The 144,179-nt window shown below is 43.9% G+C and overlaps 6 protein-coding genes and 1 pseudogene across 11 annotated transcripts; 4 read left to right on the top strand and 3 right to left on the bottom strand.

Annotated features, from left to right (window-relative positions):
* Positions 1-35,236: 35,236 nt before the first annotated feature.
* On the bottom strand, positions 35,237-44,247 carry LOC109876435 (crystal protein). The gene is made up of 8 exons (XM_020468856.2): positions 43,596-44,247; positions 43,154-43,355; positions 42,275-42,408; positions 40,762-40,889; positions 39,861-39,979; positions 39,363-39,503; positions 38,556-38,728; positions 35,237-36,289 (listed from the first exon to the last, which is right to left on the bottom strand). The coding sequence occupies exons 1-8, from the start codon at positions 44,112-44,114 to the stop codon at positions 35,837-35,839; spliced, it is 1,869 nt and encodes a 622-aa protein (XP_020324445.2). The 5' UTR covers positions 44,115-44,247; the 3' UTR covers positions 35,237-35,836.
* Positions 44,248-44,613: 366 nt separating this feature from the next.
* LOC109876433 (uncharacterized) lies at positions 44,614-56,663 on the top strand. 2 transcript variants are annotated; one of them, XM_031815643.1, is made up of 19 exons: positions 44,614-45,039; positions 45,142-45,200; positions 45,393-45,456; positions 45,564-45,721; positions 45,883-45,947; positions 46,060-46,153; positions 46,431-46,703; positions 47,003-47,296; positions 47,675-47,926; positions 48,495-48,815; positions 50,751-50,836; positions 51,005-51,224; positions 51,557-51,718; positions 51,995-52,185; positions 52,379-52,530; positions 52,743-53,000; positions 53,403-53,556; positions 54,095-54,227; positions 56,523-56,663. In XM_031815643.1, coding segments are annotated over exons 1-19 (3,063 nt in total). In that variant the 5' UTR covers positions 44,614-45,037; the 3' UTR covers positions 56,648-56,663. The 2 variants fall into 2 exon arrangements, with proteins under 2 accessions (XP_031671503.1, XP_031671502.1); XM_031815642.1 differs by lacking the exon at positions 44,614-45,039 and having other exon boundaries at positions 45,059-45,200; positions 56,523-56,662.
* A 2,066-nt stretch (positions 56,664-58,729) lies between these two features.
* LOC109877340 (KRR1 small subunit processome component homolog) lies at positions 58,730-71,897 on the top strand. Its single transcript, XM_031815391.1, has 10 exons — positions 58,730-59,071; positions 59,373-59,548; positions 62,850-62,984; positions 63,142-63,267; positions 65,950-66,033; positions 67,151-67,207; positions 68,177-68,347; positions 69,614-69,691; positions 69,974-70,070; positions 70,905-71,897. The coding sequence occupies exons 1-10, from the start codon at positions 58,996-58,998 to the stop codon at positions 71,045-71,047; spliced, it is 1,143 nt and encodes a 380-aa protein (XP_031671251.1). The 5' UTR covers positions 58,730-58,995; the 3' UTR covers positions 71,048-71,897.
* Positions 71,898-72,316: 419 nt separating this feature from the next.
* Positions 72,317-78,641, bottom strand: glipr1a (GLI pathogenesis-related 1a). Of its 2 annotated transcripts, none has more exons than XM_020469665.2 (6): positions 78,335-78,641; positions 77,315-77,569; positions 76,782-76,900; positions 72,865-73,022; positions 72,708-72,734; positions 72,317-72,598 (listed from the first exon to the last, which is right to left on the bottom strand). In XM_020469665.2, exons 1-4 carry the CDS (start codon positions 78,524-78,526, stop codon positions 72,887-72,889), a joined length of 702 nt encoding a protein of 233 aa, XP_020325254.1. In that variant the 5' UTR covers positions 78,527-78,641; the 3' UTR covers positions 72,317-72,598; positions 72,708-72,734; positions 72,865-72,886. The 2 variants fall into 2 exon arrangements, with proteins under 2 accessions (XP_020325254.1, XP_020325253.1); XM_020469664.2 differs by having other exon boundaries at positions 72,928-73,022; positions 78,335-78,640.
* Positions 78,642-80,016: 1,375 nt separating this feature from the next.
* On the bottom strand, positions 80,017-109,470 carry LOC109876982 (cytidine monophosphate-N-acetylneuraminic acid hydroxylase). Of its 4 annotated transcripts, none has more exons than XM_031815663.1 (15): positions 109,388-109,470; positions 103,998-104,224; positions 103,673-103,764; positions 100,953-101,062; positions 99,968-100,158; positions 88,782-88,862; positions 86,674-86,740; positions 86,492-86,573; positions 85,452-85,589; positions 85,028-85,163; positions 84,741-84,881; positions 84,131-84,305; positions 83,269-83,385; positions 80,832-80,947; positions 80,017-80,530 (listed from the first exon to the last, which is right to left on the bottom strand). In XM_031815663.1, the coding sequence occupies exons 2-15, from the start codon at positions 104,201-104,203 to the stop codon at positions 80,389-80,391; spliced, it is 1,794 nt and encodes a 597-aa protein (XP_031671523.1). In that variant the 5' UTR covers positions 104,204-104,224; positions 109,388-109,470; the 3' UTR covers positions 80,017-80,388. The 4 variants fall into 4 exon arrangements, with proteins under 4 accessions (XP_031671523.1, XP_031671521.1, XP_031671524.1 ...); XM_031815661.1 differs by having other exon boundaries at positions 109,447-109,466; XM_031815664.1 differs by having other exon boundaries at positions 109,452-109,464.
* A 7,572-nt stretch (positions 109,471-117,042) lies between these two features.
* On the top strand, positions 117,043-121,947 carry LOC116360591 (uncharacterized). Its single transcript, XM_031815475.1, has 6 exons — positions 117,043-117,451; positions 117,744-117,976; positions 118,227-118,299; positions 118,587-118,677; positions 119,198-119,307; positions 121,124-121,947. The coding sequence occupies exons 1-6, from the start codon at positions 117,313-117,315 to the stop codon at positions 121,426-121,428; spliced, it is 951 nt and encodes a 316-aa protein (XP_031671335.1). The 5' UTR covers positions 117,043-117,312; the 3' UTR covers positions 121,429-121,947.
* Positions 121,948-139,653: 17,706 nt separating this feature from the next.
* LOC116360515 (potassium voltage-gated channel subfamily C member 2 pseudogene) lies at positions 139,654-140,422 on the top strand (annotated as a pseudogene).
* The last annotated feature ends 3,757 nt before the right edge of the window (positions 140,423-144,179 follow it).

Raw genomic sequence — 144,179 nt, 5'->3', positions numbered from 1 at the left:
GGAAATGCTTTTCCAACTGTCTTGAAGGAGTTCCCACATATGCTGAGCACTTGTTGGCTGCTTTTCCTTCACTCTGCGGTCCAACTCATCACAAACCATCTCGATTGGGTTGAGGTCGGGTGATTGTGAAGGCCAGGTCATCTGATGCAGAACTCCATCACTGTCCTTCTTGGTCAAATAGCCCTTACACAACCTGGAGGTGTGTTGGGTCATTGTCCTGTTAAAAGCCGTTATGATGACACCCCAAATGGGTTTGATGGATCACGGGAAAAGAGAAGGAATAGGCTTTTGTAGGCTACAGTCCAAACTATGTCTTCCAATGGTGCGACTGCTGTCGGCATTAATGATTATCCAACTTGAATAATCATTTGGAGGTAAGGATGACAGCAGTGGTGTAGTCTACGGTGATACGGATATCACTCATTATTTGTATCTATATAGCACATTGATGTGAATCACACTGCTGATATCTCATTTAGCTATTTGCGCCATACGGATTGTGGTTGTTGTGGACGGCTGAGTGTGTATTTGAACCCAATAATGGTTGAATTCAAGAAGTTTAAGCTGACTATCAATCATTTGTGAACAGCCATTGTTTTTGAAACCAGTGGACAGCCAGTCAAAATGCCCTCTTGCAACAGCTGCATAGTGCGGATCCCAGTCAAGGGGAAAGTCATCTAAAAGTAATGGAATGTAATCAGATTACGTTACTGAGTTTGGGTTATGCAAAAGTTAAGTTACTGATTACAATTTTGGACAGGTAACTAGTAACTGAGACGGATTACATTTAGAAAGTAACCTACCCAATCCTGCCCCCACACCATCACACCCCCTCCTCCATGCTTCACGGTGGGATCCACACATGCAGAGATAATTCGTTCACCTACTCTGCGTCTCACAAAGACACACAGCAGTTGGAACCAAAAATCTCAAATTTGGACTCATCAGACCAAATTACAGATTTCCACCAGTTTAATGTTGATTGCTCATGTTTCTTGGCCGAAGCAAGTCTCTTCTTATTATTGGTGTCTTTTAGTAGTGGTGTCTTTGCAGCAATTTGACCATGAAGGCCTGATTCACGCAGTCTCCGCTGAACAGTTGATGTTGAGATGTGTCTGTTACTTGAACTATGTGAAGCATTTATTTGGGCTGCAATTTCTGAGGCTGGTAACTCTAATGAACTTATTCTCTGCAGCAGAGGTAACTCTAATGAACTTATCCTCTGCAGCAGAGGTAACTGTAATGAAATTATCCTCTGCAGCAGAGGTAACTGTAATGAACTTATTCTCTGCAGCAGAGGTAACTCTAATGAACTTATCCTCTGCAGCAGAGGTAACTGTAATGAAATTATCCTCTGCCGCAGAGGTAACTCTAATGAACTTATCCTCTGCAGCAGAGGTAACTGTAATGAACTTATCCTCTGCAGCAGAGGTAACTGTAATGAACTTATCCTCTGCAGCAGAGGTAACTGTAATGAAATTATCCTCTGCAGCAGAGGTAACTGTAATGAACTTATTCTCTGCAGCAGAGGTAACTCTAATGAACTTATCCTCTGCAGCAGAGGTAACTCTAATGAACTTATCCTCTGCAGCAGAGGTAACTCTAATGAACTTATCCTCTGCAGCAGAGGTAACTCTAATGAACTTATCCTCTGCAGCAGAGGTAACTAATGAACTTATCCTCTGCAGCAGAGGTAACTCTAATGAACTTATCCTCTGCAGCAGAGGTAACTCTAATGAACTTATCCTCTGCAGCAGAGGTAACTCTAATGAACTTATCCTCTGCAGCAGAGGTAACTCTAATGAACTTATCCTCTGCAGCAGAGGTAACTCTAATGAACTTATCCTCTGCAGCAGAGGGAACTCTAATGAAGTTATCCTCTGCAGCAGAGGTACCTCTGTGTCTTCCTTTTCTCTGGTGGTCCTCATGAGAGACAGTTTCATCATAGCGCCTGATGGTTTTTGCATCTGCACTTGAATAAACTTTTAAAATGTTCTGACCTTCATGTCTTAAAGTAATGATGGACTGTCGTTTCTGTTTGCTTATTTAGGGTGGAAGGTAGCCTAGTGGTTAAAACATTGGGCCAGTAACTGAAAGGTTGCTGGATTGAATCCCCGAGCTGACAAGGTAAAAATCTGTTGTTCTGCCACTGAATAAGGCAGTAAACCTACCGTTCCCCGGTAGGCCATCATTGTAAATAAGAATTTGTTCTTAACTGACTTGCCTAGTTAAATTAAAATATATATATCATTTGAGCAGTTCTTGAAATCATATGGACTTGGTCTTTTAGCTGTCATCAAGGCAAAGGGTGGCTACTTTAACCTCTAGTGACTCCCCATCCCGCATGAAGGAGCATAATCATCGACTGACACTAATTAGCATAACGCAACGGACATAAATATTCCTAGAAAATATTAATATTCATGAAAATCACAATTGAAATATATTGAGACACAGCTTAGCCTTTTGTTAATCACCCTGTCATCTCAGAATTTCAAAATATGCTTTACAGCCAAAGCTAGACAAGCATTTGTGTAAGTTTATCGATAGCCTAGCATAGCATTTTGTCCAGCTAGCAGCAGGTAACTTGGTCACAGAAATCAGAAAAGCAATCAAATTGTTTACCTATGATGAGCTTCGGATGTTTTCACTCACGAGACTCCCAGTTAGATAGCCAATGTTCCTTTTTTCCAAAAATATCATTTTTGTAGGCGAAATAGCTTCGTTTGTTCTTCACGTTTGGCTGAGAAATCGCCCGGAAATTGCAGTCACGAAAACACCAAAAAATATTACAAATTAGCTCCATAATATCGACAGAAACATGGCAAACGTTGTTTATAATCAATCCTCAAGGTGTTTTTCAAATATCTATTCGATAATATATCCACCGGGACAATTGGTTTTTCAGTAGGACCGATTGGAATAATGGCTACCTCTGTATTTTACGCGAGAATCACTCTGGGAGCATCAGGTGACCAGTTGCGCAATGTAGCCGTTTACCGGTATTTTTCAACATAAACTACGTCACAATGCTGTAGACACCTTAGGGAATACGGAGAAAAAGTAATCTGGTTGAAAGCCCATTCACTGCTCAATAGGGACGCATTGGAACGCAGCACTTTCAAAACATGAGGCACTTCTGGATTGGATTTTTCTCAGGCTTTCGCCTGCAATATCAGTTCTCTTATACTCACAGACAATATTTTTACCGTTTTGGAAACTTTAGAGTGTTTTCTATCTTAAGCTGTCAATTATATGCATATTCTAGCATCTTGTCCTGACAAAATATCCCGTTTACTACGGGAACGTTATTTTTCCAAAAATGAAAATACTGCCCCCTATTCAAAAGAATCTCAAATATAAGATATATTTTGATTTGTTTAACACTGTTTTGGTTACTACATGATTCCATATGTGTTATTTCATAGTTTTGATGTCTTCACTATTATTCTACAATGTAGAAAATAGTAAAAATAAAGAAACCTTGAATGAGTGGGTGTGTCCAAACGCTTGACTGGCACTGTATGTCCACTGCATCGAGCATGATCCTAACAATAATCCCCACTTTGTATTTCTGACCATTTGTTTTCAACCTACTGGTGGGAGTGTGTGTGTGTGTGTGTGTGTGTGTGTGTGTGTGTGTGTGTGTGTGTGTGTGTGTGTGTGTGTGTGTGTGTGTGTGTGTGTGTGTGTGTGTGTGTGTGTGTGTGTGTGTGTGTGAGATAGAGGGGTTGTGTGTGTTACATACTGTACCCTTATTCAACCTTTCAAATGTAGCTATGACAACAGGGACACATGATATGGAGCTGCTAGTGTGCAAATATGTGTGATATTCTAGTGTGTGTGTGTGTGTGGGTGCGTGTATATGTGCGTGTGTGTGTTTTGATTCTGTTCAAATATATTCGGAGTGTGTGTACAAGTCTTTAGTCGCCAGATGATGACTCAACTGCTAGAGAAACCACTGGACCATTCATCTGCAGCTGGCTGTATTCATCACAGCCCTTCATGATCAGTGAGGATTACCACTCACTCTACTGGCAGAAGTCCTCTGTGTGTGTGTATGTGTGCAGGCGCGTGTCCATTCTCCCATTCTGTGTCCTAGAAGGGAAGTGTAATCTCTCTTGGGGAAAGTGGATGGTGTCAGCATCAGGCTCGGCTGTGCCTGTAACATAGTATTTATAGAGGTTGAGGAACCAACACTCCTGCTGTACCTAATGGCTATCTCCTATGGTGCCACACAGTAAGGTGCCACACCAAATGGCACCCTACTCTCTACATAGTGCACTACCTTTGACCAGGGCCCTATGGGCTCAAGGGCATGGTCATAAATTGTGCACTTTCTAGGGAATAGGGGCCATTTGGGAGGCAGCCCAGGAAGCAAGTGCTCCAATGGTAGAGGGGGTGTGAGATTCCCTGTGCCCCAGTGACTCAGATGCTGTTACTATAACTCTTGGGACCGAGGAAGAGAACGTTGCAAAATAGCAGGGTACAGTTTAGACTTGTGGGTCTCTCTTCCTCCTTTGGCATGCGTTAGGTCAGTGTCTAAAATAAGTTCTGGACGTCAAAGTCTGCCAGAGACAGCAAGCAGGCCAAGGCAACTCGGTGGCTGTTTTCAGCTTGAGTAAATGAAGTTGATCTGCCCATGAAAACGAACCTGGGTTGACTATGTAATAGAATATGAACTGTTATTGTTGTGGTCAAATTTTTATGACGTCATCGGAAATGTCTCCACTCTTTGTGCAACATGAGCCAATGCTAAGGATATAGGAGGACAGTCCTGATGTAGTTGAAGCATGCAGGTCTGTTGTACAGCTACAACTGTTATTGTTGTGGTCAGATGTTTATGCCAGTGGATATGGCTCTACTCCATGCCAATGCTGAAGAGATATAATGAATTGTCAGGAGATGGGATGTATGGACAGACACATCAACTGACAATGTCCTAATATGGATGCCGTACCCATCAGAACAGGTCTGGGTGTTGTTATTCTCCTGTAATTATGGCTGCATACAGTTTACTTTAGGCACTATTCTTTGTGTTCGGTTATAGAGTTACATTGATTGCAAAGTCTGCTCCCTCAGGACATTTGATGCTGCTGCCCTTCAGAATATCCCGTTGAAGGTTCCTTCGAGTTCAAAGAGGCCCTCTTGCCATGCCAAATTACACACTATTATTTCCTCAAAGAGAATTCAGAAACAGATCCCACATCTCATTAACGTGGTAAAGTTATCTGTTATATGGAGCTTTCACTTTTCCGTCTAATTTAGCTGTGAAGTGTCTTGGTCGATTCCATCTAATTGTGGCTTTAGGTTTTTTTCTAACCCCCTGGGCAGTAAAAAATATACTTGGTTATGATGTTATTATTTGATGTTAGGAGACAGCTTTTTCATATGAGCAATGGAGATATTGCATTAAGACGATAAAAGAGTTTCACTGCTGGCACATAGAAGAGATGTTTTTACGAATGTACAAGTCACATTGGAATATATATATATTGACCCTTTGCTAGGCCACATGCCAGAGACGGACTGGCCATAGAGCAACTCTGGCAAATGTCAGATAGGCTGGTTGAAATAGTTTGTTTGTTTGGCTATTAATAGGGTCCTCAAGATAAAAATGGTCTGATGTGGGGACCTCAAGGGAACAAATGGTCTGATGTGGGGACCTCAAGGGAACAAATGGTCTGGTGTGGGGACCTCAAGGGAACAAATGGTCTGGTGTGGGGACCTCAAGATAAAAATGGTCTGATGTGGGGTCCTCAAGGGAACAAATGGTCTGATGTGGGGACCTCAAGGGAACAAATGGTCTGGTGTGGGGACCTCAAGGGAACAAATGGTCTGGTGTGGGGACCTCAAGGGAACAAATGGTCTGATGTGGGGACCTCAAGGGAACAAATGGTCTGATGTGGGGACCTCAAGGGAACAAATGGTCTGATGTGGGGACCTCAAGGGAACAAATGGTCTGGTGTGGGGACCTCAAGGGAACAAATGGTCTGATGTGGGGACCTCAAGGGAACAAATGGTCTGGTGTGGGGACCTCAAGGGAACAAATGGTCTGGTGTGGGGACCTCAAGGGAACAAATGGTCTGGTGTGGGGACCTCAAGGGAACAAATGGTCTGGTGTGGGGACCTCAAGGGAACAAATGGTCTGATGTGGGGACCTCAAGGGAACAAATGGTCTGGTGTGGGGACCTCAAGGGGAAAATGGTCTGGTGTGGGGACCTCAAGGGGAAAATGGTCTGGTGTGGGGACCTCAAGGGGAAAATGGTCTGGTGTGTTAGACAGGCCACAGTTGTTTTCTGCTCCCAGTCCACCCCTGGAACATGAGTAATAATTAAACACTTTAAATGGTAGAATGCTTTTAGAATGTAGAGTCACATGGCAAAACTGTCTCATGGACACATTACAAGAGAAAATAGGCCAAGCCATGTAGAAAATACAGCAGTGCTGCCAGTCTAAACCCCTTCTGACCTTAATCTTCCATGTTCAATACTTCTCATCTCTAATAAAAACTAAATCGGATGACTTCACACAGCACTGATTGGCAGGTAATCCTGTTTGAAGGGGGAAATCAGAGTTTGGATACTGAACCATACTGTAATCCGTTTAGATACACAGCCCAGATATGGATTTCAGATTTTTTTTGTTATCTAGAGATTTAATTATGAAACAAAAGTGAAAGTGCTTCAGTTCTGGTGCTTCTGGTGCTTCTGGTTCATTGTAGAACTTTTGTGACACTGCATACGGGGAATATTAGGCCTAGATGGTGAACAACGTCCTGCCTCAATTCATGTGTTGTGTGTTCACTGTGTTCTTGGGCTGAGCTCATAGTAGGCCTTCTTCATTTCTAACAAGCTCCTGAGATGCAGGCATGCCTCGTAATAGAATGGTTGATGATACTGTACATCATCATACCTAATGGATTCTAGAAACATCCTCACTCTTTCGAGACAGCGGTTGATCTCTGCCAGGTATCCATGGCGACAGATTTGATCTTTTAATTGCTGGATTGCCTCCTTACCCGTTTGGTTGAGTTCCAAATGGTACCCTTTTCCCTTGGCATGTATAGTGCTTTACTTTGGACCAGGGTCCATAGGAGTCAAAAGTAGTAGACTACAATATAGAGTGAATAGGACGCCATTTGAGATGCACCATTTGGAAACCACTCTCTGATGTAGAATGTAATATGCTAAGGGACCCTATTCATCAACTGAGATTCAAGGATAAATCAAATCCATAATTTCAAAAATGTAATTGACACAACAATGAATGCAGTGTTAAACGCAATTACATAATAACTCATATGTTTGGACTTAACCTGGTAATGTCACGTTCTGACCTTTATTTCCTTTGTTTTGTATTTATTTAGCATGGTCAGGGCGTTAGCTGGGTGGGCAGTCTATGTTTGTTTTTCTAGGTTTTGGGTATTTCTATGTTTCGGCCTAGTATGGTTCTCAATCAGTGTTTTGCACCAGATAGGGCTGTTTTAGGTTTTCGCACGTTTATTGTTTTTGTTAGTTTATTCATGTCTAGTGTCTTTATTAAAAAACATGAATAACCACCACGCTGCGTTTTGGTCCACCTCTCCTTCACCTAAGGAAAACCGTTACAGAATCACCCACCAACCAAGGACCAAGCGGCGTGGTAAACAGAGGCAGCAGCAACAGCAGCAGCTGGAGAAGCAACAGGTGCAGCAGGAGCAACAGCAGCAACAGCAGCAGCTGGAGAAGCAACAGAGGCAGCAGCAGCAGCAGCAGCAGCAGCAGTGGGAGAGGCTGCACTATTTGCAGAAATGGACTTGGGAGGAGATCCTTGACGGGAAAGGACCCTGGGCAGAGCCAGGGGACTATTGCCGCCCCAAAGCCGAGCTGGAGGCAGCGAAGGCAGAGAGGCGGCATTATGAGGAGCTAGCACGGCAGAGCGGCTGAAAGCCCGAGAGGCACCCCCAAAAATGTCTTGAGGGGGAGGCACAGGGAGAGTGTGGCAGAGTCAGGAGCCAGACCTGAGCCAACTCCCCCTGTTTACCGTAAGGAGCCATGGATGTTATCGGAGCTATCGGCGAAGCAGAGGGCTGAGTCTGAGAGGATAGAGGAGTCATTGGACAGAATGGAGGAGAGTGAACGGATGGGAGATGAGGAGACACTCTAGGAGGTGTTAATATAATTGGGGGAGTGTGAAGAGAGAGAGCAGTTGATCTGGCGTAGTATGCAAGGCATTCGCCCTGAGGTGTGTGTCCCCAGCCCGGTACCACCAGTGCCGGCACCCCGCACCAGGCTGTCTCTCCGTCCCATCAACACAGGTGTTCCCGCCTGTCCGGCGCTGCCAGAGCTCCCGCTCCTCAGTCCAGAGGCGCCAGAGCCCCTCAGTCCAGAGGCGCCAGAGCTTCTCTGTCCAGCGCGGCCAGAGCCTTCCTCCTCTCCAGCGCAGCCGGAGTCTCCCGCCTGTCCGGCGCTGCCAGAGCTCCTGCCCCTCATTCCAGAGGCGCCAGAGCCCCTCATTCCAGAGGCGCCAGAGCTCCTCAGTCCAGCACTGCCAGAGCCTTCCTCTCCAGCGTTGCCGGAGCTTCCCGTCTGCCCAGCGCCATCTGAGCTACCCGTCTCTCCAGCTTTGCCGGAGCCTCCCGTCTGCCCAGCGCCATCTGAGCCACCCGTCTGCCCAGCGCCGCCTGAGCCACCCGTCTGCCCAGCGCCGCCTGAGCCACCCGTCTGCCCAGCGCCGCCTGAGCCACCCGTCTGCCCAGCGCCGCCTGAGCCACCCGTCTGCCCAGCGCCGCCAGTGCCGCCAGTCAGCCAGGGGCTGCCAGTGCCGCCAGTCAGCCAGGGGCCGCCAGTCAGCCAGGGGCCGCCAGTGCCGCCAGTCAGCCCAGAGGCGCCAGAGCCCCTCAGCCCAGAGGCGCCAGAGCCCCTCAGCCCAGAGGCGCCAGAGCCCCTCAGCCCAGAGGCGCCAGAGCCCCTCTGTCCCGAGCAGCTGCCCCTCTGTCCCGAGCAGCTGCCCCTCTGTCCCGAGCAGCTGCACCTCTGTCCCGAGCTGCCACTCTGTCCAGTGGGGTCATTGAGAGGGGTTGCCATGGTTAGAGAGCCACGGAGGCGGACAATGAGGCGGACTAAGACAATGGTGAAGTGGGGTCTGCGTCCTGCGCCAGAGCCGCCACCGCGGACAGACGCCCACCCAGACCCTCCCCTATAGGTCAAGGTTTTGCGGCCGGAGTCCGTACCTTTGGGGGGGGGGGGGGGTACTGTCACGTTCTGACCTTTATTTCCTTTGTTTTGTATTTATTTAGTATGGTCAGGGCGTTAGCTGGGTGGGCAGTCTATGTTTGTTTTTCTAGGTTTTGGGTATTTCTATGTTTCGGCCTAGTATGGTTCTCAATCAGAGGCAGGTGTCATTAGTTGTCTCTGGCCAAAAGTAGGCTACATGAAAGCGCAATACTGTTAATATAACCGTGTGTTAAACAGGTTTTCAGTAAATGTATGTAAATCACGAAGCTCATCTGCATTTCCTGCGAGGCAGAAAAATTCTCAGCAACAAAAGAGTGATCAAATTAAGACCCTACACCTGTATGTGCATGATACATTGTACTGTGGCACGTGCATGGGTGCTAAATGCCATTGTGCTCCTCCCATTGTGCAAGACTTAGTATTCTTCAAGGCCAACTAAGCTTTGCCTCTCTTCATTAGGAAATATGGAATTCAGCGGTGCCACAATCCATGCAGTTGCCATGGAAATTGCAACACTCAAAGGTTGCTGAGAAGCCTTTGTTTTATTAAATGTCTAGTAAAAAATGACAAAGAAACAAGTGGGCGTCTGGCAGGAAGGATGTTGGATTGGATTTAGATTTATTCACAGCGCATGTGTCAAGGCATTTAGTAATGAAGACAAATGGCTCCGAGTTGATGTTTGGTTAGAAGTTGTGGTTAAACACATTGGGTATGGTAGCTAGACGGGTAAAAACATATGACTACTTTACCCACCAATCAGTGCCCTGTTTTCTATGGACAAAATCAACTCCATTCACAAGTTGACTTACATTGGCTGTGGTCAATTATCACTAGAAGATCTGTAGCAGTGCAAGTATGTAATTACAGATCCCAATTACCATGGAGTATTGTTTTACAAGTATTGTTGTTACAACACTGTACTTGAAAATGTAATCACACTGTATGGACAAAGTCATGTAAATGGTTACCTAAATGACCGTTTCTGAATTAGGCCAGTATGTTCACTGTACATTTGTTTGTGTATGATGTCATCTATATGATGGATATGATGTCATCTATACTGTATGATGGATATGATGTCATCTATATAATGGATATAATGTCATCTATATGACGGATATGATGTCATTAACAGTGCATTCTGACGAGGAGGAGTAGTAGGAAGGATCGGAGGACCAATGCGTAGCGTGGTAAGTGTTCATGATATTTATTATAACTCAGAACACTAAAGAATAAAACAACAGAGAGAACGAAATGAAACCGAAACAGTTCTGTCTGGTCCAGACACAAAACAGAAAATAATCACCCACGAAACACAGGTGGGAAAAGGCTACCTAAGTATGATTCTCAATCAGAGACAACTAACGACACCTGCCTCTGATTGAGAACCATACCAGGCCAAACACAGAAATACCAAATCATAGAAAACGCACATAGACTGCCCACCCCAACTCACGCCCTGACCATACAAAAACAAAGACAAAACAAAGGAACTAAGGTCAGAACATGACACCCTCATAAATCTACACACAATACCCCATAATGACAAAGTGAAAAAAATGTTTTTTAGAAATGGTAGCAAATTTATTACAAATAAAAAACAGAAAATCCTTATTTACAAAAGTATTCAGACCCTTTGCTATGAGACTCGAAATTGAGCTCAGGTGCATCCTGTTCACATTGATCATCCTTGAGATGTTTCTACAACTTGGACAATCATCTCTGCAGCACTACACCAATCAGGCCTTTATGGTAGAGTGGCCAAACGGAAGCCACTCCTCAGGAAAAGGCACATGGCAGCCCGCTTGGAGTTTGCCAAAAGGCACCTAAAGGACTCTCAGGCCATTAAAAACAAGATTCTCTGGTCTGATGAAACCAAGATTGAACTCTGTGGCCTGAATTACATCATGTCTGGAGGAAACCTGGCATGAACAGTGCAAAGTACAGAGAGATCCTTAATTAAAACCTGCTCCAGAGCACTCAGGATCTCAGACTGGGGCGAAGGTTAACCTTCCAACCGGACAACGACCCTAAGCACACAGCCAAGACAATGCAGGTGTGGCTTCGGGACAAGTCTCTGAATGTCCTTGAGTGGCCCAGCCAGAGCCCGGACTTGATGCCCAATCGAACATCTCTGGAGAGACCTGAAAATATCTGTGCAGGGATGCTCCCCATCCAACCTGACAGAGCTTGAAAGGATCTGCAGAGAAGAATGGGAATAACTCCCCAAATACAGGTGTGCCAACCTTATAGCGTCATACCCAAGAAGACTTGAGGCTGTAATCGCTGCCAAAGGTGCTAAGTAGTGAGTAAAGGGTCTGAATAGTTATCTGATGTGATATTTCCGTTTTTTATTTTGTAATTATGGGGTATTGTGTGTAGATTGATGTGGGGAAAAATTATTTAATCAATTTTAGAAAAAGTCTGTAAAGTAACAAAATGTGGAAAAAGTCAAGGGGTCTGAATACTTTCCGAATGCACTGTATAGGATGTGTATGATGTCATTTATGTAATATTTATGATGCCTTCTACAGTATATAATTTGTATGATGTCATCGGTGATGTGTATGATGTCATCTATGTAATGTGCATGATGTTATCTATGTGATGTGTATGATGCCTTCTATGTAATTTGTATGATGTCATCTATGCAGAGTTTGGGTATGAAGATCAAAACCACTCCTTATGGCATAGAGTTCCCGCCAACCAATCCAAATCAATATGAATTATTAAAGCACATTTCTAAATATACATGCATGAATCTCTCACATAAATCATGAATGAATCTGATGTGCTCATTGGCGTAATAATACAAACAATCCTGAGCCAAGAATGGCTGAGAACTGAATCCATGAAACTGTTTACGCCTCAGTCGGAGGATCATGCTAACGGAGAAAAGTTTATGAAAAAGGAGGGCCATATCCTTGGATGTGTCCCAAATGGCACCTTATTCCCTTTATAGAGCACTACCCATAGGACTCTGTTCAAAAGCAGTGCACTATATAGGGAATAGGGTGTCATTTGGGACGCAGTCCCTGTCTCAGAGTCACCCATTAATAAAACATGCAAGGCAAGCTTGAGAATGAGAGTTCAGAGCTGCGCTGCGTGGGGCAAAGGAGGGACACCAGCTAACTCATTAAGCCTGCCCGACTCGCTGCATATCCTGAAAAGAAATGGAAAACACCAACTTGATAAATGTAATATATATCCTAAATATACTGTATCTATAAATGGCTCACCCTGTATGGTCAATGACTAGAAATGCATTTATTTATATGCAGGCTAAATATACATTTCAGTGGTTTACGTGGGATATAGACTCATTGATGTATAACTGGCTAACCCTGCATGCATGGTAAATGACTAGTCATTTATTCATGTACTTTTTTCATGTACATTTTTACTTTTTTTTTAGTAAAAGACATGTATGCTTTGGTTTGGATGGGTATCATTTGATAATCCACATAGTACCGCAATGAGCAGTAACAATACATCCTTATTGGTTGAAGTACGGTGAATTTGCCCCAAGGCGCTGATCCCCACTAATGATTAAGGTTAGGATTGGGGAAGGGGAAGATGATTCCCACTAATGATTAAGGTTAGGATTGGGGAAGGGGAAGCTGATCCCCACTAATGATTAAGGTTAGGATTGGGGAAGGGGAAGCTGATCCCCACTAATGATTAAGGTTAGGATTGGGGAAGGGGAAGCTGATCCCCACTAATGATTAAGGTTAGGATTGGGGAAGGGGAAGCTGATCCCCACTAATGATTAAGGTTAGGATTGGGGAAGGGGAAGCTGATCCCCACTAATGATTAAGGTTAGGATTGGGGAAGGGGAAGCTGATTCCCATTAATGATTAAGGCTAGGATTGGGGAAGGGGAAGCTGATCCCCACTAATGATTAAGGCTAGGATTGGGGAAGGGGAAGCTGATCCCCACTAATGATTAAGGTTAGGATTGGGGAAGGGGAAGCTGATCCCCACTAATGATTAAGGTTAGGATTGGGGAAGGGGAAGCTGATTCCCATTAATGATTAAGGCTAGGATTGGGGAAGGGGAGGCTGATCCCCACTCATGATTAAGGTTAGGATTGGGGAAGGGGAAGCTGATCCCCACTAATGATTAAGGTTAGGATTGGGGAAGGGGAAGCTGATTCCCATTAATGATTAAGGCTAGGATTGGGGAAGGGGAAGCTGATCCCCACTCATGATTAAGGTTAGGATTGGGGAAGGGGAAGCTGATCCCCACTAATGATTAAGGTTAGGATTGGGGAAGGGGAAGCTGATCCCCACTAAAGATTAAGGTTAGGATTGGGGAAGCTGATTCCCACTAATGATTAAGGTTAGGATTGGGGAAGGGGAAGCTGATCCCCACTAATGATTAAGGTTAGGATTGGGGAAGCTGATTCCCACTAATGATTAAGGTTAGGATTGGGGAAGCTGATTCCCACTAATGATTAAGGTTAGGATTGGGGAAGGGGAAGCTGATCCCCACTAATGATTAAGGTTAGGATTGGGGAAGGGGAAGCTGATCCCCCACTAATGATTAAGGTTAGGATTGGGGAAGGGGAAGCTGATCCCCACTAATGATTAAGGTTAGGATTGGGGAAGGGGAAGCTGATCCCCACTAATGATTAAGGTTAGGATTGGGGAAGGAGAAGCTGATCCCCACTAATGATTAAGGTTAGGATTGGGGAAGGAGAAGCTGATCCCCACTAATGATTAAGGTTAGGATTGGGGAAGCTGATTCCCACTAATGATTAAGGTTAGGATTGGGGAAGGGGAAGCTGATCCCCACTAATGATTAAGGTTAGGATTGGGGAAGGGGAAGCTGATCCCCACTAATGATTAAGGTTAGGATTGGGGAAGGAGAAGCTGATCCCCACTAATGATTAAGGTTAGGATTGGGGAAGGGGAAGCTGATCTTAGAGCTTTACAGTACGTACGGGAAGCTTCCTTCCGGAGAGTATTGATTGGATAAATATGACCATAATAATCAATGTCGTCCATTCCATGCCTGCTTGTTTTCAATGGTCCTGTGTGGTGTGGAATATATTTCCTTAGTCAGTTGAAATCCATCCTGCAGAGATGACTCCACTGTTGAACAAGTAAAGAAACACATTTACAGAAATGGTTCATTCTATTTTAGCTTTCCCTCTTCAAATAATCCTCAGAGTAAACCACCATAAACTTTGGGTGTGTCCACCTTATTTAACCAGATGAGAGCGTTGGTAATTAATGAGGTCTCACCAAGTGGGCGGGAGAGTGAGCATCCGCATCAAAACACCAAGCCTACGTTCTCAATGGTACCACATTCCCTAGGTAGTGCAGTACTTTCAACCAGGCCTGAAATCCCCCCTGCTCTCTCCTCTCTCGCCTGTGTCCAGTAGGGTTGATGCATCACAATGCCCTGTTGATTTTTAATTAACTCAGCCTGCAATGGAACGAGCCGCACATCCAAACCCGGAGCACAATGCATCTCTCCCCGCCTCATCATAGCAAGGATGATGCAATTCATGCAATTTTATGATCCACTGAATGCAATTACTGGGCTGTCCCCGTTACATGCTGTATGTCTCTACTTGTGATGAATGCACTCTGCTGACTTTGTTCTGGTCTATTCCTCACAGGAAAACACATTATAGAGGATGCCTGTGATGAATATGGAAATATACAGTATATTATGGCAGGGTTCCCCAACTGGCAGCTGCAGGTGTTTTTATTTGGCCTCCCCAAGTTTTCTGAGCAAAAAATACCAGGAAGTTAGGTTTGTCAGCTAATGCTCCCTAGCATTAGCACAGTTACTGGAAGTCTATGGGTATTTACTAGCATGCTAGTAGATATCCAATAGACTTCCAGTCATTGCGCTAACACTAGTTAACATCGGCTCAAGAAACTACCTCTAACTTCCTTCATACTGGACACAGAGACATAAAAATGGTCTCCACATGTTTATCTGACTGTGGGGAAGTAAATAAAGGGCCTCATTGCCAAAATCCCAAAGTATCACTTTAATAATGCATTTGAAATGAAAAATTATCCACAGTATACAGCATTGGGGAAATCCATACTCCCTGCCATACAAATACACTGTGGCCATGCAGTCAGTATCCCTACTCTAAGGGTGTTGGCTGCTCATCAGTCCTGAGTTGTTGCCCCGGAAACACAGTTTGACAGTTAGGAGGTTGCCACCGCATTTATCTAGTCCTCCTACATGATCTAGTCCTCCTACATTATTTAGTCGTTCTACATGACCTAGTACTCCTTCATTATCTAGTCCTCCTACATTATTTAGTCGTTCTACATGACCTAGTCCTCCTTCATTATCTAGTCCTCCTACATTATTTAGTCGTTCTACATGACCTAGTCCTCCTTCAGTATCTAGTCCTCCTACATTATCTAGTCCTCCTACATTATCTAGTCCCCCTTCATTATCTAGTCCTCCTACATTATCTAGTCCTCCTACATTTTAGTCCTCCTACATTTTATAGTCCTCCTACATTATCTAGTCCCCCTACATTATCTAGTCCTCCTTCATTATCTAGTCCTCCTACATTATCTAGTCCTCCTACATTTTAGTTCTCCTACATTTTATAGTCCTCCTACATTATCCAGTCCTCCTAGGAGGAGGAGGAGGAAGATGTACTTGGGTGTTTTTCTTTTCACTCTCTTTCACACAATTTAAGGTGTGACCCAATTTGAAATAGCAGGGTGAGGGAGAGAGGGCCACCTCCTCCCACTGTGTCCTTCCCCAACCCCCTCACTCTGGATAAATAAACACTGGAACTGAGCTACTGGCTGGGACCACGAAGGGAGAAGGGGGAGGAGGAATGAAGGGAGGGAGGGGGAGGAGGAGTGAAGGGAGGGAGAGGAGGAGGACTGAGGAGAGGGGAGGAGGAGTGAAGGGAGGGGGAGATGGAGTGAAGGGAGGTGGGGGAGGAGGAGTAAGGAGAGGGGGAGGAGGAGTGAGGAGAGGGGAAGGAGGAGTGAAGGGAGGAGGAGGAGGGGTGAGGGGAGGAGAGGGAGGGAGGAGGAGTGAAGGGAGGAGGAGTGAGGGGGAGGAGTGAAGGGAGGAGGGGGAGGAGGAGGAGTGAGAAGCGGGGAAGGAGGAGTAAGGGGAGGACAGGGATGAGGAGAGAGGAGAGGGGGAGGAGGAGTGAAGGGAGGTGGGGGAGGAGGAGTAAGGAGAGGAGGAGTGAGGAGAGGGGGAGGAGTAAAGGGAGGAGGAGTGAGGAGAGGAGGGGAGGAAGAGGGAGGGAGGAGGAGTGAAGGGAGGAGGAGTGAGGGGGAGGAGTGAAGGGAGGAGGGGGAGGAGGAGTGAACGGAGGAGGAGGAGTGAAGGGAGGAGGAGGAGTAAAGGGAGGAGGAGTGAGGAGAGGAGGGGAGGAAGAGTGAAGGGAGGAGGAGTATAAGGAGGAGACTGAAGAGAGGGTGGAGAGTGAGGAGCAGGAGGAGAGGAAGGTAGTAGTGAAGGAGTAATAGAGGAAGCTGACCCGTCCACCTGGGAAGCAGCAGGGTCCGAGAGAGGGGGGAGGAAGAGAGGGGGGAGAGGATGGAGAAGGTGGAGAGGGGGGAGAGGACGGAGAGGGGGGAGGAAGAGAGGGGGGAGAGGATGGAGAGGACGGAGAGGGGGAAGAGGGGGAGGAAGAGAGGGGGGAGAGGATTGAGAAGGTGGAGAGGGGGGAGAGGACGGAGAGGGGGAGGAAGAGAGGGGGGAGAGGATGGAGAAGACGGAGAGGACGGAGAGGGGGGAGAGGACGGAGAGGGTGGAGAGGACGGAGAGGGGGGAGAGGGGGGAGGAAGAGAGGGGGGAGAGGACGGAGAAGGTGGAGAGGGGGGAGGAAGAGAGGGGGGAGAGGACGGAGAGGGTGGAGAGGACGGAGAGGGGGGAGAGGGGGGAGGAAGAGAGGGGGAGAGGACGGAGAATGTGGAGAGGGGGGAGGAAGATAGGGGGGAGAGGATGGAGAGGGTGGAGAAGACGGAGAGGGGGAGAGGGGGGAGGAAGAGAGGGGGGAGAGGATGGAGAAGGTGGAGAGGGGGGAGAGGGGGGGAGGACGGAGAAGGTGGAGAGGAAAGGTAGAGTGAAAGACTTAAAGGAGTGGAAAGGTGAAAGAGCAGGATGCTACGGTGCAGTGGGGCAGCTGTCTCTACAGAAGCACTCTCTTGTTCCCACCCGTATAAGGTCTCAGTTCCTGGCAAGGCTGTTTGGTTGGCGTGGGCGGAGGGATCGGGTGACCAGGTGAGGTGAGTGGGTGCTGGTCTGTGTGTAGGGGCTCACAGTTTTTATCTACAGCCATTAGATTAGACCGCTTCCGAGTGGTGCAGTTGTCTAAGGCAATGCAAGTCAGAGCAAGAGGCGTCACTCAATCCCTGGTTCGAATCCAGGCTGAATCACATCCGGCCGTGATTGGGAGTCAGATAGGGCGGCCACAATTGGCCCATCGTCGCCGGGGTAGGCCGTCATTTTAAATAATAATTTGTTCTTAAATGACTTGCCTAGTTGGGTCAGGAGAGGGGTCAGAGCATCAGGTTACAGCGGAGGCTGTATTCTTTACTTTAAGTTAGCTTGAAGAGGTTGGCGTGGAGGGCGTACTCGGGTTACCAGGTGAGGGGCTGTTAAAGGAGGTAGTGTGTCCGCAGGTGCTATCTCTCCCTAAGCAGCCCTACTGTGAGTCAGGGGAGGAAGGTAGGACACAGGAGTGTGCATCTCAAATGGCACGCTATGAGCACTGGTCAAAAGCAGTGCACTGTTGGGAATAGGATGCCATTTGGGACGCGCCCACAGAGAGGGGTAAAAGGAGGGCATTGAGTGAGAAGAGATTATGTTCATAAAAACAGAAGGGAAACTAGATAGCCAAAATGCCATTAAAGGGACATTGAGAGATTCCTGTAAACTGGAATTGAGTGACAGGGAAGGAAGTAGGTGACAGACATTAAGCTGAAGTCAGTTTATATTTTACTCTTAAAGCTGTAATATGTAACTTTTTGGGTGACCCAACCAAATGTATAGATCTGTCATTCTCATTGAAAGCAAGTCTAAAGAGCGGTAGATATGTTCTATGTGTGCTATTTCTATGCTTCCCATTCTTTTACTTTCAGTTTTGTAAACCAGCTTCAAACAACTGAAAATACTATATTTTTGCTTACGGAAAATACATTTCACAGCGGTTTAGATGGTACAATGATTCTCTATGTTCCAAATGGCACCCTATTCCCCTCACTAGGGCTCTGGTCAAAAGTAGTGCACCGTAGAGGGAATATGTTGGTGCCATGTCAGACACAGGCACTGTCTGAGCTGCAGCTCTCTGCTTCTTGTGTTTACACAGCAGCTGAACAGGAGACCACAGCAGATCAACAGGAGACCACAGCAGCTGAACAGGAGACCACAGCAGCTCAACAGGAGACCACAGCAGCACAACAGGAGACCACGGGCAGCTGAACAGGAGACCACAGCAGCTGAACAGACCACAGCAGCTCAACAGGAGACCAGAGCAGCTGAACAGGAGACCACAGCAGCTCAACAGGACACCACAGTAGCTGAACAGACCACAGCAGCTCAACAGGAGACCAGAGCAGCTGAACAGGAGACCACAGCAGCTCAACAGGAGACCACAGCAGCTGAACAGGAGACCACAGCAGCTGAACAGGAGACCACAGCTGCACAACAGGAGACCACGGGCAGCTGAACAGGAGACCAGAGCAGCTCAACAGGAGACCAGAGCAGCTGAACAGGAGACCACAGCAGCTCAATAGGACACCACAGCAGCTGAACAGACCACAGCAGCTGAACAGGAGACCAGAGCAGCTGAACAGGAGACCACAGCAGCTGAACAGGAGACCACAGCAGCTCAACAGGAGACCACAGCAGCTCAACAGGACACTAGAGCAGCTCAACAGGAGACCACAGCAGCTGAACAGGAGACCACAGCAGCTCAACAGGAGACCACAGCAGCTCAACAGGAGACCACAGTAGCTCAACAGGAGACCACAGCAGCTGAACAGGAGACCACAGCAGCTCAACAGGAGACCACAGCAGCTCAACAGGAGACCACAGCAGCTCAACAGGAGACCACAGCAGCTGAACAGGAGACCACAGCAGCTCAACAGGAGACCACAGCAGCTCAACAGGAGACCACAGCAGCTCAACAGGAGACCACAGCAGCTGAACAGGAGACCACAGCAGCTCAACAGGAGACCACAGTAGCTCAACAGGAGACCACAGTAGCTCAACAGGAGACCACAGTAGCTCAACAGGAGACCACAGCAGCTCAACAGGAGACCACAGTAGCTCAACAGGAGACCACAGTAGCTCAACAGGAGACCACAGCAGCTCAACAGGAGACCACAGTAGCTCAACAGGAGACCACAGTAGCTCAACAGGAGACCACAGCAGCTCAACAGGAGACCACAGTAGCTCAACAGGAGACCACAGCAGCTGAACAGGAGACCACAGCAGCTGAACAGGAGACCACAGCAGCTCAACAGGAGACCACAGCAGCTCAACAGGAGACCACAGCAGCTCAACAGGAGACCACAGCAGCTCAACAGGAGACCACAGCAGCTGAACAGGAGACCACAGCAGCTCAACAGGAGACCACAGTAGCTCAACAGGAGACCACAGCAGTTCAATGGGTGTCGTGGAATTATTGTAATCAGAAGGAGAGACTTTTACATTTCCTCAAAACAAGTAACTTTATTATGTAATTATTGCAGTAATGGAGCTGGTTGGTAACCACCCCTGGAGACCACAGCAGTAAACACAAGAAGCAGAGAGCTGTAGCTCAGACAGTAATGGAGCTGGTTGGTAACCACCCCTGGAGACCACAGCAGTAAACACAAGAAGCAGAGAGCTGTAGCTCAGACAGTAATGGAGCTGGTTGGTAACCACCCCTGGAGACCACAGCAGTAAACACAAGAAGCAGAGAGCTGTAGCTCAGACAGTAATGGAGCTGGTTGGTAACCACCCCTGGAGACCACAGCAGTAAACACAAGAAGCAGAGAGCTGTAGCTCAGACAGTAATGGAGCTGGTTGGTAACCACCCCTGGAGACCACAGCAGTAAACACAAGAAGCAGAGAGCTGTAGCTCAGACAGTAATGGAGCTGGTTGGTAACCACCCCTGGAGACCACAGCAGTAAACACAAGAAGCAGAGAGCTGTAGCTCAGACAGTAATGGAGCTGGTTGGTAACCACCCCTGGAGACCACAGCAGTAAACACAAGAAGCAGAGAGCTGTAGCTCAGACAGTAATGGAGCTGGTTGGTAACCACCCCTGGAGACCACAGCAGTAAACACAAGAAGCAGAGAGCTGTAGCTCAGACAGTAATGGAGCTGGTTGGTAACCACCCCTGGAGACCACAGCAGTAAACACAAGAAGCAGAGAGCTGTAGCTCAGACAGTAATGGAGCTGGTTGGTAACCACCCCTGGAGACCACAGCAGTAAACACAAGAAGCAGAGAGCTGTAGCTCAGACAGTAATGGAGCTGGTTGGTAACCACCCCTGGAGACCACAGCAGTAAACACAAGAAGCAGAGAGCTGTAGCTCAGACAGTAATGGAGCTGGTTGGTAACCACCCCTGGAGACCACAGCAGTAAACACAAGAAGCAGAGAGCTGTAGCTCAGACAGTAATGGAGCTGGTTGGTAACCACCCCTGGAGACCACAGCAGTAAACACAAGAAGCAGAGAGCTGTAGCTCAGACAGTAATGGAGCTGGTTGGTAACCACCCCTGGAGACCACAGCAGTAAACACAAGAAGCAGAGAGCTGTAGCTCAGACAGTAATGGAGCTGGTTGGTAACCACCCCTGGAGACCACAGCAGTAAACACAAGAAGCAGAGAGCTGTAGCTCAGACAGTAATGGAGCTGGTTGGTAACCACCCCTGGAGACCACAGCAGTAAACACAAGAAGCAGAGAGCTGTAGCTCAGACAGTAATGGAGCTGGTTGGTAACCACCCCTGGAGACCACAGCAGTAAACACAAGAAGCAGAGAGCTGTAGCTCAGACAGTAATGGAGCTGGTTGGTAACCACCCCTGGAGACCACAGCAGTAAACACAAGAAGCAGAGAGCTGTAGCTCAGACAGTAATGGAGCTGGTTGGTAACCACCCCTGGAGACCACAGCAGTAAACACAAGAAGCAGAGAGCTGTAGCTCAGACAGTAATGGAGCTGGTTGGTAACCACCCCTGGAGACCACAGCAGTAAACACAAGAAGCAGAGAGCTGTAGCTCAGACAGTAATGGAGCTGGTTGGTAACCACCCCTGGAGACCACAGCAGTAAACACAAGAAGCAGAGAGCTGTAGCTCAGACAGTAATGGAGCTGGTTGGTAACCACCCCTGGAGACCACAGCAGTAAACACAAGAAGCAGAGAGCTGTAGCTCAGACAGTAATGGAGCTGGTTGGTAACCACCCCTGGAGACCACAGCAGTAAACACAAGAAGCAGAGAGCTGTAGCTCAGACAGTAATGGAGCTGGTTGGTAACCACCCCTGGAGACCACAGCAGTAAACACAAGAAGCAGAGAGCTGTAGCTCAGACAGTAATGGAGCTGGTTGGTAACCACCCCTGGAGACCACAGCAGTAAACACAAGAAGCAGAGAGCTGTAGCTCAGACAGTAATGGAGCTGGTTGGTAACCACCCCTGGAGACCACAGCAGTAAACACAAGAAGCAGAGAGCTGTAGCTCAGACAGTAATGGAGCTGGTTGGTAACCACCCCTGGAGACCACAGCAGTAAACACAAGAAGCAGAGAGCTGTAGCTCAGACAGTAATGGAGCTGGTTGGTAACCACCCCTGGAGACCACAGCAGTAAACACAAGAAGCAGAGAGCTGTAGCTCAGACAGTAATGGAGCTGGTTGGTAACCACCCCTGGAGACCACAGCAGTAAACACAAGAAGCAGAGAGCTGTAGCTCAGACAGTAATGGAGCTGGTTGGTAACCACCCCTGGAGACCACAGCAGTAAACACAAGAAGCAGAGAGCTGTAGCTCAGACAGTAATGGAGCTGGTTGGTAACCACCCCTGGAGACCACAGCAGTAAACACAAGAAGCAGAGAGCTGTAGCTCAGACAGTAATGGAGCTGGTTGGTAACCACCCCTGGAGACCACAGCAGTAAACACAAGAAGCAGAGAGCTGTAGCTCAGACAGTAATGGAGCTGGTTGGTAACCACCCCTGGAGACCACAGCAGTAAACACAAGAAGCAGAGAGCTGTAGCTCAGACAGTAATGGAGCTGGTTGGTAACCACCCCTGGAGACCACAGCAGTAAACACAAGAAGCAGAGAGCTGTAGCTCAGACAGTAATGGAGCTGGTTGGTAACCACCCCTGGAGACCACAGCAGTAAACACAAGAAGCAGAGAGCTGTAGCTCAGACAGTAATGGAGCTGGTTGGTAACCACCCCTGGAGACCACAGCAGTAAACACAAGAAGCAGAGAGCTGTAGCTCAGACAGTAATGGAGCTGGTTGGTAACCACCCCTGGAGACCACAGCAGTAAACACAAGAAGCAGAGAGCTGTAGCTCAGACAGTAATGGAGCTGGTTGGTAACCACCCCTGGAGGTGATCACAGAACTCAATGAGCGGATTTGAGCCACAGCATTTTATAGCAAAGTCCATCCTCCTGGATGTTCATAACAAACAACAGATGTATGGAATGGGTCACAAGTTTACTAATCATTCACAGCAAACAGTATCTGCTGTAAATACTGCCCTCATTGTGTAGAAACCAGGGTCTAGCCCTGGGCCATCTCTCCCTGGTACCTTATAGAACAGAAACATTAACTCATGCTATGGAATACGATCTCTTTAGGTTTATCACCCAAAGACATCATATATCTTCTGTCAGTGTTAAATCTCCCAGAGGCCCATCCTCAGTAGAACACACAGATATGAGTGTTCTAACAACCCCTTATTCTGTTGCATAAAATAACCACCACATGCAATTACAGTATTATAACATAATCTTGCAATTTTGCTCTACACAGGAGACTACAGCAGATCGACAGGAGACTACAGCAGCTTAACAGGAAGCTACACAGTAGAACAACCTGAAGCTACACAGCAGCTCAACAGGAGACCACAGCAGCTCAACAGGAAGCTACACAGCAGATCAACAGGAATCTACACAGCAGAACAACAGGAGACCACAGCAGCTCAATAGGAGACCGCAGCAAATCAACAGGAAGCTACACAGCAGATCAACAGGAGACAACAGCAGCTTAACAGGAAGCTACACAGCAGATCAACAGGAAGTTACACAGCAGATCAACAGGAAGCGACACAGCAGCTAAACAGGAAGCTGCACAGCAGATCAACAGGACACCACAGCAGCTCAACAGGAGACCACAGCAGCTCAACAGGAAGCTACACAGCAGCTCAACAGGAAGCAACACAGCAGATCAACAGGACACCACAGCAGCTCAACAGGAGACCACAGCAGCTCAACTGGAAGCTACTAAGCAGCTCAACAGGAGACAACAGCTGCTCAACTGGAGACCACAGAATCTCAACAGGAGACCACAGCAGAACCAGGGGGTTCTGGCGATCAACATGGCTCCACCAAATACTCCACCAGCGTGTCTAAGTGTGTGTGCGTGTGTGTGCATGTGCCTGTGTGTGTCTGAGTCAGTCTGTGTGTGTGCCTGTGTGTGTGTGCCTGTCTATGGTGGGGGAGTAGGATAACGTGCTGTGTCAACACACACACACACACACACCAACCAGACAGCCGGGGTAGAAGAATAAACACAGACACACCCTCAGGAAAACCGCCCCCTCACATCCTCATCCTCCTCCCAGATCGTGTGTCACGCTCCCCGTTCGTTGCCCTGGGTGAGGACAGAATAACTAACAGACCAAGGGTTTTGTTGTAGCTAAGACTAGCTACTGTGAAATGTGTTTTGATAGGGCCTGTGGGCAATCTGGGCATCTACAGTGAAACGTAGCCGTGGGTGGGGGAGGCATTGGAATAACATTGTTACTGCTGTCCGGTAACACTGGGCGTGCCTCCCAAATGGCACTCTATTCCCATTTATACTGCATTACTTCGGGCTTTGGTCAAAAGTAGTGCACTTGATAGGAAGTAGGGTGCTATTTGGGGCGTAACACTGGATTAGGATACCGTTAAGAAGTAGGAAAGGTTATGCTGCTGCTACTGTTTATTTTGGTGAAAGGAGAAGTCTGAGGGGAATATGAGAAAGCAGGCAGAAAGGGTATATTCTGTAGTACATGTGAAAACTACTATAAATCTTTCCTGCACCACTATATCAAAACATGCCATCAAATCTACTTGTCTCTTTAGTTTTTCCACTGCGTCTCTTTCATTTCGTTGTAGACATACATCATGAAGTCACATGCTCTTTAACATCCTCAAGTAGAAGTGCGGAGGGGGAATGGGGGTCATGTATGAGACAGGGTCCCCCTGCGCCCCCCCTGGGAGTGTAGACAGGACCTCCCCCCTCCATCCATTATGGACCTCCCCCACACCTTCATTGTGGCCTGGCAGACACCTGTCTCTCTCTCTCTCTCTCTCACACACACACACACACACACACACACACACACACACACACACACACAAAATGTTGCTGTCCAGAACTAATAACTAATCTTAATCTGGGAAACTGTCTGTTGATGTTTGCTTTCCATTTGGTCTCTTTGAGGAGAAGCAGTCTGATGGGTTGAAGAATTTGGTCACTGTCTACAGGAAGTTTAAATATTACACGTGAGCTGTAGCTCAGAGCATCAGAGGTTAATCTAACTCTGTAACTGCGGAGATTAAGAGAAAGATTCAACACTCTTTTTAGCTGGTCATGCCAGAAAATGGACAGTATGTTGACAGTATGAGCTTTGTCAAGAATCAAACCTTTGTACCTGAATACAGCAGCACCAAACTACAAGTCTAACATGTAGTGCAGGCAAATTCAAATCTGGACCTCGAAGCCAGTTCCACTGCTGATTTTCATTGTTCCCTTCTAATCAAGGACTCATTTAGACCTGGGACACCAGGTGTGTGCAATTCATTATCAGGTAGAACAGGTAAAACAACCAGGCCGGAAAACCAGCAGTTCTCCGGACCTCCAGGCTCAGATTGGAACACGCCTGCTGAAGTGTATCGAGTTAATGCTAGAAATAGTTAGCATTAGTAATAGTTCCTGAGGGAAATAGCTAGCATTAGGAATAGTTCCTGAGGGAAATAGCTAGCATTAGGAATAGTTCCTGAGGGAAATAGCTAGCATTAGGAATAGTTCCTGAGGGAAATAGCTAGCATTAGGAATAGTTCCTGAGGGAAATAGCTAGCTATAGTAGTAGTTCCTGAGGGAAATAGTTGGCATTAGTAGTGGTACCTGAGGGAAATAGTTAGTATTAGTAGTGGTAACTGAGGGAAATAGTTGGCATTAGTAGTGGTACCTGAGGGAAATAGTTAGTATTAGTAGTGGTACCTGAGGGAAATAGTTGGCATTAGTAGTGGTACCTGAGGGAAATAGTTAGCATTAGTAGTGGTACCTGAGGGAAATAGTTAGTATTAGTAGTGGTACCTGAGGGAAATAGTTAGCATTAGTAGTGGTACCTGAGGGAAATAGTTAGTATTAGTAGTGGTACCTGAGGGAAATAGTTGGCATTAGTAGTGGTACCTGAGGGAAATAGTTAGTATTAGTAGTGGTACCTGAGGGAAATAGTTGGCATTAGTAGTGGTACCTGAGGGAAATAGTTAGCATTAGTAGTGGTACCTGAGGGAAATAGTTAGTATTAGTAGTGGTACCTGAGGGGAATAGTTAGCATTAGTAGTGGTACCTGAGGGAAATAGTTAGTATTAGTAGTGGTACCTGAGGGAAATAGTTGGCATTAGTAGTGGTACCTGAGGGGAATAGTTAGCATTAGTAGTGGTACCCGAGGGGAATAGTTAGCATTAGTAGTGGTACCTGAGGGAAATAGTTAGTATTAGTAGTGGTACCTGAGGGGAATAGTTAGCATTAGTAGTGGTACCTGAGGGAAATAGTTAGTATTAGTAGTGGTACCTGAGGGAAATAGTTGGCATTAGTAGTGGTACCTGAGGGAAATAGTTGGCAGACAAGCTGTGGGCTTTTTATGGTAGCTTCAAAGCTTCAAAGCCTCAAAGCCAGACTATAAAGAATGGAAGGTGGCTGCAGTTCGGTCCAAAGTACAATGTGACTGGTATGTCTCTCAGGGTGTTCGACATGAAGGCAAGGCGCTCATTCAGGATACATTGGCTGAGTCAGAGCTCATTTACTCACTGTATCCACACATTTTGTAATTAACAACCTTGGTTACATCAAATGTGACTGATAATTACTTAATTGAACCTGAACTGGCAGTTTAGGGTATGTCTAATTGCGTTTTGGGAAATGTAATGTGTGTTATGGTCCACTACGCCTTACGGTAAGTGGCCCTGATGGGTTAAGAATATTTGCGTTTGGCTCGGTTACCAGTCTAAATAGGTGTTTTGTGTGCATGTAGACAGGAGAATAAAAAGAGGTTGCTCTCAGGCAGAGTGAAGGGAAATGAACACATTATAACAGTAATGTTCATGTTGATAGCAATAGTGTTGATAGTTAGTATTATTGATGTTGAGGATTTTCTTGTTCATAATGACTGGTCACTGATATTCTTAATCTCGTCTCTATCCTAATCTTCCTATGTGTTCCTGAGGTTGATAATAGTCTGAACAGGCACACTATTCCCTAACTGGCACACTATTCCACACTATTCCCCTATAGGAAATAGGGTGCCATTTTGAACACAATTATAGTGTGTAAACCATTCTGTAGCTTGTCCTAGGGGCAAGGGTGGTCCCAACTAGCATGGTATAAACCATCCTGATCTCCTGAGCTTACATTCTGTAGCGAAATAGAATGTAAGATCGAGAGATCAGGATGGTTCGTACGAGGCGAACAAATTCATAGTCACCTATGGATTTCATATAGGATTTGTTATTGGTCTCTTAATCTCAATTCTCAGCCACTAGTTGAGCAAATACATTCATGTTTGAGTCTGACCCCAAGTGCAAAACTTTACATTTTAGTCGACCCTTTCATCCAGAGCAATTTACAGGAGCAATTAGGGAACATTGACAGATTTTTCACCCAGTCGGCTTGAGGATTCGAACCAGCCAACTTTCGTTTACTGGCTCAACACTCTTAACTGCTAGGCTACCTGCCATCCTGTATTTATGTAGGGTTTATGTTTCACTGATACACTCTCCTTTTGGGAGAATAACATGACTGTGGAGATGGAGCGCCGGAGGCTAATGATATGTGTTGACAGATTGTGCTGTCTATCGCTCCTGTGTCATTTTCATATAATCTGGAGGAAGATGCCTTAGTGGTTCGGAAGAGGGTGAGCGGATTAGAATTCCATGCAGCTCCCAGAGTGTCGCCACATAATTATTCCACATAAAGGGAGAACAGCACTTTATTTGAAGGCCCATAAAAGCGACAGCCTGTGGGGCTGATAAGTCTGATAAGCTACACAGTTAACTCAAGGAAGAGAGTAATGCCCCCCTGTGCCCTCTCTCTGTCAACGGCACGCAGGGCCTGACCACTGTTTCCCCCTCCAGTCCCATTAATATTCCCAACACAGCTGAACCTGTCCCCTATGTCCTGCCCTCCACCCAGCGTGTCGGGCCGCTGGCCATTAGCCTCTCTGCACTCTAGTTTAATTAGCCGCTAATGGCAGTTGACAGAACATCACTAATCAACGGTGATGGTAAAGCCCTGACAGAGAGATCTTTGTCCCCCCCCCCCCCCACACACACACACACTTCATCCCCCCCACCACCCTCCATTCTACCAGCGGTGTGACACGAGGGAAACGGTCATTAGCGTTAGCGCATGTCTCCCACGCGCTGGTGAAGAGGACCTTTGGGCCTCCCCTCTGGCTGAGAGCTTGTGCAGCGCATGCTAGCATCAAAACAGCAACACAAATCAATTACAGGGCCTAACAAATAATTGATCCACCCCCCCTCTCCTCCAGGACGAGTATGCATAACTACACTTTTATTTCCATGCTATGAAATCAATATGCCTATACACAGAGTTATATGTTTGGGTTATTCTCTTTCGCTATTCACATTACATTACTGCATTAGTGTAGCATTAGCATGGTGGACATTTTGTGGGCAGAGACCAGGGAGCTGTCAGTGCAGAGTCTAACAAACCCCAGCTTTGTTTCCAATGGCCACTGAGAAATCCCGCAAGCAAAACTTGTGTGTAATTCTGTATGTTTGCGCACAGCAAAAGAAAAGGTAGCTTCCCTCTTACAATACGGAAGGATCAGTGGCTTGGGATGAGGTTTAACTGACCTCACTGAAATCCAGGTTGGGCAACAGATGTTTCTGTGTGTTTGTTTGCCGGTTGTGTTACACATACACAAACAAACTGAATGAACTGTGGTTTACAATGTCACAATAGCCCTGACATGATGCTATGTCACTGGAAGAGTTGACTGTACACAAAGCAACGTTAAACAATTTGAATCTACTGTTTTCCACATTTTCTATTTCCCTCCTAAATCTGCTGGATAGACAGAATTATGTGTTGGACAAATTGCTAATTGCACAATCACTTTTGAAGTTGCACTCTGGAGCTCTGGAGACCAATGCAATTCTAGCACAAATCTCTCAAGGCTTCTCTATTACATGGCAAAGCCTTTGGAGAATAGGGTACAACTATGCGACTCAGCGGAACCTGGTCCTAGGGCCTTCCGAAAATAGCAATTTACATTCACGTTGTTTCCGTATTACAAAGTAATAAAAGCTGATCAACTGATTTTCTCAATTTTAATTGCCACTTGAATGGGAATTTATGCCTGCAGGACCTCTGAGCCAGTGTCCCTGTGGAGAGGGTGACATTGAGGGAGGCTGGAATAAGGACTACAGTATCCACTACAGTACCCACTACAGTACCCAATAGAGTACCCGCTACAGTATCAACCACAGTACCCAATAGAGTACATGCTACAGTACCCGCTAGAGTAACCACTATAGTACCCGCTACAGTACCCAATAGAGTACCTGCTAGAGTCCCCACTACAGTACCCACTACAGTACCTGCTACAATACCCAATAGAGCACCCACTACAGTGCCCGCTACAGTACCCAATAGAGTACGCGCTACAGTACCCACTGCAGTACCTGCTACAGTACTCAATAGAGTACCCGCTACAGTACCCACTACAGTGCCCACTACAGTACCCAATAGAGTACCCGCTACAGTACCCGCTTCAGTAGCCGCTACAGTACCCACTACAGTACCCAATAGATTACCTGCTACAGTACCCAATAGATTACCCGCTACAGTACCCGCTACAGTACCCAATAGAGTACCTGCTACAGTACCCAATAGAGTACCTGCTACAGTACCCACTACAGTACCCGCTGGCAGAATCATGTTGTGGGGGTGCTTTGCTGCAGTAGGGACTGCTGCACTTCACAAAATAGATGGTATCATGAGGATGGAAAATTATGTGGATATATTGCAGCAACATCTCAAGACATCAGACAGGAAGTTAAAGCTTGGTCGCAAATGGGTCTTCCAAATGGACAATGACCCCAAGCATACTTCCAAAGTTGTGGCAAAATGGCTTAAGGACAACAAAAGTCAAGGTATTGGAGTGGCCATCACAAAGCCATGACCTCAATCCTATAGAAAATATGTGGGCAGAACTGAAAAAGCATGTGCGAGCAAGGAGGCCTACAAACCTGACTCAGTTACACCAGCTCTGTCAGGAGGAATGGGCCAAAATTCACCCAACTTATTGTGGGAAGCTTGTGGAAGGCTACCCGAAACGTTTGACCCAAGTGAAACAATTTAAAGGCAATGCTACCAAATACTAATTGAGTGTATGTAAACTTCTGACCCACTGGGAACATGATGAATGAAGTAAAAGCTGAAATAAATAATTCTCTCTACTATTATTCTGACATTTCACATTCTTATAATAAAGTGGTGATCCTAACTGACCTAAGACAGGACATTTTTATTAAGATTATATGTCAGGAATTGTGAAAAACTGAGTTTAAATGTATTTGGCTGAGGTGTTCCGACTTCAACTGTGCATGCAGACTCCATGGTGTTGTTGCAGTACCCCTCAATTCAACTCGTAATAACACACATCTCTAACGTACTTATCTTATCTGCGTTCACAATGACCCATTGGTAGCTATTTTGTGTCCAAACGTCTTCAGAAATTAAATGTATCAAAGACTGTTATTTGAGTACCAAAGAGAGGAATAATATCTGCTCGTTTTCAGACAAGACAGGACTTTGTACTCCCTGGTACATGCCCCCAGCACACAAGACAAAACAATGTTCTCTTATTGAGATGTAAGACAACAGCTGGACTTTAGCCAGAACACGAAAACAGCAACTCAAAGGATTACGTCCCAAATGGCACCCTATTCTCTATATAGTGCACTACTTTTGACCAGGACCCATAGGGCTTTGATCAAAAGTGGTGCACTATGTAGGGAATAGGGTGCCATTTGGAAAACAAGTAAACTTTTACACAGAGCTCTAGAGACAACTGCTAGGGGCTTTTCTGACTCATTTTGAATTCACAACGACAAGAGGACTAATTTCATCTCCACTCACAGTTGCCCTTGAGACTTCAACACGTTGAGGCAATTTCAGAGGATGAATACTGGTTGGGTTGAGGCCTCTTATTCCATCAGTTGCCTCTGATGCCAAAGGAGTCAATCAGTCAAAATGTCATCTTCAAAAAAAGGTGATCCTCTGTATCCTTTTCCTCCCTATCTAATTGTAGTATCTCTGTATCCTTTTCCTCCCTATCTAATTGTAGTAGCTCTGTATCCTTTTCCTCCCTATCTAATTGTAATAGCTCTGTATCCTTTTCCTCCCTATCTAATTGTAGTATCTCTGTATCCTTTTCCTCCCTATCTAATTGTAGTAGCTCTGTATCCTTTTCCTCCCTATCTAATTGTAGTAGCTCTGTATCCTTTTCCTCCCTATCTAATTGTAATAGCTCTGTATCCTTTTCCATCCTATCTAATTGTAGTAGCTCTGTATCCTTTTCCTCCCTATCTAATTGTAATAGCTCTGTATCATTTTCCTCCCTATCTAATTGTAGTAGCTCTGTATCCTTTTCCTCCCTATCTAATTGTAGTAGTTCTGTATCCTTTTCCTCCCTATCTAATTGTAGTAGCTCTGTATCCTTTTCCTCCCTATCTAATTGTAGTAGCTCTGTATCCTTTTCATCCCTATCTAATTGTAGTAGCTCTGTATCCTTTTCCTCCCTATCTAATTGTAATAGCTCTGTATCCTTTTCCTCCCTATCTAATTTTAGTAGCTCTGTATCCTTTTCCTCCCTATCTAATTGTAGTAGCTTGTCTAATTGTCACACAGCTGCCTGATGTAATCAGAAAAACTTTAAAATCACAGTATGTGTTTGTGGGATTTTACATAGTGTCCCATTTTTACTTACAAGGTTTTTAATTTTTTAATTTTATTTTTTAAACTAATTTCGTCTCTCTTCCATGTAAAGGCTGCATTCAAGGTCTCCACTGTCAACAACAACAGCACTTCACACTTCTGCATCCTGGCTTGCTGCATGGCCGATGTGCAGAGCGGAGCTGTCATCTGATTTTTAATTGCCGCCATCGTGGCCATAATCAGATATTTTTGGAATGCATCCATGCAAAGACTGCTCGCAAAGCGTGCCAGAGATCATTTAGATCCTAGTGACAATCAGCCACTGATTCAGGCCATTCCCTCATTATAAGTGGATGAGGTGGATAGTCTCTCTGAGTTTTCTCGTCCTCGCTGATGATCATAAGATTTGGAAAGAGAGAGAGAGAGAGAACCCCAGTCAGGAACTAGCCATTAGTGTGGTGCTATTATTAGCTGCCATTGATTGTACATCCAGCCATCTTTGATCACTCAATCGATGGCATTGTAATGCAGTTCATGTTGGTATTGGACAACTGTGTAAGGGCAGGGGAACATCCAGTAGAGCTCAGTGTTAATGAGGTTGATATGCAGTTCATGTTGGTATTGGACAACTGTGTAAGGACAGGGGAACATCCAGTAGAGCTCAGTGTTAATGAGGTTGATATGCAGTTCATGTTGGTATTGGACAACTGTGTAAGGACAGGGGAACATCCAGTAGAGCTCAGTGTTAATGAGGTTGATATGCAGTTCATGTTGGTATTGGACAACTGTGTAAGGACAGGGGAACATCCAGTAGAGCTCAGTGTTAATGAGGTTGATATGCAGTTCATGTTGGTATTGGACAACTGTGTAAGGGCAGGGGAACATCCAGTAGAGCTGTGTTAATGAGGTTGATATGCAGTTCATGTTGGTATTGGACAACTGTGTAAGGACAGGGGAACGTCCAGTAGAGCTCAGTGTTAATGAGGTTGATATGCAGTTCATGTTGGTATTAGACAACTGTGTAAGGGCAGGGGAACATCCAGTAGAGCTCAGTGTTAATGAGGTTGATATGCAGTTCATGTTGGTATTGGACAACTGTGTAAGGGCAGGGGAACATCCAGTAGAGCTCAGTGTTAATGAGGTTGAGTTGGCACTCTCTTTTGGTGTCAGCACATCTCATAATCAGTGTGGGACTGTACAGGCAGTGTGTGTATGTGTATGTCTGTGCTTATGTGTGTGTGTGTGTCCTGGCGTGTGTGTGTTTACATGCACACATGCAAGTGGGTGTGTATGTGTGTGGCATAGGCTGGCACTGTAGAGGGAAAAGGTCAGAGACTGCAGTGAGTTTGGCATCTAGAAGAGAGGACGCCATAAGAGAGAGGAAAATAGGGACACATCACAGTGGCCTCCGTTGACATTGAGAGCCATGTACTCCAGGACTGCTTCCCAAATGGCACCTGATTCCCTACATAGTGCACTACTTTTAACCAGGGCCCATGCACCGTAAAGGGAATAGGGTTCCATTTGGGACAGAACCATGTGCTCCAGATATGCAGTGTAAATACACTGAATCAGTGTAGTGGCTGAATGCTAGCGACGCGGTGGGTCAACTCCACAACAGGGGGAAAGTTACATGTTGAAATACAGAGCCACAACATCAGGCCTGAAAATATTAATTACATTTCCCCTCAGCTTATTTCCATATATATTCCAATTCAATGATAGAATACCATTTGTCCTCAGAGCTTCATACCCACCATCCGGGTGGTGGTGAATACAGTTGAAGATGACATATATTACAAGTGAATTAATCATTTTATGCCTGCTATCTTATAGTGGATTAAGGTTAGGATAACATGAGTAGTCTGATGCTCTGTGAAGTTTCCCCAAGGAACAGATCTAGGACCAGCTTCCCCTCCCTCAATCCTAACTTTAATTTAGGGTGGCAGGGTAGCCTAGTGGTTAGAGCGTTGGACTAGTAACCAAAAGGTTGCAAGTTCAAATCCCCAAGCTGACAAGGTACAAATCTGTCGCTCTGCCCCTGAACAGGCAGTTAACCCACTGTTCCTTGGCCTTCATTGAAAATAAGAATTTCTTCTTAACGGACTTGCCTCGTAAAAAAAAAAAAATGAACCATCTGGGGGCAAATTCACCCTACACCACTATTGAAAATGCATTGTAATCTGTAGCCCTGCTGTTTAACAAGGAAGTAGACATGTTCAAGAGGGAATTACCCACATGACCTCAGTTGCCTTTAGGGCCATTTTGAGATTCTAGATAACCTTTTCTATTGATCTGGACTTACTGCTGTGAAATCGATACTTTATGTTATGCCCCTGTGAGCATGTGGGTTGGTAGGAAGGGAGAGAGAGAGCTAGAGAGAAGAGGGGGGGGGATGGAAAGAGAGAGCTAGAGAGAAGAGGGGGGGGGATGGAAAGAGAGAGCTAGAGAGAAGAGGGGGGGGGGATGGAAAGAGAGAGCTAGAGAGAAGAGGGGGGGGATGGAAAGAGAGAGCTAGAGAGAAGAGGGGGGGGGATGGAAAGAGAGAGCTAGAGAGAAGAGGGGGGGGGATGGAAAGAGAGAGCTAGAGAGAAGAGGGGGGGGGATGGAAAGAGAGAGCTAGAGAGAAGAGGGGGGGGATGGAAAGAGAGAGCTAGAGAGAAGAGGGGGGGGATGGAAAGAGAGCGCTAGAGAGAAGAGGGGGGGGATGGAAAGAGAGCGCTAGAGAGAAGAGGGGGGGGATGGAAAGAGAGCGCTAGAGAGAAGAGGGGGGGGATGGAAAGAGAGCGCTAGAGAGAAGAGGGGGGGGATGGAAAGAGAGAGCTAGAGAGAAGAGGGGGGGATGGAAAGAGAGAGCTAGAGAGAAGAGGGGGGGTGGAAAGAGAGAGCTAGAGAGAAGAGGGGGGGATGGAAAGAGAGAGCTAGAGAGAAGAGGGGGGGGTGGAAAGAGAGAGCTAGAGAGAAGAGGGGGGGGTGGAAAGAGAGAGCTAGAGAGAAGAGGGGGGGGTGGAAAGAGAGCGCTAGAGAGAAGAGGGGGGGATGGAAAGAGAGCGCTAGAGAGAAGAGGGGGGGATGGAAAGAGAGCTAGAGAGAAGAGGGGGGGATGGAAAGAGAGCTAGAGAGAAGGGGGGGGGATGGAAAGAGAGAGCTAGAGAGAAGGGGGGGGATGGAAAGAGAGAGCTAGAGAGAAGAGGGGGGGATGGAAAGAGAGAGCTAGAGAGAAGAGGGGGGGATGGAAAGAGAGAGCTAGAGAGAAGAGGGGGGGATGGAAAGAGAGAGCTAGAGAGAAGAGGGGGGGATGGAAAGAGAGAGCTAGAGAAGAGGGGGGGATGGAAAGAGAGAGCTAGAGAGAAGAGGGGGGGATGGAAAGAGAGAGCTAGAGAGAAGAGGGGGGGGATGGAAAGAGAGAGCTAGAGAGAAGAGGGGGGGATGGAAAGAGAGAGCTAGAGAGAAGAGGGGGGAACAAGTAAGCTAGGGAGACCTACTAGATGTCAATCATCAGTATGTATGTTTTCAGGTCGTTCTGACCCAGCATGCATCTGAATGACCAATCTACCATGTGCACCCTACATGGTGCTCAACCCAATGGCCATGCTTTTTTACGAAGATAACATTGAGTATTTCTCACTGTGGTTTATTTGTCATAGAAAAACATTATCCAAAATGATTCACATGTACAGCGACAGTGGGGTATTCATGTAGGAGTTCTCAAGTACGCAGCCAACAAATCACTGCACAAATCACATCAAATGAAGCAGCTGGGGACGAGAAATGGTTAGAAAACTAAACATGCAATTCTTCCAAAGTAGATACACAGATATGTTTCATACGTCAGGGGAGAGAAGGATGACTGCACCTTTTCATCCCCTCCTTCCCCTCGTCTTCTTCTCTTCCTTCCCCTCATAGTCTTCTTCTCTTCCTTCCCCTCCTTCCCCTCGTCTTCTTCTCTTCCTTCCCCTAGTCTTCCCCTCCTTCCCCTCATCGTCTTCCCCTCCTTCCCCTAGTCTTCCCCTCCTTCCCCTCATCGTCTTCTTCTCTTCCCCTCCTACATAAGTGCTTCACAAATCATCTCTAAGTGTAAGTCATACTCTATAAATGGTGTGTACAGGGTGACAACCATTCCGACTGTAGGGTGAATTGCCAAATGTGACATAACACTATGTATGCATACATAACCAATACCAACACCTTTGCCCGCCCCATGCCCACCCCTATGCCCTAATAGATGCCCAGCTTGTCCCAGAAGTCACAGATATGGTCCCTGGTGCCCACCTGGGCATGGGAGCGGACAGTGAAGTTCATGACCAACCAGGAGCTGGTGTCCGAGTAGCGGGGCCAGGCCGGCAGGCGCTGCTGTCTACAGAAGCCGCTCTGTTGCATCCGTGAGGCCGGATCCCCGGTGTGGGCGAATGTCCCCCAGTAACACAACATCCGATTGGACAGCAGCCTCTCGGGTGGGGCCAGCGTGAAGTTAGCCATGGAGGCAGTATTGAAGAGGAAGGGCAGCTCAGCACCATGACACACGTGCTCGTAGCAGAAGGACAGACCGGACCACACACTGTGGTCCGATATCACATGGTCGAAGACGTACATCCACACGGCGCTGCCCACTTTGGTGCCTGCCCGGGCTGCCTTGCGGGAGGGGCAAAGGAAGACGTAGTCTGTCACAATCTGGAGGTAAGTAGAGAGGTCATTGAGTTCAATAGAATCTGGGCTAAAACAGAGGTCATTGAGGTCAATACAATCTGGGAGTAAACAGAGAGTTCATTGAGGTCAATGCAATCTGGGAGTAAACAGAGAGGTCGTTGAGTTCAACAAAGAGAAAAGAGTCCCTAGTGGCTAGTGTGTGTGCTACAGAACTGCTGCTCAAAGCCTTTTGTCTCGCTTGTTACCTGGAAACTATACTCAGGAAAACACTCAGTGCAGCCGCCTACGCGGCACAGAATCATCTAGAACACCTGTAACCCTCAGTGTCCTCAAAGGATATACACGGAACAAAAATATAAAATACAACAATTTCAAAGATTTGACTGAGTTGCAGTTCATATAAGGAAATCAGTCAATTGAAATAGATTCGTTAGGCCCTAATCTATGGATTTCACAGGAATGGGAATACAGATATGCATCTGTTGGTCACAGATACCTCCCCTTCGCTTGCTCAACAGCTCACTTCATCTCCCCCTCCCCAGTTCACTTTCTCTACCACTCCCTCTCCCCCCCGCTCTCTTCCCCTTTATCTCTCCTTCTCCCCCTCCCAGGCTGAGCCATGTGGCCTCAGTGCAATAGCTGACATTTGTCATGACCCTCCCCTCCCCTGGGACCTGTCCTTTAGGAAGGGGGGGTCCTTCCTCCTATGCTGCTCCTCTTCACTGGGCACACACAGACAGTGAACTGTATATGAATACTAAACAGGTATGGGAGTGTCACCTTCTGCCCCCTGCCTCTCTCAGCACACTCATCTCTCACTTTAGATTCAAAACCTCCAGAGAAAGTACCTGAGGCTATTTACCATCCGAGCTCTCTGTTTCACATTTTGGATGTGGACTTGGAAATGAGAGCGTTTCCCTCACTACAGTGAATGCATGTATTCTACTGATGCAGTTTGTGTATTCATTGTCTGTTGTTGTCTCTAGTGTGGTTGGAGTCAGTTTATCCTGTAATCCACACTGAACATCATCTAGCCTGAGCTGGTAGTGAAATAGCCTGGGCTGCATACTGAATATGGCTCTGATGTCAACTCTCTGGCTGACTGGGTGAAGTTGCCCCTAGACACTGGTCTTTGGTCAGTTTTGCATTTCCCCCAATACTGGTTAAGGTTAGGATAGGGGGAGGGGAAGCTGATCCTAGATCTGTAGCTTGGGGAAACTGTGATTGGGTAGTCTTCCTCTGTGTCTCTTATTTCCTAAAGATTTGCTTCCACTGTGTGGTATACATCTCAAAGAGACAATGGCACTCAGCTCCAGACAGCACCACTAATGATTCTTTGAGGAGGATGGCCATGGGAGGAGCCTAAACAGACATTAGTATTTTAGCACCCTCTGCTGGTAATCATGTGGAGTTGCACTATGAAGAACCAAACTATCAGATGTAACCCATCTCTACACAGATTAAAATCAGAAAATGTCAAGCGTTTACCTCTAAAATAATTCAGGCAGTTAGAAACCTAGCTCTCTGGGTTATTGTGATAGTTTGGTCAATCAAAAAAAGAATCGGAACCTAATACAAATTTGGTAGCCTAAAATTATAATGATTAAATCCGTCCTGATTTTTTTGAGGACTTGGACAGATCATTCCCACAGAGAATTGAGTAAGAGATTTTCAGCATGGGGAGTAGGGTGAAGGTACCGCTAGAGTAGACGCTTATCTTAGGTCAGTTTAGCATTTTTTGTAGGTTAGGATTGGGGGAGGGGAAGCTGATCCTAGGTCTGTACCTACTGAAACCTTCTCCCCAGAGCTCAACAAGGCTCATCTAGATGCGGTGAGACGAAGCGAGGAGATGGGCAGATGTGTCCTCATCACGCTCCGAGGTCTCTCTCTACAGTCCACTGGCTGCAGACGTGACCGTCTAGCCCTACAACCACTGATCTGGAGCCTGACAATGAACATTGCCAAAACTTTTGTTGACTTTAATGTAAAACATTACTTTTTGGGATGATTAATCAATGTCCTTTTTACATTCGATTAGTCTTTTTTTTTAATCTAACATGTTTGCATGGACAACACTGAGTTTCTCCCTGGCTACGTCCCAATGATCTCGTCTTCCTGATGTCTGGACCCGTTCACTACTCATTTAAAAGCATTGGATTGGTGTAGGCATAGGCTGGAGTTTCCATACCAGTCATTTCCTGCCAAATCCATTAAGGGAAGTGAACAAGTGCACACTTTGGGAGAAAGGAGAGATTATTGGGACGCACCCTCTGTGAAAGTCATATTTTACCTGAGCCAGCATGTCCCGTCGGTCAATGTCCTTGTACAGGGGCAGGTACTTGTGTAGGATCCTGAGGGCGTGCTGTTTGAAGATGGCCGCGGTGTAGACGGTGCACTCCACCGCAGACACAGGCTTGGTGAAGACCCCGTACACAAATATCACCCCCTCCTCTGAAGTGGTCCCTGCAAGGTTGTTGTACGTCAACAGCATGCCTTCAAAATATTGGTCCAAACGTTCTGGTATAATCTTGGTTGTGTTCATTAGGCACCAAACAGAAGAAATCGGGATGAAACAGGGAGGGAGGGACTATCTGGAATCATTTACATTTTCTATAGAAGGTTTTAAACATTTGCGAGCCCTAATGAACAGAACCCTGGTATGAATATAACCATAGATCCTGTAGAAGGGAAGGACACAGAACACATCAGGGACGAAGAATCTCTCCTACAGATGTGTTATGTCGAGTGGCCAGCTGAGAGGGATCCAGTTGCACTTCACCATCTAACATTCAACTACTCAATCTAATTAAGTCACACCCTTAGCCAAAGCCCAGGCATAGACTTGGGGAGCCAATGCAACTCTTCAGGTCTCTGGCAATGGTTACTCGTCATCACACATGCACCGAACCATCTCTGTAACCTTAAGTGTGTAACAGATGTCTTCACTAGTACAGAGTACCTACTTTTAATATACTGTAAGTTGTTCTTTGAGTGCCCTGAAAGACATTTGCCAAATTAAATGTATTATTAAGTGTTATGGGGCCAGCCGTTAAAAGCTGTTCTGGTTAAATGTGAGGGTATTTCCAGTGGTCCATACCAAGGAGGACTGGTTTCTCCTTCTGCCAGTGGCCCTTCTGGAAGGCAGTCACAGCCTGCTCCTTGATCAGCTCTCCATCCACGTAGGGCCCCCAGGTCTCAAAGATCTCCAGGAACCTGAAGGGATTCACCACTTTGGAACCTGAGACAGAGAGAGAGAGATGAGGAAGGGGAAGAAAGAGAGAGAGTCAGAGAGAACAACAATTAGCTACTTACCAAAATACACCCTGCAAATATACATAAAATGACTCCACTCAAAATGCTAAACAACAAGCTCTGTAATGAAACACACTTAAGCAACTCTGAGATGTTGATGTTGTCATGAATAAGGGCCAACTTAGATAGGTAGAGGGTCAACATTTGTTGTGTCCCAAATTGTTCCTTACTTTGACCCGAGCCCTATGGGGATAGGGGGCCATTTGGGTCACAACTCGGTCTAAAAACGGTCAGTCAGAGACAGACAGATAGACAGAGACACAGAAGAAGACTGGTCTCCTACTTGACTTCATCTGGGCAGCGAGGACAGCCTGAGGACTGAGGGACAGCAGGCACACGATGTCGCTCACAGAGCAGTTGGCCTGTCTGGCAAAGTCCCTCCCCAGCTTCAGGGCATCATGTCTGGAACAAGGAAAACAGACCACAGATAGTCTCTTTCTGCTCAATGGGAACATTAGGTAGTGCCACATCTCTTCCAGGAGAGTAACGACAGCTGTAGATGGAATGACTGTTTTACTAGGACATGGACTGGAACTTAAAGGTACCTCATCTTCTTGGATGCATTAGCATGTCTAAACTGTAACCCTGAGGGGAGAAATAATATTGAATTTAATTGATTGAATTCAATTAATCCCATTTATTCCTTGTAGCTTGACAGGCCGTATAACAAAACACTTATCAGGAAGGTCGGCGATTCACTTTTGTAGTCAATTTCACATATGGCAAGGATTACTCATTCAAAATGTGGGAAGGATAAGTTGATCTATATAGATGATAGAAGCAAAGTGAGGGTCTCCTTCTTAAACCTGAAATCCTGAATGGTGAAACCGCCACGTCTGTTTGGGATATTATAACGACGAAGAAGTTACTGGAAACAATGAACACTGTATTTTTCACTTTGCCATCATCGAACGCGCAATAGAACAGTAGAATACGTACTGACATTTATTTTGTTGCGTTGCACGACGCTCAGCTTCGTCAAAAAAACAACAACAACGGCTTTTCATCTTTTAAGGAGTTCGCGATCAAGACCACCAGCTGAGTCATGTGTACATTCGGCCAACGGAAAGAAACGGACTGAAACAGGAAGATAAATGTGGATCTGTCCAATGAGAAATGCTTGTTTTTGCTGCAGTGTGCCCTAATGAACACTACCCAGATGTTAGGAGTTAGAGGTCACCGACCTGGTCTTGAGAGGGATGGAGAAGGGTAGGCTCTGGAACACAGCCTGTTTGAACAGGGGCTTACTGCTCTGGACCATCAGATGGAGGCTCACTGACTGGGCTCCTGCACTCTCCCCAAACATGGTCACCTGTTTTGGATGTTAATGAGCCATAATCAAGGTTGTGTTGTATATCCACAGACAGAGAAAATACACAAACACATAATCCTGATGGTTTTATGCTTCATTTAGATATAACGCAGGATGATAAAGCTGTTTATCTTTGTTTGATGGAGTTGGGATACAGAACTGAAAGGCTTTCAACATCACTTTTACTGAACCAACCAGCGTGTGGTACTAGCTGTTTGTATGAGATGCCAGCAATTTCTCTTTCTGCATGATCCAACGAATGTGTTTGTGTTGGGTCTGCAGTAGGGCACAACTAGGGCTTCTGGAAAACTAGAGATTTAATTGAAAGTTCCTGGAATTTTGCAACCCTACTCTGCAGCATAGCACCATCTCCGGACAGCATCTTTCCCCACTTGATAACCACTCAGAGAAATGTCATCAGGGCTGGAGGAGCGCTTCGCTGTGCCTCACAGAGGCTGTTATTCTCCCAGTGGTGTGGCCTCACTACAAATCAGTCACGACAGCACCACGGGATATGTAGAGGTCATTCAACAACAACCACTGCTGAAATACAACCAACAAGGTATTCCTATACATGGTCAGAATGTGAATATCTAGGTCAGTGTATCTGGAGTTTTTCCTGACCAGAGTTGGGATCAATTCCATTTCACTTCAGTCCATTCAGGAAGTAGACAGAAATTCCAATTCACTGTTCAATGACAATTGGAATATAAATGTATATTTACTTCCCGAATTGACAGAATTTAAATGGAATTAACCCCAACCCTTTCCCTGACCACCAACCTGGTACTTGATGCCCAACCCTGCACCCGAGCCCCAACCCTGCACCCGAGCCCCAACCCTGCACCCGAGCCCCAACCCTGCACCCGAGCCCCAACCCTGCACCCGAGCCCCAACCCTGCACCCGAGCCCCAACCCTGCACCCGAGCCCCAACCCTGCACCCGAGCCCCAACCCTGCACCTAACGCCCAATCCTGCACCCGAGCCCCAACCCTGCACCCGATCCCCAACCCTGCACCTGATCCCCAACCCTGCACCTGATCCCCAACCCTGCACAAAAAGAAGTGACCCCCAACTCTGCACCAAAAAAAAAGATCAGTTTGAGTCCGTTGAGATCATCAAGGACTTGAGGTGGTGGAAGAAAATCAGATGTTGTCATTTTGTATGACTGTGGATGTGACTGTGGATGTGACTGTGGATGTGACTGTGGATGTGACTGTGGATCATTAGGCGTTAAATAGATAAAAAAACAGAAATAAACAGGCAGGGACTACGTGGGCTAGTCTAAGAAACACTCAAATTCGTTTTCCATTGCGAAACCTTTGTAAATATTTTCCCTTGCCTGCTCTAATGAACACAACCCAGGATAATGTGTACGTGCTTGCCTTGCTGGGGTCGCCTCCGAACAGAGCAATGTTTTGTTGAACCCAGAGAAGAGCAACCTGCTGATCCAGGATCCCATAATTCCCGGTTGCTGAGGTTTTGGGGTCTTTTCCCGAGACGAGGAAACCAAACGCCCCTGCAATGATACAGCAAGTTCCTTGGACCATGAAAAACTATACACAAAACAACACACCTCTCAGAGGAGACTGGTGGGCAGAGATATAGGAGGACTGGCTAATCATAATGTCTGAAGTGGAATTGATGGAACGGATTCAAACACATCAACACATGGGGCTTTGATATGGTTCTATTTATGCCATTCCAGCCATAACAATTAACCCATCCTCCCATCTCTGCCCACCAGCCTCTTCTGACAGCCACACAGATAATGGCCTTTTCTCTATGGTCTCACATACCCATATTGATCAGGCCACCACAGGGTCGCAACTCGCTACACCCACCAAATGGTATTTATTGAGGAGAGGATGGTAGAAGTCTAAGTCCACTTGAGAAAAGTATATTATATATACAGCAAGCTAAATCAGACAAGCTCTCTGTTCAGAAATGTTTGAAATCACCATCCTAGTTTGGGGACTGTGTAGGATAATGTAATCAGCAAACACACTAATGAATCACAAGGTCTCTGGACTGTCTCTGCCCTGTTCCAGGTCTCTTATGGAAGAAACGATTTGATCTCATGGAAACTAGCCTGGATAACTAGATAAAGGTTGTATAGTGAAGAGGTGTAGGGTGACGTTCCGTTGAAATACGGACCCTGGTCAGTTTGGCATTTTCCCCACTAATGGTTAAGGTTAGGGAAACGGATCCTAGATATGTACCTAGAGAAACTCCACCCCGGAGCTAAAGAACACCTATCTTACCTAGCCGATACGCCATGCTCACCACCACAGTGTGAGTGAAGTTACTGATGAACCTCCCATCGTACAGGGGCTTGGAGGCTGAGCCAGCAATGAAATCTCCCCCGTGGATCCACACCATCACTGGCAGGGTTGTCAGTAAAGGGGAACTGAAGTTCACATCCAGAGGTACAAATATGTTGAGGTAGAGGCAGTTCTCACTCACCTATGGGAAAACACATTTCATTTCAGAAACCAAATATTCACATTTCACACACCATTTCACACGCCAAATAAAATACTCACATTATTGATGAATCAAAGACATTCCTGGATGTTATCAGGAGATTATTCAGGACTTTGTTAATTTCATGTTTCACTGTCAACACGCTGCACATGACACACACATACATTGTGCTAAATCCTAACAACATAATTATCGAGCCCAACTGTGTTAGTCCCCTACCTTCTGAGGGCACTTGTCAGATATGGGGCCACTGCAGCCTTGCATACACGCGTTCCTCGGGTACGTGGCGTCGTGGACCCCCGGCCACGGGGTCACCGGTCTGGGGGGCTTCCAGCGGTGTGTGGCCACAGGTGGGTCCGCGTACGGGATCCCATAAAATATGTGGGACTTTTCCACTGTGAGTCCCTTGATCAATCCATTGTTGGTCAACACTATGGGGCCATAGTCAGGAATATCAGGGATGGTAGTCCCGGTGTTGAGTGTATTCTGGATGACTGGTTCCTCATCAGTCCAGATGGGAATGGAATCCTCTGGATCTCCAAGCTCCTCCAGTGAGTTTGTTTCAAAGCGAAGGTCTCTGTTGATAGCCAGAGGCTGATCCCTGACCAGTAGTCCAGAGGAAGAAATCCTTCTAATAAACTCTGTAAGGTCGATCTCATTCTCAAACGTTGCCTCCTCTGCAAAAGACAGCGCAAAGACCAGTGAGCAAAGCAGCAAGAAACAGTGACAGCTCTTCATCTTTCCTGAATGAATTATTAGAAAGTATTAGCCAGGGTCTCTCAGTCAGGTCTGATCATTCTCCAGTTGCGTCCTAGCTGGGGCAGAAAATTGAAGCCTAAACTCCTACACAGATGAGTAAGGGGGAAATGCTTATTCCTTTTCAGGCTTTCCTTTTCATACCATATTTGGTAAGGAGAGGAAGTCCAGTGGCAGGTCAGAGGGACTATATCAATCAAGACAAAGACAAATAGAGAGAGTAGGCGTTCCCTAACAGAAATATGCAAATGAACACTAATATGCACCAATAATATATTTCTAGTTTGCGCTTGGCTCTGCCCACCTCCTTGATTGAGTGTTCACAGTGTGAAAATGATTCCCATGTAAAAGCCCCATGTGAACGATCTTGGGTTTAACAATAAGAATCTTTGGTTCTTACAGTGGCCTGTGTGGATACTCGTGACACTAATTTGGCCAATTGGAGAATCATGGACAGTTCTCAGACAGAACTTCCCTTGTCAGACAACTGTGGATTAGGACTCATGACTGATATACTTGGGATAGCCAGGACCCTGTGATGCACTTCCAGTAATGGGAGGCAGGTGGTCTTTCCTTTACCTAACGAGATAATAGGTTCCCATGATGTGAAGCTCAGCTCATTCTTGGGTGGTCACAATATTGCTCCGTGTGACGTTTCCCCTAGATACAGATCTAGGATCAGATTCCCCTCCCCCCAATCCATATCTGTAACATTAGTTAAACATCATAATATATGATATTGTGCAAATAATTTGTGATCAAACCTGCACCAAAACAGTGGGCCCAATCAGATTGACCTGCACCTGTTAGTCATTATTAGTCGATGACGTCAGGTCAGTCGTTTGTTTTCGTCAACTCAATCACGCTTACCCATACCTGAGTGCAAAATAACAGCCGCAAGAAACATGTAGGCTAAACATATACTTAATTTCGTTCTTGTATTATTCATTTAATGGTGAATTAAGGTGGCCATGATTATTGATAAAGAACACCGACTTTCCTTTTGCAGGACCTGTTTCGCGTTTCCATTTATATTGTTCATTCTTGTACCTCACACGATATCTCTCGGTAAGTAGCCTGTGCGTGCTAAGTGCGTTATTGTTGTGTATGTAATTGATACTGCGTGGCTATGCTGTTTCCACATCAATTATGAGTTACACACAAATATATATTTAGGTTAATTTCCTCCCGGGACGCGGGGTTAGGTTGATTTTCACGAGTTAATTGTGACATGTAACGTTAGCTTCTTACAATCTGCAGGAAGCTGCAGTAGTTTTACTTTCTCCATATGTTGGAAAATCAGCAACAATTCCTTGTTTGGCAGGTAAATAAGTCTAGTCTTTCATATACACATAATCATGCCAAACTTCTGAACCATGCACTTGGCACTAACTTACACCTATGTGTCTTGTTCACTTTGATTCTCTACAGTTGGCCAGAAGGACATTTATGGTTGAACACCACCAAATTGAAATCCATTTGGAGTGAGGACACGTTTTCATCTTTGACAGTTGCCACTACTGTGGAACACAAATTGACACTACATTATGGTGTCATGGTTCGGAAGTGGATATTCTCCATCTTCCCAGGTAAGTATAGGACTTCCAGTCATTGACTTTATTTAAGTACAAACACTGTCCTGTATCCATTGATCTAAACAAATTACGCAATATTTTTGTTCTGGGATTCTGAGATTATCATTGGTGTTCATTAGATCATGCTACAGTATAATTGTTTTCTTCACTTGAAGGTTCACATTCCATTGAGTTCAGAAGTATACATAAACCTGACCAACAGCCCATCAATAGCACTCTGGTGGGTAGACCTGTAATATAAGTGATGACATTCTCTTCTTATCTGGTGTCACCATAATGTCCCTTTTGAATGAAAGATTAATGTTTGTCCATTCTCATGTTATTGCTCTTAGGAAGCCCTGGAGTTGTTCTCCACCAATGAGGTGTTTGCGTGTGAAAACAGCACTCTGTACCTCTATCAGGACCCAAACTTCATCCTCATGCTCGGTAACGTTGTTACGTCTTTGTTCGAGTGAGAGAGCCACAAAGGGAGAGGGATAAATAAATGGAGGGAGGGAGATGGAAGGAGAGAGATGAAGGAAGGTAGGTAGATGGAAACATATGGATCGTCAGAAAGGCAGACAGACATGAGACTCAAAAGGGAGTGAGAGCAAAAGTGAAATCAAGATGGAGACAGAATTCAGGTGATCTGGGAATCTGCCCACTGTACCACTGGTGTGCAGGTCATAAATGTAGTCATCACTCCCATCATCTCCTCTCCTAGGTCACACCGTGCGCTACCCCTTGAAGCTGGAGTCCAGGAGTACCTCCATGTTACTGGTGTCCTGGAAAGAGAAGATGCAGCCCCCGGCTGCCCCTGTCCCCGTCCACTCTGTGTCCCTATACCACTCTGAGATGAAGGCCTACGCTGCCCTTAGTGTGGACAGTACCCACTCCAACCACTACCGCTTCACAGCCCTGGAATCCTGCAGTTCCTATGCTGCCTGTGTGGAGGTGGCAGGCAGCCACTCGCTTACCTGTCTCTCCACTATCACAGGTACGGTTGGGGTGTATTCATTAGTGCATAATGTAGCAAAACTAATACACTAGTTCCTAGTGAATACACTCTTGGTAGCTCTAGTCATTGTCACCCTGTGTAATCGCACCAATCTTTCTTAGAAGGTTCAAACTGTTATTTACAGGCCTTTTTGATGATATAAAAGAATAAAGTATAGATTTGAGGAATGTAACTTATCCCATGAGCTCGGTACTGATATGAGCAGCACTGTGTTGTATTGATATTTATGAAGTAATTACTTTGTTACATATTGCTGTATAATTGCTATTCATATCCAGACCCAGAAGTCCCCAGACATTTCCAGGTGACGACGTGGAACAGCAGCAGTGTCACAGTGTCCTGGGACTGTCCCGACAACCGCAAGTTCTCCTTCTTCCTTGTCACGGTCCTCTACCTCAATGGCACCAATCATGTCCTGGAGGAGAGGTCCTTCATGCACACACTGGACACCTTTGTATTCTCTCAATCTGACCTGCCGCCCTGTAGCAGGGTGAAGTTTGGCCTGCAGACGGTGTGCCAGGCGGGCACGGAGGCTCGCCACAGCAGAATGGTCCTCATCAAAGGGAATACTGGTAAGATCCACCTAGTTGATGCTATGCTAGGCTGAGTGTCAATAGCCTTAAGTTTCATCCCCTCGTCTCCTTCCCTTTTATATGCGCAAATCTGAGGTAGGACGGGTGTTCTGAGGAGGTAGGACGGGTGTTCTGAGGAGGTAGGACGGGTGTTCTGAGGAGGTAGGACGGGTGTTTTCACCTATTCTAACAGAGTTCTCTGATCACTGCAAATGAGGGGAAGGAGAAAAGAGGAAATCACTTCTATTCACATGCAGCCAAAGTAAACCCATTACATCTGTTGATCCAAGGAACTGTTTTTACACAGTCTTGAATTGCCTTTCTCCTACTTTGCTTACGGTGAACACTTTTGGAAATGACTATCGGCCCTCTCTTTAGTCCACTCAGAAATCGAGAACCTGTGGCAGACCTCCTCGGGGCCGGACAACTACACCCTGAGCTGGGTGGTGAGGAACACTTCTTCTATCTCCATGTTCAGGATCTACCACCAGGGGGTGCTCCACTACACCACCCTGCTCACCAGCCACACGGTGGCCAGCCTTCTGCCCTGCAGCCAGTACTTGGCTAGAGTAGAGGCGCTGTGTGGAGACAGCGTGGTCATGAGCGCCAAGACCATACTCGCTCGCACAGGTAAACTGGAGCCAAACTGGGCTCATGTTGAGCGGTTGCGTGATCAATGTTTGGGCAGCTCATGTCTATTTTTGACTAGGTTAGAGATTAATTTAGGGGGGATTGAATGGATAAAATAACGATAACCTAATCATTTAATCAGCTTGATTGGTGATTAAATAAAGTGCGATCACATGCTTTTATGTACATGCTTTTGTTCCAATCCAACACCTGATTCAACTATTCAAGTGATTGATGATTAGTTCAGTAGACAGTATGTATGGCAGCAGTACTGGGCTGGAACACAAACCTGCCCACCCTGTAGAGACTATAGGACCAGTATTGAAGACCACTACAGTATTGCAGACCTGTATCTGCTATGTTGGGCGGGTCTTTGCTTTCTCCTCTCTCTGCTCAGGGGTGATGTTTCCCCTAGGTACAGATCTAGGATCACATTCCCTTCCCCCAATCCTATTTTTTTTGTGTGACTTTTTACTCCCTTTTCTCCCCAATTTCGTGGTATCCAATTGTTTTTTAGTAGCTACTATCTTGGGTCAACTGCACCCTACTCCGTTCTTCTCTCTCCTAGGACCCAGAGGTGTTTCAGAACTGCGCTACCGTCCTGAGGACTCTACAGCGCTATGGATTGGTGGGACCAGACCGGGCATGGCCTTTCAGTACCAGCTGTCTTATGACAATGGCTCGACCATCCAGCAAGGCCGGCTGATGGAGCCTTTGCTCCCTCTCCTGGGGCTCATTGAGGGTGCGCGCTATGCCCTGGACGTGTGGGAAGAGTGTGACGGCGAGTGGAGCGCCGACCCGGCCCTGGTGTGTTTCGATGGAGTCAACGTTTCCGTCAACGCCCTCGTGCTGCCGGAGGCGTCCACCCTGAGGCCGAATGAAGACCAAGGTTGGTGTCATCTGGGCTGTGTTCAGTAGGGCACAACGTTGTGGAATTATCATATATACAGTACCAGTCAAAGGTTGGGACACACCTACTCATTCAAGGGTTTTTCTTTATTTTTACTATTTTCTACATTGTAGAATAATAATAAAGACATCAAAACTATGAAATAACACACATGGAATCATGTAGTAACCAAAAAGTGTTAAACAAAATATATTTTATGTTTTATGTAGCCACCCTTTGCCTTAATGACAGCTTTGCGCACTCTTCGCATTCTCTCAACCATCGTCATGAGGTAGTCACATTGGAATGCTTTTCCAACTGTCTTCATACATATGGCGAACACTTGTTGGCTTCTTTTCCTTCACTCTGCGGTCCAACTCATCCCAAACCACCTAATTTGGGTTATGGTCAGTGATTGTGGACCCAGGTCATCTGATGCAGCACTCCATCACTCTCCTTCTTGGTCAAATAGCCCTTATGTAGGTGTTTTGGGTCATTGCCCTGTTGAAAAACAAATGATAGTCCCACTAAGCACAAACCAGATGGGAAGGTGTATCACTGCAGAATGCTGTGTTAGCCATGCTGGTTAAGTGTGCCTTGAATTCTAAATAAATAATTGAGTGTCACCAGCAAAGCACCATCACACCACCTACATGCTTCACCTAGTCTGCCTCTCACAAAGACATGGCGGTTGGAACCAAAAATCTTGAATTTGGACTCATCAGAACCAAGGACAGATTTGCACCAGTTTAATGTCCATTGCTCGTGTTTCTTGGCCCAAGCAAGTCTCTTCTTCTTAATGGTGTCCTTTAGTAGTGGTTTCTTTGTAGCAATTCAACCATGAAGACCTGATTCACGCAATCTCATCTGAACAGTTGATGTCTGTTACTTGAACTCTGAAGCATTTATTTGGGATGCAATTTCTGAGGCTTGTAACTATAATGAACTTATCCTCTGCAGCAGAGAACTCTAGGTATTCCTCTCCTGTGGCGGTCCTCGTGAGAGCTAGTTTCATCATAGCACTTGAAGGTTTTTGCGACTGCACTTGAAGAAACTTTCAAAGTTCTTGGCATTTTCTGTAATGATTGACCTTCATGTCTTAAAGTAATGATGTACTGTCATTTCTCTTTGCTTATTTGAGCTGTTCTTGCCATATGGACTTGGTCTTTTACCAAATAGGGCTGTCTATACCGACCCTACATTGTCACAACACAAATGATTGGCTCAAACGCATTAAGAAATTCCACTTAAGGCACACCTGTTAATTGATATGCATTCCAGGTGACAACCTCATGAAGCTGGTTGAGAGAATGCCAAGAGTGTGTAAAGCTGTCATCAAGGCAAAGGGTGGCTACTTTGAAGAATCTAAAATATATTTTGACATGTTTAACACTTGTTTGGTTACTACATGATTCCAGGTGTGTTATTTCATAGTTTTGATGTCGTCACTATTATTCAAAAATGTAGAAAATAGTAAAAATAAAGAATAACCCTTGAATGAGTAGGTGTGTCCAAACCTTTGACTGGTATTGTATAGGCATGTGCAAACGTGCCTCTGATGCGTAGAGTAAGGAAGCACGTAATCTCTATTCACGTAATTTCGATCCCATGTTCCATGACGTTTGTCTACTGAACGTACGCCAGATGTTTATATTGTTGGGTGGGTTTAGTAGAGGTAGAAATGGATGTTTATATTGTTGGGTGGGTTTAGGAGAGGAAGAAATTAATGTTGCAGGAACTGATTTGCTATTCTACATGTACTTGATATGATCAGTTAAAGTGTTTTCTTTAAACAAGTGCTTTGTTAATTGTCTTCTCGTGCATTTTTATGCTATTACTTATGAAATTAAACTGCTTTGGCTTATACTCAGACTTTCCATGTACACAATGTTTATGGCTTTGTTTCGCTGTAGGGTTGATGTTTTGTTTTCTCAGTTCTAGCCTTTATTGTGCCTTGGTTAATGGTGTTGGACCCAAAGACTGAGCCCTGGGCTGAGCTGAAGCGCATCTACGAAAAACTAGTGAGTGTCTTTGGGCACCAAATGGAATAAAACTGACTGAAACCGAGAGGGACTACTTGGACTTGACAATACATTTTTATTTTTTGTAATATGTTGAAGTTTTCTGTCATGTGGTCTTATGAACACAACTCTGGCCTCCCTCTCACTGACATATACTCATGCCCATAGCTGGAGGAGCTTTTGAAAGAGTACCCAATTAAGACCAGGGTGGAGTTGGTTGCATTCAAGGAGCTGGAAGGCGAATCCAAAACTAAGATTACCTTTCAAGGCTTTGACGCTTCCATAACCGACGTAGACTTAGCGCTACCACCTGGCGAGCAGCTGGACCATATCCAGTCCCTCCAGCCGCCCAATATCACAGTCAAGGACGGGATCATCTACTGGGATGGTAAGAGAACCACCAACAGCATCACATGGAGTATTGTCAGATTTCTTTTAACATTTCATGTCTTTTAAACTTGTGTGATGCGTTCAAACTATAATTCTTGGTTACCTAGGTGGTTACCTGTCCCAAATGTGGGGTTTGAATGTTGCTTGGCACACTATCACTGAAATAATGGAACCTCTGTGCATTACACAGAATGCTGCTGCTGTTTTTTTATGGTCCATGGTAAAGTCAGCTTCCCCTCTCCCAATTCTAACCTTAACCATTAGTGGGGGAAATGAGAAACTGACCCAAAAGCAGCGCCTAGGGGTAACTTTACCCTCCCTTTTGGACAGACTCAGATGAGTGTGCGACGCCTGACCTGAACAGGTGTGACGCCAACTCTTTGTGCGTCAACACTCTGAACTCCTATACCTGTGTGTGTCAACATGGCTTCTATGACGTCGGGCCCGCCTTCGTTCCCCCTCCTACCCCTGCCTCACATCCTGTCTGTTATGGTCAGTTAGCTTCTTGTTATCGTGCAATATGTCTGTTGGTGTACCTTTTTTTTTTTGTATCAATACTACACCACCCCTGTTTACTGATGGGTCATGTTCAATAGGGCACACAACGGAAAATGTTTTGTTTTAAACGTGTTGCAATGGAAAACATGCATTTTATTGGAGAAGTTCAGGCAGTCCCTCCTTGTTTCAGTCTGGTTTCTTCCGTTCTGTGCCTAATGAATACGACGTTGAATCCTTTTGGGGGTAAAGAAAGTTAATTAATTCCAACAGAAAAAGGGATGTTCACCCAGTGCCTGCCGAGATCGATGGCCGGAGGTATTGCCAAAGCCTTCCTGATTGGCTACTTTGGTGGCGACGTGACTGTTGTCTTGAATGAAGGCCGTTGTACCATGGAGGAGAGCGAGACGCTCTACCACTTCCACGTGTTGCGCAAACCCTCGCAGTGTGGAACGATACGGCTGGTGAGTGATCATGCATTCAGATATGCAAAGGGATTATAATGGAATCTATACAACCGGTCACACTGGATACCTGCCAAGCACTACTGTAATGTAATTATGCCATTGTGCACAGCACTGTGGATGAAATGGGATTGTATGTTTGTGCATGCGTATGCTTGTGCGAATGTGTGTTTACATGCTTGTGTGTGTCCAGGTGAACAGAACACACATCGAGTTCCGGAACACTCTGACAGTGACCTTGAGCAGAGAGAGGACCATCACACGAAGAGATCTCAAGGTTATCTGGAAGTGCATCTACCCCCGGAACTATGTCCGCAACACCCAGATAAACGTAGATCTGGAGTGGTAAGAAAAGAGAGATCGGAGTAATTCTGGGGCCAGGAGATGTTACTGATTATGTGACCTACAAGGAAAAACTGGTCCTGTAGCCTGGCAAGGCTTGCAAATGGAGGGAATATTACCGGTACCTTTTGAAATGTACAAGTAATCTTTTGATTCATACAATGGATCAGAATCATAAAACTGTGTTTTGACCAATCCCCTCTCTACCCCTCCAGGATCACCTCCCACTCTGTGGTGGAATACAACTCCTCCCATCAGCTGGGGCTGGCCATGACCATGTACAGCGACAACTCCTTCTCCTACGGCTACAGAGACTCCATCGCCCTCCACCTCAGCGATGTACTCTTCTTCGAGGTGGCCCTCCTGACAAACAACACGTTCGCCTCAGAGGTCCTGCTAGAAGTGATTTCCTGCTGGGCCACAGAGAGCCCGGATCCACAGGACGAAACCAAGGGCTTCTTTCTCCTAGATGGGTGGGTTACTGTCCTGGGTCATATTCATTTGTGCACACAAAAAACAAGAGTTTGTTATTGGAGAAGTTCAGCTAGCCTCGTCTGTTTTAGTCAATTTTCTTCTGTTTGATTTCTAGTGGATATGACCCTGGTGTGAAATATGGTATTCTAAACTCTGGGCTGCGTTCAATCGAGCAATATAAAATGTCATGTAGAGGCATTATGTGATGGGGGGCATAGGTTATTAGAGTATAGGGTTCTTTTGTTGAGGTATAAAATATTATTTGTTTTTGGACAAGATGGTACCTCCATGTTTTCAAACATTATCTTCTGTTTCAAACCTACTGGTCATGACCCTGGATTTTCAAGACTTAAAAAAAATAAAAAGCAGTTTGCGATCATTCCCTATTCTCTTGTCCTCAGCTGCCCTGTTGACAGCACCTTTCATTGGCTCTCTGTGAACGGTGTGTCACAGAGGAGCAGATTCTCCATTCACATGTTCACTATGCCCAAGGAGTTACCCATCTACATGCACTGCCTGGCCCGGATATGCAGTCACGATGAGGACTGTACTACGGTAAATTTCTAACAAGTTCAAGTCTATTTGCCATAAATATATTAAATCTTTTGTAGATAAAGTTGTTCAATTTAAAAATGGTAAGAATGATTAGGACATGTATTAGACCTTACAAATAAGTTATAGAGCAGTCATTTTAATTGAAAGTAAGTCTAAGAAGTGGTAGCTCTTTCTATATGAGCTATTTCTATGCTTTCCATTCATAAGTTTCGTTTTTGTGTCTTAGTTTTTGAACACCAGCTTCCAAAGGCTGAAAAATATAATATATTTGGTTGTGGAAAATATATTTCACAGCGGTTTAGATGGTATAATGATTCTTACACTATACATACTTGTTTCGTCACAAACTGAAATTAGGCAAACTATTAGCATTTTAGCAACTAGGAAATGGTGGCGATTTCTGCATAGTGCATCTTTTTAAGCTGATATTCACCGTTGCTCAACAAACATCTGTATTGATCGGACAAACAGTTATGCACATTTATTAATGACTTGGTCATTATTATTTTTAAACCTATTTTCCTATGATTCTCTGTAGAACTGTACCACCCAGAGACTTTCAAAGAGATCAACAGCTAGATGGGATCCATACATCAATGTAGCTGTGGTCGTGTCTGCAGGACCACTGATGGTCACCCCCGAGGCGGCACCAGGGACCAAACTCTCCAACTGTGAGTTGCTGTGATGTGAAACGTTTTGAGCGTTGCCGATATGGTTTTAATCTATACATTTATTTCTGAAACTTCTGTAACATTCTTGAACAGGCCTGTGGTACCTGGGGATGCTCCAAATGATGTCTTGGATACTAATTCAGTTTGTAACAGTGATATGTGAATGCTTCCATGCAGCCGTTACACCTTTAACTCGTGTAAAGTACCAGCAGCAATTTTTCAACAAACTGTTACATGGCGATACTTCCATAATTGGAACTTACCGGTGTCTTCTCAACTGAACTTAGAAAATGCTCCATTTATGAAATACATTATTGCTCAATGAGGTGATCTTAACAATGTGTACGCCACCATATTGTCTGTTTCCGATCTTCCAGATCGATCGAGACACTTAGGTGTCCACGTCAAAGTGTTTCATGTCATGACCGCAACTCAGAAATCAAGCGTCAATTCATTTTTTTCCACATTTATTTAACCAGGTAGGCCAGTTGAGAACAAGTTCTCATATACAACTGCGACCTGGCCAAGATAAAGCAAAGCAGTGCGACACAAACAACAAGTGTTTATTCCATGTGTAAAACGTACAGTCAATAACACAATAGAAAGTCTATATACAGTGTGTGCAAATGGCGTAAGGCAATAGGCCATAGTAGCGACATAATTACAATTTAGCAAATTAACACGAGTGATAATGTGCAGATGATGATGTGCAAGTAGAAATACTGGTGTGCAAAAGAGCTAATAAAGAGCTAATAAAGTTAATAACAACAATCTGGGGGTAAGGTAGGTAGTTGGATGGGCTATTTACAGATGGGCTGTGTACAGCTGCAGCGATCGGTAAGCTGCTCGGATAGCTGATGCTTAAAGTTAGTGAGGGAGACATGTCTCCAACTTCAGCGATATTTGCAGTTCGTTCCAGTCATTGGCAGCAGAGAACTAGAAGGAAATGTGGCCAAAGGTGTTGGCTTTGGGGATGACCAGTGAGATATACCTGCTGGAGCGCGTGCTACGGGTGGGTGTTATGGTGACCAGTGCGCTGAGAAGGCGGAGCTTTACCTAGCAAAGACTTATAGATGACCTGGAGCCAGTGGGTCTAGTGACGAATATGCAGCGAGGGCCAGTGGTGGGTGGTATATGGGGCTTAGATGATGAAACGGATGGCACTGTGATAGACTGCATCCAGTTTGCTGAGTAGAGTGTTGGAGGCCATTTTGTAAATGACATCCCTTTGACACCCGCCTGTCCCAATCAATGAGAGATGACTAAGATGGTGGTGTATAATTGTTGGGTCGTTCCAGGAAATTTGTCCCTTTTGAGTGTTGTACCTTTTTTCTTTCACCTGATTTTAACATTCTGTCATAACGAACAAATGTTCAACATAATACTTGTTTTTTTCCCCATCAAGGTTAAATAATAGGCACTGACTAGAGTAATTTTAAGTGCCAATTAAAGTGACAGGGTTGACGATTTCATCTTAAATCAGCCCTAAATCCTCATGTGACGGGGGATGGTAGTTTGTTGTATGCAACAGGGAGGGACAATTGAAATCAAGCGTTACAAAAAAAGCAACTTAAAACATTTCTAGCCTGTATATGGCCAACGGGGTTATTAACATGTTATGCTCAACCTGCTCAGTATTCCACCAGAAAGAGTAGAACCAGCTTTTACATTATGATTTGACTAAGATGTGTCTTTTGAAAAAAATATTTTAAATGGATTAGGCTCATCATATTAAAATGTGAGTTCAGTTCACGTAACAGGTTTGACCTTAAAATGAGGGACAAGTTTTTTTCTTAATGTATCTCTAATCGCACAAAATAAATAACTCTTCAGAAATGACTTTGTCAAAGCAGCAAAAATATCTAGGGCTTTACAATGATGGTGAAAACTTGGGAAAATGTTGGTCCTAAGTTGGGTAAAAGTATTATTAGAAATCAGATTTAATTAAATTTTCCAAGTGGTCAATATTAATGGGAACTTCGTCTTTTAAAATCAAATATTGGTGGACAATTTCTACTTAAAATATCAGAGATGCTAAAGGTATCCTGTTCTATTACTTCATGAAGCAAAAATGTTATTTAATTACGGAGCATTTACTAAATTCCAATGTTTCACTTGCAACTAGAGATGGGAGTTGAGAAGACCCGGAAAGTTCAAGGTCAAAATGTATCAACATTTTAAAGGTTATTAAAAAATTGCTGCCTTAGGCTAGCCTAAGGCGTGACTGCTGTATGGAAGCATACACATCACCCTTACAGAGTGCAGCTATAATTCAATATGTCTGTTTCCTTGCAGGGGATGAGGCTTTGACAATGATCTACGTCGTGGGAGGAACCATGGGTGTCTTGATGTTGACGATGCTTGGTGTGAGCGCAACAAAGGCTATAATGAATTATTATGAGAGAGCAAGGCCTCAATAAAAACATGGAACCACATCTCTTTTTCCTTTTTTGTCCTGAGTATTATCAGGGATTCATTCATTGTTTTGTACAGATGTCTTCACTAAGTAAATATTGCCAAAATGAACGATTAACATTAAATGCCACCAGTAGGTGTACGGTGGCTACTAATGCTATTGGTGGGAGGCTACCTCAGTCGACAAATTGTGACGGGCACACCCAAACCACCTGCCAATATATTAAATGACTAAACTACACTGAACCACAATATAAATGCAATATGTAAAGTGTTGGTTTCATGAGAAATAAAAAAAAATCACAGATTGTCCATATACACACAGCTTATTTCTCTCAAATGCTGTGTACAAATTTGTATGTCCCTGTTAGTGAGCATTTCTCCATTGCCAAGATAATACATCCACCTGAATGGTGTGTGTGTGGTCGTGGACAAAGTACCTAATTGTCAAACTTGAGTAAAAGTAGAGCTTTTTTTTTATAGAAAATGACTCAAGTGAAAGTCACCCAGTGAAATACTAATTGAGAAAGTATTTGCTTTTAAATATACTTAAGTATCAAAAGTAGATGTAATTGCAAAAATGTACAAGTATAAATAAAATTCCTTAACCAAATGGCACAATAAAAAAAAAAATGGATAGTCAGAGGCACACTGCAACACTCAGACATCAAATCAAACTGTTTGTCACATGCACTGAATACAAGTGTAGACCTTACCGGGCTTGGAAGTATTTCTCTGTAATAAGGCCTGTGTGGAAAAACTCATGATTGGCTGGGCCTATGCCCTCCAAGGCTGCACCTAGCATTCTAGCTATTCCCATATACTTCTAGGCATGCACAATGCATTGACATCTATGGTAGCAGCTAACATGCTAGCTATTCCCATAGACTTCCAGGCAATGTGCTAACGCTAGTCACAATTAATAGCCAAAATCTTGCACAAAGACACTTAAGATGGCGGCGTATAAATTGTTGCAAATGTAACATTGACTTTAGACCGTCCCCTCGCCCATACCAGGGACCCTCTGCACACATCGACAACTGTCACCCACGAAGCATCGTTACCCATCGCTCCACAAAAGCCGAGGCCCTTGCGGAGTAAGGGGAACCACTACTTCAAGGTCTCAGGGCAAGTGACGTCAGGATTGAAACGCTATTTAGCGCGCACCACCGCTGACTAGCTAGCCGTTTCACATCCGTTACACAAAACTGTATTTAATAATGGAGCATTTTCGATAGGTATTTCAATGCAACTAGCTATAGGAGTTCTGAAGACACCAGTGACTTTCGAAATGAGAACGAGAAGGTAGAGTCAGGTTGGTCGAAAATCTGCTGATTATGGCTAAACAGCAGCTAATTAGCCAACGAAGCGAAGTTACCACCTGAACATGAATTTTTATTTATTTATTTCACCTTTATTTAACCAGGTAGGCAAGTTGAGAACAAGTTCTCATTTACAATTGCGACCTGGCCAAGATAAAGGAAAGCAGTTCGACACATACAACGACACAGAGTTACACATGGAGTAAAACAAACATACAGTCAATAATACAGTATAAACAAGTCTATATACGATGTGAGCAAATGAGGTGAGATAAGGGAGGTAAAGGCAAAAAAAAGGCCATGGTGGCAAAGTAAATACAATATAGCAAGTAAAACACTGGAATGGTAGATTTGCAATGTAAGAATGTGCAAAGTAGGAATAAAAAGAATGGGGTGCAAAGGAGCTAAATAAATAAATTATATACAGTAGGGAAAGAGGTAGTTGTTTGGGCTAAATTATAGGTGGGCTATATACAGGTGCAGTAATGTGTGAGCTGCTCTGACAGTTGGTGCTTAAAGCTAGTGAGGGAGATAAGTGCCGGAAATACAGACCGGAACTGCGTAGTTTGGAAATACACTGTCAGAAATGGTTATTTATATAATATAGTGATAGGGGTGTTATTATAAATTGTTTTTTAATTTAACTAGGCAAGTCATCTAAGAACAAGTTATTATTTACAACGACGGCCTATGAACAGTGGGTTAACTGCCTTGTACAGGGGCAGAACGACAGATGTTTACGTTAGCTCTGGGATTCGATCTTTCGGTTACTGGCCCAACGCTCTAGGCTACCTGTCGCTCCAATAATGTAGTGATAGGAACGACAAATCAATATGAAGGATAGCTAAATAATAGCAAATATTGTAAGGATCGAAAAGGTTGTTGTGGCACAATTTTGCAAAGACTCTTACACATTGGGATATAGTTTCAAGAACGCTCTTAGCACGTAATGCAACGCATCAATTTTGAATGCAACCCTCATTTTAGTTCCAAACTACGCAGTTCCGGTCTGTATTTCCGGCATAACAAAAATGGCGTCCTCCACTAATGAAGGAAGCGTGAATGAAACGCGGTCAGGGAAGAAGTCGAAAAATAATACAAACCAAGGTATTACAACGGTATTGTCTAGTATCAGAAACAAATGTATTATTTCTTAATAATAGTCCACGTTTCTGGATACATGTATCTGAGCAGAAGCCTGATTTCCCTTGATTTGTGTAGCTCGCGCCCGGCCTCATGCTTATTTATGGTGCTAGTATGAGCACTGCTTGAAGACTGCTACCAATTTGTTCTCAGTGAAAGAACGTTTGTTCTATGGGAAAACGTGCATGCAATTTACCTACCTAGTTATGAAGCTAACTATAACGTTAGGTGTGTTATATCCTAGCTTCTAATCTTGTATTTTCAGTGGATGAATCTCAACTCTTCACTGTTCCCGATGGATGGAAGGAGCCAGCATTCACAAAAGATGACAACCCCAAAGGTCTACTGGAGGAGAGCAGTTTCGCCACTCTCTTTCCGAAGTATAGAGAGGCATACCTGAAAGAATGCTGGCCACTGGTGCAAAAAGCATTAGGCGATTCAGTAAGTTAAGCCAATTAAAAGGGAAATATGCAGTTGAAAAAATAACAAAGCATCCATTCTGATACGGGTTTGGTTAAAAGCTCAGGGACGTTGCTGGAGAAATGTAGCCATTCAAATTCATAGACAGCTATGAATGCAAGGATTTAACCATCCATGAGATCAAGTTATAGCTTTAACAATGTCTCGAGGCTATAGTGTCTCCATTGTTTATTGGAGTATAAAAACGTATTTTGGGCTCTGATGGGCAGTTGAACTAAGCCCACGAGGCAGTTATATGGTCTATTCCAGAGTCAATGGCCATATATAATTAAAACAAAAAAATGATGTAGGAATAGTAGAAAATTAGCAGAATGTCGGCCAAAATCCAACTCGCTCCATCGTCTCGCACTGCCGGGCAGTGGGCTTCCTCTCATCACCATATTTGGTAGTGAGTAGCAATGTGGCCAAAATATATCACGGTATTTAAATGTAAAAAATGTATGGTGTGACAGTCTTTTTAGTTTTTGAATAATAAAAGTTATACATTTGCTTTGAGTAGTGAGTGATCCTAGGGTGGCAGCACATACATTATAAGTGATTTCGATGAGTCTCCATTCTGATTGTTTTATACTGTTCAATTCAACTTCAACCAAAACAAATTTCAGCACTTATTATTTCTGCATTTCCTGCACTCAATTGCAGTGGTGGAAAAAGTACCCAATTGTTATACATGAGTAAAAGTATAGATGCGTTGGCGTTAATAGAAAATGACTCGTAAAAGTGTCACCCAGTAAAATACTACTTGAGTAAAAGTCTAAAAGTATTTGGTTTTAAATATACTTAAGTATCAAAAGGAAATGTAATTGATATAATGTACTTAATTATCAAAAATAAAAGTATAAATCATTTCAAATTCCTTATATTAAGCAAACCAGATGGCACCACAAATGTATGGATAGCCAGGGGCACACTCCAACACTCAGACATAATTGACAAACAAAGCATTTGTGTTTAGTGAGTCCTCCAGATCCGAGGCAGTGGATGACCAGGGATGTTCTCTGTTTAGTGAGTCCTCCAGATCCGAGGCAGTGGATGACCAGGGATGTCCTCTGTTTAGTGAGTCCTCCAGATCCGAGGCAGTGGATGACCAGGGATGTCCTCTGTTTAGTGAGTCCTCCAGATCCGAGGCAGTGGATGACCAGGGATGTCCTCTGTTTAGTGAGTCCTCCAGATCCGAGGCAGTGGATGACCAGGGATGTCCTCTGTTTAGTGAGTCCTCCAGATCCGAGGCAGTGGATGACCAGGGATGTTCTCTGTTTAGTGAGTCCTCCAGATCCGAGGCAGTGGATGACCAGGGATGTCCTCTGTTTAGTGAGTCCTCCAGATCCGAGGCAGTGGATGACCAGGGATGTCCTCTGTTTAGTGAGTCCTCCAGATCCGAGGCAGTGGATGACCAGGGATGTCCTCTGTTTAGTGAGTCCTCCAGATCCGAGGCAGTGGATGACCAGGGATGTTCTCTTGAAAAGTGCGTGAATTGGACCATTTTTCTGTCCTGCTAAGCATTCAAAATGTAACGAGTACTTTTAGGTGTCAGGGATAATGTATGGTGTAAAAAGTACAGTATTTTGTTTAGGAATGTGGTAAAGTAAATGTTGTCAAAAATTTTAAAAAAAATAGTAAAGGACAGATACCAAAAAACTACTTAAGTAGTACTTGAAAGTATGTTTTACTTAAGAAGTACTTGAAATAATTTTTACTTAGGTACTTTACACCACTGCTCAATTGAGATAATTTCCACACTGCCACATAGGGCTGCACGATATGGGCAAATAATCTAGGATGGATTTTTAACCAAATGTTGCAATTGCGATGTGACTTGTGAATTAGAGCAAAACTGTTGGAAACATGGAAATATAATGACTATTCTAATTCTATAGTTAGATTATAATAGTTGGCACTTTGAATACGGTGTTTGAGATGACAACGAATTAAAATGCCCGGTAGGAGTTATTGTGATTGGGTAGGAACTAAATTGTTAGTAAGTGTTTCCTAGGGGACCCTATAAGCTTTGGCTACATTTCATGTGTTCTCTTAGCTACTTGATGTAGCTATCATATTCTTGCTTTGCATATTCCTCTTTGATTTAGAAGATACTGTTGCACAAACAACATGCTGATTTAGGTCTACACCATCACTAGTATTATCAGGCTGTATTAGGTAGCTACGTTTGCTCATACTCATACATCTTTATTAGCTAGCTATTAGCATTAGTGGCTAACAATTACTGTCTCAAGATTTAGAGCAACTTGCTAAGAAAAGACAGACTAGCTGTTTGCTGATGTAAGAGACAAACTAATAGTGTCATTATAGAACGCTAGTGGATTATTATTAAGAAGCAAAGTGAAAAGCATTGTTGTCATCAACATTGCTGCATTGACCATGCAGACTGAAGGCAAGTGTCTCGTGGTTGAGGAACATCAAATGCGCTCCTTGAGTGACATGGCAAGGTCTGTGTGGAATGTGGCACGGAGAGAAAGTGGAGTGAGATGACTCAAGTAGCGAAGTGAATTATAAAAATTGACATTACACATGGTGTATCACATTTAACAAACCAAACATTCGGTATAGAAGGTAAAGTAAAAACCCAAACCGGTCCCTGCATCAATACCAGTATATCATGAAATATGGTATACCACCCAGCCCTAGTAGCAACGCCAACCGGATGCTTCACATTTACACATCTGGTGAAATATCTGGCTCATTAATCTGTCTGTGGTGTCACTGTCTGGACCAGCCCCTATGTTATTGTTTTTGTTTTGTGGATGAAACAGAGGAGAGGTGTGGTAAGAAATGGCAGTACGTATCCTGCTGTTCTATAGCGTGTGCAACACAGGAGGTTGGTGGCACCTTCATTGGGGAGAATGGGCTTGTGGCAATGGCTGGATTGGAGTAGTATCAAACACATGGTTTCCATGTGTGATGCCATTCCATTCACTCTGTTCCAGCCATTATGAGCTGTCCTCCCATCAGCAGCCTCCACTGGACTGTGCCATGATGTCTCAGGGGGACATTTTTGTTTGCAGTAACTTCTTTGTTGTAAGATCACAATGTGACGAGGTAGTTTCACCATTAAGGGTTCCAGCTTTAAGAATAATGTCACATGTTGATGAGAGTTGATCCATTCTTATCAGCCCGTGTATAGGTGTCTGTGAACATGCAGATATGTAGCCATGTGAGGATGAATGATCCTCTCCTAGATTTAGGCACACAGCCTTTAAATTGTCCAAAGCATTGATGTTCTGCTTTTCTTCCTCATCAACAGCACATCAAGGCCACCCTGGATTTGATCGAGGGCAGCATCACAGTTTGCACCACCAAAAAGACCTTTGACCCATATGCCGTTGTGAGGGCACGGGACCTCATCAAGCTGTTGGCCAGAAGTGTGCCTTTTGAGCAGGTAGGCATGCTCTCTTGTTCATCAATTCATAGTTGAACTTCCAACAATGATCCTGATAATGTGGAAGAATAGTCAAAACTCTATACTTACCCCAAAGAAAGAAACCAGTACAAGCATCTTCATTTGGTTGATGTTTTCTTCTGTCTTCCGCCTTTAGGCCGTGCGTATTTTGGAGGATGACATGGCGTGTGACATCATCAAAATTGGCACGCTGGTCAGAACCAGAGAACGGTTTGTGAAGAGGAGGCAGAGACTCATCGGACCTAAAGGATCTACACTCAAGGTGTGTCTTGTTCAACCATGCAGCCAGGGAGAGCGTTCAATGGGATACATAGTAGTTTTGTGTTTATAGATGTTAGCATCACTAGGTGGCAGCATAGTGTTATTAACACCTCCCAACGTTTCAGAATCAGTCAGCTCATCAAATCAAAGTTTATTTGTCATATGCACAGGGTGTATACATTTACTTGCAAGCTCTCCTCTCAACAGTGCTACAACAACAAAAATATTGAATTCAAATAAGTAGAAGGAAATGAGGACAGTATAGCTGGAGAGAATGTGCAAAAGAAATATACAAGTAAAAGCACTTATTCAAAGTGCTTGAGAGGGAAATTATTCTGTGCAGTAAGACCTTTAAAGTTTTGTTGGTCTTCTGTACAGGATACACATGGTATACAGTACAGGATACACATGGTATACAGCACAGGATACACATGGTATACAGCACAGGATACACATGGTATACAGCACAGGATACACATGGTATACAGCACAGGATACACATGGTATACAGCACAGGATACACATGGTATACAGCACAGGATACACATGGTATACAGCACAGGATACACATGGTATATAGCACAGGATACACATGGTATACAGCACAGGATACACATGGTATACAGCACAGGATACACATGGTGTACAGCACAGGATACACATGGTATACAGCACAGGATACACATGGTATATAGCACAGGATACACATGGTATACAGCACAGGATACACATGGTGTACAGCACAGGATACACATGGTATACAGCACAGGATACACATGGTATACAGCACAGGATACACATGGTATACAGCACAGGATACACATGGTATACAGCACAGGATACACATGGTATACAGCACAGGATACACATGGTATATAGCACAGGATACACATGGTATACAGCACAGGATACACATGGTATACAGCACAGGATACACATGGTGTACAGCACAGGATACACATGGTATACAGCACAGGATACACATGGTATATAGCACAGGATACACATGGTATACAGCACAGGATACACATGGTGTACAGCACAGGATACACATGGTGTACAGCACAGGATACACATGGTGTACAGCACAGGATACACATGGTATACAGCACAGGATACACATGGTATACAGCACAGGATACACATGGTATACAGCACAGGATACACATGGTGTACAGCACAGGATACACATGGTGTACAGCACAGGATACACATGGTATACAGCACAGGATACACATGGTATACAGCACAGGATACACATGGTATACAGCACAGGATACACATGGTGTACAGCACAGGATACACATGGTATACAGCACAGGATACACATGGTATACAGCACAGGATACACATGGTATACAGCACAGGATACACATGGTATACAGCACAGGATACACATGGTATACAGCACAGGATACACATGGTGTACAGCACAGGATACACATGGTATACAGCACAGGATACACATGGTATACAGCACAGGATACACATGGTATACAGCACAGGATACACATGGTGTACAGCACAGGATACACATGGTATACAGCACAGGATACACATGGTGTACAGCACAGGATACACATGGTGTACAGCACAGGATACACATGGTGTACAGCACAGGATACACATGGTGTACAGCACAGGATACACATGGTGTACAGCACAGGATACACATGGTGTACAGCACAGGATACACATGGTGTACAGCACAGGATACACATGGTGTACAGCACAGGATACACATGGTGTACAGCACAGGATACACATGGTGTACAGCACAGGATACACATGGTGTACAGCACAGGATACACATGGTGTACAGCACAGGATACACATGGTGTACAGCACAGGATACACATGGTGTACAGCACAGGATACACATGGTATACAGCACAGGATACACATGGTGTACAGCACAGGATACACATGGTGTACAGCACAGGATACACATGGTGTACAGCACAGGATACACATGGTGTACAGCACAGGATACACATGGTATACAGCACAGGATACACATGGTATACAGCACAGGATACACATGGTATACAGCATCCAATGAAATGCTTACTTGCAGGTTCCTTCACAACAGTGCAACAACAATAACAACAATAATAAAAGATCAGAATACAAACAATGTAAATGGCTCAGTAGAATAGAATAAACAATTTAGCTTAAGTATAATACAGGAAGGCCCAATTTATAGTCAAATATTTACACATGTATCAGAGAAGGGGGGGGGATTGGAGGGCAAGTGTTTCAATTGTGCAGTAGTAAAAAAGTCTGGTATCAGCAAGTATGTCTGTGCTAAGGTGCGGAGAGGCAGTGCAGGTGTTCAGTAGTAGCGGTACTGTCGGCGATCGTAAGTAGCGGTACTGTCGGCGATCGTAAGTAGCGGTACTGTCGGCGATCGTAAGTAGCGGTACTGTCGGCGATCGTAAGTAGCGGTACTGTCGGCGATCGTAAGTAGCGGTACTGTCGGCGATCGTAAGTAGCGGTACTGTCGGCGATCGTAAGTAGCGGTACTGTCGGCGATCGTAAGTAGCGGTACTGTCGGCGATCGTAAGTAGCGGTACTGTCGGCGATCGTAAGTAGCGGTACTGTCGGCGGATGGAGATTGCTCTCCGTGGAACACATTCAACCTCCCTCTTACAGGCATTTATCTAACATGTTTCTCCCTCAGGCATTGGAGCTGCTCACCAATTGCTACGTCATGGTGCAGGGGAACACTGTGTCAGCCCTGGGACCCTTCAACGGCCTCAAAGAGGTAAGCGCTGATTTCCTCAATCAGGACCATGTTCAGTAGGGTACACCATTGCAAAACATTTTGTATGGCAAATATGCGTTTTTAGGTAGTACCTCTCCATTTCATTACGTTTCTAAATGCTTTCTCCCTACTGAGCACTATGCTGCTCTCTCCCTTATCCACGCACTGGAACCACTGAAATAAGCCTGTTGAATTCATCAGGTGCCTATTTCTGCTATGGCATTTTATTGAATTGGTTTAGATCCCCCCTCTCCATAGGGAGATTAGGCTGTACAAATTTTGCAATTGATGGTAATAAATCCCTTTCAGATGTATACTATCACTATTGCCTCGGAAGCTAAGCAGGGTTGTTCCTGGTCGGTCCCTGGATGGGAGACCAGATTCTGCTGGAAGTGGTGTTGGAAGGCCAGTAGGAGGCACTCTTTTCTCTAGTTAACATTGTTTTTTATCCCAATGCCCCTGGGCAGTGATTGGGGACATTGCCCTGTGTAGGGTGCCGTCTTTTGGATTGGGACATAAAATTGGTGTCCGGGCTCTCTGTAGTCACTAAAGATCCCATGGCAGTTATCATAAGAGTAAGGGTGAACCCCGGTGTCCTGGCTAAATTCCCAATCTGGCCCTCATACCATCATGGCCACCTAATCATCCCCAGCCTCCAATTGACTAATTTCTCTCCCCTGTTACTATTCCGCAGGTTGTTGCTGTAAATGAGAATGTGGCCCAGCGTCGTCCGGGTTAGGGGAGGGTTTCCTTTTCCCGTCGCGCTCTAGCAACTCCTTGTGGCGGGCCAGGTGCCTGCAAGCTGATTCCGGTCGCCAGCTGTACAGTGTTTCTTCTGACACATTGGTGCGGCTGGCTTCCGGGAATAAGCGAGCAGTGTGTCAAGCAGTGCGGCTTGGCAGGGTCGTGTTTCGGAGGATGCATGGCTCTCGACCTTTGCCTCTCCCGAGTCCATAGGGGAGTTGCAGCGATGGGACAAGACTAACTACCAATTGGATATCATGAAATTAGGGGGAAAAAGTATATTAAACTTCCCTGGAGTGAGCAACAATTGTACTTTTTTTGTGCTCTAAGTGACTCAATTATTATCTGCTAAAATATTATTTTTCATATGTAGGTACGGAAAGTGGTGTTGGATACCATGAAGAACATCCACCCCATCTACAACATCAAGGTAATTGATACCTTTCACCTCCACATCCAATGAGGAGGAGAAAGGTGGTCTATGTGGTACTTTGTCATGGTTCGTGGTAAGCTTAAAGCAACCGACACTGTTCTATGTAAGAGGATGTGGGGTTTTTGTTGACGCCACAGAGGAAGTCCAAAACAAACTGGAGTCCTTTAGAATAGATGACTTGAACTTACCAAGATCCCAAAAGGGGAAGTTTGAAGTTCCTTGACAGCTGAGAACAACATGCTTCAGACTGACTTATTCTATCCGTCATAACTTATTTTCAAGTTTTTTATCGTGTTTGGACAGTTGTTTATAAATTCCTTTATTCCGATTGGCTCTCGTACACGAGGTTGTCAACAAAAAACAAAACTGATTTTTTAAAATATGGTCAGGGAGGAAGCCATACTTAAGCTATTTTAGACGTTTCTAAACGGGCAAAGAAATGAGAAATGTGAGGTGTTGCTTCTTTAATGCTTTGGGTCAAGGGATTTAAAGGAGCAATCCTTTAAATCCCATGAGGGATGGACCTTTGAGAAATGTAACCACTCAAATTCATAGACGGCTATGGATGCAAGGACTGATCCAAGATATCAAAATTATAGTTTAAAGATTTTTGTTGAAGCTACACCGTGTTTGTTTACAATGACATTGTTTACAAACAATCTTATATTTTGGGTTCTGTCGAATTATACTCTTCACAAATCAATGGGTGTGTATGACAAGAAGAAAAAGAACAAGGGATATATATATATATATTTACAAGTACAAAAATGGATGTAGCGATTGCAGATTGCCCCTTTTTAATGAAGGAACTGGCTTGAACTACTGCATCCTTTCTGGAGCTTTGCCATGTAGTTACCAGCATGTCGTCTGACTTCAACCGCCCTCAGTTTCAATAATCCAAGTTAATTCTTCCAACACGTTTCTCCCTCTTTCCTCTTGCGACCGTTCGATTGGGGTCGGCCGCAGACGCTCATGATCAAACGCGAGCTGTCCAAGGACCCCGAGCTGCGGCTGCAGAGCTGGGAGCGATTCCTACCCAACTTCCGACACAAGAACCTGACCAAGCGCAAGGAGCCTAAGAAAAAGACGACAAAGAAGGAGTACACGCCTTTCCCCCCGCAGCAGCCTGAGAGCCAGGTTAGTGGGTCAGAACCGCCTCCCCCCGCAGCAGCCTGAGAGCCAGGTTAGTGGGTCAGAACCGCCTCCCCCCGCAGCAGCCTGAGAGCCAGGTTAGTGGGTCAGAACCGCCTCCCCCCGCAGCAGCCTGAGAGCCAGGTTAGTGGGTCAGAACCGCCTCCCCCCGCAGCAGCCTGAGAGCCAGGTTAGTGGGTCAGAACCGCCGCCCCCCGCAGCAGCCTGAGAGCCAGGTTAGTGGGTCAGAACCACCTCCCCCCGCAGCAGCCTGAGAGCTAGGTTAGTGGGTCAGAACCGCCTCCCCCCGCAGCAGCCTGAGAGCCAGGTTAGTGGGTCAGAACCGCCTCCCCCCGCAGCAGCCTGAGAGCCAGGTTAGTGGGTCAGAACCACCATGCAGGCATGATGTATTTATTTGTATCGGTTCCTGTGTCATACAACATGCCAGCCCAGTATACTAATCTTCATGTAGATGGCACGTCAAACGTAGCATACAAAGTGCAAGCACAGTACAATAAAAAATATATATTTTTAAAGTTCAGTTTCAAGATAACACAGGACATTGACAAGTCCTCTTCCACATACTGTAACAGGGGTGTGTAATAACTTTGGCTCCAGGCCCACATTGGGATTTAAAAATTCAGCGGAGGGCACAGATTTTTTTCTAACGGATTTGTAAGTCAAAAGCAATTTGCGAGCTGGAAAAAGGACACTTATATATATTTTTTTATTAGTTCATTATTTCTACATTTTTATTTACTTTTAGAAGTTCAAGTGTGGCCTGGAAATTATTACTCCAAGCCTGGAAATTATTACTCCAAGCCTGGAAATTATTACTCCAAGCCTGGAAATTATTACTCCAAGCCTGGAAATTATTACTCCAAGCCTGGAAATTATTACTCCAAGCCTGGAAATTATTACTCCAAGCCTGGAAATTATTACTCCAAGCCTGGAAATTATTACTCCAAGCCTGGAAATTATTACTCCAAGCCTGGAAATTATTACTCCAAGCCTGGAAATTATTACTCCAGGCCACTCTTGAACGTCTTATGAATATATTTTAAACTGCCCCTTTTCCGGCCTGCAAATTGCTTAGAAGTTCTTCTTTTTAATCTTCCTTGTACTATAACATACAACAGCCATAGAGCCTAACATCAACAGATGACTTGGTCTATAACTACTTGATATAACCCATCCATCACTAAACCTATCACTAGGCTTGTTCAAACCCATGTTCCTGGGTTCACTGTGTTGTGTTTCCTGGTGGTCTAGATTGACAAGGAACTGGCAACGGGAGAGTTCTTCCTTCGAGAGAGTGTTAAGAAGAGGAAGAAGATGGAGGAGATAAAGGTAACCATGGATATCACTTGGCTGTTACTTGACACAGCTTTGTCCTTAGGTGTCGCAACCATCACTGGACTTGATAGCTATGCACCAGTTACAATTTGTATAGCATTGCATGAGAAACTAATGACCTTCAAAAGACACAACCATCACTGGACTTGATAGCTATGCACCAGTTACTATTTGTATAGCATTGCATGAGAAACTAATGACCTTCAAAAGACACACAACAGGATTTACTGTGCCAAATCCATTTGTCCTATGCCTGATTGTGTCTGTTTTTCCAAGGTGAAACAAGCCGAGGTGTTGTCTAAGAGGCAAGAGGAGCGAAACAGGGCCTTTATTCCTCCTAAGGAGAAACCTGTTATGAAGAAGACCAACAAAGGTACAGTGAATCATTTGAATAATTATGTTCTTAACTACCTTCTCTCCTTCTGACCTATCCACCCACTTCCTTCAAGCCTTGCCAGACTGCTTCATGTCCCACACCAGTTAGGCAACCAGGCCCTTTCCACCCACTTCCTTCAAGCCATGCCAGACTGCTTCATGTCCCACACCAGTTAGGCAACCAGGCCCTTTCCACTCACTTCCTTCAAGCCTTGCCAGACTGCTTCATGTCCCACACCAGTTAGGCAACCAGGCCCTTTCCACCCACTTCCTTCAAGCCTTGCCAGACTGCTTCATGTCCCACACCAGTTAGGCAACCAGGCCCTTTCCACCCACTTCCTTCAAGCCTTTCCAGACTGCTTCATGTCCCACACCAGTTAGGCAACCAGGCCCTTTCCTCCCACTCACAGATCTTTTGAAACTCTCTTCCTCACATTCTTGGGGCTTTTTAAAGCAGGCCTTAAGACTCATCTTTATCAGCTGGCCTACCCTTCCTCCTAGACTTTGGTTGTTGCTTTCATGATCTGGATAATGTGGATGCTACCGTGATTACGGATAACCCTGAATGAATCGTGAATAATAATGAGTGAGAAAGTTAGGCACACAAATATTATACTCCATATGAATATAGAGGTGTTCAGAAACATTCTATTCTCAATTATAATAAAATGATTTTATGCACTTTGAAATTATTCTTCTATAATGAAAATCACTTTACAACTGTAATTATTATCATTAACTGACTGGTTAAATGAAGCATTGCCTGAGCACATACTCCCACACAGCCACACCTAGCTGTTTAATGTTTTTCTTTTACCATGTTTTTTTCTAGCTCCCTCAGAAGCCAAAATCAACATTGAGGCCATCAAGGCTAAGGTAAGGAAAGCCAAGACCAAGAAGCTAGGAGCTCCCTCTGTTAACCCTGTCCCACAGACCAAACCCGCCTATGACAAGAAGAAAAAGAACAAGGGCTAACCTTGGAAAAGCTTGGACAATGGACAATTCACTATTGCTGCATTCAAACGAGGAATGCAGATCACTGGCGTGAAGGACGCCAGGTTGGTCAGGACATGGGTTTGTCTAAAGATGTATTTGGGATATTAATAGAATATCCCCAATTCCTCACAGAGATGAATCTTCCTCATAGTTTTGATGAAATGAATATGGAATGCCTCTGTCCTCAGTAGAGGAGACAGTATACAGTAAAGGTATCTGCCTATATGTGACACCCAATGCCCCAGTGTTACCTAGTTAGCCTCTTCAATGTTGTTTAGCAACTGTTTGTAAGACGTGCACAGAATGTGGTTCACCTGGTTTATCCCGACACCACAGATTCCTCCTCTTGTCCTAATCCTCAGAACAACTTGTACTGCTTTCCACCAACACCTGTCCATGTTAATATTTACAGTAAGCACTCTACTTTATTGAAGACTGCGAGTATAATGGCTTATGATGCAGTTAATGCATTGGAAGCCTAGTAATGTTTCATAATGATGCTGACTTAGTCTGTTAATGTAGACTCATTAAAAAAACCATGCATACTATTAAAAGCTTCTTTTTTATATAGTCCTTATTATAAATGATTAACAAGGTATTAAGCTATATACCTGCAGGCTTTGAGAAAGGCACAACGTTTTAGTTCATGATTAAATGAACATTGTTGTCATGTGCTGCTACAGGCGTCAAGTGTTGCAGAAATGGGCCTAGAGGACTGCTGAACAGTGACATAGCATTGTGATGTTTAGGAGAACTGTGTGTTGGGCTGCATTCTTTGTAATTTGGTGTTGCTACTTCTAAAAACTCAAAACAAGTATATGATAATCTCTTATTCTGTATTTGTAGAATTGATTTTCCTGTTAGGCCAAATGAGATGATTTTAGACACTACTCTTCAACCTTCATAAGCTCTTGTGTTATGAGTTCTGCTGTCAGTGGTTGGTGAGCCTGGTCCCAGACTTGTTTGTGCTTTTGCCAACACCATTGCTCATTATTAAGCAAACATGATTTTGGGGGGAGAAACAGTTATTTTCAAAAATGTAACTTAACAGAAACACAGATTGTGACATTTATGTGTGAGCTATTTGAGACCTATTTTTCCTGCTCTTATTTTAGGCATTGTTTACTTTAGAGGGCTTGCCGTATAGTTTGTATTAACGACTGCTGCATAACTCCTTGAGGTCAGTAAATCAACTTTTGGGGTAAACTTTCCCTTTAACACATTAATGGAAGCAGCAAAAGCAGCATATACATTTTAGTAGTAGTTCACTTTATTGTACCACAATGGGAGTTTGGTTTGAGGCTCTGCAGGACCACATTGAGAAAGCCATGACAACAATGAGAACAGTGCAGGTCAATTAATCTAAACCTCTCAGCTATTCGTAAAAAAATATGCTTGGGTACAGTCTGTGTACTCCAAATGCGGCGACAAAGGTGAGGAGAAGGGCCAGGGGTCGGATGGCCAATATGGCCATGCAGCAGGGGCCACAGGTGGCCAGGGTGGGGTCCCAGTCGGGGGTCCATCTGTAACCTGTACACAGGTGAGAAAAGTAAAGGCTAATGTTGGTCACAAAGAACACATTCGGCCATTGTGGTTTAGGAAGTTCATTTAAATGAAGGGTTGCGTATTCAAAACATACTTTTCTGTTCATCTCGTTTTGGATTGTCTGTAAAGAGAGAAGACAAGGCAGCTTTATTATGTCACGAATAGAAAATGGTATTGGGTGTTGAATGTGTAGCATGTACAAGGGAAAGAGTATTGGGGGTGTTGTGGAGGAATATGTTGAAGATTCAGACCATCACAGGGTTGTCCTGCATCTTATTTTATTGGGTGTGGGAAATGGTAGCTGACAGACTCACGGCAGAGCTTGGCCTGGCATTGATTGTTTGCGCCCTCACAAGAGCTGCATTCTTCCAACCTGTTCTGGTATGGTAACATCTCAACCACGTTTCCCCTGGAGAAAGCAATGCACATCCTTTTAATTGATCTAAAATGTTTCCATATTTCTAAAATCAGAGCATCTTAGACTTATTATTATTTTTTTCCCGAAAGGAAAGTACAATGTGTGCAAGGTTGCATAATTCCAATAACCTTTCAAAAAATCCCCAGGTGTTCCAGAAATGATTCATTTTGCATCATGATGCACAACGCAGAATCTTTTGATGCAAAATGCATCATACCGGCTGCATTTCTGTATTTTGAATGTTATATACAGTTGATGTCAGATGTTTACATACACTTAGGTTGGAGTCATTAACTCGTTTTTCAACCACTCCACAAATTTCTTGTTAACAAACTATAGTTTTGGCAAGTCGATAAGAAAATCTACTTTGTACATGACACAAGTGATTTTTCCAAAAATTCTTTACAGACAGATTATTTCACTTAATTCACTGTATCACAATTCCAGTGGGTCAGACGTTTACATACAATAAGTTGACTGCCTTTAAACAGCTTGGAAAATTCCAGAAAATGATGTCATGGCTTTAAAAGCTTCTGATCGGCTAATTGACATTTGAGTCAATTGGAGGTGTACCTGTGGATGTATTTCAAGTCCTACCTTCAAACTCAGTGCCTGTTTGCTTGACATCATGGGAAAATCAAAAGAAATCAGCCAAGACCTCAGAAAAAAATTGTAGACCTCCACAAGTCTGGTTAATCGTTGGGAGAAATTTCCAAATGCCTGAAGGTACCACGTTCATCTTTACAAACAATAATACGCAAGTATAAACACCATGGGACCACACAGCCGCCATACCGCTCAGGAAGGGGATGCGTTCTGTCTCCTAGAGACGAGCATACTTGTGTGAAAAGTGCAAATCAATCCCAGAACAAAAGCACAGGACCTTGTGAAGATGCTGGAGTGAAACAGGTACAAAAATATCTACAGTGCCTTGCGAAAGTATTCGGCCCCCTTGAACTTTGCGACCTTTTGCCACATTTCAGGCTTCAAACATAAAGATATAAAACTGTATTTTTTTGTGAAGAATCAACAACAAGTGGGACACAATCATGAAGTGGAACGACATTTATTGGATATTTCAAACGTTTTTAACAAATCAAAAACTGAAAAATTGGGCGTGCAAAATTATTCAGCCCCCTTAAGTTAATACTTTGTAGCGCCACCTTTTGCTGCGATTACAGCTGTAAGTCGCTTGAGGTATGTCTCTATCAGTTTTGCACATCGAGAGACTGACATTTTTTCCCATTCCTCCTTGCAAAACAGCTCGAGCTCAGTGAGGTTGGATGGAGAGCATTTGTGAACAGCAGTTTTCAGTTCTTTCCACAGATTCTCGATTGGATTCAGGTCTGGACTTTGACTTGGCCATTCTAACACCTGGATATGTTTATTTTTGAACCATTCCATTGTAGATTTTGCTTTATGTTTTGGATCATTGTCTTGTTGGAAGACAAATCTCCGTCCCAGTCTCAGGTCTTTTGCAGACTCCATCAGGTTTTCTTCCAGAATGGTCCTGTATTTGGCTCCATCCATCTTCCCATCAATTTTAACCATCTTCCCTGTCCCTGCTGAAGAAAAGCAGGCCCAAACCATGATGCTGCCACCACCATGTTTGACAGTGGGGATGTTGAGTTCAGGGTGATGAGCTGTGTTGCTTTTACGCCAAACATAACATTTTGCATTGTTGCCAAAAAGTTCAATTTTGGTTTCATCTGACCAGAGCACCTTCTTCCACATGTTTGGTGTGTCTCCCAGGTGGCTTGTGGCAAACTTTAAACAACACTTTTTATGGACATCTTTAAGAAATTGCTTTCTTCTTGCCACTCTTCCATAAAGGCCAGATTTGTGCAATATACGACTGATTGTTGTCCTATGGACAGAGTCTCCCACCTCAGCTGTAGATCTCTGCAGTTCATCCAGAGTGATCATGGGCCTCTTGGCTGCATCTCTGATCAGTCTTCTCCTTGTATGAGCTGAAAGTTTAGAGGGACGGCCAGGTCTTGGTAGATTTGCAGTGGTCTGATACTCCTTCCATTTCAATATTATCGCTTGCACAGTGCTCATTGGGATGTTTAAAGCTTGGGAAATCTTTTTGTATCCAAATCCGGCTTTAAACTTCTTCACAACAGTATCTCGGACCTGCCTGGTGTGTTCCTTGTTCTTCATGATGCTCTCTGCGCTTTTAACTGACCTCTGAGACTATCACAGTGCAGGTACATTTATACGGAGACTTGATTACACACAGGTGGATTGTATTTATCATCATTAGTCATTTAGGTCAACATTGGATCATTCAGAGATCCTCACTGAACTTCTGGAGAGAGTTTGCTGCACTGAAAGTAAAGGGGCTGAATAATGTTGCACGCCCAATTTTTCAGTTTTTGATTTATTAAAAAAGTTTGAAATATCCAATAAATGTCATCCACTTCATGATTGTGTCCCACTTGTTGTTGATTCTTCACAAAAAAATACAGTTTTATATCTTTATGTTTGAAGCCTGAAATGTGGCAAAAGGTCGCAAAGTTCAAGGGGGCCGAATACTTTCGCAAGGCACTGTATATCCACAGTAAAACGAGTCCTATGTCGACATAACCTGAATGGCCGCTCAGCAAGGAAGAAGCCACTGCTCCAAAACCGCCATGAAAATGCCAGACTATGGTTTGCAACTGCACATGGGGACAAAGATCGTACTTTTTGGAGAAATGTCCTCTGGTCTGATGAAAGAAAAATAGAACTGTTTGGCCATAATGACCATCGTTATGTTTGGAGGAAAAAGGGGGAGGCAAGCCGAAGAACACCATCCCAACCGTGAAGCACGGGGGTGGCAGCAGCATGTTTTGGTGGTGGGATTGGTGCACTTGAGGTAAGAAAATTATGTGAATATATTGAAGCAACATCTCAAGACATCAGACAGGAAGTTAAAGCTTGGTCGCAAATGGGTCTTCCAAATGGACAATGACCCCAAGCATACTTCCAAAGTTGTGGCAAAATGGCTTAAGGACAACAATGTCAAGGTATTGGAGTGGCCATCACAAAGCCCTGACCTCATTCCCAGAGAAAATGTGTGGGCAGAACTGAAAAAGCGTGTGCGAGCAAGGAGGCCTACAAACCTGACTCAGTTACACCAGCTCTGTCAGGAGGAATGGGCCAAAATTCACCGAACTTATTGAGGGAAGCTTGTGGGAGGCTACCCGAAACGTTTGACCCAAGTGAATCAATTTAAAGGCAATGCTACCAAATACTAATTGAGTGTATGTAAACTTCTGACCCACCGGGAATGTGATTAAATAAATAAAAGCTGAAATAAATCATTCTCTCTACTATTATTCTGACATTTCAAATTCTTAAAATAAAGTGGTGATCCTAACTGACCTAAGACAGGGTATTTTTACTAGGATTAAAAGTCAGGAATTGTGAAAAACTAGATTTAAATGTATTTGGCTAAGGTGTATGTAAACTTCTGACTGTATCTTGAAATTGCTGACATGTAACACTTTTTGGGACTATATATACAATGGACTAATGAAACAAATACCAAAATAGTTTTGGGGTGGAATTTTCCTTTCAGTGTACATGAATTGTTACATATTACTGCACTGTTGGAGCTCGGAACACACGCATTTCTTTACACCTGCAATAACATCTTCTAAATATGTGTATGTGACCAATACAATTTGATTTCATTTGGTATATCTGTGTATTCAGTCTGCCTTACGCTTTGTGAATGTAATATGTGCATTCAGTCTGACTTACGCTTCGGCATAGTTACAAACAAATATGGCTCCCTCTTTATCAGAAAACGAAGTCCTGTCGACGCCATTTGGGCATATTTGGACGGCGCAACCAACCTTGTAGCTCGTCGCCCAAACAACCTGGGAATGCAAGCAAGCATACAGTCGGCAAAGATGATGAAATATTGAGTTCCCCATTCATACCATTGTTTTTTACAATAGGTAAAATAGTGGGTGCTTATATTTGTTCTGTTTTACACATGTACAAGTGTGCAACCTGTGTGGTGTGAAATAGGTGATTTTTGCATATCCCATGCTCCCTGAGACAGCTTCGGAGAGTGTGGTCAAGGCCAGGGATCAACTGTTATTGATGGTGCCCCTGGTGCAATTAGGGTTAAGTGCCGTGCTCAAGGACAGATCAGTAAATGTTTCACCTAGTTGGCTCGGAATTTGAACTAGCAATCTTTTGGTTATTGGCCCAACGCTAAAACTGCATTTTGTCGTTTTGATGTTTTTTTAGCAGCGATGCTGTTTTATTCAGTAGAGGACACGTACCTGTGTGTAGTGGCCACACATTTTCCTTGGTTTACACGCATTGCTTTGGTATGAGTAATCGTTCACTTCTTTGACCCATAAATCCATGGCCTGCATGACGGAGAACGTGGACGGCGGGGACCCTGCCCAGATGTTCTCTCCCACGGAGGAGAAGACAGGGTGGACCCGTCTGACCTCTTTCAGGTAGATGTTGTGCTGGAAATCACAGTGTCTTGCCCAGGCCCTTGCAGTGATGGCCAAGCCCTCATCCCACGTCTTGAAGAAAAAAAATGCAACCAAATTAGTGAGTGTCTAAAAAAATGACAGTATCTGTGATATGAAACTGATTACACGCCTCTATGGATCTGATTGGCTTGTCCTCCTTTCATTCTAACATTGTTTTACAGGGCTCTACAGTGCGACCATTTTACTTGCCTATGCAGCTACATATTTTGTCTTCGACCTGGAATTTTAATTTAGGTGCACCAGTGCGCCTCGAAAAATGTAGGATTCTAGCTTTATTACTTTACCTCAAATGTTTCATTGTGCTCCTACATTTCTTTGTGTGCGCCTACAGTTTTCAACTTAGGCATTACACGTTCTTGTAAAAAAGGACAGTGTAGAGCCCTGTCTTATTCAACTATAGCTTACTCACAAGGCAATGTTTATATGCATTGTTGTTACTTTAGGAAGTGTTTAAGCACTATTCACGTATTGCATATTCGTAATTGTCACTTTTCCAACTGCAAAAGCAATCCAATTCTGAATAATTGACAGGGAACCAGTATTAGCTATATTATGGTATTACTGAGTTTTGACTTGGGAATACAGTGTTGCATGCTCTTATTTTTTAAACCTTTATTTAACTAGGCAAGTCAGTTAAGAACAAATTCTTATTTTCAATGACGGCCTTGGAACAGTGGGTTAACTGCCTGTTCAGGGGCAGAACGACAGATTTGTACCTTGTCAGTTCCGGTTACTAGCCCAACGTTCTAACCACTAGGCTACCCTGCCACCCCGTCTCATTGCCTCACTGCTTACCATGTAGAGCATATTTCTGGCTGGTGGATTCACAGAGGATCGGTTGTCGTTGTGTATCCTCACACAGTCGTCGATGAACTTCTTATCGGTGATGCCAGGAAATGGGTTGTACTCAGAGGACTCGATATTAGGGACAGATGAGCCCAGGAAAATCACAGCCCACAGCCATCGCTGCAGCAGTAGCTGCCCCATGCTTCAGGTACAGAGGATTGAACCAGGACAGGTCACAAACGTCTCACATCACATCTCCTTTCTCGGTAAAGCAGCTTGTTTCAAACAGGAACTGAGACGTCTGCATATTTTACTGCTGGATGGTGAGGAGGAAGGAAGTCGATGTGAAATGCTGTGTACTAGTGAGTCCATGTAGTAGTGTAATAAACTGGCAAAAGATGGAGGTAACCTACTGGGCAGAAAATGGTTGAATAAACGTTGTTTCCACGTCATTTCAACCGGAAAGAAATCCATGTGATGTCGTTGAATCAACCTGAAAAACTGATAGGATTTGCAAGAAGTCAACATAAGCACATTTCATCTTTTTTCCACCCAACCTTTAACCTAAATCCAATGAAATTGTGACATGTTGATTTCGCGTTGAATTGACAGTTGACAACTCAAACGTAAATCAAAACTAGACGTAGAATTGACGTCTGTGGACAGTGGGAAAGCCTTGGTGATGGTGGCATCCAACTCATAAGGAGATTAGGGTCATTTCATGTCATTGTTGAAAAGTGAGAAACAGAGAGGAAGATACAGGGAGAGACTTATCTAGAACGATAGTTAGAGAGAGCTACAGTCTCTCTAGGATCCTCCAAGGCTGTAAGTGTGGTATTGGGCTTAGCTTAACTTCCCTTATTCATCTGTGTGAACGAGAGAATTCAGCAGTTCTGTTTGAATCTACTGGAGTGTGTGTGTGTGTGACTTCAACAAGGCTGTGGTTTTCTGATCTTCTATTGAGTCAGTTCCGTGAACTTCTCACTCTTCAGGCAGACAGTAACTCTGGGTAGCTTTGTCACAGTATCTTACATGTCTATCAATCAATGCAACAGATCAAGTATTTTTGCTTTTAAAAATAATTTCTGGAGGATTGAGTTACTTCTGAGAAGCTATATATTCCATGTATCGGGTCCTACTCATAACGTAGAATAACTTGATTTCTCCCAGAGGAACTTCATTGGTTGTCAGGTACATTGAAATCACACAACAGTTCATCACATTTTAAGTTGACAACTTCTAGTTGAGCCACAGTGTACAGCAGCTTAATACAATAGACTTATATCTGTACATTCATAAATAACTAAGCTGATTTCTCTGACCAGCATCCTATTCACAGCCTTACTAGCCAAAATCTAAAACTGGCTTTACCTTAACCCTAACATTAACCTAACATGAACTTAACCCTAACATTAACCTAACATTAACTTAACCCTAACATTAACCTAACATTAACTTAACCCTAACATTAACCTAACATTAACTTAACCCTAACATTAACCTAACATTAACTTAACCCTAACATTAACCTAACATTAACTTAACCCTAACATTAACTTAACCCAAACCTATTTTTATTTTTGTTATGAAAAGATAAAAAATTAATTGTGTTCAATGAATAAATATTGGACGAGTAACAAATGCATTGTCAGCACACGTCCAAAATCATATAATCAATAATACACATGATAATCAATGATAAAGTTTATTCATATTCTACATGTTAGTAATTTAGCAGACGCTCTTATCCAGAACGACATAGTAGTGAGTGCATATATTTTCCTACTTTTTGTTACTAGTCCCCTACATACAGACCTGCCAAGCAACAATAGACGCTAATGCTAACAGATTTCACCATTACATGAAAAAAACAATTTGAAAATGAACCCTAAATGAACCAATTCAGAAATTAAATCTTGTCAGCCACGTCCCTTTTTCAGTAGCACAGGGAGGTTGGTGGTGCCTACAGTGACAGGGAGAGCAGCTCTTCTTATTCATTACTATTCATTAATAGATGCAGGCACAAAGCTTGGTTCTCATGAGACAGTACAGTCTGCTTTTTTCTAAGACAATGTAGAAGCAGAGACACTTTCTGTTTGGATTCCCTGGGGTTCAGCAGACCTCTGGTATGATGACACCTGCTGCAGGAACAAGTCCCAGTCCGGCCCAGCGACTGGCAACTCTGTCTGGAAGTGGTTCCAGAACCTGAACAAATAACCAAGACAGGTCAAATATTTAGGGTCCCGACCCACCAGTTGAGAATCATTGCTCTAATGTACAGCAACGCAATACAATAGACTTTATAACGGTACGAGAGCTTACTGGTAGTGGTTAGGAAAGGAGGGAAGGTGAGGAGACGAGGACTTACCGGTGGTGGTAGACGTCTAGTAAGGGAGGAAGGAAGCAAAGGAGGGAAGGTGAGGAAACGAGGGCTTATCGGTGGTTGTAGATGTCTGGTAAGGGAGGAAGGAAGCAAAGGAGGGAAGGTGAGGAGACGAGGTCTTACCGGTGGTGGTAGACGTCTGGCTCTCTGCTCAGACGGTTCTGGAAGCCGATGTACAGGTCGTCCCAAAGAAGGCCATTCTTCACCACGTGTCTCATGACACCGATCCTGTTTTTGATCTTTACAGAAGAGAAAGTAGTACACCGTCTATCTCTCAGTCCAATCAAGTTACATGAAATGGAAAACAAACGAATGATCCACTTGCAAATAAATGGCGGTTCCTTACAAAGCATGTTGGCATTTAAGCAGGGCAGGACTACAGCATTTGGGGCCCCGGGTCCCCTACCACCAGCTAAACAGCTAACTTCTTGCATTTCAACACATTTTGCCATGGGGCAGAGAGAAAAATGTGCTGTTCAAGTTATACTGTTCTACACATTTTGCCCTGTGTGCCCGTTCCGTAATCCGGAACTTACATTTAAGGCAGTAGTGAGAACTGAGCCAGAAACAATTATCTTCAACTGAAAACAGCTTGGCATCAGATTTCCATCTGCCAACCACAACATATTCAAAACCCTAAAGTTTTGCAGTAGCCTGCCATCTCGGTGTGTCTGTGCCTCGTACAGCGTTCACCTCTTATGAGAATGACATGAGTCCAGGGAAATGTTATTCTTATGACAGATTTGTATCATGGTATGTTTCTGCCCTAGTTGTATTTTGTATTGATCCTTCTCATAAGTGGATTGCAGTGTACAGTGCCTTCAGAAAGTATTCACACCCCTTTCCCACATTTTGTTGTGTTACAGCCTGAATTACAAATGGATTACATTTAGGTTTTGTGTCACTGATCTACACACAATACCCCATAATGTCAAAGTGGAATTGTGTTTTTAGAAATGTTTACAAATGAATTAAAAATAATTAATCAATAAGTATTCAACCCCTTTGTTATTGCAAGCCTAAATAAGTTCAGGAGTAAAATGTGCTTAACAAGTCACAAGTTGCATTGACTCACTGTGTGCAATAATATTATTTAACATTGTTATTTTAAATGACGACCCCATCTCTGTACCCCACACATATAATTAGCTGTAAGTTGCCTCAGTCAAGCAGTGAATTTCAAGCACAGAGTCATGGTCATCATCAGACCAGAGAATCCTGTTTGTCATGGTCTGAGAGTCCTTTAGGTGCCTTTTGGCATGTGCGTTTTACTGAGGAGTGGCTTCCGTCTGGCCACTTTACCATAAAGGCCTGATTTGTGGAGTGCTGCCGAGATGGTGGTCCTTCTGGAAGGTTCTCCTATCTCCACAGAGGAACTCTGGAGTTCTGTCAGAGTGACCATCGGGTTCTTGGTCACCTCCCTGACCAAGGCCCTTCTCCCCCGAATCCTCAATTTAGCCAGGCGGCCAGCTCTAGGTAGAGTCTTGGTGGTTCCAAATGTCTTCCATTTAAGAATGAGGGAGGCCACTGTGTTCTAGGAGAACTTCAAATGGTGCAGATCATTTTTGGTACCCTTCTCCAGATCTGTGCCTCGACATAATCCTGTCTCTATTGACAATTCCTTCGACCTCATTGCTTGGTTTTGGTTTGACATGTACTGTCAACTGTGGGACCTTATATAGACAGGTCGGTGCCTTTCCAAATCATGTCCAATCAATTTAATTTACAACCGGTGGACTCCAGTCAAGTTGGAGAAACATCTCAAGTATGATGAATGGAAACAGGATGATGCACCTGAGTTCAATTTCGAGTCTCATAGCAAATGGTCTGAATACTTATGTAAAAAAGGTCATTTTTGTGTGTTTAATTATTTTAGCCCTTTTTCGTTGTATCCAATTGTTTAGAAACACCGTGCACCTGGCAACCTTGGTTAGCTTGCACTGCGCCCGGCTCACCACAGGAGTCGCTGGTGCGCGATGGGCCAAGCCCTCCCTAACGCTAGGCCAATTGTGTGTCGCCCCACGGACCTGTCGCGGCCGGTTGCGACAGAGCCTGGGCGCGAACCCAGGGTCTCTGGTGGCACAGCTGGCGCTGCAGTACAGCTCCCGTTACCACTGCGCCACCCGGCAGGCCCCGTAAAAAAGGTATTGTATAATTTCTTTACATTTGCAAAAATACATCTAAAAACCTATTTTCGCTTTGTCAAAATGGGGTATTGTGTAGACTGATGAGGATTTATTTTATTTAATCCATTTTAGAATAAGGCTGTAATATAACAAAATGTGGAAAAGTAAAGGGGTCTGAATACTTTCCGAATGCACTGTAAGTGCCTTGCTCAAGGGAACATCAAAATATTTTTCACATAGTAAGCTCAGGGATTTGAACCAGCAACCTTTCGATAACTGGCCCAGTGCTCTTACCTGTTAGGCTACCTGCCACCCTTATGACAGATTTGTAACATGCTATGTTCCTGCTCCACAATGATTGTTTTGATTCTTCTCAAGTTGAGTGCAGTGTACTTAATAGTATATAGGTGAGCAGGTGTTGTAGCCATGCTCACCTCCTCATAAGGGTGCTCTCTAGTGGGCCTCTGAGTAGGGAAGGACAGATCCATGAAGTCCACCAGATAGTTGTAGCCATTGTCTATCGGAATGAAGTCCTCATCTGTCTCTATGACCTTAAATACATATTACAAATAGTTAGGCAACCCTCGAACCCACTAGATTTGGGTTAAAAATGTATTTTTATTTTTCTAATTGATTGAACATGCCTGGCACAATGGAACCAAAGGTCATAGTCCCTAAAGTGTCAAGCCTGCCCATCTGGCTATCCAAGCAGCCAAAACCAGCTGTTCCAAGGGTAGTTTCCTGAACATAAATTAAGCCTAGTCCTGGAACCCCCCAAAAATTCGATAAAGATTCTCCATTGAGCTTTAAATTTTTTTAAATTCAGGAATAGGCTTAGTCTGTGTCCGTGAGAGCATCCGTACATGTTTTAAACATTCCAGAAATCTGCAGAGAGAGGAAGTGAATGGAAGGGTTCGCGTTCAGTTGGTACAAAACCTAGAAACGTTTTAAAAAGGAGATTGTCTATTGATAGATTGTCCAATAATATTAAACATTTTCCTTGCATGTTTTACTGCCTACTGAATGCGAGTCAGGAGTAACCAGGAGTGTATTCCTAAATTGCAGACTGTTGGCAAAAAAGTTTAATCCATACGAAAAATATTTTGAAGTGAAAACAAGTTTCTATTGGACAAATTCAGGCTTCCGTTTGGTTCCAAGAGTAAACAGTAATCGGTTTCTGTTGAAAAACGTTTTGCAACAGTCTGCGACTAATGAATCCACCCCAGGAGTCAGCTTGTAGATGTGGAGTAGAGCACTAAGAGCTGTGAGGACTTTTATATGGACTGCAATATTTACCCGGACAACTAGATTGTAGTTTTTAAACCCTGCCCAGATGTAATAAAATTGGATCCAGCTTTTATGTTTAAATATCTCAGCGGTGATGGCCCTGTTCAGTTCATCCACGTACAAATCAAAGTCCCAACTGTCCTTATAGATGTTTGTCCCGGATGGAGGGTCGGTGATGGCTTTCCTGTGGTTATAGTCAAATCATACATGATTTACAGTGCATTTTACCTGGGTTACAACATTAAAAAGGAATGAAATGATGCAGGAAGAAACAGAATGTAGAAAGAGAACATAATGGTAGACAATTTAAGGAAGTGAGGTAATGCTGGTAGACAATGTAGGGAAGTGAGATAATAATGGCAGACAATGTAGGGAAGTGAGGTAAAAATGGTTGACAATGTAAGGAAGTGATGCAATAATGGTAGACAATGTAGGAAAGTGATGTAATAGTGGTTAACAATGTAGGGACGTGAGGTAATAATGGTATTGACAACAGAGGGAAACATCAAACACCAAAATGTGATTTGTAAATATTGATAATTGTTGGCATTTCTATGGAGTATGGACTGATATGACAGACATGGACACACACGATTTGCTGATTGATGAGCAATCCTACCGGCTGGGGCTCATCAGAGCCAGGGCCAGATCGAGCACAGCGCCTGGCTTGGGTGTCCATGTTGTTATGCCTGGAGCGCTCTTCTTGATCAGGGCATTGAGCTCCTCCGCTTTGTTTTTCGTGTTAGTTTCCTTAATGTACCTGTCAGTTAACTTATGTCAGTTGTCAATGTCAATTTGGGATGCAACTTATATTGAGTGACTGCAATTGAAGCAATAAGAGGGGTCAAAACCTAACCTGAACCTAGAACGGAATTTGTACATAAAATAGTAAACATTTTGTAATACCTGTCTGAGGGATGTGCTTCGACAAAGTAACCGGCAAACGGGCAGTAGATCTTGGGCTGCAAGGATTTTACCAGCTGGGCCTTGTAGTTCATGAGCTTCTTCCTTTCATTCTTGATGAAATCGGCTTTCCAGCTCTCTGCAGGGTGAAATCGACACTAGTCAATGAGTGAACCTCAGTTGTGTTTCCTTGATTCCTCGCTTCCTCTCCCCTTGCCTCCTCCTCAAAATACATTGGAGGAGAACATCCGAGGGAAGTAACCTCATATCTGTTCCGATGTGCTTTGAGGAGGAGATGAGGAGAGAGGAAATACAATTGAGATTCACTCCATCTGCAGTCAATAGCCAGGAAAACACAAGGGAGCAATTAATTTCTCTGTTATTTGTCCGGCTATACATTTGGATGCTGTATACCTGTCCGCCTCACCTGTGTATTTTCCTCCACTGAAGGTCATGGGGAAGCCAGACGCCCCTCCAGCAAAGTCGCTCATCATCAGGTCTACATTGTGGGGCAGTCGGCCGTAGTTTGGCCTGGTGCAGTCCACCGTGTTGAGGATCATATGACCTGGGTGGGAGAACCAGGATCAGATGCACCCATCAAATGAGATAAGGTTGGGATAAGGCTTTAAGGTGCATCGTATGCCTACCAGGTGGCACTGGCATATACTTTTACTACTGAACTGACAAGGACCTGAATCAGACAGGATGTGCATGTTCAATAAAATAATGAGTCTTAATTATCCTGATGGAGCCCATCTTTATATGGATGTATAATCTGTAGGTGGATAAAGTGGGATGAAAGTCAGAATGTGTGACCTGCTTGTGCTTGTACACTGACTGGACAAAACATTAGGAACACATGCTCTTTCTGTGAAATAGACTGACCAGGTGAATCCAGGTGAAGGGTATGATCACTTATTTAAATCCACTCCAATCAGTGTAGATGAAGGGGAGGAGACAGGTTAAAGGAGGATTTTTAACCCTTGAGACATGGATTGTGTATGCGTGTCATTCAGAGGGTGAATGGGCAAGACAAAATATTTAAGTGCCTTTGAAGGGGGTATGGTAGTAGGTACCAGGCACACCGGTTTGAGTGTGTCAAGAACTGCAGCGCTGCTGGGTTTTTCATGCTCAACAGTTTCCCGTGTGTATCAATGGTTCACCACCCAAAAGAAATCCATCTAACTTGACACAACTGTGGGAAGCTTTGGAGTCAACATGGGCCAGGATCCCTGTGGAACACTTTCAATACCTTGTAAAGTCCATGCCAATAGAGTCCAATTGAGGTTGTTCTGACGGCAAAGGAGGGTGCAATTCAATATTAGGAAGGTGTAAACACTCGGTGCACTCGGTGTAAACACCACCTAGCAGACCCTTTTATGAAAAGTGACTTCCTGTGACTGCAGGAATTGAACCCAGGGCTCTGGCGAAGCTAGCACCGTGTGCTCTTACAAAGGAGATGACTACCTTTATATTCAACAATGATACAGGTGTCCAATTCAGGGTGCACTTCATCCTTCAGAATCATGAATCTGAGGTGCTCATCAATCTGACGGAGATGACAGGAGAAGGGCATTAAAGAAGAGCCTTTTGACAGAGGTTCCTTTATCGTATAAACTGTTCATGCAAAGTGAGCTGTTTATGCTTACGTTTTGCCAAATGCCAAAGGGAACGACGTTGATATTTGTCAGCTGCACCTGCCTTTTCTCCAGCATCCTGTAACATGATTGAAATGAGGACAGCATAAACCCATAAAGGTGACACCCTCATTTGTTTTATGGTTGTAAAACCATGTTAATGAGTGACATATACAGTTGAAGCTGGAAGTTCACATACACCTTAGCCAAATACATTTAAACTCAGTTTTTCCACAATTCCTGACATTTAATCCCAGTAAACATTCCCTGTCTTAGGTCAGTTAGGATCACCACTTTATTTTAAGAATGTGAAATGTCAGAATAATAGAGAGTGATTTATTTCAGCATTTATTTATTTCGTCACATTCCCAGTGGGTCAGATGTTTACATACACTCAATTAGTATTTGGTAGCACTGCCTTCAAATTGTTTCTTGGGTCTGTCACGATCGTTGTCTAAATAAGTGGACCAAGGCGCAGCATGAGTAGAGTTCCACATTTTATTAATAGTGAAACTTCAAAAAAAACCAAAAAAGATATAAAGAACGTGAAATGTGTAGCTCACAATGGCACTCAAACACAAAACAATATCCCCCAACGCAGGTGGGAAAATGGACACACTAAGTATGATCCCCAATTAGAGGCAACGATATTCAGCTGCCTCCAATTGGGAACCATACTCACACACACCAACATAGAACTATAATAACTAGAAAACCCCCCCTAGTCACACTGACCTATTACACCAGAGAGAACCCCGATGGCTCTCTATGGTCAGGGTGTGACAGGGTCAAACATTTCTGGTAGCCGTCCACAAGCTTCCCACAATAAGTTGGGTGAATTTTGGCCCATTCATCCTGACAGAGCTGGTGTAACTGAGTCAGGTTTGTAGGTCTCCTTGCTCGCACACGCTTTTTCATTTCTGCCCACACATTTCCTATAGGATTGAGGTCAGGGCTTTGTGATGGCCACTCCAATAACTTTACTTTGTTGTCCTTAAGCCATTTTGCCACAACTTTGGAAGTATGCTTGGGGTCACTGTCCATTTGGAAGACCGATTTGCGACCAAGCTTTAACATCCTGATGTCTTGAGATGCTGCTTCAAAATAATTTCCCTTCTCATGATGCCATCTCTTTTGTAAAGTGCACCAGTCCCTCCTGCAGCAAAGCACCCCCCCCCCCACAACATGATGCTACCACCCCCATTCATCACGGTTGGGATGGTGTTCTTCAGCTTGCAAGCCTCCCCTTTTTCCTCCAAAAATAACAATGGTCATTATGGCCAAACAGTTCTATTTTTGTTCCATCAGATCAGAGGACATTTCACCAAAAAGTACGATCTTTGTCCCAATCTGCAGTTGCAAACCGTAGTCTGGCTTTTTTATGGCGGTTTTGGAGCAGTGGCTTCTTACTTGCTGAGCGGCCTTTCAACTTATGTTGATATTGGACTCGTTTAACTGTGGATATAGATACTTTTGTACCTGTTTCCTCCAGCATCTCCACAAGGTCCTGTGCTTTTGTTCTAGGATTGAGACAAAACGCTTCTCCTTCCTGAGCGGTATGACGGCTGCGTGGTCCCATGGTGTTTATAATTGCGTAATATTGTTTGTACAGATAAACATGGTACCTTCAGGCATTTGGAAATTGCTCCCAGGTATGAACCTGACTTGAGGTCTACCATTTTTTTTCTGAGGTATTGGCTGATTTCTTTTGATTTTCCCATGATGTCAAGCAAAAAGGCACTGAATTTGAAGGTAGGCTTGAAACACATCCACAGGTACACCTCCAATTGACTCAAATGAGGTCAATTAGCCTATCAGAAGCTTCTAAAGCCAAGACATAATTTTATGGAATTTTCCAAGCTGGTTAAAGGCACAATCTTAGTGTATGTAAACTTCTGACCCACTTGTATTGTGATATAAATCACTGTAAGTGAAATAATCTGTCTGTAAACAATTGTTGGAAAAATTACTTCTGTCATGCACGAAGTAGATGTCCTAACCGACGTGCCAAAACTATAGTTTGTTAACAAGATATTTGTGGAGTGGTTGAAAACAAGTTAATGACTCCAACCTAAGTGTATGTAAACTTCCGAGTTCAATTGTATATAGATAACCCTTACCAGAACACTGGCCTTGATGTGTCGCCAACATAAATTGGAACATCGGGTCTCGTCGCAGAGAGGGATTTTAAGGTTGGGTAGCTGAAAATAAATTTTTCAGGAATGGAATTAGAATCAACACTTTAAACTAAGTACAACTTATAAAGGCTCAATATAGCTTACATAAATGCGTCACATATCATCTATCGCATACTCTATAAATGGTGTATAAACATAGTTTATACACCACCCTTTATAGAATATGACACACGCTTATAGATTATCTGTGAAGCATTTGCGTAGTGCTTCAGAAACTACATGTATGCTATTAAATGCCTTTATACTTCGTTAAAGTGGGACTGAAATGATAAATACATGGAAATCAGTCGTGGCTGGTGGGTGGAGATTGCAGAGGACGGGCTCATTGTAATGTTTGGAATAGTATGTGTTTGATACGTTCAATCCATTCCCTTCCAGTTTCACTGAGCCCATCCTCCCATATCAATCCATTCCCTTCCAGTTTCACTGAGCCCATCCTCCCATATCAATCCATTCCCTTCCAGTTTCACTGAGCCCATCCTCCCATATCAATCCATTCCCTTCCAGTTTCACTGAGCCCATCCTCCCATATCAATCCATTCCCTTCCAGTTTCACTGAGCCCATCCTCCCATATCAATCCATTCCCTTCCAGTTTCACTGAGCCCATCCTCCCATATCAATCCATTCCCTTCCAGTTTCACTGAGCCCATCCTCCCATATCAATCCATTCCCTTCCAGTTTCACTGAGCCCATCCTCCCATATCAATCCATTCCCTTCCAGTTTCACTGAGCCCATCCTCCCATATCAATCCATTCCCTTCCAGTTTCACTGAGCCCATCCTCCCATATCAATCCATTCCCTTCCAGTTTCACTGAGCCCATCCTCCCATATCAATCCATTCCCTTCCAGTTTCACTGAGCCCATCCTCCCATATCAATCCATTCCCTTCCAGTTTCACTGAACCCATCCTCCCATATCAATCCATTCCCTTCCAGTTTCACTGAGCCCATCCTCCCATATCAATCCATTCCCTTCCAGTTTCACTGAGCCCATCCTCCCATATCAATCCATTCCCTTCCAGTTTCACTGAGCCCATCCTCCCATATCAATCCATTCCCTTCCAGTTTCACTGAGCCCATCCTCCCATATCAATCCATACTCCATACAGGTACCATCTCTACATGCCTGTACCATACAGGTACCATCTCTACATGCCTGTACCATACAGGTACCATCTCTACATGCATGTACCATACTCCATACAGGTACCATCTCTACATACCTGTACCATACTCCATACAGATACCATCTCTACATGCCTGTACCATACAGGTACCATCTCTACATACCTGTACCATACTCCATACAGGTACCATCTCTACATGCCTGTACCATACTCCATACAGGTACCATCTCTACATACCTGTACCATACTCCATACAGATACCATCTCTACATGCCTGTACCATACAGGTACCATCTCTACATACCTGTACCATACTCCATACAGGTACCATCTCTACATGCCTGAACCATACTCCATACAGATACCATCTCTACATATCCGTACCATACAGGTACCATCTCTACATGCCTGTACCATACAGGTACCATCTCTAAATGCCTGTACCATACAGGTACCATCTCTACATGCCTGTACCATACAGGTACCATCTCTACATGCCTGTACCATACAGGTACCATCTCTACATACCTGTACCATACAGGTACCATCTCTACATACCTGTACCATACTCCATACAGATACCATCTCTACATGCCTGTACCATACTCCATACAGGTACCATCTCTAAATGCCTGTACCATACAGGTACCAGCTCTACATGCCTGTACCATACAGGTACCATCTCTACATATCTGTACCATACAGGTACCATCTCTACATGCCTGTACCATACAGGTACCATCTCTACATGCCTGTACCATACAGGTACCATCTCTACATGCCTGTACCATACAGGTACCATCTCTACATACCTGTACCATACTCCATACAGATACCATCTCTACATATCTGTACCATACAGGTACCATCTCTACATACCTGTACCATACTCCATACAGATACCATCTCTACATGCCTGTACCATACTCCATACAGGTATCATCTCTACATGCCTGTACCATACAGGTACCATCTCTACATGCCTGTACCATACAGGTACCATCTCTACATGCCTGTACCATTCAGGTACCATCTCTACATACCTGTACCATACTCCATACAGGTACCATCTCTACATGCCTGTACCATACTCCATACAGGTACCATCTCTACATGCCTGTACCATACTCCATACAGATACCATCTCTACATGCCTGTACCATACAGGTACCATCTCTACATGCCTGTACCATACAGGTACCATCTCTACATGCCTGTACCATACAGGTACCATCTCTACATACCTGTACCATACTCCATACAGATACCATCTCTACATATCTGTACCATACAGGTACCATCTCTACATGCCTGTACCATACTCCATACAGGTACCATCTCTACATACCTGTACCATACTCCATACAGATACCATCTCTACATGCCTGTACCATACTCCATACAGGTACCATCTCTACATGCCTGTACCATACAGGTACCATCTCTACATGCCTGTACCATACAGGTACCATCTCTAAATGCCTGTACCATTCAGGTACCATCTCTACATACCTGTACCATACTCCATACAGGTACCATCTCTACATGCCTGTACCATACTCCATACAGGTACCATCTCTACATGCCTGTACCATACTCCATACAGATACCATCTCTACATGCCTGTACCATCTCTACATGCCTGTACCATACTCCATACAGGTACCATCTCTACATGCCTGTACCATACTCCATACAGATACCATCTCTACATATCTGTACCATACTCCATACAGGTACCATCTCTACATGCCTGTACCATACAGGTACCATCTCTACATACCTGTACCATCTCTACATACCTGTACCATACAGGTACCATCTCTACATGCCTGTACCATACTCCATACAGGTACCATCTCTACATGCCTGTACCATACTCCATACAGGTACCATCTCTACATACCTGTACCATCTCTACATGCCTGTACCATACAGGTACCATCTCCACATGCCTGTACCATACAGGTACCATCTCTACATGCCTGTACCATACTCCATACAGATACCATCTCTACATATCTGTACCATACTCCATACAGGTACCATCTCTACATACCTGTACCATACTCCATACAGGTACCATCTCTACATGCCTGTACCATACAGGTACCATCTCTACATACCTGTACCATACAGGTACCATCTCTACATGCCTGTACCATACTCCATACAGGTACCATCTCTACATGCCTGTACCATACAGGTACCATCTCTACATACCTGTACCATCTCTACATACCTGTACCATACAGGTACCATCTCTACATGCCTGTACCATACTCCATACAGGTACCATCTCTACATGCCTGTACCATACTCCATACAGGTACCATCTCTACATACCTGTACCATCTCTACATGCCTGTACCATAGAGGTACCATCTCTACATGCCTGTACCATACAGGTACCATCTCTACATGCCTGTACCATACAGGTACCATCTCTACATGCCTGTACCATACACCATACAGATACCATCTCTACATGCCTGTACCATACTCCATACAGGTACCATCTCTACATGCCTGTACCCTGTACCATACTCCATACAGATACCATCTCTACATGCCTGTACCCTGTACCATACACCATACAGATACCATCTCTACATGCCTGTACCATACTCCATACAGGTACCATCTCTACATGCCTGTACCATACAGGTACCATCTCTACATGCCTGTACCATACAGGTACCATCTCTACATGCCTGTACCATTCAGGTACCATCTCTACATACCTGTACCATACTCCATACAGGTACCATCTCTACATGCCTGTACCATACTCCATACAGGTACCATCTCTACATGCCTGTACCATACTCCATACAGATACCATCTCTACATGCCTGTACCATACAGGTACCATCTCTACATACCTGTACCATACAGGTACCATCTCTACATGCCTGTACCATACAGGTACCATCTCTACATGCCTGTACCATACTCCATACAGATACCATCTCTACATGCCTGTACCATACTCCATACAGATACCATCTCTACATATCTGTACCATACTCCATACAGGTACCATCTCTACATACCTGTACCATACTCCATACAGGTACCATCTCTACATGCCTGTACCATACAGGTACCATCTCTACATACCTGTACCATCTCTACATACCTGTACCATACAGGTACCATCTCTACATGCCTGTACCATACTCCATACAGGTACCATCTCTACATGCCTGTACCATCTCTACATACCTGTACCATCTCTACATACCTGTACCATCTCTACATACCTGTACCATAGAGGTACCATCTCTACATGCCTGTACCATACAGGTACCATCTCCACATGCCTGTACCATACAGGTACCATCTCTACATGCCTGTACCATACACCATACAGATACCATCTCTACATGCCTGTACCATACTCCATACAGGTACCATCTCTACATGCCTGTACCATACTCCATACAGATACCATCTCTACATGCCTGTACCATACACCATACAGGTACCATCTCTACATGCCTGTACCATACACCATACAGGTACCATCTCTACATGCCTGTACCATACTCCATACAGGTACCATCTCTACATGCCTGTACCATACTCCATACAGATACCATCTCTACATATCTGTACCATACTCCATACAGGTACCATCTCTACATACCTGTACCATACTCCATACAGGTACCATCTCTACATGCCTGTACCATACAGGTACCATCTCTACATACCTGTACCATCTCTACATACCTGTACCATACAGGTACCATCTCTACATGCCTGTACCATACTCCATACAGGTACCATCTCTACATGCCTGTACCATACTCCATACAGGTACCATCTCTACATACCTGTACCATCTCTACATGCCTGTACCATAGAGGTACCATCTCTACATGCCTGTACCATACAGGTACCATCTCTACATGCCTGTACCATACAGGTACCATCTCTACATGCCTGTACCATACACCATACAGATACCATCTCTACATGCCTGTACCATACTCCATACAGGTACCATCTCTACATGCCTGTACCCTGTACCGTACTCCATACAGGTACCATCTCTACATGCCTGGTCCATACTCCATACAGGTACCATCTCTACATGCCTGTACCATACTCCATACAGATACCATCTCTACATGCCTGTACCATACAGGTACCATCTCTACATACCTGTACCATACAGGTACCATCTCTACATGCCTGTACCATACTCCATACAGGTACCATCTCTACATGCCTGTACCATACTCCATACAGATACCATCTCTACATGCCTGTACCATACAGGTACCATCTCTACATACCTGTACCATACAGGTACCATCTCTACATGCCTGTACCATACAGGTACCATCTCTACATGCCTGTACCATACTCCATACAGATACCATCTCTACATGCCTGTACCATACTCCATACAGATACCATCTCTACATGCCTGTACCATACTCCATACAGATACCATCTCTACATATCTGTACCATACTCCATACAGGTACCATCTCTACATACCTGTACCATACTCCATACAGGTACCATCTCTACATGCCTGTACCATACAGGTACCATCTCTACATACCTGTACCATCTCTACATATCTGTACCATACAGGTACCATCTCTACATGCCTGTACCATACTCCATACAGGTACCATCTCTACATGCCTGTACCATACTCCATACAGGTACCATCTCTACATGCCTGTACCATACTCCATACAGGTACCATCTCTACATGCCTGTACCATACTCCATACAGATACCATCTCTACATGCCTGTACCATACAGGTACCATCTCTACATACCTGTACCATACAGGTACCATCTCTACATGCCTGTACCATACAGGTACCATCTCTACATGCCTGTACCATACTCCATACAGATACCATCTCTACATGCCTGTACCATACTCCATACAGATACCATCTCTACATATCTGTACCATACTCCATACAGGTACCATCTCTACATACCTGTACCATACTCCATACAGGTACCATCTCTACATGCCTGTACCATACAGGTACCATCTCTACATACCTGTACCATCTCTACATACCTGTACCATACAGGTACCATCTCTACATGCCTGTACCATACTCCATACAGGTACCATCTCTACATGCCTGTACCATACTCCATACAGGTACCATCTCTACATACCTGTACCATCTCTACATACCTGTACCATAGAGGTACCATCTCTACATGCCTGTACCATACAGGTACCATCTCCTCATGCCTGTACCATACAGGTACCATCTCTACATGCCTGTACCATACACCATACAGATACCATCTCTACATGCCTGTACCATACTCCATACAGGTACCATCTCTACATGCCTGTACCATACTCCATACAGATACCATCTCTACATGCCTGTACCATACACCATACAGGTACCATCTCTACATGCCTGTACCATACACCATACAGGTACCATCTCTACATGCCTGTACCATACTCCATACAGGTACCATCTCTACACGCCTGTACCATACTCCATACAGATACCATCTCTACATATCTGTACCATACTCCATACAGGTACCATCTCTACATACCTGTACCATACTCCATACAGGTACCATCTCTACATGCCTGTACCATACAGGTACCATCTCTACATACCTGTACCATCTCTACATACCTGTACCATACAGGTACCATCTCTACATGCCTGTACCATACTCCATACAGGTACCATCTCTACATGCCTGTACCATACTCCATACAGGTACAGTCTCTACATACCTGTACCATACTCCATACAGGTACAGTCTCTACATACCTGTACCATCTCTACATGCCTGTACCATACTCCATACAGGTACCATCTCTACATACCTGTACCATCTCTACATACCTGTACCATAGAGGTACCATCTCTACATGCCTGTACCATACAGGTACCATCTTCTCCACATGCCTGTACCATACAGGTACCATCTCTACATGCCTGTACCATACACCATACAGATACCATCTCTACATGCCTGTACCATACTCCATACAGGTACCATCTCTACATGCCTGTACCATACTCCATACAGATACCATCTCTACATGCCTGTACCATACACCATACAGGTACCATCTCTACATGCCTGTACCATACACCATACAGGTACCATCTCTACATGCCTGTACCATACTCCATACAGGTACCATCTCTACACGCCTGTACCATACTCCATACAGATACCATCTCTACATATCTGTACCATACTCCATACAGGTACCATCTCTACATACCTGTACCATACTCCATACAGGTACCATCTCTACATGCCGGTACCATACAGGTACCATCTCTACATACCTGTACCATCTCTACATACCTGTACCATACTCCATACAGGTACCATCTCTACATGCCTGTACCATACTCCATACAGGTACCATCTCTACATACCTGTACCATCTCTACATGCCTGTACCATAGAGGTACCATCTCTACATGCCTGTACCATACAGGTACCATCTCTACATGCCTGTACCATACAGGTACCATCTCTACATGCCTGTACCATACACCATACAGATACCATCTCTACATGCCTGTACCATACTCCATACAGGTACCATCTCTACATGCCTGTACCCTGTACCATACTCCATACAGGTACCATCTCTACATGCCTGTACCATACTCCATACAGGTACCATCTCTACATGCCTGTACCATACTCCATACAGATACCATCTCTACATGCCTGTACCATACAGGTACCATCTCTACATACCTGTACCATACAGGTACCATCTCTACATGCCTGTACCATACTCCATACAGGTACCATCTCTACATGCCTGTACCATACTCCATACAGATACCATCTCTACATGCCTGTACCATACAGGTACCATCTCTACATGCCTGTACCATACTCCATACAGATACCATCTCTACATATCTGTACCATACTCCATACAGGTACCATCTCTTCATACCTGTACCATACTCCATACAGGTACCATCTCTACATGCCTGTACCATACAGGTACCATCTCTACATACCTGTACCATCTCTACATATCTGTACCATACAGGTACCATCTCTACATGCCTGTACCATACTCCATACAGGTACCATCTCTACATGCCTGTACCATACTCCATACAGGTACCATCTCTACATACCTGTACCATCTCTACATACCTGTACCATAGAGGTACCATCTCTACATGCCTGTACCATACAGGTACCATCTCTACATGCCTGTACAATACACCATACAGATACCATCTCTACATGCCTGTACCATACTCCATACAGATACCATCTCTACATGCCTGTACCATACACCATACAGGTACCATCTCTACATGCCTGTACCATACACCATACAGGTACCATCTCTACATGCCTGTACCATACTCCATACAGGTACCATCTCTACATGCCTGTACCATACTCCATACAGATACCATCTCTACATATCTGTACCATACTCCATACAGGTACCATCTCTACATACCTGTACCATACTCCATACAGGTACCATCTCTACATGCCTGTACCATACAGGTACCATCTCTACATACCTGTACCATCTCTACATACCTGTACCATACAGGTACCATCTCTACATGCCTGTACCATACTCCATACAGGTACCATCTCTACATGCCTGTACCATACTCCATACAGGTACCATCTCTACATACCTGTACCATCTCTACATACCTGTACCATAGAGGTACCATCTCTACATGCCTGTACCATACAGGTACCATCTCTACATGCCTGTACCATACAGGTACCATCTCTACATGCCTGTACCATACTCCATACAGGTACCATCTCTACATGCCTGTACCATACTCCATACAGATACCATCTCTACATGCCTGTACCATACTCCATACAGGTACCATCTCTACATGCCTGTACCATACACCATACAGGTACCATCTCTACATGCCTGTACCATACTCCATACAGATACCATCTCTACATATCTGTACCATACTCCAGACAGGTACCATCTCTACATACCTGTACCATACTGGTACCATCTCTACATGCCTGTACCATACAGGTACCATCTCTACATACCTGTACCATCTCTACATACCTGTACCATACAGGTACCATCTCTACATGCCTGTACCATACTCCATACAGGTACCATCTCTACATGCCTGTACCATACTCCATACAGGTACCATCTCTACATACCTGTACCATCTCTACATGCCTGTACCATAGAGGTACCATCTCTACATGCCTGTACCATACAGGTACCATCTCTACATGCCTGTACCATACAGGTACCATCTCTACATGCCTGTACCATACAGGTACCATCTCTACATGCCTGTACCATACACCATACAGATACCATCTCTACATGCCTGTACCATACTCCATACAGGTACCATCTCTACATGCCTGTACCATACAGGTACCATCTCTACATGCCTGTACCATTCAGGTACCATCTCTACATACCTGTACCATACTCCATACAGGTACCATCTCTACATGCCTGTACCATACTCCATACAGGTACCATCTCTACATGCCTGTACCATACTCCATACAGATACCATCTCTACATGCCTGTACCATACAGGTACCATCTCTACATACCTGTACCATACAGGTACCATCTCTACATGCCTGTACCATACTCCATACAGGTACCATCTCTACATGCCTGTACCATACTCCATACAGATACCATCTCTACATGCCTGTACCATACAGGTACCATCTCTACATGCCTGTACCATACTCCATACAGATACCATCTCTACATATCTGTTCCATACAGGTACCATCTCTACATACCTGTACCATACTCCATACAGGTACCATCTCTACATGCCTGTACCATACAGGTACCATCTCTACATACCTGTACCATCTCTACATACCTGTACCATCTCTACATGCCTGTACCATACTCCATACAGGTACCATCTCTACATACCTGTACCATCTCTACATACCTGTACCATAGAGGTACCATCTCTACATGCCTGTACCATACAGGTACCATCTCCACATGCCTGTACCATACAGGTACCATCTCTACATGCCTGTACCATACACCATACAGATACCATCTCTACATGCCTGTACCATACTCCATACAGGTACCATCTCTACATGCCTGTACCATACTCCATACAGATACCATCTCTACATGCCTGTACCATACACCATACAGGTACCATCTCTACATGCCTGTACCATACACCATACAGGTACCATCTCTACATGCCTGTACCATACTCCATACAGGTACCATCTCTACATGCCTGTACCATACTCCATACAGGTACCATCTCTACATACCTGTACCATACTCCATACAGGTACCATCTCTACATACCTGTACCATACTCCATACAGGTACCATCTCTACATGCCTGTACCATACAGGTACCATCTCTACATACCTGTACCATCTCTACATACCTGTACCATACAGGTACCATCTCTACATGCCTGTACCATACTCCATACAGGTACCATCTCTACATTCCTGTACCATACTCCATACAGGTACCATCTCTACATACCTGTACCATCTCTACATACCTGTACCATAGAGGTACCATCTCTACATGCCTGTACCATCTCTACATGCCTGTACCATACACCATACAGATACCATCTCTACATGCCTGTACCATACTCCATACAGATACCATCTCTACATGCCTGTACCATACACCATACAGGTACCATCTCTACATGCCTGTACCATACACCATACAGGTACCATCTCTACATGCCTGTACCATACTCCATACAGGTACCATCTCTACATGCCTGTACCATACACCATACCTGTACCATCTCCACATGCCTGTACCATACTCCATACCTGTACCATCTCTACATACCTGTACCATACAGGTACCATCTCTACATACCTGTAACATACTCCATGCAGGCACCATCTCTACATACCTGTACCATACTCCATACAGGTACCATCTCTTCATACCTGAGGTGGTCGGAGTGCATGTGGCTGATGTAGATGAGGTCGGCCATGCACAGCCTCTCCATGGAGTCAGCAGGTGGCTCATGGAGCAGCCACCAGCCCCTGGCGAAGGCCGGACCCGTCAGCCAGGGGTCGAATATCATCTTCTTCCCCCCTAGCTGGAGCTCCATACATGCATGGGTAAGGTAGGTCACCTGGAGGAACATGAAGGTTGAGTTTGGAGCGGAGAATCTTGTCGCCTGGCCCGGTTGACCAATCACATTGATATAAATAGCCTGTCGGCCATATGGGGAAAATCTCAGAGGTGTCGGTGTTGGGACTGTCATTTCTGTGTCTCTTTAAATGAACACAGGGGAGATGGTCAAAAAGTCATCTGTGACCAACTGTCACTCAGAGTCCCAGCAATGTGTCCTGCACTGTTGTTGGGCACGGCTGTGATCGGAGGTCTATCCCGATACGTCATCTAGAATCTTGGATGGCGGTTGGTGATATTTCAACCTTGGCCCATCTCCCTTATGTGTCCCAGGCTTAAGTTTGGCACTGCAGCCTTTCAGGTGAGAACACACCCTCAGATCTCACATTATAAAAGTGGTGATGAGATCAAAATGAGTAGAAGATTGTGTAGACACACAACTCTCGGTTATCATTTTAAGGCTCCTATTTGATTAACTCCGGGTAATTACTAACTAGCCTTGGATCATAGCTAGTGTTTGTGTTCTTGTCACAAATTTGTGACTAAACAACATGGGAATGTGTTCCAGATTAGTTTCAACCAGCCTGGTGAAGACATCTTTTTCATGACGAGACCAAGATCACAACCAGATCAAGACATGTTTTTCTGACCTTAACAAAACGTCTTTATACAACCAGTATACATCCTGACCATGATGTCATGTAAGATGTCATTATGTAATTGCAACCAGTTTTGCCCACTGGGAAAGGCCTCCGATCTGTCCAGCTGTGTGTGTGTGTGACGAGCTGTACTCACAGTCACCTCTCCCTCCTGCAGTTCCTGTGGATCCTGGGGGTCTGCCAACCAGGGGTCCCAGACGATCACCTCCACGAGCTGAAGACCACCCTCGTCTGTCATCACGACGTCTGCGTTAGCAAAATCAAGCCAAAGTCAAAACTCTTCCGATAAATAATCTAATTAATTACATTTATTTGATTATCTTAGGTTGAAGTCGGAAGTTTACATACACTTTAGCCAAATACATTTAATCTCAGTTTCACAATTCCTGACATTTAATCCCAGTAAATATTCTGTTTTAGGTCAGTTAGGATCACCACTTTATTTTAAGAATGTGAAATGTCAGAATAATAGTAGAGAGAAATATTTATTTAGGCTTTTATTTCTTTCGTCACATTCCCAGTGGGTCAGAAGTTCACACTGTCACACCCTGACCATAGAGAGCCTTTTTATTCTCTATGTTGGTTAGGTCGGGGTGTGACTAGGGTGGGTAATCTAGGTATTTTTTTAATTTTTTATGTTGGCCTGGTATGGTTCCCAATCAGAGGCAACTGTTATCGTTGTCTCTGATAGGGGATCATATTTAGGCAGCCATTTCCCCACTGTTTTGTGGTATCTCGTTTCTGTGTAGTTGCCTGTGAGCACTGCTTGAGCTTCACGTGTCGTTTATTCTTTGTTTTTTTGTTCGGTTCTCTGATAATTAAAAGAAGTCGAACCGATTCCACACTGCGCTTTGGTCTGAGTACGATTACAACAACGATCGTGACAGACTCAATTAGTATTTGGTAGCATTGCCTTTAAATGGTTTAACTTGGGTCAAACGTTTCGGGATAGCCTTCCACAAGCTTCCCACAATAAGTTGGGTGAATTTTGGCCCATTTCTCCTGACACAGTTGGTGTAACTGAGTCAGGTTTGTAGGCCTCCTTGCTCGCACACGCTTTTTCAGTTCTGCCCACACATTTTCTATAGGATTGAGGTCAGGGCTTTGTGATGGCCACTCAAATACCTTAACTTTGTTGTCCTTAAGCCATTTTGCCACAACTTTGGAAGTATGCTTGGGGTCATTGTCCATTTGCAAGACCGATTTGCGACCAAGCTTTAACTTCCTGACTGATGTCTTGAGATGTAGCTTCAATATATCCACATAATTGTCCTCCCTCATGAAGCCATCTATTTGTGAAGTGCACCAGTCTCTCCTGCAGCAACACACCCACACAACTTGATGCTGCCACCCGTGCTTCACGGTTGGGATGGTGTTCTTCGGCTTGCAAGCCTCCCCCTTTTTCCTCCAAACATAACGATGGTCATTATGGCCAAACAGTTCTATTTTTGTTTCAACAGACAAGAGGACATGTCTCCAAAAAGTATGATATTTTGTCCCCATGTGCAGTTGCAAACCGTAGTCTGGCTTTATGGCAGTGGCTTCTTCCTTGGTGAGCAGCCTTTCAGGTTATGTTGATATAGGACTCGTTTTACTGTGGATAGAGATCATTTTCCTGAGCAGTATTACGGCTGCATGGTGTTTATACTCGCGTACTATTATTTGTACAGATGAACGAGGTACCTTCAGGCTTTAGGAAATTGCTCCCAAGGATGAACCAGACTTGTGGAGGTCTATAAAAAAAATGTTTTGAGTTCTCGGCTGATTGCTTTTGATTTTCCCATGATGTCAAGCAACAAGGCACTGAGTTTGAAGGTAGGCCTTGAAATATATCCACAGGTGCACCTCCAATTGACTAAAATGATGTCAATTAGCCTATCAGTAGCTTCTAAAGTCATGACATCATTTTCTGGAATTTTCCAAGCTGTTTATAGGCAGTCTATTTAGTGTATGTAAACTTCTGACCCACTGGAATTTTGATACAGTGAATTATAAGTGAATTATAAGTGAAATAATCTATCTGTAAACAATTGTTGGAAAGATTACATGTGTCATACACAAGGTAGATGTCCTAATTGACTTGCTAAAACTAATTTGTTAACAAGAAATGTGTGGATGGTTGAAAAACAAGTTCTAATGACTCCACTCTAAGTGTATGTAAACCTCCGACTTCAACTGTACATATACATATTAAACATATAACCAGTTATATATAACATATAACTTAAACATATTAAACATCTGACTTATTATTTACATTGTGTTCCTCATGTCATTGTTAGACGGCCAAAGGAATGGACAGCTGGAGCTGGGCACTCAACCCACGGGACGCTGAACAGCTTCTACCTCCAAGTCATAAGCCTGCTAAACAGTTAGTCCAGGTAGCTTGGCTAACTATCTGCATTGACCCTTTTTGGACTAACTCTTTTGACTCATCACATACGCTGCTGTTACTGTTTATTATCTATCCTGTTACCTAGTCACTTTCTCACCTATATGAACATATCTACCTCATACCCCTGCACATCTACTCGATACTGGTACCTCGTGTAACGTTATATAGCCAAGTTATCGTTACTCTGTGGATTTATTCCTTGTGTTATTATTTTTTTCTCTCTGCATTGTTGGGAAGGCCCGTAAGTAAGCATTTCACTGTTAGTCTACATCTGTTGTTTACGAAGCATGTGACTAAACATTTGATTTAATGATCAGTATCACACAATGTGTACAAATATACACAAGTTGTCAGAGAACACAAAATATTAGACATACCATTTCATATGACCTAAAATGGCAAATAGACTTAAAATGCCATTCAATAACCTTTCAGGTTGAGAAAATGGCAGCTCAACTTACCCAGCTCATCCTGTGTGAAGCTGTCAGGAGGGTTCACATACTGCATAGTTGAGACGTTCAGCTTCCAGTAGTGTTTTGTACATTGGACCGTCCTGCATCAGAAAAACCTTTCAGTCCCATGGAATAGATAGGTTTCATCTAAGCCTCGGTATTAAAGAAGTTGTTGAGGATTTTACCACTTGATGTTAAATGGTTCCTCAGCCTGAAAGTAGTCTATGGGCCAGGAGAAACTGTAATCCAAGGTTCGGTATTCTCTAAACAGCCGCTACTAACTCCAACTATCTTTAGTTGTAAAGTCCTGAACTTCCCCTTTAAGTCTACTAACCTTCCATCTAAGTCCTCTATGTCTTTGATGAACAGGCCTCCTTGGTGTTTGCATTGGTTCTTGCAGGCCTTCAGCTCTCCATTTTCTTTGTATATGATGTAGCACTTGCCATCATCTGGGCTCTTCTTAAAGTTGATGCCATCTTTGAGTGAGAACACCGCCTCAGAGTCCAGGGACAGCACTGTCTTTGAAGACTGGGCTGTCATTTGAGTGGTGGAATTGAAGTGCTGATGAGAAAAGTAGAGGAGTAATAAGTGGATGGTACTCGTGAGAAGAATTTACAAGTGAACCAAACAGAAGTCATCGATAAAGGCAATAAAAAATCTATTCAGTTTATTACAAGTTGCAACAGGGAGATACTTCCAGCACAGAACCAGAGAAAATGTCTAACTGGCCGTTGTTGGGGAATAATCATAATTAGTTGGTAACATAGGTAAGATGTTTTATATTCATCATGTTTGTAAGTTACTTCATCAGAATGTTATTTTTGTATAATACTGTGGCGGGGTTGCAGTATCTGTTCTATGTCAAGACTAAGTTGCTTGGGCCGGAGAGAGGTCAAGCGTGTATCTCTTGGCTCCACAATGTCTGTGTGCAAGTTAGTGTCTCTCTGATCTTGTCAAGATAGGATGGATTTGATATATGGCTGTTGATGGAGGATTTGTTTATGGTTCTGAGTTTGAGAAAAGCACATAGTTTAGGAGACAAAGCTGAACGATAAATTATGCCTATGCTGTCTGGATGTGTGTCTCTGCTATAAAGGATCTGTTGCAATGTATAAGGGACTCAGAGAATTCATTGATAGACACTGAATTGATCTGAGAGTCACAGGGTTGTAATAGAGCTCATATAATTAAAGATGGACTTTGTGATAACTAACTCTGACTTGTGTGGTTTGCTCTCATGATTTGGTAAATAGAGGAATATTCCACGACAGCGTATATCCTAATCAGCAGACAACTGTTCTGTAAACATCAGTCCTAGAGGCAAGTGGGAAGTCCAAACCAGTAAGTGACATTGCTACAGAATCAGTGTTCAGACAATACAATAATCAGTGTGTCCTCAGATCTCCATCAAACACTATCAACAGATGGGAGTTTAATCCATAACATACAGCATCGAGGCTAGTGACCATCAACTCGAGTATCACAAACATTGGAAATCGTGTATTACAGAAAGGGGAAATATATGAATATGCGGTAACACTTTACTTCACTCCTAGTGTCATTACACATTATGACAGTCATAACCATGTCATAACAGCTGACAATGTGTCATAATATTTACATATGTTTAGACCTGTGTGACATGATATTTTATGGGTCGTTATGACACGTGCGTTTCAAAACCGACCACACAAGGCAAAACATTCCATTACACCATAGCCTACGTGTCAACAGTATTTTTTTAAATGTACTATTTTAAATAATCATTGTAATTGCGCACAAAATGATGTCAGACATGCACTTACCCCAATGCTCTGTTTCTGATGACTGGGATGAATGCAAGAGCAGGAGCAGGACAAGACACCCTCTTTTTGACAGATGACTGGTATAAGGGCATGTATGTGATTGGCCTATCTGGCTGATGTGATTATGATGGTCATAATGCTTCTTGACAGTGTCAAAGTGTATTTTCTTAGTCCAAGTAAAGTGACACAAGATGGTCATAATTCTTTATGAGTGTCATAAAGTGTATTTTCCACAAGTTGTTTAAAATATGATAGAGAGAAAGAGCGAGAGACCTGAAACTACATTTTAGACAATAGCTCAGATTCAAAGAATGAAACATATTTACATGTTCATGGTTAGTTCAAATGAGTAATATCTAAATTCAAACAAATGTCAGTTCCTCAGAGTACTGTGACACTTTGGGAACTAAATATTACATTGAAATGTATGGAATTACCAGGAGCAGACCTGGGTACAAATACATGCGTATTTATATTTGAAATACTGATCTTGTGTGAATATGAGTATTATGTGGTCAAAATCCGCTACGTCTTAACATTTCCTACAAATAGCCTATACTATCTGAACTATTTTCAAATATTGTATCCAAACACATTCTTCCAAATACCCAAGGAACAAACAGAAAGTGGGTTCAAATGCATAGAGTATTTCAATATTTATTGAAATACCCCACATTTGAACATGGGTCTGATTTTGAGACTTTTTGGTGGTAAGAGCAATCATCCTCAATTCATATTTTTTTCAGCTCATATGACTGAAATTCATCCAAAGTTAATTGAATTAAGTTTACAAGTTAAGTTTCAGCAAACCCTTTCTTTAACCTTTTTGGGATATGGGGCAGCATTTTCACTTTTGGATGAATAGCGTGCCCAGAGTGAACTGCCTCCTACTCTGTCCCAGATGCTATTATATGCATATTATTATTAGTATTGGATAGAAAACTCTGAAGTTTCTAGAACTGTTTGAATGATGTCTGTGAGTAACCGAACTCATATGGCAGGGGAAAACCTGAGAAAAATCCAACCAGGAAGCGGGACATCTGAGGTTTGTAGTTATTCAAAGCTTGGCCTACCAAATACACATTGAGATATGGATGAGGTTGCACTTCCTAGGGCTTCCACTAGATGTCAACCGTCTTTAGAAACTGGTTTGAGGATTCTACTATAAAGGAGGGGCTTATGAGACCTTTTTGAGTCAGTGGTCTGGAAGAGAGCCTTGGTCTCATGATGCACGCTCCCGACAGAGTTACTTCTCGTTCCATTGCTTTTCTTAAGACAAAGGAATTCTCCGGTTGGAACATTATTGACGTTTCATTCATCTTTTGAACTGTCATTGTAATTTGATGTAATTCTGCATTTTAATCTTTTGAAAGTTCAGAGCTTAATTTATGTAAACTACCATGAGCAAAATATATAAATGAGCTAAATGTTTTAATGCTATTAAGTGCTCTCCTCTGAAAATACAATGTACATCTCACTGTATATGTTTGTAGTGAAATAAATTCAATGTTATAATGTATTTATCTGTTAAGGAGAGGTATATCTATAATTCCATGTGTATAACTATATTATCATCTACATTTATGATGAGTATTTCTGTTGAATGATGTGGCTATGCAAAATCACTTGATGTTTTTGGAACTAGTGAACTTTATCAAACAAAACATGCATGTATTGTGTAACATGAAGTCCTATGAGTGTCATCTCATGAAGATAATTCAAGGTTAGTGATTAATTTGATCTTTACTTCTGGTTTTTGTGAAGGCTATATTTTGCTGGAAAATGGCTGTGCTTATTGTGATTTGGTGGACACCTAACATAATCGTTTGTAGTGCTTTCGCTGAAAAGCCTATTTAAAATCGAACACAACAACAAAAATAGATTTAAAATGATATAAGACACATGTATGTTTTAGGAATTGTAATTATGAGATTTGTGGTTTGAATTTTGTCGCCCTCTATTTTCACTGGTAGTTGTCATATCGATCCCGGTATCGGGATTGCAGCCATAACAGGTTAATACAACCGCTATCAGATTTCAAAAAAGCTTTACGGAAAAAGCAAACTATGCTATAATCGGAGAACGGCGCTCAGAGAACAAATACATATCCGCTATGTTGGAGTCACCAGAAGTCAGAAATTACATTATAAATACTCACTTACCTTTGATCATCAGAACGCACTCCCAGGAATCCCAGTTCCACAATAAATGTTTGATTTGTTAGATAATGTCCATCATTTATGTCCAGATAACTACTTTTGTTAGAGCGTTTGGTAAACAAATCAAAACTCACGGAGCGTGTTCACTAGATGCAGTCAAAAAGTTCTGTTACAGACCGTAGAAACTTGTCAAACGATGTATGGAATCAATCTTTAGGATGTTTTAAACATAAATCTTCAATAATCTTCCAACCAGAGAATTCCTTTGTCTTCAGAAAAGCAAAGGAACGGGAGATACCTCTCATGTGAAATGCGCGTCACCAGTGTGTGACTGCTGGCAGACCTCTGACTCAAACAGCTCTCATTCGGCCCCACTTCACAGTAGAAGCATCAAACAGGTTTCTAAAGATGGTTGACATCTAGTGGGAAGTGCAAGATGACCAATATCCCACTGCATCTTCTATAGGGGCTGAGTTGAAAATCGACCAACCTCAGATTTCCCACTTGGTTGGATTTCTCAGATTTTTGCCTGCTATATGAGTTCTGTTTTACACAGACATCATTCAAACAGTTTTAGAAACGTCAGAGTGTTCTATCCAAATACACTAATAATATGCATATATTAGCATCTGGGACTGAGGAGCAGGCAGTTTACTCTGGGCACCTTCTTCATCCAAGCTACTCAATACTGCCCCCAAGCCATATGTTTTAAACAACTTTTGTCTGTCACCTTTAAACAATGTACATTTCTTAATGGTCACAACATAGCAAATATTAAGAGAGAAGCATAAATAAAGAGCATTACCTTGTGCAGACTTATGTTGACTTGACACTTTGGAATTTGAAGTTTAGACAGAGATCAGTCTTTGTGCATTTGCATTGAGCAGTGAACTAATTGTTGGTGCTTATTAACAAGAAGAATCAAGTGTTTGCCTCAGGAAATCCACACAAGAGAAAAGGTACAGAGGTGAAAAAATTGATAAAAAAGGTGAGATGCCTTTACAAGTATAAGGTGCAACAGATAATGTTACAGGGAGACTCCAGTAAAAGGATAAGGTGCAACAGATAATGTCACAGGGAGTCTCTCCAGTACAAGGACAAGGTGCAACAGATAATGTCACAGGGAGTCTCTCCAGTACAGGACAAGGTGCAACAGATAATGTCACAGGGAGACTGCCTGGATGAGCTTTAAGAATATGGCAAATGCCCCCTTCAAAGTGAGGCAACGTATTTATCCCTGCCCAGATGACGGTGTGCCTCTCTACAGTCAATTATTAAACAAGTTCTTCACCCGCTTGAAGGAGGATGTCATGTCAACCGAGAGCGCGCTTGTCATCAATGAGGACGTTGTAGGGGGTGGGTCCCAAAGACCCTCCCCATTATTAAGGGGACCTTAAGATTCATATGTTTTGCTGCAGGCCTTATAATAATATACTGTTGCTATGTGTCTAAAAACTCTCCCACAATACATTGCACAAGCTATCTATATTAGTCTGTGTGGTTAAGCCCTGGCTGTTGTCAGAGTGGGTTTGCAGGTTGGTCACCGAAACTAGATAAAAAAGTAACCGTCTGGTTGACATTTTGATCTTGTGTGACAGAGGACAATTCTAAGAAATTCAGAGAAGCTACTGTACTAGGTTGCCTTATAAGGTAACCTCAGCTTATTGATGCATACATACATTGACGTAGGTGATCATACCACTAGGGAGTGATCACATGTATAAAATCAGCTGTGCCCTTAGGTGGGGTGCAGAACTTACTCAGATAATCAACAACTGAACACGACAAAATACAAAAATAATGAAGTGAAATAACAAACCGAACCAGTTCTGTGGAAGACAGGAAATAACCACAAAACACAATAAAACACAGGCTACCTAAATATGGTTCTCAATCAGGGACAACGATAGACAGCTGCCTCTGATTGAGAACCATATCAGGCCAAACACAGAAATAGAAAATATAGAAAAACGAACATAGACTGCCCACCCCAACTCACGCCCTGACCATACTAAAATAAACTACACTGACTGTGCTAGTGGCAGACTCACATCCCAGAAAGCCCCTCAATCCCTAACAGGTACCATATACCCACACATGTATAAATCAGTAACGTACAGCAAACCTGTACACATTGTAAAATAGAAAATAGAAAACAGTATTCAGAACGTGACCTTCCCCTTGCATCACATTTTCATACTGTGGAGACCTGACGTTCAAGATCTCCCCCTATTTGCATGCGGGCCAATCACAACACGCCTTATTGTCATCAGAGTTGAACCAACCAATAAGAATGCTTGAACATGAAATACACCTTTTTTTAGAGGCAAGTGGAAACATAACCAATCCTGTTATGTGGGAAAACCTGGACAAGGTGTTCGGGCTTCCCTGAGCAAATCATCAGTAACAGGGCCATCGGGGCAGCCCAGGAATGTGTACTGGACAAAGAATTGTTGATGAACCTCTGCTTGACTCTGACATGGTGCTGTCCATTGATGGTTCTGCAAATATAGATCAAAGTACAGGTAAAAAAAAACATGTAGGATTTGCTGTAGTAGATGTGGAAAATGATATTGAGATTATACAGCCCCTACCAGAACATTTATTAGCACAACAAGCAGATTTAATAGCTCTGAAAACAGCTTGTGAACTGGGGGAAGGGAAGACACTTACTGTTTATTCAGACTCAGCATATGCTGTTGGGGTTTGTTTGTCATGGTGTGGGGTTTTGGAGAACAAGAGGGTTTACTGACACCACAGGAACACCTATTAACTTCTTTGGGGTAGGGGGCAGTATTTTCACGTCCGGATGAAAAGCATGCCCAGAGTAAACTGCCTGCTACTCAGGCCCAGATGATAGGATATGCATATTATTGGTAGCTTTGGATAGAAAACACACTGAAGTTTCTAAAACTGTTTGAATGATGTCTTTTAGCATAACAAAACTCATATGGCAGGCAAAAACTTGAGGAATAGTCCAACCAGGAAGTGAGAAATCTGAAGTTTTTTTTTTCAAGTCTTAGCCTATCGAATATACAGTGTATGTGGGGTCATATTGCACTTCCTAAGGCTTCCACTAGATGTCAACAGTGTTTAGAACCTTGTTTGATGCTTCTACTATAAAGGAGGGGGTAATGGGAGCTGAATGAGTCAGTGGTCTGCCATAGTGCCATGAGCTGGTGACGCGCTTTCACGTGAAAGTTAGCTTGCGTTCCATTGCAATTCTACAGACAAAGGAATTCTCCGGTTGGAACATTATTATAAGATTTATGATAAAAACATCATAAAGATTGATTCTATACATCGTCTCACATGTTTCTACGAACTGTAATATGACTTTTCTTCTGAACTTTCGCCTGGACCTGCCTGTGTGTCGTGAGTTTGGATTTGTGAACTGAACGTCCTAACAAAAGGAGTTATTTGGACATAAATGATGGACTTTATCGAACAAATCAAACATTTATTGTGGAGCTGAGATTCCTGGGAGTGTATTCTGATGAAGATCATTAAAGGGAAGTGAATATTTATAATGCTATTTCTGACTTCTGTTGACTCCAACATGGCAGATATCTGCATGGCTCTTGATGTGTTGTCTGAGCGCTGTACTCAGATTATTATATGGCTTGCTTTTTCCGTGAAGTTTAAAAAATATCTGACACAGCGGTTGCATGTGTCACATATGCTAGTATTGGGAACAGCATAGCTGATGAGGCGGCCAAATTGGCTGCTTTCCGTTGTCACACACATGCATTCTATTTGTGTCATCTGAAACTAATGATCTTGAGAAACAACAGCAGGCTGATATTCTCAATCACCAAGTGTGGAGGGAGAGAGGGTGTGCTCTTTGTCCTAGGTCTGGCTTATGGCTGCATCTTTTGTCTGACATGCCCTGTTTACCATCAACCATGATCTCTACTATTTGCCGATTGGCTCATGGAGTGGGCCATTCGTCAAGGGGGCATATGAAGGAGAAGATTTCGGCCCAATGGTTTTGCCCGGATTTGAATCAGCACGTAAAACAGTTAATTTACCGTTGCGCGACATGTTTGTTATATAACAGACAAGGGAACTCCACTACAACCAGGGAAGTTCCCCACTCCAAAAGGACCTTTGTCCACCTTGCTTTGAATGTCATAGACATGGTAGAGTGAAAACAAAGAAAGAGATACTGCCTGGTGATAATTGACAGGTTCACCAGGTGGGTGGAAACATTTCTCACTACCAATTGTGTTGCGCGAACAGTTGCAAAATTGCTAGTCAGGGAAATCATAACCAGGTTTTGTCTGCAGACAATGGAACCCATCTCATAGGAGATGTGGTTGCCCAAGTGGCCAAAATGATGGGTGTTGACCAGAAGTTTGTGTCCATCTATCAACCGCGGAGTAACAGGAGTTACTGAGAGGGCTAATCAGACCCTGAAAGGCTCCCTTGCCAAACTATGCCATTCCACAGGAATTGTCCTTCTGAAAATGCGCAGCAGCCTTAACAAAGGTATTGGGTGTACACCTTATGAAATGTTAACAAGACGACCAATGAACACCCCAGGGGTGAGACCTATGACTGACCGACAGACATAACTGAGGCACAGTGTGATCACATTGAGTACATGAAAGAATTAACTTCTATTGTCAGTTTTCTCCACTCTCACACTAGGAAAGCAGCAGAACCAATCTCAGGTAAAGGATCCAGATGCTCTGACCATCTGCGTAGGAGACTGGGTGGAACTACGAATCCATAAAATAAAATGGAACCAGCCAAGATGGATGGGACCCTTCCAGGTGACCATGGCAACACCGACTTCAATCCGGGTAGCAGAGAGGTCCTGCTGGCATCATCTCTCCCACTGCAAGCATCTCCCAAAGTGGAAGCCATGGATGAGCGACTGGACAGAAGCAGAGGGCCCAGACCAAAAGGCCGGAAAGAAAGATGAAAAAGAAGGCTCTAGCCAAAGTGCAGATGAAGGAGACATAATTTCACACTCACACTGAGGTTCTGTAACTAGGAGGCAGAGACTACACCGGGTCTGGTGGTTTGTTTTCCTCATCGTCCTTTCCATGGGTCTCCTTGTTGGCGCAGCCACAGGTCCCCCTGGGTGATCTGAGGAAAACAACAAATGGATACAAATGGTGAGAAAAATTGGAAATCAGAGTAAGAGGCCAGGAACCCAGGTTTTAGTGTTTAGAAAGCCTACATCAACCACTGAACTGTTCGGGAGTCAGGTTGAGCCTATGAGAAGGACGGAGTTTGAATGTGGGTTTTTATACTTTATGCAGAGAGGTAATGAGAAACAACCTACTAGGCGAAGGAAGACCACAGGACTGTCCTTTGGGAGAAGAACTGAGGGGTTAGCCGGGGAACATGGGACACATGAATGTTGGGGTGGTCACAAGAAGGGAGCAAACTTACCTAATGTGGTAGAAGGAAGCAGGCAGATCCCTCTATGGCCTAGAACTCGCCTTGGGAGAGGTGAGTCAGTCTTCACGGTAAGAACTACCCACTCTGTAAAGTGTAATTATCCCAGCAGGCACCTGTGGATAGAATTGTTAGGAAATGGAGGCTTGAGCATCAATCCCATACTGACCTCCCTAAGCCCGAAATCAACCCCTGCTCTGTGTCTTTGTTCCAGGGTGTGTTGAGGGGTGCTGTCCGTCCTCCCAGGCCATAGTGCACTAGCAGATAGGGTCAAAGTGGTGGAATGGGGCAGTGTGTTTTTAATGAGTGTAGGAGGTGGTGTCTCAGGCTATATTTCACTTTCTTAGAGGAAGAGGACTAATGAAGGTAATGATATTTTTTAAATAACAACGCACCGTGCAATGATTTCCTAGATTTTACTGAGTTACAGTTCATATAAGGAAATCAGTACATTGAAATAAATAAATTAGGCCCTAATCTATGGATTTCACATGACTGGGGATACAGACATGCATCTGTTGGTCACAGATACCTTTTTTTTAAATCCATGGGCGTGGATCAGAGAACCAGTCAGTATCTGTTGTGTGGTTATAGTTGAAAGAGTATAAATGGTATCAAAAAGCTGTATGCAAGCAACCTATTCCAGAGATGTCTGTCACCAGTCTGTAGCCCTGATTATCTATCACCTTCTCCGAAGGGCCCATGGGTTCGATGATAAAGAGTCAGGTTACATTCAAATTCCTTTCTGTAGTTTAATCTTTCCAAGTAGCAGCTATCAGAATTTCTTGTATTTACTTCTATTGTGAGTTGGCCAAGTAGTGCAGAACATCCTGACTGGATTTGTATTTGGGTGAATTTCAATATTATTAAATCATCCTGTTAAAATGTTGTAAGATATCATAATTAAAGAATGTGCGGTCTAGGACTATAGTTAACAAAGAAGTGGATGCACTAGCTTTGTGTGTGTGTGTGTGTGTGTGTGTGTGTGTGTGTGTGTGTGTGTGTGTGTGTGTGTGTGTGTGTGTGTGTGTGTGTGTGTGTGTGTGTGTGTGTGTTTACGTGTGTGTTTTCACTCCAGGTCAATGGGTGGCAGTAACATTCACTAGATTAACTCAACTACAGTAACTGAAGAAGCCGCATTAATAAACACATTCTCAATCAAGGAAGTCACACAATAAGAGCTGTTAATCTTGCAACGTTTATGGTCATGTCGCAGCAGTGTGTAGGAAGGAGGTGAGTAGTAGATTTGTGCAGCACAGAGGGATAGACCAACGAGTGATTTATGCTTCTGTAAGGTTGGCTTCTTAGCATTCATATCAATGGTTATCAACTGTACCACAGAAATGAAACATAAATCACAGAAAATAGATGTTGTGGTGGCAGATGCAGAGATGTATTTGGCTATACGAAATTTGACTTCAGAAGAGTTCCAGGGTGTGTTGAGCGGTGGTGTCCTGTTCTCCCAGGCCGTTTGCATAGTGCACTAGCAGATAGGGTCAAAGTAGTGGAATGGGGCAGTGTGTTTTTAATGAGTGTAGGAGGTGGTGTCTCAGGCTATATTTCACTTTCTTAGAGGAAGAGGACTAATGAAGGTAATGATATTTTTTAAATAACAACGCACCGTGCAATGATTTCCAAGATTTTACTGAGTTATAGTTCATATAAGGAAATCAGTCAATTTCACATGACTGGGGATACAGACATGCATCTGTTGGTCACAGATACCTTTTTTTTTTTTTAAGCCATGGGCGTGGATCAGAGAACCAATCTGTTGTGACCACAATTTGCCTCATGCAGCACAACACATCTCATTCGCATCGAGTTGTTCAGGATGTTGATTGTGGCCTGTGGAATGATGTCCAACTCCTCTTCAATGGCTGTGTGAAGTTCAGCTTCCAGGAATTGTGTGCTGATCCTTGTGATATGGGTCCGTGCAGTGTGATGCTGTGATGATTGTGATGATGAGGTGATGGCAGCAGATGAATGGCATGGTAATACACTGGTGGAAAACCTACCCAATTGACATACTTGAGTAAAAGTAAAGATACCTTAATAGAAAATGACTCAAGTTAGAGTGAGTCACCCAGTAAAATACTACTTGAGTAAAAGTAAAGATACCTTAATAGAAAATGACTCAAGTTAGAGTGAGTCACCCAGTAAAATACTACTTGAGTAAAAGTAAAGATACCTTAATAGAAAATGACTCAAGTTAGAGTGAGTCACCCAGTAAAATACTACTTGAGTAAAAGTAAAGATACCTTAATAGAAAATGACTCAAGTTAGAGTGAGTCACCCAGTAAAATACTACTTGAGTAAAAGTAAAGATACCTTAATAGAAAATGACTCAAGTTAGAGTGAGTCACCCAGTAAAATACTACTTGAGTAAAAGTAAAGATACCTTAATAGAAAATGACTCAAGTTAGAGTGAGTCACCCAGTAAAATACTACTTGAGTAAAAGTAAAGATACCTTAATAGAAAATGACTCAAGTTAGAGTGAGTCACCCAGTAAAATACTACTTGAGTAAAAGTAAAGATACCTTAATAGAAAATGACTCAAGTTAGAGTGAGTCACCCAGTAAAATACTACTTGAGTAAAAGTAAAGATACCTTAATAGAAAATGACTCAAGTTAGAGTGAGTCACCCAGTAAAATACTACTTGAGTAAAAGTAAAGATACCTTAATAGAAAATGACTCAAGTTAGAGTGAGTCACCCAGTAAAATACTACTTGAGTAAAAGTAAAGATACCTTAATAGAAAATGACTCAAGTTAGAGTGAGTCACCCAGTAAAATACTACTTGAGTAAAAGTTTTTTTAAGTATTTGGTTTTAAATATACTTAAGAATCCAAAGTAAATGTAATTGCTAAAATATACTTAATTATCAAAAGTAAAAGTACAAATGATTTCAAATTCCTTATAATAAGCATACGGCATCGTTAGTGTTATTTTTATTTCCTGGAAAGCCAGGGGCACACTCCAACATTCAGACATCATTTACAAATGAAGTGTGTTCAGTAAGTCCGCCAGATCAGAGCAGTAGGGATGACTAGGGAGGTTCTCTTGATAAGCGTGTGAATTGGACCCCTTTCCTGTCCTGCTAAGCATTCAAAATGTAACGAGTACTTTTGGGTGTCAGGGAAAATGTATGGAGTAAAAAGTACATTTCTTTAGAAATGTAGTTAAGTAAAAATATAAATAGTAAAGTACAGATACCCCCCAAAACTACTTAAGTAATACTTTAAAGTATTTTTACTTAAGTACTTTATACCAGTGCGACAATGGGCCTCAGGATCTCGTCACGGTACCTCTGTGCATCAAAATTGCAATCGATAAAATGCCATTGCTTAAGCTTAAGCCTGTCCATACCTTAACCCCACCTTCACCATGGTGCACTTTGTTAACAACATCCACAAACCCCTCACCCACACGACGCCATACACATGGTCTGCAGTTGTGAGGCCGGTTGGACATACTGACAAATTCTCTAAAACGATGTTGGAGGCGACTTATGGTAGAGAAATTAACTTTCAATTATCTGGCAACATCTCTGGTGGACATTCCCGCAGTCAGCATGCCAATTGCACACTCCCTCAAAACTTGAGACATTTGTGGCATGTTTTGTGTGACAAAACAGCACATTTTAGAGTGGCCTTTTATTTTCTCCAGCACAAGGTGCATTGAAATAAATTGTATTGATCATGTTGTTTAATCAAGTTATTGATATGCCATACCTGTCGGGTGGATGGATTATCTTGGCAAAGGAGAAACCCCTCCTCTGTTCACTAACAGAGTTTTAAACAAATGTGTGCACAAAATTTGAGAAACTTTTTGTGCTTATGGAACATTTCTGGGATATTTTATTTCAGCTCATGAAACATGGGACCAACACTTTACATGTTGCATATATATTTGTATCCGAATAGATAGACCGTGACTGGCCTCACACTCCAGTACAATAGGTGGCGGTGTATAGAGCTAGAAGTTGGATGCGATCCGTCAACCAAATCCTGAAGAAGATGACGACGAAGAAAAAGAAGAAGCAGCTGTTTATCCTCAGTCAGCACGGTTCATATTTACCTCAATAGTCAGCACGGTTCATATTTACCTCAATAGTCAGCACAAGATTTACGTGGTTTTCAGCTTGAAATGGCAATGAGTCAGTTTCCCTTCTGCGTAATAGCCTAGAAACGCTAAAGATTCGGTGTTGCACGTCTGGACCAAAGGCTCCGGTTGTTTTCGTCGCTGTTCTGGTGCTTTACGGTGCAGAAGGATATGGTTTTCTCATCGTCCCAGCAAGTGGTGGTCGCATTTACGGCGGTGTTGTTTGCGTTTGTGGTGTTCCCTAGAATGTTCGGCGTAGGATCCGGAGCGAAGGAAACAAGAGGTTTTGATGCACGCTACAACAGAAAAGGTAGCATGCATTTTAAAATAGTTTTTGAATTGGCAATGGGACTGCACCGTAATATTGTGTAGGCCTAGCCTATGCAATGTTTTGATCCTGCCATGGTATATTTGTTTAGTAGCCTAACGTTTTACTATGTTAAAAATTGTCAAACGTATTTAAAACAAGATATGTCTATTTGCAAAAGTGTGCAATATCGTAGCCTCTTAAGGATTTCGCAATAAGACAAATGTCATGAATAGGCCTGTTCATCAACATAATCATCACCATCGTCTTCTAATTCTCTCATATAATTTCTCAGCGGGTCCGGGACCAGGACCAGGTGCAGTGAGAGGGCAGCCGGTCAACAAGAACACTGCTGGCTCCATGAGCAAAGCACAGACCCTGGAGAACATGCAGCAGATGAAGGTGATGATGGAGCAGGAGATGAAGGGTGACAAATACAAAACCAACAGCAACAAGGGCTACGTGTTCACGCTGATGCCGCTCTACGCCATCGGAGTCGGCCTCTTTGCAGCGTACAAATTTCTGAAGGTATAGGCTGGAGCAGGAATTCCACCACTGAAAAATATTGTAGCAGTGATGATTGTGATGGGGTTGCTTGGGGATATCTAAACAGGCATGCGTGCAAACGCCTACACAGACAGAGAGAGAGCTGGATTGGAGTAGATTGCTAATCAGAGCAAACGTGATTGTGGTGAACTATGGTAATACTGTCAGTCTGAGCCTGAGTGGACTAAACACACATACGGCTCAGACCTTTGATATCTCTCATCTCTCTAAGATCAAGTCTGCAGATGACTCCCAAGCCCAAAAGAACAAGGATGCCAAAGGTCCCAAGAAGTCGGAGGAGACAGGTGTGTTGTGTCCATGTGGTGTGCCACAAGGGTCTGTTTGCATACCTTTGTTCATCATGCAGATGCTTTTTTACATGGTTTTACATGGTGGCTTTCACTTTCCATAGAGAATCAGCTGTTTGTTTTACATGGTGGCTGTGTCTCTTTCCATAGAGAATCAGCTGTTTTACATGGTGGCTGTGTCTCTTTCCATAGAGAATCAGCTGTTTGTTTTACATGGTGGCTGTGTCTCTTTCCATAGAGAATCAGCTGTTTGTTTTACATGGTGGCTGTGTCTCTTTCCATAGAGAATCAGCTTACAGAGCTGGAGCAGCGGCTAGCGCAAACAGAGAAGATGCTCAACTCCATTCTGACCCAACTGGACCCATTGACAAGTTGGTAAGTAAGCCAACTGACCCATAAACCACGGAGCTCCGGTTTGTCTTCTGTTTCTGTGTAATATTACTCTGTAAATAACACCCCATGTCTGTGGTGATTAAGACCAGTTTATCCTGACCAGGTAGTAATAGCAGTTATTAGGGGACGTTGCATGGTCTTGATAAACTGTTGACACTATTGACCCTGCTGAATCTAAGAGCGTTTATGGTAATGGGACTCTGGGGTGTGTTGACCAGGCACCAAATGGGAGATAGTGTCTTACCAACGCACATTTCTGTATCAACTGGGTGTTGGGTGAAGTGGCCCCTAGGGCCTAGACGTCGATTTGAGTCTGTTTCGCATTTCCCCGACTAATGGTTAAGGTTAGGATTGGGGAAGCTGATCCTAGATCTGTACCTAGAGAAACTTCACCCCGGAGCTATGAACTGAACCTACGAAGGGCAACCGGTCAGGGACTGCGTTTCCCAGAGTTCTGTCCTCAGTGACCCCGCTCTCTCCTGGCCATTTCGCTCCTCTCCAGTGTCAAGTCTGTGGCCCAGGAACAGAAGAACGAGATAATGTCCCAACTCCAGTCCATCCGCCACCTGATGAAGAAGAGGGGCATGGACTGTCCACCCCTTAACATTGAAGGTATGTGGGCCCCACCTCCTGCTGGGACATGTTCATTAGGCACCAAATGGAAGAATATAGGGACTACTTTGAATATAGGGAATAGGGACTACTTTGGGTTTCATTTATCAAAGGTTCGTAAAAAAGACACAAAACAAAGACTAAACCTTATGTTGTACAAGTTTTCCCGCTATGGTTGGTATTTACATATTTGACCTCGACAGGAAAGTGTGTGTATCTTCACAAACATCTCAGACTCTGCCTCCACACAACTTCTTGTGGTTGAAGAATTGTATTGCAAGCAAATATTGTAATTTTGTGGAAGCTGCGTTGCTTGGTGACACTGGAATTACTAACAATGCTGATAAACACAAAGCGTAATGATAAAACAGATTTTCCGTTGGTAAGGAGATCACTGGGCTTGTATGTTTATTATGCAAATCAATCATATTGCAGGACATCTGTCCTTTTCTGACATGAATGGTTTATTCCTGCTACTATACGACAAATATTTACCATTCAATAGGTCAAGCTTCCTGACAGGAAATGGACCAGCAGCCTACACTATTTCAAGTATTTAACAGTAGGCTATGGAGTATTACCGTGCAGGAGTGTGACCTCATAACATATTTAATCTCTGAGCCTATACCAAGGCAGGAGATATTGATGAACAAAATATTGAACAACAGTTTTGTGTTGAAGCAGTGTGGGCTGTAGCACTTAGTTTAACATTTCTCAAATACAGTCAATCTTGCGGAAATCGAGGCCAGAGTTTGGGTCTCGCCTGTTTAGTTTGAAAAAGTCACTGTAAAAAGATAAAAACATTCTGCCAACACCTCCACAATTTGTTGCGTATGCAAATTATAGGATATCCACGTACCCAGAATTTAGTTTAAAATTCAGCACAATTGATAAATGAGGCCCCTGGATAAAAGTCAACTATTTTGTTTTCCGTTGCAACAAAAAAAGACAAATTTTAAATGTTTTCTGTCGTGTTCCCTATTTTATATCACTCTGGTTTTCTTGGTATGGTATCTAAAAATGGGCCAGGATGGAGCACCGCTCTCTCCTGAAAGGTTTGGCATTCAGCTCCAAATAGTAACTTTCTGACTTTTTATTTATTTTTATAATTTTTTAAAAAATGTTTTATTACAGTGAACAAACGTGTATGGAAAGTTTTTTTGGGGGGTGCAAAATTAACTTTATTTGTCTTGGGGGAAATGAGTTGGGCAGCAAGAGTCACACACCCCATCATACATGATCCACATGAGCAGTATTGACATTTTTTATTTATTTCACCTTTATTTAACCAGGTAGGCTAGTTGAGAACAAGTTCTCATTTGCAACTGCGACCTGGCCAAGATAAAGCATAGCAGTGTGAGCAGACAACAAAGAGTTACACATGGAGTAAACAATTAACAAGTCAATAACACAGTAGAAACCAAAGGGGGAGTCTATATACAATGTGTGCAAAAGGCATGAGAATTAGGCAAATAATTACAATTTTGCAGATTAACACTGGAGTGATGAATGATCAGATGGTCATGTACAGGTAGAGATATTGGTGTGCAAAAGAGCAGAAAAGTAAATAAATAAAAACAGTATGGGGATGAGGTAGGTGGAAAAGGGTGGGCTATTTACCAATAGACTATGTACAGCTGCAGCGATCGGTTAGCTGCTCAGATGGCTGATGTTTGAAGTTGTTGAGGGAGATAAAAGTCTCCAACTTCAGCGATTTTTGCAATTCGTTCCAGTCACATCATGACTCAAACACACCCATCCTGAAATGGGGTGTCTATGGCGTATGGTCGCAACATTTCCCTTTTCCGTCTTTCAGAGCCGCAGTGCGAGAGGAACCTGGATGACCTCATCGAGTCTCTGGCAGCCCACGGCGACATCTCACCAGAGGTGGTTGCTCCTGCGGAAGATGATCAAAGTGGTGTGGAGGAAGAGGAGGAGCCAGTCCACCAGCAACACCACCCTGAATTCAAGGATGAGCACTCAGTGACTGACGCTGAGGAGGAGAACATGCCCTCCTTGGAGGATTCTTGTGAGACAAACATTGAGGACATAGGCCTAGCCCAGAACATTCCAGAAGAAATGCCTACAACTGGGCTCAGACGACGCAACAGGCTGGAATGAACAGAAAAAAGGGTGTTTTAAACTGTACATGAATAAAGCCATACATGTATTTCCTCATTGTTAATGGCACTACTGCAGTCTGCTCAGTAATGCTCTTGCTTTTGGCTCGTAGTTGAATAAGAAAGGGCAGCTATCAATGTGAAAGAAATTTGTCTAAGGTTGTGTGTGATGAAGGTGATTTTTCTGTTCCATCCCTTAAAGCATAGCAGATCCCTGGCCAATGTGTAGGGTTAGGACTTACTCCTGACAAATAAAATCCCCAGAAGCCTAACTCCATATAACATTTGACTTAGGTCTGGAGGTTTTCCTTGTCAGGTATGAGGCCTGAGTTTTCCATCCTTGAACCAAACGTTAGTTAGTATGTAAGGTACCTGTAAATCATTATATGCTGCCATCTTTTAGAAGCGGTCATTTCGGCCCTAAATATCAAGACCTCAGTGTGTTATGCAATCTTGCAACTGCCATCCGTATGTCATAGAATAGTCCAAATAAAAAATGTCAAACATAGTTAACTATAAATAGCTACATTTAGTTTTTCTACTACGTACTCGAGTCTACAAGATACAAGTGCCAGCTTGTGACGTTTGGCTTGTATGATTTGCTTGTTTTCAGACATCTTATGCATGTGTTTTTCTCTGCAACTGATCTTGAATGTCCTGGTGGATAAAACTGCATGAGTTTTCTTACTAGAGGGAGATGCAGGACAATCATGAATGTATTGATGACGTAGTCTAAATCATGCCTCTCCAACCCTGTTCCTGGAGAGCTACTGTCCAGTGGGTTTCTCTATAACCCTGTTCCCGGAGTGCTACTGTCCAGTGGGTTTCTCTATAACCCTGTTCCCGTAGAGCTACTGTCCAGTGGGTTTCTCTATAACCCTGTTCCCGGAGAGCTACTGTCCACTGGGTTTCTCTATAACCCTGTTCCTGGAGAGCTACTGTCTAGTGGGTTTCTCTATAACCCTGTTCCTGGAGAGCTACTGTCCACTGGGTTTCTCTCCAACCTGTTCCCCGAGAGCTACTGTCCAGTGGGTTTCTCTATAACCCTGTTCCCGGAGAGCTACTGTCCAGTGGGTTTCTCTCCAACCTGTTCCCCGAGAGCTACTGTCCAGTGGGTTTCTCTATAACCCTGTTCCTGGAGAGCTACTGTCCAGTGGGTTTCTCTATAACCCTGTTCCTGGAGAGCTACTGTCCAGTGGGTTTCTCTATAACCCTGTTCCTGGAGAGCTACTGTCCAGTGGGTTTCTCTATAACCCTGTTCCCCGAGAGCTACTGTCCAGTGGGTTTCTCTATAACCCTGTTCCCGGAGAGCTACTGTCCAGTGGGTTTCTCTATAACCCTGTTCCCGGAGAGCTACTGTCCACTGGGTTTCTCTATAACCCTGTTCCTGGAGAGCTACTGTCCACTGGGTTTCTCTATAACCCTGTTCCTGGAGAGCTACTGTCCAGTGGGTAACTCTATAACCCTGTTCCTGGAGAGCTACTGTCCAGTGGGTTTCTCTATAACCCTGTTCCTGGAGAGCTACTGTCCAGTGGGTTTCTCTATAACCCTGTTCCTGGAGAGCTACTGTCCAGTGGGTTTCTCTATAACCCTGTTCCTGCACAGCTACTGTCCACTGGGTTTCTCTATAACCCTGTTCCCAGAGAGCTACTGTCCAGTGGGTTTCTCTATAACCCTGTTCCCGGAGTGCTACTGTCCAGTGGGTTTCTCTATAACCCTGTTCCTGGAGAGCTACTGTCCAGTGGGTTTCTCTATAACCCTGTTCCTGGAGAGCTACTGTCCAGTGGGTTTCTCTATAACCCTGTTCCTGGAGAGCTACTGTCCAGTGGGTTTCTCTATAACCCTGTTCCTGGAGAGCTACTGTCCACTGGGTTTCTCTATAACCCTGTTCCTGGAGAGCTACTGTCCACTGGGTTTCTCTATAACCCTGTTCCCCGAGAGCTACTGTCCAGTGGGTTTCTCTATAACCCTGTTCCCGGAGAGCTACTGTCCAGTGGGTTTCTCTATAACCCTGTTCCCGGAGAGCTACTGTCCACTGGGTTTCTCTATAACCCTGTTCCCGGAGAGCTACTGTCCACTGGGTTTCTCTATAACCCTGTTCCCGGAGAGCTACTGTCCACTGGGTTTCTCTATAACCCTGTTCCTGGAGAGCTACTGTCCAGTGGGTTTCTCTATAACCCTGTTCCTGGAGAGCTACTGTCCAGTGGGTTTCTCTATAACCCTGTTCCTGGACAGCTACTGTCCACTGGGTTTCTCTATAACCCTGTTCCTGCACAGCTACTGTCCACTGGGTTTCTCTATAACCCTGTTCCCAGAGAGCTACTGTCCAGTGGGTTTCTCTATAACCCTGTTCCCGGAGTGCTACTGTCCAGTGGGTTTCTCTATAACCCTGTTCCTGGAGAGCTACTGTCCAGTGGGTTTCTCTATAACCCTGTTCCTGGAGAGCTACTGTCCACTGGGTTTCTCTATAACCCTGTTCCTGGAGAGCTACTGTCCACTGGGTTTCTCTATAACCCTGTTCCTGGAGAGCTACTGTCCACTGGGTTTCTCTATAACCCTGTTCCTGGAGAGCTACTGTCCACTGGGTTTCTCTATAACCCTGTTCCTGGACAGCTACTGTCCACTGGGTTTCTCTATAACCCTGTTCCTGGAGAGCTACTGTCCAGTGGGTAACTCTATAACCCTGTTCCTGGAGAGCTACTGTCCAGTGGGTTTCTCTATAACCCTGTTCCTGGAGAGCTACTGTCCAGTGGGTTTCTCTATAACCCTGTTCCTGGACAGCTACTGTCCACTGGGTTTCTCTATAACCCTGTTCCTGCACAGCTACTGTCCACTGGGTTTCTCTATAACCCTGTTCCCAGAGAGCTACTGTCCAGTGGGTTTCTCTATAACCCTGTTCCCGGAGTGCTACTGTCCAGTGGGTTTCTCTATAACCCTGTTCCTGGAGAGCTACTGTCCAGTGGGTTTCTCTATAACCCTGTTCCTGGAGAGCTACTGTCCAGTGGGTTTCTCTATAACCCTGTTCCTGGAGAGCTACTGTCCAGTGGGTTTCTCTATAACCCTGTTCCTGGAGAGCTACTGTCCACTGGGTTTCTCTATAACCCTGTTCCTGGAGAGCTACTGTCCACTGGGTTTCTCTATAACCCTGTTCCCCGAGAGCTACTGTCCAGTGGGTTTCTCTATAACCCTGTTCCCGGAGAGCTACTGTCCAGTGGGTTTCTCTATAACCCTGTTCCCGGAGAGCTACTGTCCACTGGGTTTCTCTATAACCCTGTTCCCGGAGAGCTACTGTCCACTGGGTTTCTCTATAACCCTGTTCCTGGAGAGCTACTGTCCAGTGGGTTTCTCTATAACCCTGTTCCTGGAGAGCTACTGTCCAGTGGGTTTCTCTATAACCCTGTTCCTGGAGAGCTACTGTCCAGTGGGTTTCTCTATAACCCTGTTCCTGGAGAGCTACTGTCCACTGGGTTTCTCTATAACCCTGTTCCTGGAGAGCTACTGTCCACTGGGTAACTCTATAACCCTGTTCCTGGAGAGCTACTGTCCAGTGGGTTTCTCTATAACCCTGTTCCTGGAGAGCTACTGTCCAGTGGGTTTCTCTATAACCCTGTTCCTGGACAGCTACTGTCCACTGGGTTTCTCTATAACCCTGTTCCTGCACAGCTACTGTCCACTGGGTTTCTCTATAACCCTGTTCCCAGAGAGCTACTGTCCAGTGGGTTTCTCTATAACCCTGTTCCCGGAGTGCTACTGTCCAGTGGGTTTCTCTATAACCCTGTTCCTGGAGAGCTACTGTCCAGTGGGTTTCTCTATAACCCTGTTCCTGGAGAGCTACTGTCCAGTGGGTTTCTCTATAACCCTGTTCCTGGAGAGCTACTGTCCAGTGGGTTTCTCTATAACCCTGTTCCTGGAGAGCTACTGTCCACTGGGTTTCTCTATAACCCTGTTCCTGGAGAGCTACTGTCCACTGGGTTTCTCTATAACCCTGTTCCTGGACAGCTACTGTCCACTGGGTTTCTCTATAACCCTGTTCCTGCACAGCTACTGTCCACTGGGTTTCTCTATAACCCTGTTCCCAGAGAGCTACTGTCCAGTGGGTTTCTCTATAACCCTGTTCCCGGAGTGCTACTGTCCAGTGGGTTTCTCTATAACCCTGTTCCTGGAGAGCTACTGTCCAGTGGGTTTCTCTATAACCCTGTTCCTGGAGAGCTACTGTCCACTGGGTTTCTCTATAACCCTGTTCCTGGAGAGCTACTGTCCACTGGGTTTCTCTATAACCCTGTTCCCCGAGAGCTACTGTCCACTGGGTTTCTCTATAACCCTGTTCCTGGAGAGCTACTGTCCACTGGGTTTCTCTATAACCCTGTTCCTGGAGAGCTACTGTCCACTGGGTTTCTCTATAACCCTGTTCCTGGAGAGCTACTGTCCACTGGGTTTCTCTATAACCCTGTTCCTGGAGAGCTACTGTCCAGTGGGTTTCTCTATAACCCTGTTCCTGGAGAGCTACTGTCCACTGGGTTTCTCTATAACCCTGTTCCTGCACAGCTACTGTCCACTGGGTTTCTCTATAACCCTGTTCCCAGAGAGCTACTGTCCAGTGGGTTTCTCTATAACCCTGTTCCCGGAGTGCTACTGTCCAGTGGGTTTCTCTATAACCCTGTTCCTGGAGAGCTACTGTCCAGTGGGTTTCTCTATAACCCTGTTCCTGGAGAGCTACTGTCCAGTGGGTTTCTCTATAACCCTGTTCCTGGAGAGCTACTGTCCAGTGGGTTTCTCTATAACCCTGTTCCTGGAGAGCTACTGTCCAGTGGGTTTCTCTATAACCCTGTTCCTGGAGAGCTACTGTCCACTGGGTTTCTCTATAACCCTGTTCCTGGAGAGCTACTGTCCACTGGGTTTCTCTATAACCCTGTTCCTGGAGAGCTACTGTCCAGTGGGTTTCTCTCCAACCCTGTTCCCGGAGAGCTACTGTCCAGTGGGTTTCTCTATAACCCTGTTCCCGGACAGCTACTGTCCAGTGGGTTTCTCTCCAACCCTGTTCCCGGAGAGCTACTGTCCAGTGGGTTTCTCTATAACCCTGTTCCTGGACAGCTACTGTCCAGTGGGTTTCTCTCCAACCCTAATCTTGCACACGTGTTCCTAATAATTAGCTGGTTGATAAGGGGAATCCAGTTAGTTATAACGGGTTTGTGGGAACCTACCGGAGGGTAGCTCTTAAGGAGCAGAGTTGGAGAGCCCTGGTCTGAATTAATTTGCGTTTGTCTAGTTATGTAGTTAAGATTAAGCACGTTATGTGTATTTAGCAACACAAACATTCTGCTCTGTTTTATGTGTTTCCTTTTTAAGTATTTTATGTGATCTATCGTTGACTGTAGTTAACACAGAAGTTAGCCTCTGGTTAGAACCAACCCAGTGAAACTACAGGATAGAACAGAAATCAAATTATCTCATTGGTTTTGTCTTAAATTGCACCCTACCTATTCCCTATATAGTAGGCCTCTGGTCAAAAGTAGGGAATATGGTGACATGATCTGTGTAGTAATACTGTACCAGCAATCAAATAATCACGTTTGTGTAGAAATGCTGTACCACAAGACTTTTCAAAACACTGACAAATATCTTGTCTTGTGATAACTATAGCTTTGGAGCAAATGTTTAGCGAACACACAATTCATATATCTGGAAACTATAGAAACACTGCGATGTTTGTCTCCTGTTTGAGAGGTCATTTGTTGGCTAACTCTATTTATTTTGTGTAGCTGTGCTCTTGGGCATAACTGAGGAATGTTGAAAGATGGGAGAAAATTATCCACTCCTTACTAGAAAATAAAGGTGCTATGTGGCAACCCTTTTTTTGTGAATATTTACTCCATTTCATGAATCTATTTGATGGATTGATTTGATTTCAAATCAAATTTTATTTGTCACATACATATGGTTAGCAGATGTTAATGCGAGTGTAGCGAAATGCTTGTGCTTCTAGTTCCGACAATGCAGTAATAAGCAACAAGTATTCTAACCTAACAATTCCACAACTACTACCTTATAGACACAAGTTTAAAGGGATAAAGACAATGTACATAAAGATATATGAATTTATTTGTATTTTTAAAATTTTACCTTTATTTAACCAGGCAAGTCAGTTAAGAACAAATTCTTATTTTCACCTGAGTGATGGTACAGAGCGGCATAGGCAAGATGCAGTAGATGGTATCGAGTACAGTATATACATATGAGATGAGTAATGTAGGGTATGTAAACATAAAAGTGGCATAGTTTAAATTGGCTAGTGATACATGTATTACATAAAGATGGCAAGATGTAGTAGATGATATTGAGTACAGTATATACATATACATATGCGATGAGTAATGTAGGGTATGTAAACATTATATTAAGTGGCATTGTTTAAAGTTGCTAGTGATACATTTATTACATCAATTTCCATCAATTTCCATTATTAAAGTGAGCTGGAGTTGAGTCAGTATGTTGGCAGCAGCCCCTCAATGTTAGTGGTGGCTGTTTAACAGTCTGATGGCCTTGAGATAGAAGCTGTTTTTCAGTCTCTCGGTCCCTGCTTTGATGCACCTGTACTGACCTCGCCTTCTGGATGATAGCGGGGTGAACAGGCAGTGGCTCGGGTGGTTGTTGTCCTTGATCTTTATGGCCTTCCTGTGACATCGGGTGGTGTAGGTGTCCTGGAGGGCAGGTAGTTTGCACCCGGTGATGCGTTGTGCAGACCTCACTACCCTCTGGAGAGCCTTGCGGTTGTGGGCGGAGCAGTTGCCGTACCAGGCGGTGATACAGCACGACAGGATGCTCTCGATTGTGCATCTGTAGAAGTTTGTGAGTGCTTTTGGTGACAAGCCAAATTTCTTCAACCTCCTGAGGTTATAGAGGTGCTGCTGCGCCTTCTTCACAACGCTGTCTGTGTGGGTGGACCAATTCAGTTTGTCCGTTATGTGTTCGCCGAGGAACTTAAAACTTACCTCCCTCTCCACTACTGTCCCGTCGATGTGGATAGGGGGGTGCTCCCTCTGCTGTTTCCTGAAGTCCACAATCATCTCCTTTGTTTTGTTGACGTTGAGTGTGAGGTTATTTTCCTGACACCACAATCCTAGCGACCTCACCTACTCCCCGTAGGCCGTCTAGTTGTTGTTGGTAATCAAGCCTACTACTGTAGTGTCGTCCGCAAACTTGATGATTGAGTTGGAGGCAGGCATGGCCACGCAGTCGTGGGTGAACAGGGAGTACAGGAGAGGGCTCAGAACGCACCCTTGTGGGGCCCCAGTGTTGAGGATCAGTGGAGTAGAGATGGCACTACCTGGGGGCGGCCCGTCAGGAAGTCCAGTACCCAGTTGCACAGGGCGGGGTCGAGACCCATGGTCTCAAGCTTGATGACGAATTTGGAGGGTACTATGGTGTTAAATGCTGAGCTGTAGTCGATGAACAGCATTCTCACATAGGTATTCCTCTTGTCCAGATGGGTTAGGGCAGTGTGCAGTGTGGTTGAGATAGCGTCGTCTGTGGACCTATTGGGGCGGTAAGGAAATTGGAGTGGGTCTAGGGTGTCAGGTAGGGTGGAGGTGATATGGTCCTTGACTAGTCTCTCAAAGAACTTCATGATGACAGAAGTGAGTGCTACGGGGCGGTAGTCATTTAGCTCAGTTACCTTAGCTTTCTTGGGAACAGGGACAATGGTGGCCCTCTTGAAGCATGTGGGAACAGCAGACTGGGATAAGGATTGATTGAATATGTCCGTAAACAAACCAGCCAGCTGGTCTGCGCATGCTCTGAGGACGCGGCTTGGGATGCCGTTTGGGCCTGCAGCCTTGCTAGGGTTAACACGTTTAAATGATTTGCAGTATCATTCATACCTCAGGCGGACTTGTGGTTGAATGAGCTAAGCACAATAGAGCTTTAAGTAAAACACCAACCCACAGCAGGCAGTGGATATCTACTGCTATAATTACACTGAGAAAAGAGCAGACTGCACTGTGTGTAATGTTCCTCTGTATACAGAAGATGGCGGTAGAGGAACACAATACTTCAACGCAATTCCCCAGCAGAATCTTATTCAGACACTCAATATTTTTAGACCTGCTTCTATCTGAGCAAAATCAAAATGTCAGTTCAAATGTAAAACATCACAAATAGTCTGACCGTTGCCTTTATATAACAGTATATGCCTCTAACAAGACACTGTTATCCAAAGCAACTTACACTATGTGTATGTGATTCCCTGCAGGAATTGAACCCACAACCTAATCCTGGATGTTGCTTCCTTCATGCTCTTACCAACTGAGCTGTATAACAGTCAGAACCACATTGCCTTGACTGAATGTCAGACAAACACTTCAAAAATAATTGACCAGATGTTTCAGCAAGAGGGAAGACATTTTTTAAGAAACGTTAAAATCCCTAAATAATATGCTGAAGCTATATTAGCTAGACATGTACTGTATACTTGTAGCTTAACTGTGAAGGTTCACAGTCATTCACCACAAATTAATATGCCTCTTTTAATTAGCCGAACGCACCGCAGTTTCCATCTAATCAGGTCAAAATTTACCCCAGAGATTCAACCGACTTTCACTGCAATACCCGAGCTTGTCAATTAGTTAAATAACCGTAAATTACACTCAGTGGCAGCAAAGGGAGTCACATGTAAGCAGTGCTATGATAGCAGGGTCGTGTTCATCAGGCACCAAATGTTTTGAGTTATGTCATATTGAACACAACCCTGCGGTTCTGCTTGTTGTGGTTCTCTTTTCCCACTAAACCCTGTTAAGGAAAATACAGGTTAATAGTGCAACTGACATCATTTGAAATGTAGGGTTCAAATCACTTTCCGAACTTGAATAATGCATATGAATATGCTGTTTAGCCTAAGGCTGTGTTTACACAGCCACCCTAAGAACCCAAAACTGATTTTCATCCCATATCCAGTCTATTTTTCTGAAAGTCCACACCCAGATTTACATGTGACCCCATATCAGATTTGCGTATTCACACGGATGTAGCCTCTGAACCAGCACACCGATGCAATGTTAATTTTCCATGTTGGGGTGGTTGTCATGGTAACAGAAGGTACTGTGCAAAAAAAACACACAAAAGAACACTTCAGAGCAAAAACATCTGATCTGAGCTTCTAGACAGAGGTCGCATATGGAGGATGGGGTTTGTATCAGGATTGGTGCTATAAATCGGATGTCAAAAGATCAGATTCCATGTGTGTTTTTGTTGTTGCTGTTTACACATTAGGGAGAAGTTAAAATAGGTATCAGATATGCAAAATATCTGAATTGGGCTGCCTGTGTAAACTCAGCCTAATAGTGGCAGAAGATAAGCTATGTCACCAAACGGAAGCAAACTATACCAAAACCCTTACTAATTTGGGTTGTGTCCAGAAGTTTATTGTGATGGTTCACTCAAACTGTCTTAGTATTTGTTTGTTTAATAGTCCACTGTTAATACGATCCCAAACAGTCTTGCATGTCAGTAGTCATGTTTTCAAGATTTATTTTAATTTTATTTTATTTCACCTTTTTTTAACCAGGTAGGCAAGTTGAGAACAAGTTCTCATTTACAACTGCGACCTGGCCAAGATAAAGCAAAGCAGTTCAACACATACAACAATACAGAGTTACACATGGAATAAACAAACATACAATCAAACATACAGTAGATAAGTCTATATACAGTATGTGCAAATGAGGTAGGATAAGGGAGGTCAGGCAAGAAATAGGCCATGGTGGCGAAGTAATTACAATATAGCAATTAAACACTGGAATGGTAGAATGCGCAGAAGATGAATGTGCAAGTAGAGATACTGGGGTGCAAAAGAGCAAGATAAATAAATAATTTCAGTATGGGGATGAGGTAGATTGGATGGGCTATTTACAGATGGGCTATGTACAGGTGCAGTGATCTGTGAGCTGCTCTGACAGCGGGTGCTTAAAGCTAGTGAGGGAGGTAAGAGTCTACAGCTTTAGTGATAGTTGCAGTTTGTTCCAGTCATTGGCAGCAGAGAACTGGAAGGAGAGGTGGCCAAAGGAAGAATTGGCTTTGGGGGTGGCCAGTGAGATATACCTGCTGGAGCGCGTGCTACGGGTGGGGGCTGCTATGGAGCACTTTCAGTAGATACAGAGCACAAATTAGATGTTGATTCGTTTTGAGTCAACTATCTGTTTAGGTACAGTTGCTCCCATATTAATTGGAGGCATAGACAACAGACACCAATTGTTTAGCCTGATGATCAGTGGTCCTGTGGGTACACAACTTTTAATCGTTATTCCTTTGTCTGCCAATTTACACTAAACCTGTAGTCTAGGACCCCTGAGACTGAGGAAAGCCCTGCACGTTTCTCAAAGGGCTGGTTTCCCAGACACAGATCAAGCCTAGTCCTGGACTAACCAATTTTTCATGGAGATTCTCAATTGACCATGTTTTTTAGTCCAGGACAAGGCTTCATCTGTATCCTGGAAAGCAGCACATGGTGTTTGCTGAAGCTCTGTGTGGTCTAAAGACACCCATTGTCTGCCAGGGTCTTGTCTTGGACAAGTTTGCAATGTAGTCTTTCCTTGATTCTTTGTGTCCTCTCTCCACCTTTATCATGGAGGACGAACAGAGAATTGTAGATGCTTGTTCATTGGGCATCTTAAATGTCAGCAAGCTAGTCTACTGGGAGAGAGGGAGAGCAGGGAGAGCTCATGATCTGGGATAAAATTAGGATAGGCCGAACAGGACGGCACAAAAAGTTCATGCTGAAATGAAGGCAAGGAGGTTGTGTGTTTGTGTGTGTGTTCAGGAACACTGCGTCTCAGCCTTCACAAGGTCACTTTCTCATAGTTCTGTGAAAGTGTTAGCTGATGTTTGAAAAGGCTTCATATTGGCAAGGCGTTGCCGATTCAGCAAGCTCTCAGGACTTTGTATAGAATGAATCTCTTCTTAACAGCCTTCTCTATCACAATTGTAACCAATTATCTTTCATTTTCATCCTCAGAGCCAAACTTGTCAAACTCTTTTGAACAAAATTCATTTTTTTGATTAGGCTAATATCCATGAAAACCTTTTAGTTTCCTGACTATAATAATGTCTTTGGTCAAATGGGAGTAGCTTACAGTGAACAAAACATACTAGTGGTCCTTATGCTGGACGTGAGCCATGTTACAATTCCCATCAAGTGTGTTAACCCTGTCGGCGCGATGTGTATGGTGTTTGCCTTTCAAGCCAGCGACCTTTCAAGCCAGCTTCCATACCCTGCAGTTTGCTATGCTGGTGTCAGAAGTGGGATGGCGGCTTTGAAGCCATCGGAGAGCACAGCCCGGATGTGTGAGGAGGCTGAGCAGTCGAAGCACGGGGAGGTGCCTTCCCTTTCGGAGGGGGCAGTGTAGCGATCCTCGCTATATATGAGCCATGTCACAATTCCCACCAAGTGGCTTAACCCTTTTGGCGCAATGAGTGTTTGATTTTCACGCCAGCGACCCGGGTTCACTTCCCTGCCCTGCCATTCGCTACAATACTATGGCTCCTTGCTCTTGAAGAAAGTGTCTTGTAGCCATAGCTCCTTGACAAATGTTAAATGTTATCTAAGTGCTGCTATCTGTTCTGTTTTTGTATCAGTCCTGATTTGACACATTCAGACTAGTGCCATTTGAATTTGTCTTAGTCGATTTGCCCCGAAAAGATTCATGTGTAAAATAAGCTGTGAGTACCACACAATGGAAGGTCAAACATTAGCCGCTAAGCTAGTTGAAGGGTATTTTTTAGGAAATGTCTCTACTCATACGAACCCCCTCCTAGTTTTATGAAAATGTAATCATTATATTGTTTATATTATCTGCTTGAGTTCTAGTTGATTCAGATGAACTATATCCATGATATAGTTATTAGGCCTACTAGACAGAGAGGGTGGGTAGACTACCTATATCCATGATATAGTTATTAGGCCTACTAGACAGAGGGGTGGGTAGACTACCTATATCCATGATATAGTTATTAGGCCTACTAGACAGAGGGGTGGGTAGACTCTACCTATATCCATGATATAGTTATTAGGCCTACTAGACAGAGGGGGTGGGTAGACTCTACCTATATCCATGATATAGTTATTAGGCCTACTAGACAGAGGGGTGGGTAGACTACCTATATCCATGATATAGTTATTAGGCCTACTAGACAGAGGGGTGGGTAGACTCTACCTATATCCATGATATAGTTATTAGGCCTACTAGACAGAGGGGTGGGTAGACTCTACCTATATCCATGATATAGTTATTAGGCCTACTAGACAGAGAGGGTGGGTAGACTCTACCTATATCCATGATATAGTTATTAGGCCTACTAGACAGAGAGGGTGGGTAGACTACCTATATCCATGATATAGTTATTAGGCCTACTAGACAGAGGGGGTGGGTAGACTCTACCTATATCCATGATATAGTTATTAGGCCTACTAGACAGAGGGGGTGGGTAGACTCTACCTATATCCATGATATAGTTATTAGGCCTATTAGACAGAGAGGGTGGGTAGACTCTACCTATATCCATGATATAGTTATTAGGCCTACTAGACAGAGAGGGTGGGTAGACTCTACCTATATCCATGATATAGTTATTAGGCCTACTAGACAGAGATGGTGGGTAGACTCTACATATATCCATGATATAGTTATTAGGCCTACTAGACAGAGATGGTGGGTAGACTCTACCTATATCCATGATATAGTTATTAGGCCTACTAGACAGAGGGGGTGGGTAGACTCTACCTATATCCATGATATAGTTATTAGGCCTACTAGACAGAGGGGGTGGGTAGACTCTACCTATATCCATGATATAGTTATTAGGCCTATTAGACAGAGAGGGTGGGTAGACTCTACCTATATCCATGATATAGTTATTAGGCCTACTAGACAGAGAGGGTGGGTAGACTCTACCTATATCCATGATATAGTTATTAGGCCTACTAGACAGAGATGGTGGGTAGACTCTACCTATATCCATGATATAGTTATTAGGCCTACTAGACAGAGATGGTGGGTAGACTCTACCTATATCCATGATATAGTTATTAGGCCTACTAGACAGAGGGGGTGGGTAGACTCTACCTATATCCATGATATAGTTATTAGGCCTACTAGACAGAGGGGGTGGGTAGACTCTACCTATATCCATGATATAGTTATTAGGCCTACTAGACAGAGGGGGTGGGTAGACTCTACCTATATCCATGATATAGTTATTAGGCCTACTAGACAGAGAGGGTGGGTAGACTACCTATATCCATGATATAGTTATTAGGCCTACTAGACAGAGGGGTGGGTAGACTACCTATATCCATGACATAGTTATTAGGCCTACTAGACAGAGGGGTGGGTAGACTCTACCTATATCCATGATATAGTTATTAGGCCTACTAGACAGAGAGGGTGGGTAGACTACCTATATCCATGATATAGTTATTAGGCCTACTAGACAGAGGGGTGGGTAGACTACCTATATCCATGATATAGTTATTAGGCCTACTAGACAGAGGGGTGGGTAGACTCTACCTATATCCATGATATAGTTATTAGGCCTACTAGACAGAGGGGTGGGTAGACTCTACCTATATCCATGATATAGTTATTAGGCCTACTAGACAGAGAGGGTGGGTAGACTCTACCTATATCCATGATATAGTTACTAGGCCTACTAGACAGAGAGGGTGGGTAGACTCTACCTATATCCATGATATAGTTATTAGGCCTACTAGACAGAGAGGGTGGGTAGACTCTACCTATATCCATGATATAGTTATTAGGCCTACTAGACAGAGAGGGTGGGTAGACTACCTATATCCATGATATAGTTATTAGGCCTACTAGACAGAGGGGGTGGGTAGACTCTACCTATATCCATGATATAGTTATTAGGCCTACTAGACAGAGGGGGTGGGTAGACTCTACCTATATCCATGATATAGTTATTAGGCCTATTAGACAGAGAGGGTGGGTAGACTCTACCTATATCCATGATATAGTTATTAGGCCTACTAGACAGAGGGGGTGGGTAGACTCTACCTATATCCATGATATAGTTATTAGGCCTACTAGACAGAGAGGGTGGGTAGACTACCTATATCCATGATATAGTTATTAGGCCTACTAGACAGAGGGGTGGGTAGACTACCTATATCCATGACATAGTTATTAGGCCTACTAGACAGAGGGGTGGGTAGACTCTACCTATATCCATGATATAGTTATTAGGACTACTAGACAGAGAGGGTGGGTAGACTCTACCTATATCCATGATATAGTTATTAGGCCTACTAGACAGAGAGGGTGGGTAGACTCTACCTATATCCATGATATAGTTATTAGGCCTACTAGACAGAGAGGGTGGGTAGACTACCTATATCCATGATATAGTTATTAGGCCTACTAGACAGAGGGGGTGGGTAGACTCTACCTATATCCATGATATAGTTATTAGGCCTACTAGACAGAGGGGGTGGGTAGACTCTACCTATATCCATGATATAGTTATTAGGCCTATTAGACAGAGAGGGTGGGTAGACTCTACCTATATCCATGATATAGTTATTAGGCCTACTAGACAGAGGGGGTGGGTAGACTCTACCTATATCCATGATATAGTTATTAGGCCTACTAGACAGAGAGGGTGGGTAGACTACCTATATCCATGATATAGTTATTAGGCCTACTAGACAGAGGGGTGGGTAGACTACCTATATCCATGACATAGTTATTAGGCCTACTAGACAGAGGGGTGGGTAGACTCTACCTATATCCATGATATAGTTATTAGGCCTACTAGACAGAGAGGGTGGGTAGACTCTACCTATATCCATGATATAGTTATTAGGCCTACTAGACAGAGAGGGTGGGTAGACTCTACCTATATCCATGATATAGTTATTAGGCCTACTAGACAGAGAGGGTGGGTAGACTCTACCTATATCCATGATATAGTTATTAGGCCTACTAGACAGAGAGGGTGGGTAGACTACCTATATCCATGATATAGTTATTAGGCCTACTAGACAGAGGGGCGGGTAGACTCTACCTATATCTGTGATATAGTTATTAGGCCTACTAGACAGAGAGGGTGGGTAGACTCTACCTATATCCATGATATAGTTATTAGGCCTACTAGACAGAGAGGGTGGGTAGACTCTACCTATATCCATGATATAGTTATTAGGCCTACTAGACAGAGAGGGTGGGTAGACTCTACCTATATCCATGATATAGTTATTAGGCCTACTAGACAGAGAGGGTGGGTAGACTCTACCTATATCCATGATATAGTTATTAGGCCTACTAGACAGAGGGGGTGGGTAGACTCTACCTATATCCATGATATAGTTATTAGGCCTACTAGACAGAGAGGGTGGGTAGACTCTACCTATATCCATGATATAGTTATTAGGCCTACTAGACAGAGAGGGTGGGTAGACTCTACCTATATCCATGATATAGTTATTAGGCCTACTAGACAGAGGGGGTGGTAGACTCTACCTATATCCATGATATAGTTATTAGGCCTACTAGACAGAGGGGGTGGGTAGACTCTACCTATATCCATGATATAGTTATTAGGCCTACTAGACAGAGGGGGTGGGTAGACTCTACCTATATCTGTGATATAGTTATTAGGCCTACTAGACAGAGGGGGTGGGTAGACTCTACCTATATCCATGATATAGTTATTAGGCCTACTAGACAGGGGGGGTGGGTAGACTCTACCTATATCCATGATATAGTTATTAGGCCTACTAGACAGAGGGGGTGGGTAGACTCTACCTATATCCATGATATAGTTATTAGGCCTACTAGACAGAGGGGGTGGGTAGACCAGAGACATATATTTAAAGAGTTTGGACATTGTGTTTTTCTGCATCTAAATGTGCCTCTGTGGTAGACTATGGCTTAAAATATGAAACAATTATTGTGTAAAAATTGAACTTGCACTTGAACCCAAATGCATTCAAACCCAGGCTGCAAGAATCCTCCCTGGACAAATGGCCATACAGATCTACATGGCTGATTTGGGCAGCCTAGGAACCACCTTGGCTCTCTGAAACATATTTTTTACCCTTCACTTCCCGATAAAGATCAGCTCTCTGGCAGTCTGGCTGTTCTATTTTAGCAAAGAGCTGTGGGAGAGGGGGGAAATAGATAGGTGCTGCTGGTTGTTTGGTTCTTGTATTGGTCATGTGGAAGTATACCTCCCACTGGGCACACACTGGTTGAATCAATGTTGTTTCCATGTCATTTCAATGAAATGACATTGAACCAACATATGGATTAGACATTGAATTGGCATCTGTGCCCAGTGAGCTGATTATTGGGAAAGACCTTTTCAGTCCACATGTACTGAGGGACATAATGTTGCATGATGAATGGCTCCCAATAGTACTAAACAAAACGCCATTAAAACAGACGGTTAAACTGCTCTGATCAGAGCCATCTCATAGATTGAGGCTCCATTTTGAGAAAAAGCCTAGTTCTTTTTTTTCCTCCTTTTCTATTTACAGCCCAATTGTATATGTAGGCTATAGCCTACTCTTCTCATTGGCTACGATTTGTAAATTGTAATCTAACATATTTAAAACAAATAAACTTTGAATGGGAGTGGAGTTTTCCCCCTTTGTAGATGAGAAATTAGTTTTCATTACTGTTCAATCAGAGCGTGGCCCGTTTTCACTGCATGTACATCGGGGAATAGGATGCGCATAATTATAGCTATCCTCCTCTCAAGGCCTCATCGCGTTGATTGAGCTGCGCTGAGCACATCAAATGAGACTCGCTCTCTAGTGCCACCCAACCAAGTGTAGACATTCAAAGAGATGTCACATTTTAGGCTTGAGTGCCTCGATTTCACGATGTCTTTATTTAGTTTATTTTCCGCATTGGCTAATTCCCAGCACTTTAGTAGCGTATAGGCCTATAGCTATTGCGTTTGTACACAGGCCTATGAGTTATGTTACTCCAAAAAGGGTTCTATGCTTACTTCTTATATGGAACACTTAAGGTTCTGTATAGAACCGAAAATGGTTCCATAAAGAAGCATTGCGTTCCATATAGGCTTCCATATTGGGTTCTATTTGGAACCAAAATAAAAAATGATGGTTAAATCCAGAACCTTTTTTTCTAACAGTGTATTGTGGCCGATCTATTCAACAAGTTAACCAGAGAGAGAGAGACACACTGACCTGACCAGTTCTGTTCTGCTCTTGGCAACTGGTCCGAATCACGAGTTATTATGAGAATGTAATTGATAGCCTATGTTGCTCGAATTAAACCACTCAGCATGCCGTGTAAGCTAAATCAACGTGTTGAAATAGAACCCAACAAATGGAACCTAGAGTTTTCCTGCGGTTGCTGATGTCACAGATGTAAGGTGCTGAAAGGACAGCTCCCTCACTTTGAAAGCGCATCTCGCGTCAGTGTGAAACTAGATCGAAGATAATTCCTATAAATAATTGCACTATGAAATGTAGGACCACACTCTGTGATGGAAATAGAACGGGATCCACATGAGACATGTTTCTCAGTCAAGCAATCTGACCTGTTGAGAACACTCACGTTCAACATCTTATTTCGGCGAATCATAAAAGCTGAAAAAAGTTGCACTAGATATTCGTTAGCATAGATTTGAACTATTTTGATTGCCAATCCAAATGTAATGAGTGATCGTTGCTACATAGCAACATGAGCACGTGTGAGAGGATCGCTAGTAACACGGACGCACACACTATAGCAACAGACAACCTGTGTGCAGAAAGGGAGAGGGTGTGCCCTTGACGTCGTTTCTCGTCAAATACTCACATTTCGGAGAGAACCATATCCAGGTTTGCTTACTTGCTATTCACCACGGCATTGTCATGACTTTAACGAAAAGGGCACAGAGCTCAAGGTTACAAATCAATAATTGGAATGGTTTCGTTTGACTTCACCTGTCCAAGTGTGGAGCGGAGAAGAGAGTCAAGACACCCCCAAGGCACACATCACCAGCGCTGCCTGTGCTTGGAGCTACTGGCTGACAGATCCTTCGCATAAGGAGGAACTAGAGGGAGTCTGACAAGCGATAAGATCCTCTCTTCCAAATCACCAACAACGATGAGATTGGTAAAGCACCTTCACCAAGCGTAATGAGAGCTCCAGGCGGAATCTGGAGTGGCTGCTCTAAGCTGAATCCAAAAGAGTTTCGTGAGATTTTCTAACCCAACTGGGTGTGTACAGCACCGTGCCCGCTGTTACTCTGGACTGCACTCGATATACCTTATTTACCAAGTCATGTCTTATACAGAGCGATGGGTAAGTTCGACGACAACGAGAGGATAATCCTCAACGTTGGGGGAACCAGGCACGAGACGTACAAGAACACGCTGAGGGACACTGCCGGGGACTCGGCTGGCCCTTCTTGCCTCCGATTCTGACATCGAGTCCGTTTTGGATCAGCTGCAACAAGTCCCCGGCTTCATAGAGTACAACACGCGGAACAACGAATACTTTTTTGACCGCCACCCAGGGGTATTCGCTTATGTCCTTAACTACTATCGAACCGGGAAACTCCATTGCCCAGCAGATGTTTGTGGTCCGCTGTTCGAGGAAGAGCTGTCCTTCTGGGGAATCGATGAGACGGACGTGGAGCCTTGCTGCTGGATGACCTATCGCCAACACAGGGACGCCGAGGAGGCGCTCGATGTGTTCGACATAAACGTTGACAATGGAGACGACGACGAAGAGACGGGGAAAAGACTCGGCATTGAGGACGTGGTTGATCCTAATATCAGCCGTTGGAAAAAGTGGCGACCTGTGATTTGGAATCTATTTGAGGATCCCTATTCTTCCAGAGCGGCCAGGGTAAGAGCGCGCGCTGGTGTGGAGAGCTCACATAACAGTCCATGCACAACAAGTTCCCCCGATTCCTTCTTTGCACAGAAAAGTCTAATTACATTAGACATCAATTCCTTCTAATAAAATAACAATTATTACACAAATATAACATACATTATTAACATTTTAAATTCGTTGTAAGGGACATAGGTTGTCTGTTTATTCACATTTCAGTGTGCATCAATATGATTTCCCCACGACTGCTTTCATAATGACCTTTTCAACTTGAATATAGTTCAATAATTAAACTCGATATTTTCCTCTTTTTGTCATACACAAGCATGCATTAAACATATCAATGCACTATACTTGTGGTGCGTAAATACATATTTAAGTTAAGCTACACTACCTGTCCATGATAATGAGAATCAAGTAGAAATATTTCACGAATTAGATTACTGTTTTTTTCTGATACACCAAATTCGTTTTTTTCTTCTGTCGGTTGGGTTTGTTTGATATTGAGCATGCCATATAATAGATGGGTGATGGAATGGTCCATCGCTCAACATAAATAGGCTAATGTAAAACCTGTGGTTAGCCACACCACCATATTCCCAAATTGTACAATTTTTTCTGCGATCCTATACCAGAAACATGACGTATTTGGCCTTAAGCCCACTTTTACGAACAAGTTTCCGGGCGGGTATTTATTTAAAATTATTAATTCATTTCAAAATATAAGTTTAACATATCAATTCATTTGAAATGTTTACTGCAATAAGTCACGACATGAGCCTAAATTCGATCAGTGCAACAATGTAAACACTAAAACATGACCTTGAATTGATTGCTTTTGATTGAAATGCTCATGGGCAATTTTACACGTTGGAGTGAGACGTGCCCCGCATATTAATAGCCTGTGTGAGAAAGTATTTCAGAATATTTACGTATCGCAGAGGACATTAGACTAATTTTCACTTACAATTCTCTTTGCATACTTGGTTATCTATAATTTATTTGTTGTTGTTTTTAAGTCGAATTCTATAAGTTGCTGTCAATCATTTGTTCATTGTACACCTGGCAAACGTGTCTTCTCTTACTGAAATGTTAGGGTGAGCCTCCGACATACCTACCTACTGTATCCATGCCAACTGTATGCTCACATGACCAGTGAAGGACTAGTGTTTACTGGCATGCAGTTGTTTTGCTCAATAGGCAGTAAGTAACCATCTCATTGGCCGACTGGCTGTGGAGTCAGCGCTCCAGAGGCTCCTGGCCACTGTCATGTCACAATGTATACCCCATCATTTACAGAGTCTAAAATGACCTCCTGTATCATCTCCCTCCTGCCTAAACGGCCTTGTTTATATCCAGCTCATCTCTCACTAGTAGGAGGCCCATTAATAGCATCTCCCTGGGAGATTGTGCTGTTGATGGTGCCTTGAACAGACAGGGCTGTCTTGGGCTAATAGAATAATGAAGCCAGGGCCCGTATCCACAAAGCTTGTCACTCAGAGTAGGAGTGCTGATCTAGGATCAGATCCCCACTGCCCATGTAATAATTTTCCATTATGATCTAAAGGCACAACTGATCCTAGATCGATGCTGGGCTAAAGGCTAGCGCTACCGCTTACAATGAACGGGACATGGACATGGACTCATGAAATAAATCCCGCTACGACCTCTGACGAGAGACATCAAACATGCAAATAGACAATATAGCAGGAAGGTGTAATCCTAATTCACCGGCTACGACGTTCGTTGTATGTGGTAGTGTTTGCAGATTACAAAGGGAAACCCTGCCATGAGCCGTCCAGCGATACAGAACTCCCAAACGAGCTAAAGGCCTTTTATGCTCGCTTCGAGGATATAACACTGTGCCTTGCGTGAAAGCCCCTGTTTTTTCCATATGACTGTGTGATCTCGCTTTGCATGGCCGATGTAGCAAACGTTAAACCAGGTTAACAACCATAAGGCCGCCAGGCCAGACAGAATACCAGGGTGTGTTCTCAAAGCATGCGCAGACCAGCTGGCAGGTGTCTTCACAGACATTTTCAATCTCTCCTTGTCCCAGTCTGTAATCCCAACATCATTTTAACTGACCACCTTGTCCCTGTTCCCAAGAGCTCCAAGGTAACCTGCCTAAGTGCCTTTAGCCACATCACATCTGTAATTATGAAGTGCTTTGAACGGCTGGTCATGTCACACATCAACATCATCATCCCAGACACCTTAGACCCACTCCAATTCACATACCGTCCCAACAGATCCAAAGATGACACAATCTCAATTGCTCTTCAACACTGCCCTCTCCCACCTGGGCAAGAGGGGAAATAACTATGTGAGATTGCTGTTCATAGACTACAGCTCAGCGTTTAACATAATAGTCCCCTCCAAGCTCATCACCAAGCTTGGGCCCCTGGGACGGAACCCTTCCCTCTGCAACTAGATCCTGGACATCCTGACGGGCCTGCCCCAGGTGGTGAGGGTAGGCAACAACACCTCTGCCACGCTGACCTTCAACACGAGGCCCCTCAGGGGTGTGTGCTTAGTCCCCTCATGTACTTCCTGTTCACCCACGACTGTGTGGCCGTGCATGACTTCAACCACCATCACATGAGTCAGCCTACACGGAGGAGGTCAGAGACTTAGCAGTGTAGTGCCAGGATAACAATCTCTCCCTCAACGTTAGTAAGACCAAGGAGCTGATTGTGGACTATAGGAGAAAGAGGGGAGAGCACACTCCCATCCACATTGACAGGGCTTTTGTGGACCGGGTCGAGAGCTTCAAGTTCTTTGGTGTCCACATCACTAATGACTTAAAATGGTCCACACCACACCCGCACAGTTGTGAAGAGGGCACTCTCGACAGGAGTATAGAGAGCACCACACCAGGAGTATAGAGAGCACCACACCAGGAGTATAGAGATCACAACACCAGGAGTATAGAGAGTACCACACCAGGAGTATAGAGAGCACCACACCAGGAGTACAGAGAGCACAACACCAGGAGTATAGAGAGCACCACACCATGAGTACAGAGAGCACCACACCAGGAGTATAGAGAGCACCACACCAGGAGTATAGAGAGCACCACACCAGGAGTATAGAGAGCACCACACCAGGAGTATAGAGAGCACCACACAAGGAGTATAGAGAGCACAACACCAGGAGTATAGAGAGCACCACACCATAGAGAGCACACCATGAGTACAGAGAGCACCACACCAGGAGTATAGAGAGCACCACACCAGGAGTATAGAGAGCACCACACCAGGAGTATAGAGAGCACCACACCAGGAGTATAGAGAGCACCACACCAGGAGTATAGAGAGCACCACACCAGGAGTATAGAGAGCACCACACAGGAGTATAGAGAGCACCACACCAGGAGTATAGAGAGACCACACCAGGAGTATAGAGAGCACCACACCAGGAGTATAGAGAGCATCACACCAGGAGTATAGAGAGCATCACACCAGGAGTATAGAGAGCACCACACCAGGAGTATAGAGAGCACCACACCAGGAGTATAGAGAGCATCACACCAGGAGTATAGAGAGCACCACACCAGGAGTATAGAGAGCACCACACCAGGAGTATAGAGAGCACCACACCAGGTGTATAGAGAGCACCACACCAGGAGTATAGAGAGCACCACACCAGGAGTATAGAGAGCACCACACCAGGAGTATACAGAGCATCACACCAGGAGTATAGAGAGCACCACACCAGGAGTATAGAGAGCATCACACCAGGAGTATAAGAGAGCACCACACCAGGAGTATAGAGAGCATCACACCAGGAGTATAGAGAGCACCACACCAGGAGTATAGAGAGCACCACACAAGGCGATAAAACGTCTGGACCATTGATTCAGTCAATAATTCATTATTTT

The sequence above is a fragment of the Oncorhynchus kisutch genome, unplaced genomic scaffold, assembly GCF_002021735.2.
Source record: "Oncorhynchus kisutch isolate 150728-3 unplaced genomic scaffold, Okis_V2 Okis09a-Okis19a_hom, whole genome shotgun sequence".
Lineage (NCBI taxonomy): Eukaryota > Metazoa > Chordata > Actinopteri > Salmoniformes > Salmonidae > Oncorhynchus > Oncorhynchus kisutch.
This window is presented reverse-complemented; position numbering and strand designations above follow the sequence as displayed.

Excerpts from the sequence above, each read along its gene's own strand:
- LOC109876435 (XM_020468856.2), bottom strand. The coding sequence starts at position 44,114 with ATGAAGAGCTGTCACTGTTTCTTGCTGCTTTGCTCACTGGTCTTTGCG. Across the intron at positions 42,409-43,153 it reads GAGCATGGCGTATCGGCTAG|GGGCGTTTGGTTTCCTCGTC; the intron begins GTAAGATAGGTG and ends GTATCATTGCAG. Across the intron at positions 38,729-39,362 it reads GGAGAAACCAGTCCTCCTTG|GGACCACTTCAGAGGAGGGG; the intron begins GTATGGACCACT and ends ACAACCTTGCAG.
- LOC109876433 (XM_031815642.1), top strand. The coding sequence starts at position 45,104 with ATGATTATTGATAAAGAACACCGACTTTCCTTTTGCAGGACCTGTTTC. Across the intron at positions 51,719-51,994 it reads CTCACATCCTGTCTGTTATG|AAAAAGGGATGTTCACCCAG; the intron begins GTCAGTTAGCTT and ends TAATTCCAACAG. Across the intron at positions 53,001-53,402 it reads GGCTTCTTTCTCCTAGATGG|CTGCCCTGTTGACAGCACCT; the intron begins GTGGGTTACTGT and ends TCTTGTCCTCAG.
- LOC109877340 (XM_031815391.1), top strand. The coding sequence starts at position 58,996 with ATGGCGTCCTCCACTAATGAAGGAAGCGTGAATGAAACGCGGTCAGGG. Across the intron at positions 62,985-63,141 it reads GAAGTGTGCCTTTTGAGCAG|GCCGTGCGTATTTTGGAGGA; the intron begins GTAGGCATGCTC and ends TTCCGCCTTTAG. Across the intron at positions 68,348-69,613 it reads CGCAGCAGCCTGAGAGCCAG|ATTGACAAGGAACTGGCAAC; the intron begins GTTAGTGGGTCA and ends CTGGTGGTCTAG.
- glipr1a (XM_020469664.2), bottom strand. The coding sequence starts at position 78,526 with ATGGGGCAGCTACTGCTGCAGCGATGGCTGTGGGCTGTGATTTTCCTG. Across the intron at positions 77,570-78,334 it reads CCAGAAATATGCTCTACATG|ACGTGGGATGAGGGCTTGGC; the intron begins GTAAGCAGTGAG and ends TTTTTCTTCAAG. Across the intron at positions 72,735-72,927 it reads ATGCCAGGCCAAGCTCTGCC|ACAATCCAAAACGAGATGAA; the intron begins GTGAGTCTGTCA and ends CTCTCTTTACAG.
- LOC109876982 (XM_031815663.1), bottom strand. The coding sequence starts at position 104,203 with ATGACAGCCCAGTCTTCAAAGACAGTGCTGTCCCTGGACTCTGAGGCG. Across the intron at positions 103,765-103,997 it reads ATAGAGGACTTAGATGGAAG|GACGGTCCAATGTACAAAAC; the intron begins GTTAGTAGACTT and ends TTTCTGATGCAG. Across the intron at positions 88,863-99,967 it reads ATGCACTCCGACCACCTCAG|CTACCCAACCTTAAAATCCC; the intron begins GTATGAAGAGAT and ends ATTTATTTTCAG.
- LOC116360591 (XM_031815475.1), top strand. The coding sequence starts at position 117,313 with ATGGTTTTCTCATCGTCCCAGCAAGTGGTGGTCGCATTTACGGCGGTG. Across the intron at positions 118,300-118,586 it reads CAAGAAGTCGGAGGAGACAG|AGAATCAGCTTACAGAGCTG; the intron begins GTGTGTTGTGTC and ends CTCTTTCCATAG. Across the intron at positions 119,308-121,123 it reads TCCACCCCTTAACATTGAAG|AGCCGCAGTGCGAGAGGAAC; the intron begins GTATGTGGGCCC and ends TCCGTCTTTCAG.